The sequence below is a fragment of the Oncorhynchus tshawytscha genome, linkage group LG09 (assembly GCF_018296145.1).
Source record: "Oncorhynchus tshawytscha isolate Ot180627B linkage group LG09, Otsh_v2.0, whole genome shotgun sequence".
Lineage (NCBI taxonomy): Eukaryota > Metazoa > Chordata > Actinopteri > Salmoniformes > Salmonidae > Oncorhynchus > Oncorhynchus tshawytscha.
In genome coordinates, this window is record NC_056437.1 from 83573151 (window position 1) to 83717329 (window position 144179).

Here is a 144179-nt window from a genome sequence, read left to right on the forward strand (position 1 = left end):
ATTATATTTTGGATGTTGCCATGTCCCATTGGCTTATCTAATTCAATTCAAACTGAAGGCCCTGGGTCACTCTCACGGGAGGAGCAGACACTTGAGGCAGTATTAGCTCCTTTACCATGAAGCCAGGAGTGTAACGTTATGTTACACATCTCCAGTGGAGTGTCACCCCAGTCTCCTGGCTGCCTAGGTCTATTAACCCTGAGTGGACAGTGTCACACTTGACCAGTAGGTGGCATGTGACCTGTAGCCGTGACTGATAAGCAGAGTGTTCTGTGTTCTCTGTTCCACTACAGGTATGGATGGGGAGGTCAGACGGAGGTGTCTTCCTGGAGAGTCGCCTTTCATACAACACAGACATAAGTCAGTATTTCAGGAGTCACATCGGCTTCATGGCTCATACATCATGGTGGCTACATAAAGATGACATGGGTTTAAGTCTTACGAAGGTCAATGCTGGTCAGTTCCCTTTGACTATTGGGCTCAGGGTGTAACATTTTAGTGCTCATTGCTATAAATGCATACAAGTGTATGACTGGCTAATGTAGGGATTGTTATTTGGCCCTCCCTAGCCAAGAAGATTACACCCTATACTTCATAGTTTTGTTTGGCAGCACTTTTAAAACTAGTGTCTAAATCTATAAAATATTCCCAACCCATTGTGCTTAAATCTATTATGAGTGCGTTATTATGAGTGTGTGCGTTAGTCAAAAGGTCCATGTTAAAAGGTCCAATGCAATATTATATCATTTCTGGGTAACAATTAAGTAACTTACTGTGATTGTTTTCAATTACATTTTCAAAAAGAAACAAAACTAGCTTCCTAGCAAAGAGCAATGTCTCAAGCAAGAATGTTGCTAGGACTTTCTGGTAGTGGTCTGAGTGGGGAGGGGAAAACTGAAAACTAGCTGTAATTTGGCAGAGGTTTGAAACTCTCTTTCTTATTGGTCTATTAATTAATTTACCACTTGGTGATGACACCAGGCAGTCCAAACCTCCATCCCATCAAAACAGGCTGACATTTCAGGTGGTCTTTTCCAACAGCTCTTACACTAAAAGGGCATTATCATAATTTTCACAATACTATACACTATATATACAAACGTATGTGGACAACTGTTCAAATTTGTGGATTTGGCTATTTCAGTCACACCAGTTGCTGACAGGTGTATAAAATCTCCATGGACAAACATTGCCAGTAGACTGGCCTTACTGAAGAGCTCAGTGACATTCATCGTGGCACCGTCATAGGATGCCATCTTGCCAACAAGTCAGTTCATAATTTCTGCCCTGCTAGAGCTGCCCCGGTTAACTGTAAGTGCTGTTATTGTGAAGTGGTAGGCCACACAAGCTCACAGAACGTGACCACTGAGTGCTGAAGTGCGTAGCTCCAAACTGCCTCTGGAAGCAATGTCAGCACAAAAACTGTTCGTCTGGAACTTCATGAAATGGGTTTCCATGGCAGAACAACCGCACACAAGCCTAAGATCACGTGCGCAATGCCAAGAGTCGGCTGGAGTGGTGTAAAGCTCACCGCCATTGGACTCTGGAGCAGTGGAAACGCGTTCTCTGGAGTGATGACACTTCACCAACTGGCAGTCGAACGGACAAATATGGGTTTGGCGGATGCCAGGAGAATGTTACCTGCCCGAATGCATAGTGCAAACAGTCAAGTTTAGTGGAGGAGGAATATTGGTCGGGGGCTGTTTTTCATGGTTCGGGCTAGGCTTCTTAGTTCCAGTGAAGGGAGATCTTAACACTACAGCATACAATGACATTCTAGACAATTCTGTTCTTCTAACTTTATGGCAACAGTTTGGGGAAGGTCCTTTCCTGTTTCAGCATGACAATGCCCCCGTGTACAAAGTGAGGTCCATACAGAAACGGTTTGTCGAGATCGGTGTGGAAGAACGGGACTGACCTGCACAGAGCCCTGACCTCAACCCCATCGAACACCTTCAGGATGAATTGGAATGCCGACTGCGAGCCAGGTCTAATCGTCCAACATCAGTGCCCGACCTCACTAATGCTCTTGTGGCTGAATGGAAGCAAGTTCCCGCAGCAATGTTCCAACATCTAGTGGAAAGACTTCCAGAAGAGTGGAGGAAATATATGTAAAACACAGGAAAATCATATCTTTGACTGCACTGGGCCTTTAAGCATTGTATGTCTGTAATAAAAGGAGACTGCTCATTGGGCGATCTCACGTGCCTCCAGCCCTCAGCTAGTCCCCCAATCCCTACCACCTTTCAACACACAAGACACCCCTTTCTCTCATCACCCATATATTTAGACACTCTTAAAACACTGTCACAAAGAATGACTAACTGACAGAAGTTATCATTACAAAGTGCTAGATTCCTTAATTTATAGAGATCCCCATCCCGATACTGTGGAATTTTCCCAAAATAAATTAATGTAAACACTTTAGCGACAGAGGCACTCACAGTGGCCTGGTATGCATAAACAGTATGAACAGTGTGACACAGTGTAATCCCCCCACTCCCCACCCCTGACTTCAGGCCGGTCTGGAAATGTGGAGTCTACCCCCCCCCCGACTGCCGGCAAAATAAGCCAGACTCCAATCCATCTTACATGGCAATAACACTCTGCCCAAATTGGTGTTGTTTTGGAGACTCCACGGCAGGTTTGTCTCAGAGGACTTTTTTCCACTACAGGTTATTGTTCCAGTGACACTAGTTGAAGAAAGCTGTGATCAGCTATCTCTACTAGATCACATTGTCTATTTTATACATTTACACACAGTATTCTAATAATGTAATGAAATAGTCGGCAATAATGTTTGTATTTTTGTTTTGTTTCCCCTAAACTTCGGATTACAACCAGGGGCTGGTTGTATTTAAACTGCTCTCCAACTTTAACGATGGTTGGTACTCGATTTCAAAGGACTGTTTAGAAATCTGATACAACCCTCCAGCAAAGCCTACCTTTTTCACCCACATCTCCTATGGTCTGTTTCTAAATCACTCTGCTGAAGCAGTGTAAACAAACGTCAGTTTGCCCTCTGATATTGAGAGGCAAGACAAGCGGCAGTCCACCACTATGACAACATGGCCTCAGACAGACGATGTCATCCGTCTTACCTCACTCGCCATCCATCACTGCGCCGGAGTCGACATGTCTGACAGTCCCACTCTCGCTGTTCTAACTGGCACAGGCCTCCACATCTGTCACATTTTCCTCCAGGCTTACTTTATTACACCAGATGACACCCCCCTGCATTCATGGACACCTGAAGGGCAAGCAGAGAGAAAACATATTGATTAGTCTCAGTATCTGATGTCATTTTGGTTCCATAAACACTTCTCCAACTGCTGCGTCAGCTACCTGTACACTCTTAGAAAAAAGGTGCTATCTAGTACCTAAGAGTACATAGAGTAGGTCTTGTCCTGGAACTGGGATTCTACAGCCACAAAATGCAACAAGCTGGCAGCTCTGATAACACCCCAGCTATCTGATATAATGTATTGATACATGAATAGAGAGCCATTAAGGTGGATGTACACATCGACTGGTTGATAGACAAGATAAACAGACAAGATAGATAGATTCTGAAGATGCAGACAGTCAGACAAACAGGTTGGTCCCACATTTTGTACACAGGCTGCCCATGCAAGAAGTGAAATCGGTCCATACAATCCACTGTGTTATGACAGGGAAGACCTTGTTGGTCATGAGCTGCTACCACCCACAGGCAGGGATCTCCCTCTACTGTCAAACTGAGTTAGGGTTAGTCCAGCTGTATCTAATTAAATACAGAAAGCAGACAGAAGGTGCCAGGGTAGTGTTCGTCTTTCAGATCTGCCCATCATTTGTATAAGTATAACTCTTCTAAAACTCTGACTCTTAGGTCCCAGTCTAATTCGGTTAAGAGGGAGAGCAACCGTTGATAGACTGTCAGGACATTAAAGTCTACATACTGCATCAAACAGGTACTTATATGATATTAGTTGAGAACACAGCATATTGCACTGCAACCTTATAACACGCCATGTTTTCACCATGTTTCATACCGCTTAAAAAAAGACCAGGAAGACCCAGACCTGTCTTGTTGAAGCATTGTCAATAACAGGGGCTGAAGAGATTTTTGACTGGGCATTTCACTCGGTCTTGATAGTTGTTAAGAACTCTCATCCTGGGCAACAAGTGATTTTGCCAAACCTTTCTTGCATGGGCAGCCTGTGTACAAAATGTGTTCATGAAAAAAAACATTAAAAAGAGGATCCCTTGGCCAATGCACATAAAAACTCACAAACCCACTGGCACCGGGAGAGGCCCGCTCCGATAAATCAGTGGCACGCCAAGAACAAGGGCTGGTGCCGGCAGACCTGTGTGCAACAGGACATCTCTATCGGTGAATTTCACAGGTCATTACTCTGGCTCCAGCCATCGCAGCCTCCAGTGGCTCTAGAGACGGCCAGCTTGTTCTCAGAGACAACAGCTTACTGGGCTTTGTGCTGGCTAAACAAGCGTGTCTGTCTCACAGCGGTAGATTCATGTGTAGATAGAGGGCTCGCTCCTTAGGGAGACCTGTAGAGGAACCATCCATCAACCTTTGGAGGCCATTATAAAATAACAAAATCAAAAGGAGGGCCCACTGATGTCTGTTTTCCAGTGCAGGAGGGAGAACAGAGGAAGGGGGAGTATCTCCCAGAGTTATCCACATAATGTTCCAGTCACAATTCAATAGACAGAGGCGGAAGAGTTACTGTTATGGGGGGAAGTAACAGTGGCCGCTTTGACCAAAGAGAGGGAAATTATTCCACCAAAGCTCTAATGAGCACATGAATACTATTTAGCATGCTCTGACGGAGTCGAAGCCTGAGCTGATGGCGGAGGTGTAAAATTAATCCGTAACAGACCACCCTTTCTTACACAGCTGAAATAAAATGGCTCTGCATTTATATTTTTTGGGGGGGGGGCTATGACATTAGCCCAGCTAGGCTACAGTCTCAGGACAATCTTGATGAGTTGTGTGTAGCAATCATGGTGTGGATTACTTTAGAGGAGCAAAGGTAATACAAACAACTTCTGACATTTGCTTCAAGCTGGTCGATCAAACACGAACCCCAAAGAGAGAACATTTTGTTTCCATTGCTTGTGCAAAGTTGTTTAGGAAAGGAGATCAGGACGTGACGACTCAGCAGACCTGAGAACACACAGCTTCACAGAGGCGCCAGGTTGTAATTAACACTTTGCAGATTGCGTTTACAGGACTGACATGGGCTGTCCCACTTTTATTACCCCCTGGGTTTACTCCTGCCTTCCAGGGGGAAAACATGCTCTGCTTGATGGTGTCCTGTGTGAAAACTCTGGACAGCTTGGATGGTGTTGCTAGTCAACTGATTCTCATTACCACTCATTTTTCTTAGGCAAGGATCATGAGAATATCACTGGCACGCTCTCTACCAGATCCACAGTTCTAATTGGATATCAACTCACACTGAGGGGAGACACTGGAGTTTGACAACCTTTATCTATTTTTATCTCCTTATCTGTGGTCCTCATTAGTTTATTTGGCCTCATGCTGTCATTCTAACAGACTTGTTAGAGCAATCCATGTCTTGGCAGTGGGCAGGCAGCTAGGAGGCTGGAGGAAGCGCTGATATTGCAGTGTAATAATCTTCATGCAGCTCATCATTTTCCCTCCGGAATGCACACGCATGCACACACACACGCACGCATGCACGCACACACGCACACACACACACACACACGGCTTCAAGTTAACATTCCAGCTTAATAAAGAGGCCGGTGTAAATCTACAAATACGCTCGGCATACTGACCTGATAGTGTGAGATTCACCTCATTCAGCTCTCCTCAAACAAGCCACTCAGTCTGGAGTTACCTAAACCTGGGAGCAAACACAACACTAAAGACAGACTAATGAAAGTCTCCGACGCCATGCAGGGGATCTATGACTGCCACACACACACACATCCTGTCCTGTTGATTGGGCCAGTAAGCAGACATTGTTGGGGAGTGTGAGGTGTGCCTCTTGGAAACACTAAATGAATGTGCCCCACTGAGCCCTCACTAGGGAGGCTGATGGAGTGAGCTAACAGGGTTTTGCACTGTCTACCATCAGAGAGAAACAGATCACTCACTAAAATGAGGGCACATTATACTCAGTACTAGTTTTTGCTACGTGACATGACTTCCTCAATACACTATAGTCTTGGTCATGAGGCCCACAGTTGTGATAGCCTACTAAAGCATTTTAACATGTCTCTTAAAAAATGGGCCTTAACGTAGCGCCAAATCCTAACTTTCGATACACCTATAAAAGTGGAATTGTTGCACAATTATCTACTGTTGCCAATGGGTAAAAGGTGTAGTTACATTAAAATAAAACTTTGTAATGTGTAAAAAAGAATGATACGTGTGAGTATGAAAGTTAAAAGTTATGATTTGGCGAAGAAAGTTAAGAGAGGAATGATTGGAGAGGAACGTTTCAAGGATGCACATTGAAATGAATGTCAGGTTTAAATGAGGAGCATTCTGAGATGAGGAGCTGTGGGAATACCATCTGCTTTGATATATGCCACTAGATGTAGGCCACTAGATGTAGGCCACTAGATGGCATATATGCATAACAATAATGAGCACTTCAGAGAAGTAAGAAAGAGCAGTGAGTAAGATTGCCTCATTAATGATGCAGAAATCATGAGAAATCCTAAAATCCTAACTTCTTTCTGATGACCTGACCAGGACAACACCCTTACTGACTAAAGATGCATCCGGATAGAAGTAGATAATAAAACAATCCTTCTATCATATTGTACAACTGATTAGAAGACATCTTACATTCCATTTTCCAGTGAAATACCATTGGGTCTAGTACCGACTTTCAACTATAGCAAAAACTACTGGGCTGAATCTGAGAAGCTATAGATCAGAACACTGGGACTGTTCCGTCTTAATGGGGAAAAGCCTGCCTGGATTTCACATCCACCTCACAAAGCCACGCTGCTGTCTTAAACACTTCACACTGAATTAGATTGAAGTGAAAACCCACTGTTTGGAGAGAGGGGTGCTTCTTTCCACTCCAGGCCTGGGTGATAAATCTAAAGCCCTCCCTCGTCTGCTCCCTGCTTCTCTTGCTCCTCTCTTTTTATAAGCCTTCTACTTCTCCCCCTGTTCAAGCATTTACTGCAACGATAACTGTGATGATGAAGAACACCTTCTCTTTCAGAAGTTGGTATACTGCCCTGAATGAGCTCTTGATACTGTTAACAACATTCTTATTATGCTAAAGCAAACCAGACAAATTGTTTGTGCAATGATCTAATCATACACCGAAACCCTCATGAATCTATAACTTGACATGAGATGTAAATGAGTGGCATGACTGACAAACTCCCTCCATTGTTAATGAACTCTAAAAGAGTTCGGTCCAGGACAGCAGTGACATTTATAATGATGTCAGCTAAGTAAATGCACGCTGATTTATTACCTTGCAGTTCTATACACATGAATAAGCCCCGAGTGTCACAATGATGTACAAATTGGAAATAGGTAACAAACAGGACCCTGATTGACATGACAACAGTGGAAGCCATGCAGATTTTCTATTGGATTAGTGCAAACCTTGAACACTGTCCATTGGTCAAGCAGGAAGCCCACAGGCTTCTCTTTCACTGAGCCAGAAACCCATTTGGTCTTAAATCTGACTTGGTACGAAAGTAATGGTACATAAAAATTTGATTAGTTCGCCAAACCAATTGAACAGATCAATGGGAGTATGCTTATGAAAGCTTTAGATAAAATGATGAACTTCTTTTCAGAACGATCTGTCATCATTCATGAGAATCAAGCCTTTTCTGAGGTAATGTGACCTATTTCAAGGACTGGTTGATCTTAACCACATGAGAACAGTGTTCACAAAGTTTTGTCCTGAAAGTCAAAGACCGACCTGCCTGATTCTCAAAGAAAATCCAGTCCAACTTTCGTATCTGATCAAAGTCAGCAAGGCCTCTCTCAATGCACTATTCAACAGTGTGGCAAATCAATAAATGAACCTGAGAGTGACGGTTGGCTTCGTAACGCACCGTGGCAGAATGATAGCTTTCTGCAGAGACTTGGCATGCACACAGGAGTGGGTAAACTTGAATGTGGTAGGGTTCGGGACCTGCCACGGAGGGGATGGTTAGGGGGAACAGGGAGACACAGGAGAGGAATGATGGACGGCTCACACGCCAGCCATTGTGAGAAAATTATAGCGAGGTGCCGCCAACTGAGGCAGCATGGCGGCTGGCCAAAGGCCCGGGAGAACAAAGGCCCAGGATCTGTGTGTGAGTGAGCGCCGGCCTGCCCACAGAGCCTCAAACGTTCATATTTACATGCGACGCTGAAGAGTTAATTGCAGTGAATTCCTGCGCTGGATGCAAAGTGGGGGCTGTTGTGTTTTATTTTACATAACAAACACGTTGTTTCTAAGCACCTTTTTGCTTCCAAGGCTCTCTGATAGAAAAAATGCAAAGAGTATTTGAGCACTTGGTATTCAAGAGGTTGATTGTAACTTCGATATAATGCACCCAAGGCAAAAAATGACCTTATTATGAATCACTCAAATTGTGAAAAATGTGTTGTGATTCAGTGGAGAATATAAAAAGTCTGCTGAAAACCATGCTTATAAAACAGCAGACCAAGATTTGGAGAATGGAATTCTTAGAACCTTGGGAGGGGGGGGAAGAATAGGGAAACAAACAACTAATTGAAGTTTACATTTCATGAATGTGTTTGGCATGTGTTGAGGTAACTTTGGTGCTCCGCAAAAGTGAACGTTTTAGGTTTGATACTAATCAGCAGTGGCTCCTTGAGGAAAACGTTCATTCTCCATACATTCCTCAGATTATACTGTGATAATGGAACATCATTTCTATTTGATTCATAAATTCACAGAAATGTTGCTGCTGTATATGTTTTCAATAGCTGGAGGGCTAGGGGGCCTTTTAACAAACCTCGTCTTCACAGTGGTTGATGGACAAAGGCCAAAATGTGTCAGGGTTGCTACGGTTCCTGATCTTTCGTAAACGAGCAGTGCCCTCTCGCCTCAGACTTGGCTATGCTATTCCTAGCACATCAAAGTAGAGCTGACCTTGCATACCAGATGAGGTTTGGATTAATGGGCTTGGTATATCAAATCCACCATATCACCCCCACGAACCATCAAAACCAAGTCAAAGACATTCACAGAGAAAGAAATGCTAAAAAAATCAACATCAACCTGTCCATGTGTCTCATCCAAACACCGTAACCAAGACAGGGCTAAGCAACAAGAGAGGATATTTCAAAAGCCTCCAATTATCTGATGTGTGGGAGCGTACGATGAACTAGGCCAAAGGCCAAAAGGCATCCTTTACCGAACAAATAACATTTTGACAGGACAGGTCAGCCTTTCAAAGCATTCCACTGAAAAATGCAGCTCATCATAAGTCAAACGGTTCAAATGCCCATTGCAGGCAAATAAAGACCATTTTAAGTTAACGTGTGTTAATGTTTTATTCACCAATTGCATGTACAAGTAAAACACAAGGTACTTTCTTCTGAAACTCATCAGTCTATTCTTGTTCTGAGAAATTAAGGCTATTCCGTGTGAAAAATTGCCAAGAAACTGAAGATCTCGTACAACGCGGTGTACTACTCCTATCACAGAACAGTGCAAACTGGCACTAACCAGAATAGAAACAGGAGTTGGAGGCCCTGGTGCACAACTGAGCAAGAGGACAAGTACATTAGAGTGTCTAGTTTGAGAAACAGACACCTCACAAGTCCTCAACTGGCAGCTTCATTAAATAGTACCCGCAAAACACCAGTCTTAAAGTCAACAGTGAAGAGGCGACTCCGGGATGCTGGTCTTCTAGGCAGAGTTACAAAGAAAAAGCCATACCTCAGATTGGCCAATAAAAATAAAATATTAAGCTGGGCAAAAGAACACAGACATTGGACAGAGGAAGATTGGAAAAAAGTGTTATGGACAGATGAATCTAAGTTTGAGATGTTCGGATCACAATGAAGAACATTCGTGAGACGCAGAGAATATGAAAAGATGCTGGAGGAGTGCTTGACACCATCTGTCAAAGCATTGTGGAGGCAATGTGATGGTCTGGGGGTGCCTTGGTGATGGTACTGTGGGAGATTTGTACAGGGTAAAAGGGATCTTGAAGAAGGAAGGCTATCACTCCATTTTGCAACACCATGCCATACCCTGTGGACGGCGCGGAATTGGAGCCAATTTCCTCCTTCAACAGGATAATGACCCAAAGCACAGCTCGAAACTATGCAAGAACTATTTAGGGAAGAAGCAGTCAGCTGGTATTCTGTCTATAATGGAGTGACCAGCACAGTCACTGGATCTCAACCCTATTGAGCTGTTGTGGGAGCAGCTTGACCGTATGGTACGTAAGAAGTGCCCATCAAGCCAATCCAACTTGTGGGAGGTGCTTCAGGATGCATGAGGTGAAATCTCTTCAGATTACCTCAACAAATTGATAACTAGAATGTCAAAGGTCTGCAAGGCTGTAATTGCTGCAAATGGAGGATTCTTTGACGAAAGCAAAGTTTGAACGACACAATTATTATTTCAATTAAAAATCATTATTTATAACCTTGTCAACGTCTTGACTATATTTCCTATTAATTTTGCAACTCATTTCATGTATGTTTTCATGGAAAATCTTGACATTTCTAAGTGACCCCAAACATTTGAACGGTAGTGTATTTAATACAAACTTATCGTCCTGCGTGGTTTAACCAGTATATGACTACAATATAGACTACAGTATAAGCTGAGCTGAGAGTGATATGACTACAATGTATTATTAAATGATGTCAGGGACGTAGACCAAGCCCTAGGCTGACTATAATACATTTACAACTATGACAAGTTCTGAATGATTCATTTTGTACATGAATGCCATAGTTATGACATATTATATAAGGCCAAATGGATGACAAAAGAAAGTAGTTGCCATCATATCACCTTGCGACCACAGATTTAAATAAATGTACATGGATGCCTTTCATTCTTATAAGCTGAAACATATGTTTCAGGTATCCTATTTCAAAAAGCTCTCTCTGCTACTTTGAAGGTGATGGACGGTTGAATAAACTGGTGTAATTTTGAATCAAGGCCAAAGCATTTCAGAGATGTGTAAACCCTTTGATGATCTCTGATGCCAGCTCCAACACCTTCTTCCAAAGAGTTTTGAAAGAAGTCAAGGAACACAGGCTTCGCCAACATTTGAGTCTTTACAACTGATCTCTAACTTCCATCATTCATCTGATAGGTGTAATAGTATTGTATGTAAAGTGAATCTTGGCTTGGAATTTTTCATTACAGGAGAATGATATGCTGCCCATGCATGTACATCAAAGCAATACAACTCCTTTTATGTCCTCAAAAAAGTGTCGATCAACAAAGCTTTGAACTTTGTGTCAATTATTAAATATATTTGTTGTGAGTTAGTGATCATTTAAATTTGAACCAAGAATGTTTGTCATCCCATGTTGGAAAAGGAAATGATTTGACTGAAAGCATGGTCCTCCTATGGGAAAAGTAATGAAACAAAAGCATAATTCACCTTATTGCTCTTATACACATATCAAAAAGATAAGAAATGTTGATGTCAAAAGGATCATTTATGGACCAGCCAACCTTCATTTTAGAAGTTAGTGTAATATTTTCTCAATTAGTGAGCCACTCAATGAATGATCAATCCAGTTTACCTATACATCAGGCATAAACAAGCTTAGTCTGTTAATCATAATTGTATTATGGTTGGCATACTTATCTAGGAGACGCTGCTTTGATTAGGCAACTATCTGAAACCTTTAGGGGAATTTAATCAGCCACAAGTTTTGGCTCAAATGTGTCTGCACGAGCCTTGCAACAACAACAAAGAAGTTGATTAAGAAAAGAAAAAGAAAGAAAAGCAATAAAAAGAACCCATAGCTAAAACTATCATTAAGTTTATGGATTGCTGGTGGCTAAAAGCATTACATCGTTGTATATCTCAGACTTCAGAGATCTCTGGCCATGGAGCCTGGGTCTTTTGAGGCACAGCATGCTGTGTTAAGGAAGGGAGCACTAAAAGCCAGCTCACAGTGACAGGGGGCATTAGCTGCCCTGCATCCTCCAGTCTGCAGCTGGTATTAGCAGGCACCAAGCGCTCTGTCAACACTTATTACTCCACACACAAATCTTCTGACCAGCGTCAGCACTTTCCTACAGCTCTAAGACAACCAGAGGAAATAAAAAGATATGCAGTTGAATATAAAAATCTTACCCCAAAGTGATGACATGTGGTTGGTCAAGTGAATCAAAGTGAAATTACATTGTAAAAGGAAATGGTCTATATTATACAATGAGGAAATATTTTCGGAGAAAAATATGTCTTAAAAAAAGTATATATATTTTACATTTTTCATTACAGATGTAGGATCTTCATTTGATCACTCTTTTGTCAATGAGCATTTTCCTGCCAGGCAGGAAATACAAACTTATAGTGTATTTTAGTGTTAAAAAGGCTTCTAAAAGTTTGTAATTTCCACCTAGAAATGTAATTTCCACCTAGAAGCTTGATTTGCTGTAACAAAAAATGTATCAACCCCTACAAAAATACTATTGAATTATAATCCACAAAATAATTCACATTTCCTGTTACTGCAGGATTATTTTCCTACTGTATTAGACAGGCTCACATTAAGATCCTACATCTGTAAATGTGTAGCAAAATAGAAAGACTGCAAAGGCTATGTAGACTTGATTCGTTTGTTTTGTTCTGTCGCTGTGTACCTTGCTCGACAATGTCTTACACTGACCCTTTCAGTAGTAAATCCATATTAATTATAAATTGTTGGAATATAATAGGACAAATAAGTATATTTGATACCTACCTTCTGAGTAAAAGTCAAATTAGTTTATTCATATTTAACAACATTTCCAGGCCAGCTGTTACTGAGTAGAAGCTGTAATCCTGTCGTCTACTTAAATACCCCACAATGACACACAAAACCTGAAATAGGTGGTCACTATACATAGCTTGTAAACTGAGGCTTGACAGTCATAGGCATTATAACCATATGAGATTACATTCCATGGAAAAGTCAAATGGGTCAGTGTCAGTCAAATTCTTCATTGTTCATTGATGATATACTGTGTATGATCCTGCATCTGGAGCTCTATCTCTATGTTGATTCAGCCCAGATTGTGTAGATTTGAGAACCCTTGACTAAAAATCAAAGCCACTGCATATCCACATGATGGATTCTATTCACTCATAAGTAAACCTCAGTGACCAGCAGAAATTGGGTAAAAAATTATGGTAGTGTACCCCTGCTCAGACATTGCACACATCAACCAATGGTTGCAAGCCACGTCATCGACTGTGCCATTGGGCACCAGATTGCTATAACATATGCACTGGTGTAGAGGAAACCCCCGCTGCCCCCGCAAGCTATGGGGACCCATGAGCACCTATGTCTACATTTTAAAACATTTTTTAATAAATCATTTTGACAGTAACCCTCTTTTTAAATTTCCGAATGTAGCAAGTGAAGTGTTTGTGTTGTCCAATCTACATGGTAGTAGGTGAGGCAGACAGACAATATAGTTGTTGTGCATCTAATTAGGCTATTTTTTAGTTATGCCGGCGGCAGCCCGCCTTCCTCTTCACCTAATTGGCAATCAAGTAAAAAAATGTAGGTGAATCAGGTCGGACTCAGATGGAGAGTGAGTGCATTGTTCAAGATGGATAAACATAAGGCAAGACCAAGTGGTGCACAAAAAAAAGATGCAAAAAATCTTTATCTGATCAAGCTCGTGACAAATTACCAATGATAACCACATCAGCAAAGCAACCACCTCATCCTCCACTGACGAAACACCATGGCAGCAGCTAGCACAAGCAGCCTTCCAGTCCCGACAGTGAAAGATGCCTGGCTCCTCCTCTTCTTCCTCCTCTCGAGAATAGTGACAGTTCCTCTAGTGAGAGTGCCGGCCCTCCTCCTCCTCTCTAGAAAACCAAGCGGATGACTGCCAGAGACCAAGCGGCCTCATGATAGCGACCCACCTTCTGTGAACACTGGTAAGCCTATGAGTGATGAGATGGATAGCCCCGACAGTGTGGAGTCTGAGTTCTAATGTGTAATATAAATAGGCTACCAGCTAAATACTGTATATTGCTATGAATAGGCTAGTAGGCTAGACTGCATTGTCTGCATAATGAAACAATCCCCAATAAGCTATTGTTTTGATGGTAGAAATAACTTATATTTGTTCAACTTCAGGTGGAATATTGGCCTCTGCTTACTCTGGAATTCCAACTCCATTCCAGAGCTCACTCCTGCTGTGTTCCTAATGAGGAGGTGGGTGTTGGAGATGACTCTCTGAGAACTGTCAACAGCTGCTGAAACCATGGATCAATAAATCAGTGTTAATTCATCAGCATGTACATTTCTTTATGGGTTCGTAAGCTGATCACTGTTTGATGGAGGACAGATGGTTTTACTATGACAGGGTAATTATAGGACTGGTCACTGGTTGATAAAACAAATGTGGGAAAATATCAACTCAATTTGAGACTTTGATAGATTGTCCAAGGTCATCAAGCATCTTGTTCTCATCAATATTTTAGTTTCAGTTGCTATGATACAAAAAAGTAAGATTGTAGAAAAAGCACCAAACTCCCTCCATTTATCCAATAGTGTGCGTGAATTGTGCGCATATACGCATGAATACAAACGCTTAACAATTATGACTCAGGCAATCCTCAGCCCGTATCCACTCCTGGGAACCCCAAGTTTTAACAAATATAATTAACAAGTCTTGGACCCAGCTCTATGAAAGTGTATAACTGTGTAAGTAAGTAATCTACTGAGAGCCGCCCATAGGTTACCCATGTATGACCGGTGCACGCTGCTTTACTGAGAGTCTCTTGAACCAGACTGCTTACTTGCGCAAACTACGCGAGACTCCTGAGAGTTTGGTTCAGAGTGAGTGAGTGCGCACGCTATAACCCTAATTGTGACAGGTGTCATTACTCCATCAAAGGGTTCACGGTGTGTTGAGTTGATAGGTATAGGGGAGATATATATATATATTTTAAGACAAAATAGAGATTTAATTATTTCAGTGACATTTTATTATATGAATATAAAGAATAAATAGCAGTTCTCTTAATTTATTTGATAAATCGTTGAAATAGCGATAATACCGATATTCAGCTGTATATCAGCTGCAAGATAACACAATCCACATGAAATCTGAGGTCGATAGATTAGTTTCCATAATGGAAAACAACATATTTATAAAACGGCACCTATGCGCCATTGATCTTCAATATAAATACAACAAGTATAACCAATACTTTCCACAAATACGGTAGACTCTGGTTACACGTAATACTGACTTTTTACAATAACCTACATAATTGAATGGCACCTCATATACATAAAATACATTCCTACACTCGGTAGTGCATACAAAATTACAAAGTCATCATAATTTATACTTGAAAACAGTTATTTCAGTTCGAGCAGGCGCATTTGCATTCGGTTATCATCGGGTATTGAACTGGTATCCAAGTACATTTGAGGCCCCCTTTCTTCTGTATACATCGCCATCTCAATATCGTAAAATGGGTCGAGTTTGCTGGTTTGCAGACCATCCCCTCTGGAACCGAACATGATCTTTTGCTTTGACAGTTTCCCACTCTCACATAACGTGGCCAAAATCTGCTGCCGAGGTCGTTCCATGTATAAATGACGGGACAGAATGAGAATGACCACAGCCACTGCTGCAGCCTCCGTTTAAGTTTTTTACTGGGTTTGTGCTTCTTGCCAAACTGTACGTCAAAATCCATTGCTTTGATTTCATTCGGCATCACTCCACTGGGCTTCTGTTGAATGTCCAAATCGTCAAGCTCATCGTTGCCAGTGTATTTATCCTGTGGTGGTGTAATAGACATCAAGCGACTATCAAAGTCCCCCAATACACTTTTAAGTTCGGTTTCATTGAGGTCCCTCTCTTTTGGGTCAAAGACAGGATCTGGGTCCTCTTTTAATTCCACAAGTGGCAAACTGTCACTCGGGATAGGACGGAGGAGGTAATAATGCTGGCATAGCCCTTCTTCTATTATAAATCCGAGGGACAACATCAGCAAGTACATTGCTACAAAATGCTGTGATTGATCCATGTCCGTTACGCACAATAAGACAGTATTAGAGGATACAGCTAAACAGGTAGGCCTAGGCTACTCTGCTGCGTACAGTTGTGCCCGGTTCTTGCGGAGTGCGCACCGGCTTGAGTTACATCCAGCCAAACTTCACTTCTTGAGTGTTGGTGTCCTTAAAAGTCAGACTGCTTACTCCATAGCAAACGATAATTGATTGAATATGCTAAAGATGAATAGTCTCTTTCGCAAAACAAATCTAGATATAGGCAGTGTTTCCCTTTTACGCACGAATTCAATATATTGTTTGAAATGGCTCTGTGACAGCATCAGTGGCATCAGCGGTTCTCATTCTTGTGCGCTTTGACGCGTGATTCCAGTTTCAAGTCCTCCCCTCTGAGGATCAGCATGGTGTTTCGTTTTCTTTTGCAGGACGCTGAGAGAGTAACCTGCTCCCTCTGATATATCAGAGGGTTGTGATGGATATATTAATTACATCTGAATGTGGGTTTGTTGTAGGAGATCCCCGACACCTCCCTCAATCAAGAGGCGGGGATGGGTTAGGGAGAGGAGGGGTCCGTCAATTTGGATTCTGATCGCCCTCTGTCGGAATATCTGACTACTTCTGCTAATTTTCCATTGATAACAGAGGGGGGAAATTAGCTAGAAGCGGTGAACAACAATTAGAACTGAATGTGAGAGGCCATAGCCACTACCATTTCTATCAATAGGCCAACAGCTACTATTCATTTGAGAGGTTAGCCTACTGGCTACCCTGTACAAATACTGCTGAGGATTTTACAAAAAAGGCTTACTAGGTTATAAAACAACAGGATATAGAGATAGTATTTGTCATGAGGAAAAACATGTTAAATACTCTATATAATAGCATCCTTAAATGACACTCATGACACATACACTCAATAATAATAATACCAACAAAAAATGCTTCAAATATTTGGAATTGTTGTGAGCAAGTAGAAGTAGGGAGAGACCTTATAAAGAACATGACTGAACAATCAACTGTTTATTTTTCTAATGAAGAGTGTTCTCTTTGTTGGCAGGGACAATATTTCAGTGTGCAACCATGTCACAGGGAACCTCTCAATAAACCTTGGCCAAAATAACTCCCAAATAAACAACTCTCACTAAGCAGCAGCCATGGAAAGTATCACCATTTGCAAACCTGTCTACCCTCAAATGCTTGGAGAATCATTCCTTGAAAATAATTTAATGGAAGAACTGACTGGCTGCTACATCAGCCATAAAGCATTCACTTAGATAAATGCATCTCTGTTTCATTTTGAATGAGCTAATTCACACATGCACTTCTGCGCACAACTCATTTAGTTTATGGTCAAATTATGGTGAAGAGTCTGGAAAAGGTCACGCTTATTTTTATTTTTTGAAACAACAATTGATTGGACTATTCTGGCATTCTTAGGCATTGGCAATAAGGCATTGACAAGGTTTAACTTGTTGTGACAAATCCCCATGTATCTGAATACCGGTGTTGAAATGATGCAGCGATAATAGGTAAATACTGATGAATAGATACATAATCATCTACAAGCAAAATATTACAATGATTATAACATTCAATGGTCTAGATACGTGGTAACATCTATGGAATACTTTAATCTATGCGATGAAATTCATTGGAGAATACAGCTGCATTAGAGCCAACAAAGTGACATTTCAATATGGTTCTCATTACATTATGGACTTATTGCCAGCCCTCATTTCATGGTGAGTTGTTTTTGTTTCTTCTAATCCCTTCCTACTGTTTTATCACAGGAAAATTGTGATAGTTATATATTCACCTTGAAAAGACAGAATACTTTAGACAGACGCCTGCTTAATTGAAGAGTTTTTATTCAAGTAGGCTAAACCAAAGTCAATTTCCTCAGCTAGTAAAACAGCCAACATAATTATCATTTTCAGGGTCTGGTCCTTGAAAGGTACAAAGGAATAACAACTTTTGCTTAAGGATATGCATTCAAAATGAATACCTTTAGGTTCTGCATAGGTCGTTGTACCCGTTCCTGCTGGTTTCTCATTTAGTGAGGCAAACCAGACCACTCTCTTGGCAGGCACCTTATTTTTTTATTTTTTTTAAAACTAGGAAAGTCAGTAAAGAACAAATTCCTATTTACAATGACGGCCTACCCTGGCCAAACCCTAACAACGCTGGGCCAATTGTGTGCCACCCTATAGGACTCATGATACAGCTTGGAATTGAACTAGGGTCTGTAGTGACACCTCTAGCACTGAGATGCAGTGCCTTAGACTGCTGCGACACTCAGGAGCCCTTAAACATAGGCACCAAGAGAAGGCCAGCTTAGTTAAACCATTAAAAACACACTAAGAGTGATTAAGAATGGACCTAGACTTTCCAGTGTCATTTCTTTTATTGTGGTTGTATTAAATTATTACTTTCTCCTACAGTTGAAGTCAGAAGTTTACATACACCTAGCCAAATATATTTAAACTCAGATTTTCACAATTCCTGACATTTAATCCCAGTAAAAATTCCCTGTCTTAGGTCAGTTAGGATCACCACTTTATTTTAAGAATGTGAAATGTCAGAATAATAGTAGAGAGAATGATTTATTTCAGTTTTTATTTTTTTCATCACATTCCCAGTGGGTCAGAAGTTTACATATACTCAATTAGTATTTGGTAGCATTGCCTTTAAATAGTTTAACTTGGGTCAAACGTTTCGGAAAGCCTTCCACAGGTTTCCCACAATAAGTTGGGTGAATTTTGGCCCATTCCTCCTGACAGAGCTGGTGTAACTGAATCAGGTTTATAGGCCTCCTTGCTCGCACACGCTTTTTCAGTTCTGCCCACAAATGTTCTATAGGTTTGAGGTCAGGGCTTTTGTCCATTGTCCATTTGGAAGACCCATTTGTGACCAAGCTTTAACTTCCTGACTGATGTCTTGAGATGTTGTTTCAATATATCCACATAATTTTTCATCCTTATGATGCCATCTATTTTGTGAAGTGCACCAGTCCCTCCTGCAGCAAAGCACCCTCACAACATGATGCTGTCACCCCCGTGCTTCACGGTTGGGATGGTGTTCTTCGGCTTGCAAGTCTCCCCCTTTTCCTCCAAACATAACGATGGTCATCATGGCCAAACAGTTATATGTTTGTTTCATCAGACCAGAGGACATTTCTCCAAAAGGTACAATCTTTGTCCCTATGTGCAGTTGCAAACCATAGTCTGTCTTTTTTATGGTGGTTTTGGAGCAGTGGCTTCTTCCTTGCTGAACGGCCATTCAGGTTATGTCGATAAAGGACTCATTTTTACTGTGGATAGAGATACTTTTGAACCGGTTTCCTCCAGCATCTTCATAAGGTCCTTTGCTGTTGTTCTGAGATTGATTTGCACTTTCGCACCAAAGTACGTTCATCTCTTGGAGACAGAACGCGTCTCCTTCCTGAACGGTATGACAGCGGCGTGGTCCCGTGGTGTTTATACTTGCGTACTATTGTTTGTACAGATGAACATGGTACCTTCAAGTGTTTGGAAATTGCTCCCAATGATGAACCAGACTTGTGGAGGTCTACAAAAAATGTTCTGAGGTCTTGGCTGATTTCTTTTGATTTTCCCATGATGTCAAGCAAAGAGGCACTGAGTTTGAAGGTAGGCCTTGAAATACTTCCACAGGTACACCTCCAATTGACTCAAATGATGTCAATTAGCCTATCAGAAGCTTCTAAAGACATAATTTTCTGGAATTTTCCAAGCTGTTTAAAGGCACAGTCAACTTAGTGTTTGTAAACTTCTGACCCACTAGAATTGTGATACAGTGAATTATAAGTGAAATAATCTGTCTGTAAACAATTGTTGGAAAAATTACTTGTGTCATGCACAAGGTAGATGTCCTAACTGACTTGCCAAAACTATAGTTTGTTAACAAGAAATGTGTTGAGTGGTTGAAAAACAGGTTTTAATGACTCCAACCGAAGTGTATGTAAACTTCTGACTTCAACTGTATCAAGTTATTGAGATTTGTTATGAATATAATGGAAATAGGTTTTCCAGTTACTACATTATTAGTTACACTTTTACCTCAGTTGACTGTTGAAAACAAACATGAACTGAAAGCATAAGACAAGAAGAAACTGTTATTCTCTGTACAATGAGAAAGTTTAAGCATTTTATTGTATTATTCATGTAGGACATGAATCAAAATGTGCATTCTGATTGTACTAGATCAGTGTTGTTGTTTTTTTACGGATGACTGCTTACTGTGTTTGCTTGAATAGGGCCCACAGCAAGAATGATCAGTATGCTCAACACAGAAGTGGTCTAAGTCAGAGCACCTCACTACTAGACAATACAATCTCTTGATACTCCCACTCAACCGGTGGGGGGTTGTGTAGTCTACTCTGGAGGCACTGGTGGGGGCACAGATAGTTGTCATAACTGATGGAAACAGTGTGTGGTTTCAATAAAATGAAATTGTCTCAGAAAACAGTCCATTTCACGTGGCGCTCTTCCGACACAGCACCTTTCACAATGTTTATCTCGCGCAATCCCATTTTCACACTCCAGGCTAATTGAGGCCACATTGCTGCTGAGTAAACACAGACATGAAATGGGTGCTATTTTGTTTACTCTGGCACACTAGTGGTGTGCAATTTGGTAGTTTGTATAGCACTTTTCCCATGTTCCTCCTGCGATCCAAGAGCCCACAATCACAATAATCACACTTACTATGTGCTTTATCTCAACAAATTGCTAGGTTTCACTAGAGCAAGGTGAGATCTTTCCTCACAATGTTAAGCCTTATCGTAGATGGTGTTCTTTCACGTCAAACAAGGCCACTCTACTGCTCGAGCAAAGCCGTTAGAGTTTACAACACCAATCATTTGCCTCGATCAGATCTTCACAACTACAGGTTTTATGTAGTATACAGATGTCAATCCTATTTCTGTGAATCTATTATCATAAATATCCAGATATGTAGTCGTTATACATTACCATGCATGGAAAGTACTGTTCTTTGAAGGCACAGAACCGTTAAAAAATATATATTTTTTGTTTAATTACAGAGAAAATTGGTAGACACATTTTGCCCGAGTCATCACTTGCCATTGTCTACATGAAAATGTGTCTAAAGCATGTTAGAAAACGCTCTAAAACACTCCACACAAACTCCTATTACATCACAATCCCATTCTGAATCATATCTCTACACTCAATTCTTGCTATTTTTTTCCACTGTCCCATAAATCCATATTTTGTTCTTGTTATAAACAGCATCATTCAAACATGGATTTATGGCACAATGGAATGTTTTTAGTGCAGAAACATCATTCCAAATGGGACTCTGATGTAACATGAGTTGGTTTCGAGTGTTTTAGAGTGTTTTGTAATATGCTTTAGACATATTTACATTTTGCATTATAATCAACGCCAAGTGATGACTCAGCAAAATGTGACAACCAATTTTCACTGTAAAGAAACAAAATATCAACTACAAGCACAGAAAGAGTGAAAATAAGGCCAGATGGGTGAACTTCCCCTTTAACAGGCTCTTTAATTAACAGCTAGCCTTGTTTTCCCACAGGTTGTGGAGTTGAGGCTGTTGTGTGTGTTCATTTCTTTTCATCCCATAAAGTTTTCATAGACAATAGCATTTTATCCAAACAGAGTAATTAACCAGAATATAAACACGGGGCTATTTCAATCTCCGAACCGCCCTCGCTAGCTATTCAAACAAATGACTTAACATAATGTCTATTTGGGTTTCAAAACAAATCGAGTACTTTTACACAGTTAGTTTGGGCCTGTAAATGAAATCGTTAAGAAATTATGAAAAGCAATTGTGTCATTATTTCCAGAAATGATCAATAAAATAAACAAACTTATGCTCAGATTTGACAACCTTGACCAAGACACGGGCCTGGGAAAATGATAATACAGTATTGTAGGCCTACTTATAATCCAAAGCAAGCTCAGTACCTCACAACTAATATATTACATCAGAGCGTCATGGATGGTGGAGGGCTTAAGGTTCCATTGAGCTCAGGAGGTGAGCATGAACTCATATGTCATCCAGGATAGCAGTGTCCTCAGCTGAGACGGAGGAGGACTGATGGTTCTAACAAGCCAGTTACACAGCAAGTGCACTGGGCTGTGATGCAGCCCGAAGGCAGTGGTCAGCTCTCAGATAGCAGCCCCTTTAGTATATGAAAAATAAATACTTTGGCTTTTGATTGATGATTCAGCAGTTCATCAATCCACCATGTCCCAGAAATGGAGCGTGAACAACAGCACAGAGAGACGGTGGGCATCCACTGCGGCTACCAAGATATTTAGCACACGTCAAAGATGGCTTTTCAGCACCGCCAAAGCCAGCGTGGTGATCCCATGTAGTAATCAAGGTGGATTTACACGGTTCATCAGGACAAAGCTGCAGTGGCTGGGCCGGAGCCTCCTCTATGAACTAACAGGCTGGGGGAGTTGGAGACAGGATGGGGAGCCAGCCGAGGGGGATCCCGGTGTCTCAACCTATAACACAGGGTGCTGTGTTTGCAACCCACCCCCTTGGTCTCAGACTCTCAGCTCCAAATTCACACATCATAAATCAAGATGACCTTACATTAATGAATCCCTCTCTTTGCTTTATAGTGGTGCTTTTGCAGCAGTGCTAGGATTAATTTCATGGATGTATTCACTCCCTGACAGCTTACAGGGGGGCAGGTAGCCTAGTGGTTAGAGCATTGGGCCAGGAACCGAAAGGTTGCTAGATCAAACCCCTGAGCTGACAAGGTAAAAATCTGTGGTTCTGCCCCTGAACAAGGCAGTTAAACCACTGTTCCTAGGCTGTCATTGTAAATAAGAATTTGTTCTGACTTGCCTAGTTAAATAAAAATATATACAAGTCCTTTATAGCTATAACAGATAATCTGTTGATCATCAAAGCTGAAACATGTCTGAGTATAATTGAAAAGATCCATACCAGGCTTCATATTTCCATTTTGAATATATCATGAGAGGCGCTAGGTAGTAAGAAACTATGAGCTGTAATTGTCCAATGTCTATTTCTGTACTAAATAAGTATTTTATGTGTTTTGTTTGTGAAATAAGGTTGTTCTCTCTCTGTGGGAGGTACTTTTCAGTTCACAACATGGAAAAAATAATCAGCTCTTGATTTTCTTTGTGCAAATAAATAAGGTAGTTTAAACGAAAATCGGTAATACAGTATAGTTTGTGTGAGGCTTGCACTGCTCCCTGTGACATCATCAGTGTTCATTGACTCATGAGCAGATGAGTGATGCACACAGTTTTTTCTCTCCTCTTCTCAAAGTCATGTTTAGTACAGCAACTCTCTTTCTCTACCTCTCCCTCTTTCACTGGGGGGCGTTTGGTAATGAAGCAAGTGTTTCTATGCATTGCGAGGGGCTGTCAGCTCTGCACACAGCAGACCTCTTTCACCTGCCGCAGCTAGGAGGGTTGGACAGCGGGCGTTGAGCCAGCCTGGCCCGCCAACAGCAGGCCCCTTCCTCCACCTATGGATGGCCAGCTCAGTGATTTACACAGCCTCCGCCCAGGGGTGGCATGTCCAGTTGTGTACAGAGGGTTGGTGCTAATTGAAAGTTGGCAGTGGAATTAAAGCCAGTTCAATGTCTGTACTTTATATTTCTAAACACCTGGTCTCATGTAAAAATGAAAGAGGTCAATATTCTTGTCACTATATGAAGCGTTAACATTAGTACTGAAATACAACTATTATAATGATCTCTCTTAAGCTACGAATAAGGACTTTACCACTGTTTTGTTAGGACTGTAAAATGTATCAATGGAGACGCCAAGCCGTGTGTCTTCTAAGGCGGTCCTTGGCTGGTTTACCAGTAGTGAGGTTGAGATAGGAGCCCCTCTCTTGACGAGGCCAGACTCAAGAACAGAGAAGTGAAAAAGGAGAGGAAGGCAGTGAGAGGGAGACAGACAGCAGAGGAGGGGGAGTGTACTGGGGGCTTGGGCAGCAGTGGTAGCAGCGACTGTTACAGAAGGAGTTAAAGTGAGACAGTAAAGTGAATCCAGATGTGCTGTTATTATTAATATCTCTGGCTGATGAATGGGAAGGTAAAATTACAGGCGCCAGCCAGGGAGGCCCCGCGCGCTGCCCTGCCACCCAGGCGCGTCCCAGCTCACCTCACCTCCACGGCTCCAGCGCTAGCCTAGCGTCATGCTCCCTGTGACCCGCAACGGCAGGCAGACGCTCCGAAGGCCTCCACGTGGTTTCAACACGTCACACAGGCAAAGAGAGCAACAGCCTTCACCCCAACTCAATCTTTCATTTCAAAACATTGAACACCGTGATTGATATTAAAATGGACTCATCTGAGAGGTAGATGATCCTAAGCATGGTGAGGCATGAGGAGGACCAGACACAAATCTGTAGTAACAGACCCCAGCGGGTAGCAAGTTACTGCAGAAAGGGGCTAAAGAACTGAGGCTGAGATTTAAACAAGCGCCCTTTAACGATAAAAGCTAAGACTTCCACTTCATTGCCTTTGAAATCCAACTGAGAAAGCCTTACACCTCTGGTTTGTACTGTAGGAAATCTATAATCACTCCTAAACGGCTTTATTGGTACTATTGGCTCTTCACACCTCTCTTTCTCACACCGTTTGCCTTTGAATTGGTGTTGATCTATAGTGGTCGTGTAAAGCGGTAACAAACAGACACAGAGAGGGCAGATTTCATAGGGTGAGTTCTATGGAGGCAGGACCTCTCGCACTCAGCCCATCATCATAAAAAATTACACCAGACAGGGCAGTTTATGACAAGTTCCTACTGCGCTTTAATCCAAACCTATAATGCCAGAGTCCTTCCTGCGGGCTGGCTGGCTGCTGGAGTGTGGATCTGTCAGCTCAGCTCACCACTCCGTCACAGTAGTTGTTTACATGAACAGCAGGAGAGCCCAGAGAGGAGGGGGAGGTTGCTCCTGAAAGACTGACACAAAGGGGACTGGTGGGGGAAGCAGAAGGGGAGAAGAGAGGGAGGGACGGGGTGGGGGTTGAGAAACGAGTGTAAATCCACTGGGGAGATGGAGCCTGGTTGGTTGCAGGGGCTGTTGTTTTAACCATCAGGGGAGTCCCTCTCGGGTTGCTGTCCCCCAGCCGTCCTGGGGGAGATCACAGCGAGCCTCCCTGTCGCTGTCTGCTCCCTGCACCCCGCATGGGGCCCCCCATCTCTCCACATCACAGCTTAGAAGAATGTCTCATGCGGTCTTACTTTCCCCCTTTGTGCATTTTCAGCGCAGGGATACCAGACACATTATGCTTAATGACTGGCAGTGGTCGCCAGAGGAATGGCTGTTTTGTTGCTACTGCCAAGAGTGTTATACAGTATGCAAACGTCAGGGCACACCCCTATCCCCGCCCCCCTCTTATAAACTGCCCCGTGGTGTTGAATAGACTAGTAAAGTAGTAGAGAGCTGAGAGACTGACTGGACATGGTTTGGGCTTTTATCATGGAGGGCGGTGTCGCTGTGCGCACCAGGGAGAGCAGATTGTATGGGGCTATTCTCCACGGTATAGAGGAAGAAGCCCTCAAAAGCACTCCACTCTCCCCCGCTGAACTACAGGCAGAGACAGCACCTCTGTCTCCAGACAGAACTGAACCAATAGCCTCATGAATAATGGCCACTGAAATATGTCGTATTATTGTACAATCATACAATCATTTTAAAGTCCGTAATATGAATTGAATCTAATTTCTATTTTTATCTTCTGTTTCACGGTGAAGTCTATTTTCAATGACAATAATAAACTTAAACCAGTTTATAGATGACCATAACTTTAATGGGTCCAATGTGATGTAACACATTTAAGGTGGGTGTATCATGACCAGGATTGAATCCTCTACAATGGCGGTGAATTAGTGAGAACAATTCCAACAGGAAAATGTTCATTGATTTCAGATTAATGCACTGTAACTGAGACTTGTGGGTCAGACTAAAGTCATTTTAAGGTTGGATTTCTAGTCTGAAAACCGAGCAGACCTTTTGAAATGGCTGGAGTCAGTCTTAGACTACTCCCCAAGGAGAAATTTCCACCCTTCCTCCACAAATATCATGTTTGTATTTAATGTAATATGCTCTCTGTAAGAGGTGATGATTCAGAACTATATACATTACCAAATTATATAAACATTTAACATTTACCAGCTCATATTTTAATGCAATGCAGAAAGACAAAACTAGCACAGTGTTATTTTGGTAAAGGCAAACCTAGACTGATAGATGAACTGCTGTTTTGCGACATGGTGATTCAAGATGTAAGGACAGATTGTCATCAAGGTCCAGTGATCAAAAGAGACACAGAGATCAGCAGGACAGTTCACCAGACTGTTCACCAGACATGTTTTACAGGACCGCCACATATGATCTTTCACCTCATCCCCTCATGGTGTTTGGAGGACAGTCTAAATTAACACATTTACACGTGACTTAAAATGTGTTAGTTAAGTATACATCTTTCACCAGGTGGAGTAAATCCAGAAGCTTGGTCAGATAGTAAGCTTTGGGGATCAAAGACATTCTCTGTCAGCATGGCTGTTTGACTGTGAAGCCTCACTTGAACCCCTGAATAGAGGGAATCCTCTATGAGATACAGACAGAGAGGGGATCAGTGGTCGGCTCAGGGAGGGGAAGAGGGGGTTGAAAGCAAACAGCCCACTGCCAGTGTGATATATGTTTAAGCCCATTGGGTGTAGAGCAGAGACACCCAGCTTAAGATCTTTAACTTGTCTCAGGAACCAGGATGGTCGATCCCTGCCGACTCCGTGATTCAAGCTGTTGCGTTATTAAAGAAAAACAAAACCCACGGTAAAACGCCCATATGAAGGCTAAGGAGAAAGAGCTTTCTGTCTGCAAGCAAATCTGTAGTCATAGAAATAAATGATTTTTTCTTCCTACTGCAGGAAAATTTATGATTGCATGAAATGTTGTTTTAAGGAGACGTAACATTTTAACTCAAAATTATCTTTAACAGTCTATACATGTTTGTATAACTGTCTGTCTGAATCTCATATCTTGCATAATCCTGTACATCCTTAGCTAGCTATATTTTAAAGGGCTGAATTATGTAACCTCTGTTGGGTTCTATTGCACAAACCTGACAGTAGGTCTATCAAAGTATGTTCTGTCTGGAAGTATTGAATGTCAATGATGTCAATACATTTATTCTGCCATCAGCTTAATCATTTTTGCCAATGTCTTTTCAAGTCATACTCTGGTGTGTGATCAAGACAATCTAGAAAATCAGCTCTGTTTGGGGGCAATATTGGTTTGAGTATAGAAAGTAAGAAAATAGAGGCTGAGAGAGAGATACCCTGGGCTCTGACAGTCCATGTTTAAATACCAGTCCGACACCAGCCCAGCTCCGCAGTGTGACTGAAACTCTGACTCGCCACGCTGTAACATTTAATTAGGAGTCACTCGGATTACCTGTGCAGCCAGTCCAGAGACTCAGCTGAGAGGCTCCCTCACCAGGAGAGGACTGAAAGACCACCCAATCCCTCAAGAGTACGTCTTGTGTTGTTTCTGTAAATTATTTTAATAGCAGGGGACTGGGCTTTGTAGAGGGGGTCAGGTCTGGGTGGGTTGACTGAGTCTGACGAGGCACGCCACCCATTGACAGACAGTGGCTGGGCATTTCCTACACCTACCTCATTCGTTCATATCAATGTTTTATCAAACTGAAATAGAAACTCGATATAGAATTTCTGCATCAACAAACAGATTTGGCTGGTGAGGACAGATGAGCGAGTGTGATGACTGAATGGAGCTGGGTGGAGGGCCCTGTGGTAGGGTTGTTAATATTGTCTTTATTAATCTGATCGGGCAGAAACCCATTACCACATTGACTTACATAACTTATGTTATATTTTCTTTAACAGAGCTGGATATATACCTTCGTTTCTTGAGCCCTGTTAGGACTTGGGATCCTCTACACCCCAAGAACTGGGGTTCCAGTCTGGCGTTGGCACTGAGAGGGGGTGCCTGGGGTGCTGGGGGCTCCAAGGAGATGACAATGAGTGATGTGTGGCTGGTCACTCAGACACACGGCTTGGCGTCTCCCAAGACCTTGGAAAGAGAACAAACACAGAGAGGTCAGACAAAACAAAGTGTTGTCCATCCTTGTCTCTCAGAACCCTACAAAGACCAAAGCATCACAGGCAAAGCTGGTCCCCAGGTCATTTTAAATCCAGCTCAGAGGGGACAAGTAGAGACCAAACGGCTGTGTAGGCTGAGATTACGAGATTGCCATTAGATTTAGATTTTAATTATAGACATTACAACATATTGATATTTAGGTGCAACACTATTGAGACACATTCCATGTTTATGAGAGGCTGTCCTCTGGTTGGTCAGGTCTCTAGGTTTTCTGTTCCCTAATGGTGACATTAGATATCTCAATGTGTATCACTGTTGATGTAAGTGTGGTTGCACCAAGTCCAGCAGTAATCAGCTGCACTGCACCACATTCCACACGGGCAGCATCACACTGTGTTTTTCTAAGGAAATAGATTCATCATAAGTCATCATACTAACTGCCACATCATACAAAACAGCCCTTTGCCAATTTGTCCAGCTGCCAACCTTTTCAACATTAATTAGCCAACATGTTGAAAAAACTGTCCAGCATAACATCAATCTCAACAGAACTTCACGTCAAAGGTTTATGTAACGAATAATCCGTAAAGAGATTCTGTCCAAAGCAGTGAGTTAACATCTTTCTGACAGATACATTCTTATGAATCCTTTTCTTTCACTATTGTTTTAAATGGGTAAATCGTCCGATGTAGTAGTACATTATCACAGCCCTTCTGCTCAGATATTGGTCAACTGAACAGCGCGACGAGTGGCAGCCAGTCAGCAGGTGGCAGTCTTATCAGGAAAGCCAAGTGAGACTTAACTTGATACTGGACAGTCAACTTTCAGATGGTTTAGAGTCTCGCCACGGCACTCTGATTACACCCGAATAAGCAACCTCCTTTATAGAATACACTCTACTGCACACAGTCAAACAGAACAATAAAGGAATTGTCCTGGAACATAGCGCAGGGGAACAGCCAAGGTCGTTTTCCGTGTTGAATTACTGTATTTAAAAACAATTGTGAAACCACATGTTCAAATATACATCATTTGAACTAAATATTGTTGGAATTTCTAAATAGAGGGCTTTATGTTGCATAGATCTGTCATGGACATTATATAACTAGCTCAAACCATATGTACCAAACATTTGCTCAATGTGAAGGACTGAGAATGTTTAATATCATCCGATTCTGGCTCGTTTTCTTTCCAGCACCCACAGTGAGACGTCTGTCTGACTAGCTTTGTTAATTCTGATAGACAGATACATTCAAAGGCTTTTGTAATTGTGACAGTATAAGGTCCATTTTCCGATTCCTCTGAATGTCGACGACATTGAATAATATGCCCTCTAATCTGTGTTGCAGATTATTCAACTCTCCACAAGAGCCAGACAAAGGTCAGTAACTCACAAGACTGATATACTTGACATAATATGCCCCCCAAAATGTAATGGACTGCTTTCAAAATCTAGTAGTCGGCATATACAGTATAACAACTTACCTCAGGTTACCTCTGAGAAGCACTGTCTATATGTGTAGGACACAAATTGATACATTTGTTTACCCTTCAACAAATGAGACTTCTAGATAAATTGGTTCAGTCTCACATTCAGAGAGGTATTTGAAGGGACTAGCATATTGCTATCAAAATATTTGTACAGTTAAATCTGTGAGTGAGTATATATCCTCATTTTGACACTGGTGCATAGCAATGTGGAGCTAAAACAAACTGCAACATGGGGAATCATCCCACGTAAGAACCATGGCACCAGACCTATTCAGACAGCTTTAATGGCAAGCTCTGTGAGAATCCACTCTGGGCTTAAATTCCTTCCAGTATTTGTGAGAGTGCTTAATAACTGTAGAATTAAACTAATTACAAACACAATGTTATGGCGACAGAGCAGATAGATGCCAGGCTTGAAACCCTGAGAATCTGCACCTATCTCTGATTAGAAAAACAAGCTTACGAACTATGGTCTTAGTGGGAGGATTAAGTTGGATGCAAAGAAATTAAAAAAAGAAAGAAAGCATGATATTCAGGTTTGATTTGTCTATAGCAGAAACGAACCATTTTCAAACAAAATGCTCATGTGCAGTATGGTAAAGCGAACGTTATTTTTCCAAGAAAAGTGAAAGAGACAGAATTCCCGTTGCTATGGCTGCAGCCCTTAAACACTTCCAGTTCCCTGGTATGTGTGAATTCAAGGGCAAAGCAGTAATGAACAGTGGCTTTAATGACACTGCAAGATGTGCGCTTGCCACAGTGTGTATTACTACAGTTAACTGGGGCTGTAATGAGATAGTCTTTCAGGCATGAGTCTGAGAGGAGACAGACAAAGAGCAGGGTTCAATCATATCTAAGTGCATTAATCAGGGAGAGAGAGAGGAGAGAGTCACTACTGGTTATTACTGCTGCTGTAGCCACACCAGGTCAGCCCAGGTGGGCGAGAGGCTCTTTACTGCATTCATCATTTCAGACAATGAAATCAAAACAATACATCAAAACTATATATTGGGAGCCACGGGTTTAACATTCATAGGTTTGGTCATTTTAGGGGAAAGACAAATACGGTTTGAACAATATGAACGTAATCTGTAGTTACAAACTCAGGTGAATTCTATATTTGACTAAGGACAGTTAGTATGCTGTAAAAGACAGAACAGGACAGTAATACTGTCTGAATGGTTGTCTGTCCGCTACCACCAGTGTTGTTTGTGGAACCAGAGGGTACGAGGCCTGCTGGTCTTTGATTCTGGGAATGTGTAAATCAGCCTATAGACTGAAACATTTCATTTGTGGTATTTATTTTGTTTATTGGTCCCTAAATGTCCCCATCCATCTCTGACCAAGACAGGGTTGGTTTTGATTGGGAATTTGCTGTTAAGAAGTTTATAGAAGAACACTCAAGTTCACAGATGGGTTTACTGATGGTTACTCAAAGGCGTTATTACATATGCATAGGACTCCTTTATCATGTCAGCCACTACAGTCAAGTACAATCCTCAGAAACCAATGGGGTCCATTTAAGTAAACCACTACTCACGACTCATACCAACATGCCAAAATCATTAAGTCCATTTAAAACTCCATCTATTGAAAGTGTATGCCACAGAGAAAGAAACACTGTACATTAGGTTGTCGTATGAAGAATTTGTTGTTTCGACATGTTGCAGAATTTCTCCATCAAAGACCAATTCTAACCACAGTATTTATTCAATGTGGTAAATCTGCATTCTATTGATTACAGTGATAAATCATTATCTTGCAGGTTTAACTCAAATTTCTTTACCAATTTACTTCTAAAAATAGTTATGTTTTTCTAAATGGAAATCAAGCAAAGAAATGTAGGAATTAATTTTAAAAACACTCACATTAGTGTTTATCAGGTCTCATCTTTTTCTTCCCACAAAAGGTATTTACTATTGTTTAAACTGAACAATCACCAATGCCAAAACTGCACTCCAAGCAAAGCACTAGACTTGTACAAATCATTCCATTTATCATTCCTAAGTTAACAGGTCTTTGCATTACATGCATTTTTAGCAGAAATCCTTATTTTCTGGATGGTTTTCACATTCTGTCACTTATTCATGTCATCTACTTCCTCAGTGCTCTAGTACTACTTCCTCAGTGCTCTAGTACTACTTCCTCAGTGCTCAGGCACTACTTCCTCAGTGCTCTAGTACTACTTCCTCAGTGCTCTAGTACTACTTCCTCAGTGCTCAGGCACTACTTCCTCAGTGCTCTAGTACTACTTCCTCAGTGCTCTAGTACTACTTCCTCAGTGCTCAGGCACTACTTCCTCAGTGCTCTAGTACTACTTCCTCAGTGCTCTAGTACTACTTCCTCAGTGCTCTATTACTACTTCCTCAGTGCTCTAGTACTACTTCCTCAGTGCTCTAGTACTACTTCCTCAGTGCTCTAGTACTATTCTGCTCTATGTGGTCTGCAGGCAGCTGTAGTTAAGCAAAAACAGTAATCTCTTCTTCTGCCGGAGGGGTAATGACATAATAGGAGGTATCAGGTCCCAAAGGAGTTTCATTAAATGGAAATTATAAGAAGATCCAGAGTGATAAAACAGAAGAGGGTCAGTAATCACTCGAAATGTTTGCAATCAGACATTTGCCAAATGTATATTTTGCAGGTTAAATTTTTTTGAAAAGAGCAATGGAGAAAATAACTGGACATTTTCACGATAGTAGTGGTGGTAGTACTCAACAACTCCTTAATGAAGAGAGGAGCCAATAGAGCCTCTGTAGTTAGGCTACCAGAGCTGAGGAGAGCTTGCATGCCCCCTTTTGGCTCTTTGGGGAAGAATGGTCATCATCTAGATTCAGAGGAGGGTCACCAATCTGAGAGAGAATGCAGATGCTGCTTCTCCATATCCAAATGAAATGCTTCACCTACTTTATGCTGCTTTGTTTCAAGCTGCTTGGCTGACTGCAGGTCTGGACTCCTGATTACAGTGATAGACATGCAGGAATCTGGAGTTGGCTGCCAGAAACCACAGAAGGAAAGGATAGGGCCCTGAGTCTGCGGTCAGACGGTCGGGAGAGGTAAACAGGAGTAGCCCCTCCTTGGAATGCAAGGCCTGTGTTGGCCCTGAGACTAGGTTACGTATGGAGGAGGTGCCAGTCCCAGTCCACGGCAGCTCAACAGAAAACACTATTATTTTTAATGAATGCAAAGAAACACCAAAGAAAACAAATACCTGACATTAAGCTAGCGCCAAAGCCTTAGCAATTTTGTGTAATGCAGCTTACACTGTGCATTACTCTTATGTGATTGAATCTGTACTTACGCAGACAAGCAGCAAAGCGTAGTCATTTAAACTTAGAAATGCATTCATTGTAACCATACCATAAGACAAGCAATGGATGTTAATTATGGTCTGTGTGTACCTCTCTCTTTTTGGCAGCGGCCTGCAAAACAGCAAATTTTGCAGTTATTGTTACTCCTCTGAAAAGTTGAAAAATAGCCTGTATCATAGTCTGTTTTCTCAACATCATCATAGACACAAGCCTGCATTCTAATGACCAGAGAATTTAGGGACCGTAACAGCAGGTAGAAAGTGAATGGAAAGATGTCAACATCCATTCACAGGCATTAGCCACGTGTCTGACCCAGTTCACAAAAATACATTTTATTTTTAACTCTCTTCTGTGTATTTTTGCAGCCTGTAAATGTATGCTCAAGTCAGGAAAAGGCTTCTCTTTTTTGTATTATTTTGGTTAAAAGGACCCGTATTTCACACAGACATTTTTTTCTGCTCGTTGAATGAGGCGCTGTTTGCAGAAAGATTGATGGATGAAAATCAAACATTATCTTACACAGCTGTAACGATCCAAAATCCATAAATACCCCTGAGTGCCCAACAGTGGCCTGCCATCCTGGTGATTTCTGAGTTCCGTAGCAGGAGAGCCCTGAGACAATATTGTGTCTCTCCATGTTTGTGAAGAGACCATTCATTACCTCAGTAGCAGGCTAAACGTTGGCCCTGAGGAACAGACTAGACTCTCCCAGAACCGGAATGGCTCCCGCCAAATGAGCTATCATACAGAGATACATTATTTACCATTCTAGACAAGCATGTTTTTAAAACAGAAAGAGTCAAACATCAAGTGTTTTGACTGCAAGCTTTCTCAACTCAACTAAACCATCCTCTGTGGTAATAAGAACATTAACACAGCCATTATAAAAGTATTGTCAAACAGTTGGATTCCTGCCTGGTATCCTGATATACGGCTTGCTACGGTTCAATATTTCTCCAAAATAAAAGGGGCACAAACTGAGCACACATAGCAATACAGACAGAGGAATAAGCTATAACTCTGCCAGTTTGCATGCCAGTTGTTGAGAGATTCAAATACAATACTGCTATACATCTTTTTTTAACCATAAAACTAATGGTGTTTTAAATAAAACTCCTAAATATTCTCATTTTGCAGGGCTGAGTTATTTCCAACATCATAAATACATGCGTATGCAGCCTATTGCTGGACATTAGTTATACTATCGGTTATTCAAAATGCTCTTACTTCTGGAAGTAAGTTTGGACTGTATTAATTAAGTAAAATATGTGATTGGCACAAGTACCCAGCAGTTCTCAAAGATGCTGTCGAACTGAACCAGTGCGACAGGGTTGATTGATATTCATAATGTAAAGGAAATGCTTTAATTTTATGTAATTAGGCAAGTCAGTTATAAACCAATTCTTATTTGTCAGCTCGGCAATTCGATCTACCAATCTTTCGGTTACTGGCCCAAAGTTCTAACCACTAGGCTACCTATGCTTAAGAAAATAATTGTATAACCTTAAGATTGGGCCTTTTTGAATAGAGGTTAAGCAAGGCAACTGTGCTCAGCTAGAACCACATGTGAGTCTGCATGTATAATTGAGTTGAACTACAGTTGATTTTTACAACACTGTATAAAATCGTATAAAAGCCTATTCAGGATCAAGGATTCCTATTCCCAGAGCACACTGATATCTATAATTGTAATCTATTAAAAATCACCAAAAAGGAGGTTGAAAAAATACATTTCCAAGCACAGCCATTATTGTGTTACCTCTGGCAGACAGCAAGGCACCTGGGAAATCTGAGCTGACATTTAGGAGAAGCAGGAGTCCAGGAGGAAAAGTATATCACTTTCTAAAGCTAATTAGCCCTGTATATTACCAATCAAAAGAACCCCCCTCTAAAATACAATGGCTAGCCAAGAAATATATTTGTCTTCCATTTGTGAAAGACTGGCAATGGAAAGAACCCTTTTGAGAACTGAATATTATTCACTCAAGAAATTCCAGTGGATAAAATGGTGCATAAAAATAGAAATGTAAGGCTCTGATTTTTATCATTACTCCCATAATTCAGTTCCACCAAAATAGAACAGATGCATAGAAAATCTTACAAAAACTCTTCCAAGATTCAGTCCTTCATCTAATTCCAACATCATCGACCTACTACTATCTCGTAAACGGATTCAGCTCTCTCTGCTATGACAATTCTTAACTCGTCACTTACATTTCCAGAACTGAAGCGTGCCTTTGATTACACTATTAAAATAACTAATGCACGCCTATGCTTTGTGGCCCATAGATGGAATTTGAATTCAGGAATGTAATTAAGACTGTAAAGTGTTCCATTTGTAAAGTAAAGTGTTCAATTTGAGATGTTAATTGGATACACAAATGTGTTCCTTGTACTTCCTGATAGTCTCAGGGCTGAAAGAAGTCATGAGACAAAATGAGACCGGACCTTCACTGCAGATTATGTTCATTCAATGTTCTACTATTCACTCCATAGACCACTAGGTGGAAGAGAAGAACAAAGTAAATGGTCAATCTCTAGCACAGTGAAATCAGTGAGCCCTAGGCCCTACTTCACTTTCCATTGATGATTAAACAATACCCACTGGGCATAGACATCCATTCAACATCTATTCCATGTTGGCTCAATCTAATTGAATTGAAATGACGTGGAAACAATGTTGATTCAACCAGTGTGTTCCCATGATTGCATTTTTCTCTAACTCCTTAATAGCAAATAACCTAATAATCAATATGAAAGGCTATAGATGGCATGTTGTGTGCACTGTAGCCTACTGTACATGCGTGTGGCTGAACGCCTGACAAAGGGACAACAAAACATTCCGATTTTAATAACTGGCTATATGCCGATGACTAGAAAGTTACCTGGACAGTGCTTGGAAATGTAATGGCAAAGACAAAGCTATTCTCTTTGGGGTTGATGGGAGGGCTTTCACATAAGATATCCTAGGCCTAGAGCAATGACACTAGGTGGTGATCTCATAGGAAGCCAGCACCATTTTCACTCAGGAAACATCTAGAACAATGCCCAGTTCGCTGACGGGTCAGCAGAAGTGAAACGTCAGAGAGAGGGACACAGTGAGGATGGGAGGGGAACACTCTCTGGTCTCACTCTCCACCAGTGGACTGGCAATAAACAGGAGTATAGTGACCAGTAGCGGCGTGTGGGTAATATCAATGGGGAAGCCAAGCCAGAAAAAAAGCCCTATTAAAACCTACAGTATGTGTTGTGATAATTGCGTTGTTTATTCTATAACCTGTTAGTTCATATGCCTTGCAAACGTGATACACTACATGTGGACACCTGCACGTCAAACATCTTATTTCAAAATCATGGGCATTAATAAGGATTTGGTCCCCCCTTTGCTGCTATAACAGCCTCCATTCTTCTGGGAAGGCTTTCCATTAGATGTTGGAACATTGCTGCAGTGACTTGCTTCCATTCAGCCACAAGAGCATTATTGAGGTCGGGCACTGATGTTGGGTGATTAGGCCTGGCTCGCAGTCGGTATTCCAATTCATCTCAAGGTGTTCGGTGGGGTTGAAGTCAGCGCTCTGTGCAGGCCAGTCAAGTTCTTCCACACCGATCTCGACAAACCATTTCTGCATGGACCTCGCTTTGTGCATGGGGCCATTGTCATGCTGAAACAGGAAAGCACCTTTCCCAAACGGTTGCCACAAAGTTGGATGCACAGAATCTTCTAGAATGTCATTGTATGCTGTAGCATTAAGAATTCCCTTCACGGGAACTAAGAGGCCTAGCCTGAACCATGAAAAACACCCCCAGACCATTATTCCTCATCCACCAAACTTTACAGTTGTCCCTATGCATTCGGGCAGGTAGCGTTCTCCTGGCATCCGCCAAACCCAGATTTGTCCGTCACTCCAGAGAATGTGTTTCCACTGATCCAGAGTCAGATGGCGGTGAGCTTTACACCACTCCAGCCGACGCTTGGCATTGCGCATGGTAATCTTAGGCTTGTGTGCGGCTGCTCAGCCATGGAAACCCATTTCATGAAGCTCCTGACAAACAGTTATTGTGCTGACGTTGCTTTTGGAGGTAGTTTGGAACTCGGTAGTGAGTGTTGCAACCGAGGACAGACAATTTTTACGCGCTACGCATTTCAGTACTCTGTGGTCCTGTTCTGTGAGCTTGTGTGGCCTACCACTTTGCGACTGAGATGTTGTTGCTCCTAGATGTTTCCACTTCACAATAACAGCACTTACAGTTGACCGGGGCAGCTCTAGCAGGGCAGAAATTTGACGAACACTTCTTGGAAAGGTGGCATCCTATGACTGTGTCAGGTTGAAAGTCACTGAGCTCTTCAGTAAGGCCATTCTAATGCCAGTGGTTGTCTATGGAGATTGCATGGCCGTGTGCTCGATTTTATACACCTGTCAGCAACGTGTGTGGCTGAAATTGCCAAATCCACTCATTTGAAGGGGTGTTCACATACTTATGTATATATAGTGTATATCATTATTTTATATTAAATACATCAAATGTATATATATATTTATTTGACCATGCTATTTCAAGGACAGCTTTTTTCCATCTACGTAACATTGCAAAAATTTGAAGCTTTCTGTCCTAATAGGCAGAACAGTTGAAACTGGAGCAGCAGCATGGTCAGGTGGACTGGGGACAGCAAGGAGTCATCATGTCAGGTAGTCCTGGGGCATGGTCCTAGGGCTCAGGTCCTCCGAGAGAGAGAGAGAAAGAGAGAATTAGAGAACGCACACTTAGATTCACACAGGACACCGAATAGGACAGGAGAGGTACTCCAGATATAACAAACTGACCCTAGCCCCCCGACACATAAACTACTGCAGCATAAATACTGGAGGCTGAGACAGGAGTGTGAATTTAAGTATGCTCTCTCTAATTCTCTCTTTCTTTCTCTCTCTCGGAGGACCTGAGCCCTAGGACCATGCCTCAGGACTACCTGACATGATGACTCCTTGCTGTCCCCAGTCCACCTGGCCATGCTGCTACTCCAGTTTCAACTGTTCTGCCTGTGATTATTATTATACGACCATGCTGGTCATTTATGAACATTTGAACATCTTGGCCATGTTCTGTTATAATCTCCACCCGGCACAGCCAGAAGAGGACTGGCCACCCCACATAGCCTGGTACCTCTCTAGGTTTCTTCCTAGGTTTTGGCCTTTCTAGGGAGTTTTTCCTAGCCACCGTGCTTCTACACCTGCATTGCTTGCTGTTTGGGGTTTTAGGCTGGGTTTCTGTACAGCACTTTGAGATATCAGCTGATGTACGAAGGGCTATATAAATACATTTGATTTTATTTGATATTTAATCCAGTGTATGCCCAATTTGTTTGAGGAAAATTGTCCATTACATAATGTTGAATCAGTCTTTCCAAATGTGTGGGTGCTTTAAAAAAAACTACATGGAGATTTCAAATCCAATCTGAACAATAAATGGACTCAAACATCTATAAATGTGTAGTTAATTCAAAAGACATTTGAGGATGCATGCTCCACAGCTCATATAGGATGTCTTGCTCCCAGGCAGACTAAATAATTTTTTTGCCCGCTTTGAGGACAATACAGTGCCACTGACACGGACCGCAACCAAAACATGCGGACTCTCCTTCACTGCAGCCGACGTGAGGAAAACATTTAAACGTGTCAACCCTCGGAAGGCTGCAGGCCCAGACGGCATCCCCAGCTGCGCCCTCAGAGCATGCGCAGACCAGCTGGCTGGTGTGTTTACGGACATATTCAATCAATCCCTACCCCAGTCTGTTGTTCCCACATGCTTCAAGAGGGCCACCATTGTTCCTGTTCCCAAGAAAGCTAAGGTAACTGAGCTAAACGACTACCGCCCTGTAGCACTCACTTCCGTCATCATGAAGTGCTTTGAGAGACTAGTCAAGGACCATATCACCTCCACCCTACCTGACACCCTAGACCCACTCCAATTTGCTTACCGCCCAAATAGGTCCACAGACGATGCAATCTCAACCACACTGCACACTGCCCTAACCCATCTGGACAAGAGGAATACCTATGTGAGAATGCTGTTCATCGACTACAGCTCGGCATTTAACACCATAGTGCCCTCCAAGCTCGTCATCAAGCTCGAGACCCTGGGTCTCAACCCCGCCCTGTGCAACTGGGTACTGGACTTCCTGACGGGCCACCCCCAGGTGGTCAGGGTAGGCAACAACATCTCCACCCCGCTGATCCTCAACACTGGGGCCCCACAAGGGTGCGTTCTGAGCCCTCTCCTGTACTCCCTGTTCACCCACGACTGCGTGGCCACGCACGCATCCAACTCAATCATCAAGTTTGCGGACGACACAACAGTGGTAGGCTTGATTACCAACAACGACGAGACGGCCTACAGGGAGGAGGTGAGGGCCCTCGGAGTGTGGTGTCAGGAAAATAACCTCACACTCAACGTCAACAAAATTAAGGAGATGATTGTGGACTTCAGGAAACAGCAGAGGGAACACCCCCCTATCCACATCGATGGAACAGTAGTGGAGAGGGTAGTAAGTTTTAAGTTCCTCGGCGTACACATCACAGACAAACTGAATTGGTCCACCCACACAGACAGCATCATGAAGAAGGCGCAGCAGCGCCTCTTCAACCTCAGGAGGCTGAAGAAATTCGGCTTGTCACCAAAAGCACTCACAAACTTCTACAGATGCACAATCGAGAGCATCCTGTCGGGCTGTATCACCGCCTGGTACGGCAACTGCTCCGCCCACAACCGTAAGGCTCTCCAGAGGGTAGTGAAGTCTACACAACGTATCACCGGGGGCAAACTACCTGCCCTCCAGGACACCTACACCACCCGATGTCACAGGAAGGCCATAAAGATCATCAAGGACAACAACCACCCGAGCCACTGCCTGTTCACCCCACTATCATCCAAAAGGCGAGGTCAGTACAGGTGCATCAAAGCTGGGACCGAGAGACTGAAAAACAGCTTCTATCTCAAGGCCATCAGACTGTTAAACAGCCACCACTAACATTGAGTGGCTGCTGCCAACACACTGACTCAACTCCAGCCACTTTAATAATGGGAATTGATGGGAAATTATGTAAAATATATCACTAGCCACTTTAAACAATGCTACCTAATATAATGTTTACATACCCTACATTATTCATCTCATATGTATACGTATATACTGTACTCTATATCATCTACTGCATCTTTATGTAATACATGTATCACTAGCCACTTTAACTATGCCACTTTGTTTACATACTCATCTCATATGTATATATTGTACTCAATACCATCTACTGTATCTTGCCTATGCCGCTCTGTACCATTACTCATTCATATATCTTTATGTACATATTCTTTATCCCCTTACACTTGTGTCTATAAGGTAGTAGTTTTGGAATTGTTAGCTAGATTACTTGTTGGTTATTACTGCATTGTCGGAACTAGAAGCACAAACATTTTGCTACACTCGCATTAACATCTGCTAACCATGTGTATGTGACAAATAAAATTTGATTTGATTTGAGGCTGTGATCACAGAATGTTTCACTCTGCAGATACTGTGACATTCTTTGTGTGGGTCTAATCAAGACCAATATGTAAAGTAATGAAAACATGTTGCTGTGACATGTTGGGGAGGTAGGAAAATGACCAAATGGTATTACCTTCAGATTATGTAGCCACAATGTTGTGAGAAGGTAATAGTCTAGTCAATAATTACAAATCCATTATGTTGGGGTTGGTTATGCAACGTGTTTGCTGGGAACCTGTTCATGTTGTACATTTCATTTTAGACTGGGGTGACATTTTGTTCTATGGTTATCTGTAACTCTGCTGTGTGAGTAATTATTGATGCGTTCTGCCAGTTTGAAGGCGCTCTGCCTTAGAAGCCAGAAACTTCAGTATGTTGGGCCCTTTAGTTTATTTATTTTTTACCTTTATTTAACTAGGCAAGTCAGTTAAGAACAACTTCTTATTTACAATGACGGCCTAGGAATAGTGGGTTAAACTGCCCTGTTCAGGGGCAGAACGACATATTTTTACTTTGTCAGCTCGGGGATTCAATCTTGCAGCCTTTCGGTTACTAGTCTAACGCTCTAACCACTAGTCTGTAATGGTTCTGTTTGTCAGTGTTGTTCGTCAACTTGTCAATATCCATGGGTTCAGCTCACCCTCTATACCTGTAAATAAATACTTCCAGCTGAATCCTGCCTGACTCCTAATGCCTTCCAGTTAGCACCCCCCTGACAAGAAGGTAGGGTCCACTTTCTCACAACCTACAGTAGGCCTATGAGAATAACATCGCATAATTACAACTAAGCTCCTATACCACCGATGTAGCCAGACAAATTCTATAGGACTCACCATACTCATTACCATCACTGTTCATGAGGTTCAGTTTTTCCGGCCTCTCGCGGATTTTATGCTGTCGACGAATTTTGAGATAAAACTTGCAAAGTAGGCCTAGACTGCTAAACGTTGGCTAGACTCTACCTTTTTCAGATGTCAAGAAATACCCTGTCAATTTATCTTCAACATAACTCGTTTTTACAAAACACAGCAGTGTTTCCGGTGAGAGAATTGAATTAACAGATACAATGTATCAAATTTGAAAGGTCAAGTAAAAGTATATCAACTTCATCACGCAACATCAGGGCCGCGCGGCGTGAACATATCATTTTTACCGCAAGGGGGAGCGCGAGCCACAGAAACAGTTAATTTCATTGGTCAACGCCAAAAGGTGGAAAATACAATTTGTTAAAAATTGTGTTCGATGAAGGTGATAGTCCTGTTTTGAAAAGCATCTACAGGTTGCAGTCAAATAATGCATGATGCAGTGCTTCATCTCAGCCGTCATTTTATTGATATGTATTAGATAGTAATACACATTGTATCACCTCCATAGAATTGGAGGCCTAATTGCAACCACACAAGGATAAAGAGGTATAGGCCTAGCTATCGAAGATTCAACATATGAATAATTAACTTAAACTATTTCATTAACTGTTTTTGTCAATTTCAAGTATCACAACAAATCACTGCAGGCAACTATTAATGATAGGACAAAATCTGATTTTTTTTAAATGTACATTCAAAATGTCCATTAGGGAAATAAAAAATAAAAATCTAGTCTACTTTTGATTCAGCTTTGCTTGCCTAAGCAACAACGTTGCATTGTAGAGTACAGAAATCATTCCTCAAAAGAGCTGCTGAGAAACTAATCATTCACAAATTAATAGGCTGATGAACAGTAGAATTACAGCACTGCATTTTTTCCAATAGACATCAAGGTTTGGAAGTTGATTTGATTTCAGTGCTTAATCACAAGTGCAAAAATGCATATCATTCATTGGCTGAACATTCATACATAAAACAATGTAGGATTTAAAAAACAACAACATACATTTGACCATAACAAACAACAGGAAAATAAAAGGAAAAGCCATTGTAGTCAAAGAAACAGTACTCGTTAAAACAGGGGGTAGATCACTACAGATCTCATCCAAGCCCTTACTGTGGGCATGCCCAAAATGCAACATTTACATAGGAGTAGGAATTCAGTACCAGATAACTTCAATTTAAATATTTTTTTTTATACAACTAATAACTAAAATACAGTACATGCCCCAGTCAGTACCACATCCAGCTGCAGATTACACCAACACCACTTTCCCCTATTGACTTTGTAATAAGTCTCCAACCATACCCAAAACACCCACAATGGCCCTCAGACACTAAGTGTAGACTTTATTGAACGATGGGCTGAAAAAATGCAATCCTTGTGGCTTTGATGCGACTCCCCACAAAGGGCGTTCATTTCTTGTTCTTCTGGCAGTAGTTTGAGTAATTGCCACAGGCCTTCTGCATGTCTGTAAGGAAGGCAGGCACTCCGCTCTGTTGAAACACGGGGAATAGCTGCCTTTGTCAATGAACGTCATGGATAGACTAGCAGAGTAGACACCCAAATGGGACAACAGAGAGGAACTGGCATCCTAACACAAAACATCTGCTTGAGATTAATAGCGTGAATAAAGCCTTCCAATTGAGATAACAGGGCATGCTTTGTGGCATTCATAACTGGCAAGTAGATATAAATGTGAGTAAAAAAAAACATTTTCTTAATTCTATAGTACTCCTTTATTATTACTCTACTATGAATATGTCAGCCATCCCACCAACAGAAAAAGATGAGCTGCTACACTCTTAGAAAAAAGGGTTCCAAAGGGGTTCTTCAGCTGTCCCCATAGAAGAACCATTTTTGATTCCAGATAGGACACATTTTGGTTCCATGTATAGCTCTCTGTGTACAGGATTCTACCTGGAACCAAAAGGGTTCTACCGGGAATCAAAAAGGGTTCTTCAAAGGGTTCTGCTATGGGAACAGCCGAAGAACCCTATTAGGTTTTTAGCACTCAGGTCTGAACTCACCTTGGCTGCCCAGTTCACAAGCCAGGTTGGAATATTACCACCAGGGTTATCAAAGTAATTCATGAAGACTGAAAGAAAATAATGCAAATGTAAATGTCTGTCAATAAAAAGCAAGTGACTTCACAGACAGATCCACAACAGATTCAAGTTCAAAACTGAACAGTTTCCCCTATGGACATTTAAAATGGTACTACAGGGATGAGTTCTGATTGGATCTGGTGTACTCTAGAGTGAGCAGTACCTTTAGTGCCACAGGCACCATCACTCTCCATGGCCACAGTTTGCTTGTAGTCATTCACTCGCTGCACCCCACTCTTCTCTGGTAACGGGGACTGTGGGGAGCTCTTAGCCAGGACCACCCAGATCTTCCTGCTGTCCACGTCAACGTCCCTCCGCTCCCTGACGTACACGTACTGAGGTTTACACTGTTAAAGAAGCCTGGTAGAGATAATATGGTCTAATGTGGTCCACACCCTGTGACTGGATCAGTTACTCCTTGAGAAAATATACTGTCCTGTGTTGTCACCTAAAGAACAATACATTTCTCAAGTTACTCTTAATACTATAAACCATACTTGCTTTCACTTCACCATGTCGGACCCATTGTAAATGTGAAACGGGGAGAGAGAGAAAAGCAAGATTGAGACATTGTGGGTGGGTGAATACATAGAACAGGATTATGTGATATTGTATAGGGAGTATGTATTTAGGAAAGAAAAATTAAAAGCACAGGCCTATTTGCTTTTACTGAGAAACATGATTACCTGATATTATCTACAGGTATTATTTATTTGGACATTTTACTTCATTAAGGATACGTCTCTGTTTGACAGAGGAAAAGGGTATTTCACCTCCCAGTAGATTGCTGAATGACCATCATAGTCCTTCTCATGCAGCTCTGCAAAAAAAAAAAAGGCACACACAAAATAAAGCAGTGCTTACATCATGAAACATCAGTCATCTATTATACTATAGGTATCAGACTATGTCATCATACTATTCATTACATGATTAAATCATACATCTTCTGGAACACTGGCTGCACTTAGGGAAAAAAGGTGCTATCTAGAACTAACAGGGGTTCTTTGAATAAACCCTTTTGGTTCCAGGTAGAACCCCCACAGGGGGTTCTACATGGAACCCCCAAAAGTTCTACCTGGGTCCAAAAAGGGTTCTCATATGGGGACAACCGCAGAACCCTTTTGGAACCCTTTTTTCTAAGAGTGTACAGCGCACATCAAGATACAATCACACGTGCAAACAAAGACACCAACAGCATTTTCAGAATACAGCATATATCCAATTTATTGAAATGGCAATTTTATTCAACAACAAAAAAGCTTGATGGCAGTCAGGAGCTGAAGCCAAGGATGTGTTTCCAATAAAAAGCCCACTCCACTCTCTCACGCAACAAGTCTCTGGGAGAGGCAAATGTGTTACTTCAGTTAGTTATCATTTCCAGGATATCCATAACTCTGTTGTCTCTTCTTGAAAAAGGACAACAGTACAGTATTTGGAAATCCCAAAACAAGATATGGCCAATGATTTAGGCCTACCTTGTTAAGATGGAACCTGTTGGTAACTTCTCAGAGGGTCGGCGAAACAAAAAACTACATTTTCAAGATACAAGCCCTTGAAAGAACGTCTTCAAGTTTGCTTGTTTGTTCACACAGTCTAGGCTTATATGAACATTTGATTAAGCACGTTAATACACAAAGGATACAACAACATTAGCCCATGGCTATACCAGAGTGCTAACTACCCAACTACGACATCAATAGCTACAGTCTATGGCTAAATTCAGGTGGACAGACATGTTACCTGTTGAATACTTTGGGGAGGCAAGAGAGAACAAAAGATGAGAAAAGTTATTAACTGCCAAACGGGCCCTGTGCTCTTGTTGTGATCCTCATGAAAACTGAGATAAAAGGGATTCTTGTTTATGATTGGGATAGAAAACAGGAGTGAATGGAAAAGGATAATGGAAAGGTGATGTTTCAACTATTTTGTGGAGCTCATATTTTAGATAATTACGTAAGAGTTAAAGGGGCTATACATATGAACAATAAAACATGCATAAGTAAGCACCATATAAAACAAGCATTAATATGCAATACCATGTCATCAATACTCAACCAAACTGACAGAATTGAGTTGCTTATGAATGTGTTATGAGTCTTATAAAATGGCCCTTATTAGGGGTTGAGTGCGACAAGAGGTTTGAATGGTAGAAAGTCGATCTAGGGAGAGTTTGCGTAACTTTTTACCTTTGACATATCCATCCCATTGTTTCCGATAGGGCAAGTCCATGTAGACATCAGCACACAGTTCTGGAGTGCAGGTGGCAAGCACTCCAAAGACTTTGTACTCATAAAGTCCAGTTTCCTGTGAACAGCATATGAAAGAAGTTCTCTCTTCCAAATATATACCACATCTACAATGTAACTAATCCCATACCCCAGGGCTCTGATTATTGCCAGTTGGAGAAACATGCAACACCAAAAAATGTGCTGGATTTGCAAAGGATATTATTTCTCCAGAAACTTGAGCTGGGGATAGAGTTAGGGAGGGGGTTTAATAAAAAACAAACATGCATTCTGTGAAAAGGTACTGTCTGAGCATGCGTAAAGTTCTAGACTACAATTTGGCACACCATACCCAACAGACGCAGCACAAAATGCAATATTTGGCATATTTCTGAGGGTACCATTCATCCCACTATCTCTAACCTACAACACCATAATTAAGTTTGCCGATGACACAACAGTGGTAGGCCTGATCGCCGACAACGATGAGACAGCCTATAGGGAGGAAGTCAGGCAGTGTGGTGCCAGGATAACAACCTCTCCCTCAACGTGATCAAGACAAAGGAGATGATTGTGGACTACAGGAAAAGGAGGACCGAGCATGCCCCCATTCTCATCGACAGGGCTGTATTAGAGCAGGTTGAGAGCTTCAAGTTCCTTGGTGTCCACATCACCAACGAACTGTCATGGTCCAAACACACCAAGACAGTCGTGAAGAGGGCATGACAACACCTACTCCCCCTCAGGAGACTGAAAAGAATTGGCATGGGTCCTCAGATCCTCAAAAAGTTCTCCAGCTGCACCATTGAGAGCATCCTGACTGGTTGCATCACCGCCTGGCAACTGCTCGACCTCAGAGTGCAAGGCACTACAGAGGGTAGTGCGTACGGCCCAGTGCATCACTGAGGCAAAGCTTCCTGACATCCAGGACCTCTATACCAGGCGGTATCAGCGGAAGGCCCTCAAAATTGCCAAAGACCCCAGCCACCCTATTAATAGACTGTCCTCTCTGCTACCGCACGGCAAGCGGTCAAAAAGTCTAGGTCCAAAAGGCTTCTTAACAGCTTCTACCCCCAAACAATAAGACTCCCGAACAGCTAACCAAATGGCTACCCGAACTATTTGCACTGACCCCCTCACCCCCCCACATTTTAGGCTGCTGCTACTCTCTGTTTATTATCTATGTACAGTCACTTTACCTCTACCTACATGTACATATTACCTCAATTACCTCGACTAACCTGTGCCCCTGCACATTGACTTTGTACCGGTACCCCCTGTATATAGCCTCGTTACTGTGATTGTTGCTCTTTAATTATTTGTTATTTTTCTATTTTCTATACTATTAATACTATTTTCTAGTATTTTTTTTATTGTTTACGTCAATTTATTTAGTAAATACTTTCTTAACACTTGTTTTTTTCTTAAAACTGCATTGTTGGTTAAGGGCTTGTAGGTAAGCATTTCACTCTACACCTGTTGAATTCGGCACGTGACAAATAACATTTGATAATTTGATTTGGATTTTTCTTTTAAACCTAGCATAAAAAGGAATCCTTGTACCTGTGTGGGCAAATATAGTCAAAATGTTTGCCTTGGGGTAAGTTGAGCATTATTGAAGTGTTTTCTTTCCAGGCATAATGCAAGGCATTATTGCTGGGATATGAGTTAGCAACAGGGCCTGGCCTATGTATTTTTTTTAAATGAGGTACAAAGTGTTTTTTTAGGTGTTAAGCCTTAAAATGACTGAAATACAAAAAAGCTTTCGTAATTGTGTTGAATTGCGGAGGTAAGTTGTGCCAAAGGGCCACTTTTTTGGACAAGCTACAGTATGCTTTCTAAACTAATGTTTACATTAATTCTCAATGTCTCAACTTACCCCACTCTCCCCTAGCCTACTCAATCATCAATATGACGTTTAAAACACTTTAGTTGATGATAACGACATCCGCATTTTGCCAGTGGGCCTGTTGCTCGAGTCTAACGCAGGCTACTCACAAAATATTCTATGCTATTTCATGTAAATGTCCTTTTCGACGTGAAAATAATACAACGTATGAAACGTCAAAATAGTCCACGTGCGAGCACGTCCAACAGATCGATGCCAGTGCGTCATTCAATCACGCCAATCGGCATAATCACAATGAATAAACTATTGCTTCGCCAGCTAACGACGCTAACCGCCGATAAGCTAACACAGCAGTTTTCACTTTCTATTCCTGTCTCAAAACATTCATTTAAATATACCTTGTCATACAGCCGGTAGATTTTGACACCCATAGTCTCTGTGAAAAACTCCCATCCCCCCTCCAACTGAGGTTTATCTAATTCCTTCCATGCCTCCAGAAATTCCTCATCTGTAAAGTGCAGCGACATGTTTTCAAACTGTGCTCTGACATTTGATCATGTGATCTAGGACTCCGTGGTGCGCTTCAGACGCCGTGCGTGCGCTGAAGTGCGTCAGTCGTTCCAGTGATATACTTAGAATCACTATCTATTTATTTTTGTGATTGAAATTGTATTTTGTATTTAAACTGTGTGTGTGGTTAATAACTATCTGCACTGTAATGTTTTTGGAATGCTCCTTTGTCTATCCCACCTCCAAATGGAAGTGCCATCCAAGGAACATTTTAATTTGGAAGCACTGACCATCTCCAATTACAATAGAGAGGAAACATAATCTGTAATGCTTTGTGTTCTGCTGGTGCCCTGTCTCAGTTGCTTGTTGATGATTATTCTGCGGTTAACCACTCCCATTCCATTCAGAAATCCCAAAACTGTAGTCTATTTCAAATATAGGATAAGCTACATCTGGTGGTTTTAATAAAATATATCAATGCCTTTTAGGAACTTCCAGAGGTAGAACCCTGGATCTGTGGTTTAGCATCCTTTGCACTCTTCAGGCGATTTCAGCATTTACATATGCCACTGATTGAAGGTAGGCCCAAATGATAATCACTCTAAAATATGTCACTCTATAAGTGCCTGTGAGGGATAGTTTAGAGATATGTCATATTACTAAAATCAGTTTTCCAGCCGGACAGTATATGGTCCAGCTAAGGGTTGTGGAAGAGCCATGATTTCCCATTGTGGCAATGGGAAATCATGGCTCTTCCACAACCCTTAGCTGTCTCTTTTTGGGATGGGATTTACTGCAGGAAGGAAAGGACAAGACAACACCCCGTATCACATTACTATGTATCAGATCTGTCTTGGGGAACACTTGTGTTACAGGCAGTAGGCATATCCCATCCACAGGACCTGGTGGCTGCCATTGGATCACAGGCATAGCATGGGTGTGTGACAGCATGAATTTCCAGACACATAGGTCCTATGAACCATGGTCCCAGTTTGATAGACCATATGTCAATCATCTTAGAGAGTCCCTTGTTTTAATTAAAAATAACCAAACATGAAGATATGTGCATGGATATTATTGTAGGCTCAAGTGTGTGTGTTTGTATGTTGTATGTGTTTGTATGTTTGTGTGTGTGTATATTTGTTTGTAATGATGTGATAATATTGTAATATGTCAACTGCTATAACTCATCTTCATATTAGCCAACATTTGCTTCAAAGGCCTAATGCGCAGTTCTAGGCTATATAAATGTGTCTGGACATCCCAACAGCTGTGCTTCATGTTGGCCCTGCCTTAGTCAAAAGAGGTTAAAAGGTCCCCCCTCCTCTGAAGCCAAGATAATAATAAAAACCTGTGGCCCGCTTTTGGTTCACCCCACCCCCATAGCCACCGATATTCTACAAACGTGCTTGCAATGCAAGAAGATGGCAGTCAAACAGTCGTTTTCTTACACAGGAGGAAACGCACAGGGGACATCCGATGAATGGGAGTCCAATTCCAACACAGCGTTTACGGTGCGAGCTGTAGACTGGCTGAGCGAAGTGGAGAGTGAAACTGGTGGACCTACACATTGAATCTGGTTTATAATTGAATGTACACAAAGACGGAGGGGAGTCCCACTTGTGTCGGCTTTTGAAAGTATACGGAGTTACTGGAATACAAAAGCGTATTACAGTCCATGTTTTATTCATCGATGGGCAAAAACACATTTTAAACGGTGCGGGCATGGAAAATGCGTGCAAGGTAAGTTTAAACACTTCGTTAGACACTTATCGAACATGCTGATTTGTTTCTTCATCACACAATATTCACTGTGTGTTTATCGGAAGTTGGTCCACGCGTAAAACTCGATCTCTCCAACTCAAATACTTTTCCTCATACATGATATGTTCCCTTTTATGTAATCATTACAACAACTTGAAATAACGTGTTTATATATGGTAGGTAGACTATGCATGTGGCACAGCTAAGGCTACAGTATTTTCCATTACTAACTTTCTAGACGCATTGGAATTCAATTCAAACATAACACCCCTTACAGAAAAACCGCATGATTTTACATGTGTAAAATCACATAATTTCACATTAAATTGTACTTGTGGAATCATGTGAAAATTTGTTTTTGTAAAATTTCACATATGTAGTTTCATGTTATCTATCACATGTTGCTTTACTTGTTGTCGCATGTTATCACATTAACTTCACATACTATCACATGTGATCACATGAAAACATGTGTTTTTGGAACACTTCAACATGTTCACATGTGAAATGAATGTATGTTTTCTATCAGGGACCTCATCAACAAAGGTTACTATAATAAAGGACTAGGCCTATTACAATAAATAGGCTATAAGTTAAATATATTCCATATAGAATATCAATTGCAAAAGGTCTACAATTTTGCACTAGGCCTATTAGAGTAATACATTTCTAAGATGTTATGACATGGACTAATGTTTTATAACAAGCATCTTGAATTACATTTTTTATTATATTTTCTAAGTTTGCGGACATGGAGAAAGAATGACTGCTTGTGAAATTGCTGATGATTTTGAGGCTGCTCGGATTACACAGAGTAGTTTGTAATGCCATCTCCCAAGCTCTCCAGGGAATGTGACAGCTTGTGCAAGGTTGAGTGGTTCTGCGTCATTCAGCCAATTTCTGACTTTGTTGGGCCAGAGGCTAGCATTGTGCAAGGAGGTTGCCTGGAGTTACTAAGTGCCAAATGAAGGCTCATGTCTTAAGCTGTCAACAATTCCGACTGAGGCCATGTGCATGCACATAATAGCTACTTAAATTATTGTTTAGGCCTATTTTATTATGTCCAGTGAGGCTACAATTGGGCAACATGTTGAGGAACATATGGATTTTGAAACTCCCTTCAGTATGACATAACAAATTATATATTTCTTCACATAGATTGGGACACGCTGACAGAACAACCTCAGGATATAAAAAGTGAAGACCCATCTGTGGTTAAAGTGAGGATCCATCTGTGGTTGGAAAGAAGCAAAACTTTGATGCTGGATCCTGCGATGCCAGAGGAACCCAGTAAAGACACCATGACAGTGCCAGCAGCCCCAGAAAGAGCTGTCATGGAGAAGGCCAACATCAATGACCACACTCCGACTGTGACTATAGTAGCTATCCCTTTGATCACTGAAATCCAACTGAATGCGGCCACAGGTGGTGCAGAACTCTCCTGCTATCGTTGCACAGTGCCGTTTGGCGTGGTCATTCTCATTGCCGGTATCGTGGTCACTTCTGTGGCCTACAGCTTCAACTCACATGGGTCCACCATCTCCTACTTTGGGCTGGTGCTACTATCTGTTGGACTGGTGCTATTGGCGCTAAGTGCGGTCTGCTGGAAGATGAGACTTGAGAAAAAGAAGGAGAGGCGGAGGGAAAGCCAAACTGCACTGGTTGCAAACCAGAGGAGCATCTTTGCATGAAGGGAAAGACTGATCATCAGGAGAAAAATAAGTCTGTGATATGTTTGGGTGCGAGAGGAAACAGAGGTAGTGGTTAATTTGAAAGCGGAGTGGAGACTGTATCCAGATGTTTTCATGACTGACCAACATCTATGTGGTGGGTCGTTGCCCTGCAAAGCTTTGACCTCAGACTATCTCTAGGCTAAGCAAGTCAAAACGTCTTAGCTTTCATGAAGTTGTTGGGTTTTTAATCTGTCAAACAGACTGGTCACATCTGGGAAGCTGGGCAGACAGCCAAACTGAATGTATCAAAATTAAGACAAATTACCACTGTACAAAGCAATGGAGAGGATGTTTCCCATTAATCTACTGTTGCATCTGGTGTCTTAGATTTACTGGGAGGGATAGTGGTCTGAAAGGAGGGGGACATGGGAAAATCCAGAACAATGAATCATGCTTCATTTACCATGTTTTAGGCATAACATCTCTCATAAAGTCTGATTGTTCCTTTTCATTTCACACAGAATTATGTTAAATTACCTGACATGGGAATATGGTACTTACAGTGAGGGGGGAAAGTATTTGATCCCCTGCTGATTTTGTATGTTGGCCCACTGACAAAGAAATGATCAGTCTATAATTTTAATGGTAGGTTTATTTGAACTGTGAGAGACAGAATAACAACAAAAAAATCCAGAAAAACACATGTCAAAAATGTTATAAATTGATTTGCATTTTAATGAGGGAAATAAGTATTTGACCCCTCTGCTAAACATGACTTAGTACTTGGTGGCAAAACCCTTGTTGGCAATTTCTTGTAGTTGTCAGACGTTTCTTGTAGTTGGCCACCAGGTTTGCACACATCTCAGGAGGGATTTTGTCCCCCTCCTCTTTGCAGATCTTCTCCAAGTCATTACGGTTTTGAGGCTAACATTTGGAAACTCGAACCTTCAGCTCCCTAAACAGATTTTCTATGGGATTAAGGTCTGGAGACTGGCTAGGCCACTCCAGGACCTTAATGTGCTTCTTCTTGAGCCACTCCTTTGTTGCCTTAGCCATGTGTTTTGGGTCATTGTCATGCTGGAATACCCATCGACGATACATTTTCAATGCCCTGGCTGAGGGAAGAAGGTTCTCACCCAAGATTTGACGGTACATGACCCCATCCATCGTCCCTTTGATGCGGTGAAGTTGTCCTGTCCCCTTAGTAGAAAAACACCCCCAAAGCATAATGTTTCCACCTCCATGTTTGACGGTGGGGATGGTGTTCTTGGGGTCATAGGCAGCATTCCTCCTCCTCCAAACACGGCGAGTTGAGTTGATGCCAACGAGCTCCATTTTGGTCTCATCTGACCACAACACTTTCACCCAGTTGTCCTCTGAATCATTCAGATGTTCATTGGCAAACTTCAGACGGGCATGTATATGTGCTTTCTTGAGCAGGGGGACCTTGCGGGCGCTGCAGGATTTCAGTCCTTCACGGCGTAGTGTGTTTCCAATTGTTTTCTTGGTGACTATGGTCCCAGTTGCCTTGAGATCATTGACAAGATCCTCCCGTGTAGTTCTCAGCAGATTCCTCACCGTTATCATGATCATGGAGCCCCAGGCCGAGGGAGATTGACAGTTCTTTTGTTTCTTCCATTTGCGAATAATCGCACCAACTTTTGTCACCTTCTCAGCAAGCTGCTTGGCGATGGTCTTGTAGCCCATTCCAGCCTTGTGTAGGTCTACAATCTTGTCCCTGACACCATTGGAGAGCTCTTTGGTCTTGGCCATGGTGGAGAGTTTGGAATCTGATTGATTGCTTCTGTGGACAGGTGTCTTTTATATATACTCCCTTTAAGAGTGTGCTCCTAATCTCAGCTCGTTACCTGTATAAAAGACACCTGGGAGCCAGAAATCTTTCTGATTGAGAGGGGGTCAAATACTTATTTCCCTCATTAAAATGCAAATCAATTTATAACATTTTTGACATGCGTTTTTCTGGATTTGTTTGTTGTTATTCTGTCTCTCATGGTTCAAATAAACCCACCATTAAAATTATAGACGGATAATTTCTTTGTCAGTGGGGACACGTACAAAATTAGCAGGGGATCAAATAATTCCCCCCCTGACTGTACATGTTAATATGTAATGATATATATTGGAATTATGGGGACACAAAAAAGTGTTGTTTTTGTTTGATGTTTATTATCATATTCTCTGAAACAAGTCGAGCTCAGAGATAAAGTCAATTAGATGTAACACAGTAATTATTGATAGTACCTATGATGTACCTATTATGTTATAGGTAGTATTGCATTATGAGGGAATATGCTTATTGACTAAATGTAACTTACATCGAATTAACCTTTATTAACTATTCTCTGTAAGCACTTTGTTCCACACCATGAACATGGTGTTCTATGTAACTATGACGACACGGTTCTTTGGAATTACTAGCATCTTGCCACAGTCTTGTTGTCACTACAGTACTTGCCAATGTCAGTAAATGTATTTCATATGTTGAGCGATATGAAATGTTCTCATATTTTATTCCACTTTAATATAATCATTTTTATGTATGACTTCTCTGTTAACAGTACATCAATTGTTAATAGGTTATAGTGAGGTTTAATAAACTCTCATCCATATTTAAACATTTCATTTGTGTCCGTTTTCATGATCCAAAGGTTCACTATGTATGTATTCTGAAGAGAACAGCTGATATATAGGGGAGAAGTCGAAGTGTTCCATGAGATAGTCTGGCTCATATCAGCTATTAGCTTGACATATCAAATTAAATGATCTTTCTGTTTAACACAACCACACATGGTCTATTTCAGCTTTGGGTTTTTTTAATGACTGAAATGACATAATAGAATGTCTCTCACTTAATGTATTTGTCAAAGAAGAAAGAGTAGGGCATAACTGCTAAAAGCAGATAAGTGGTGTGACTTGAACATTCAATAGTGAATTGAAGGAAGTGTGTCGTTCTCTCCTGATGTACACCACTAAGTCCAACTCCTTATCCTGGGGTTCCATTGTGTATTCAACCTCATGCACTTGTTCTGCCCTTTGTTGATTGTTTAAACTGCTTTGAGGGCAGGTTTGCCTAGGATTACATTTCATTAATCTGCAGTGAATGAAATGTGTTCGTGATAAGGATAATAAATATTGTTTATGTATTATATAAATAAGTTACATTATTAATATCTACTTAATATTGTTTTCTAATATTACAATGTATTAACTATTTGTTGTTGTTTTGTACCTCTGTCAGGATCAAATTATGTAGCTGCCAAAGGTGACATCACTGTATACTTTGACAGCTGAGAAATCACTTCCACCGTTTCTTCCACTATATAGTAAAGTCCAAATAATCTACATAACAGTGCTCAGTTGGCCAACATAATCAATACTTCATTCTACCTTCCAATACATACATTCCCAAAGGTAAAAGGAAGTTGAACTCTCCTGTTTGACTTGGTTTAAAATAGCACAGACTCGGAGGTATATTTATAGGCAGCATTTGCGTTGCTATCTGTCCCTGTGACACCAGACACTACAACTAAATGGTTTGCTTGCGTCAGAGGAGCACCTACAACACACTTTGTCACTTTTGAGGGCGAACCTTACCCCACGCATAGGGAAGCTCCCATATAGGGGGAGAATGGAGTCATTCAGACACCTGACTCTGAGACCAACTGTTAATCACGTAGTAAGATGTGTTCCTTTTCCGCATGACAGGTTACCAGCAGCTAGGGCTAAGAAGCAGTGAAGTTGGAAAAAAGGGGTGACCTGATATGGGATTTAACAGGTGCTCTCCACAACCGTACCCTCTTTCTGAATTTGGTGTACGTCACTTTTTTTTGTTCCAGGGACTGCCAAGCAGATAATTATGTTTATGAATAAGACAAAAGTGAGATTGGATCAAATGATTTGAATTGAATAGAAGAAGCCCATAATGGCTAGCTGTTACAAGCCAGAATGGGATGAGCACAATTAAAAGTAATGAGGCCAACATTACAGGGATCCTTTTCAGTCAGTTACCTCCAATCAAATACTTGATAAAAATAACAGAGAAGCATGACTAAAACATAAACAGCTTGAAATAATCCAAATATCTGGTACCAGAGGAGCAAAGGGCTTATTTGTTACAGCTTCTATTTCAAATGACGTCCAATCAATGACCTTGGTTGACCTGGAATATGAGGTCAATGTTTTTGAAATATTTTTTTCATCGTTGCTTGTGAGCTCACCCTGTTATCATTAGGCTGTTAGGGCTGTTGGTGTAAAGGAAGACACATTCTCACATTTTGTGTCTGCACACAAATAAGACTGCCCATGTTCTTGTACAGTCCAGCCCAAATGGAAAAACAGCTAACCATATCCTAATAATTGTGGATTGTTCACTTGAAAACAGTGTTACAAATATTCACTTCAAGAGATATGTTGCTGTTATGAATATTAGAACTGGGTTTCTGATCAATGTGAAACTGTCATTTGAAGTATTCTGTGGTCAGAGCTTCTGATATGCCCAAACCATTGTAAATTCATTTTGAGGTGACTTTTAAGTTGCTCTACGGGGCTGGTGGGTTAAAGAGATGGAGAGTGACTGTTTAGTTGCTCTACAAGGGCTGGTGGGTTAAAAAGCTGGGGAGTGATTGTTTAGTTGCTCTACCAGGGCTGGTGGGTTAAAGAGATGGAGAGTGACTGTTTAGTTGCTCTACAAGGGCTGGTGGGTTAAAGAGATGGAGAGTGACTGTTTAGTTGCTCTACAAGGGCTGGTGGGTTAAAGAGATGGAGAGTGACTGTTTAGTTGCTCTACCAGGGCTGGTGGGTTAAAGAGATGGAGAGTGACTGTTTAGTTGCTCTACTGGTGGGTTAAAGAGGGGCTGGTGGGTTAAAGAGATGGAGAGTGACTTGTCTTTGTTTAATGGTCAGGCGTAGTTGGGTGGGTTGTCTATGTTAGTTTTTCTATATTTCTATTTCTGTGTTTGCCTGAATGGTTCTTGCTGTCTACTGATTGAAACCAAGAGGTAACCTTTTCCATTGTGTTTTTGTAGGTGGTTATTTCCCAGTCTTTGTGTCTGCACCAGACAGAACTGTTTAGGTTTCACTTATTTTAGTGTTCCGTTTGTGGCTATTATTAAATAAGATTAACACTAACCCGCTGGCTGGTCCTCCTCCTTCTTCCCAAGAGTTAAACCAGAAGGACCAAGCAGGCGTGGTTAGTTGACCTCCTGGACCAATCTGGACTATGCTTGGGAGGAGATAGACAGGTGGTGCCGGTCGAAGAGATCGGAGCCCGCCTGGGACTGTTTAGTTTATGTTGGAGGCTACAGGGAGTGTGTGAAGGCAGGCATAGATGCGCGCTCCCCGAGTTAAAGGGGCGTCGACTGGTCAAACCGTGTTTGCGGTGGAGCGCACGGTGTCCCCAGTACGCGTTTGGCCCGGTGCGCTACATCCCAGCTCCTCGGCTCGGCCCGGGCTGAGTGGGCATCGGGCAGGTTAAGAGATGGGAGTAGCTGTTTAGTTTGCTCTACAGGGGCTGAGGTGGGTTGAAGGCTGGGCCTGCACGGTCCGATCTATCCGGTGCCACCTCCACGCACCAGCCCTCCGGTGGCAGCCCCCGCACCAGGCTGTCTCTCCGTCTTCTCCCTACAGGTGCTCCCCGCCTGTCCAGTGCTGTCAGAGCCTTCCTCTTCTCCTGAGCTGCCAGAGTCGCCCGTCTGTCCTGGAGCCGCCAGAGTCGCCCGTCTGTCCTGAGCCGCCAGAGTCGCCCGTCTGTCCTGAGCCGCCAGAGTCGCCTCGTCTGTCCTGAGCCGCCAGAGTCGCCCGTCTGTCCTGAGCCGCCAGAGTCGCCTGCCTGTCCTGAGCCGCCAGAGTCGCCCGCCTGTCCTGAGCCGCCAGAGTCGCCCGTCTGTCCTGAGCCGCCAGAGTCGCCCGTCTGTCCTGAGCCGCCAGAGCCGCCCGGCCTGTCCTTGAGCCGCCAGGAGCGCCTGCCTGTCCTGAGCCGCCAGAGTCGCCCGTCTGTCCTGAGCCGCCAGAGTCGCCCGTCTGTCCTGAGCCGCCAGCTCTACAAGGGCTGGTGGGTTAAAGAGATGGAGAGTGACTGTTTAGTTGCTCTACAAGGGCTGGTGGGTTAAAGAGATGGAGAGTGACTGTTTAGTTGCTCTACCAGGGCTGGTGGGTTAAAGAGATGGAGAGTGACTGTTTAGTTGCTCTACAAGGGCTGGTGGGTTAAAGAGATGGAGAGTGACTGTTTAGTTGCTCTACAAGGGCTGGTGGGTTAAAGAGATGGAGAGTGACTGTTTAGTTGCTCTACGGGGCTGGTGGGTTAAAGAGATGGAGAGTGACTGTTTAGTTGCTCTACGGGGCTGGTGGGTTAAAGAGATGGGGAGTGACTGTTTAATTGCTCTACGGGGCTGGTGGGTTAAAGATTGACTGTTTATTGCTCTACAAGGGCTGGTGGGTTAAAGAGAAGGGTCTGTTACAAGGGTCTGTTAAAGAGCTGGGGAGTGACTGTTTAGTTGCTCTACAAGGGCCGGAGGGTTAAAGAGCTGGAGAGTGCGTCAGCCACCTTTCCCCTGGAGGATTGGCCCATGTCACTACTTCCTCTGTAAACTCACCCCACCTGACACTCAGTGACCATGGGCACAGGCCAGCTGATGCAGGAAACAATAGGCAGCTAGCCTGCTTATCAGACACAACCCTCCCATTTCTTGAACGTGAGCAGTTCTTTGATGGTTGTGTCAGTGGATACAACAAAAGTGGAACCTTGGCAATCAGGAGAGAGTTTTGATTAGATTGTTGCAGTAGTCGCTTGTAAGAATGCTTGCCTTCCCAAATATTCACTGTCAGAAATATTTGCTCACTTGGAGTTTCAAAGTTTTAAGCTTGTGCCTCTGCTGAATTTCAACATTGGCCCATGTTTTTGATAACTGAAAGAGCAACCACTGAAACACTGCTAAACTCCATGTATTGGTTCAGCCCTTCAAAAAATTCCAATCTATATTTCAAGCGCCTCATCAAGCAATGTTTTCTTCCTGCTCCTTTTGAAAGGTACTAAGTGCACACCCTCCAAGATAAATAAATGGCTTATCAAAAAGTATTTCAAGGCAATAGCTAACCACAATTTTGGTGGTAGTTCTCTTAAACAAATTATTATTGTGATAGCTGGGAGAGGATCTTTATAATGAGTGGACCAAGATGCAGCGTGGTATGGTTCCATCCTCTTGATTAGTTAGTGAAACTCAAAGAAAACAAGAAGACGCAAAACGAAACATGACGCTCAGGTAGTGCTCACAGACAACTTTACATAGACAAGATCCCACAAAACACAAAGGGGAAATGGCTGCCTAAATATGATCCCCAATCAGAGACAACGATAAACAGCTGCCTCTGATTGGGAACCATACCAGGCCAACATAGAAATATAAATCACCTAGATTACCCACCCTAGTCACACCCCGACCTAACCAACATAGAGAATAAAAAGCTTTCTATGGTCAGGGAGTGACAGGGTAAACATAATAATAACTTTTTATTGGAAGAAATCCAGACTACATCCATTATCCAAGAAGCACATTTTACCTTAAAAGGAACAGAAAAGCCACTATGGCATTCACAACAGTTATCTTCACTGGCACTGCCCAAGACTGTCTTTTCTTTCATGCTGTGCCAACAGCTCTCAAAGAGGTGTCTGAAGTGCTGCCTGCCCCGCTGCCTCTGGGGTCCTAACCCATGGCATGTCCTCATTCCCATGCACACTGGAGGTAAAGCCCTTCCTGACAAACTCAACAACTCAGAGGGATAGAGGATGCACTGGATCGCCATTAAATCTCAGTTCAACCCAAAATTTCCCACTGTTGTTTAAAAAAAAAAACTTAAGCACTGCTTTTTAAAGCCTTTTTAAAACTGTAAAGTTCTTCACCCTCTTGTATCTGGCAGTTTAACTTGAGTTTTGAATCTTGATTCAACTTGACATGAACAACTCTCAGCAGAGTAAAATAAGTCTGAACAGCAAACAACGCAAGATCAATAGACACTGTGACGTTATTGAGTCTGGACATTGTGTAGAACCTTGGAAGGGTGGTGGGTCAGGGCCTCTAGAAACAATTATTTTTGTTTTGTATTATTTCCCTATATTCTTATTTAGACTACAGGGCTCTCTTCAACCATAAGAAAATGCCATCTTGACTGATACAATCTTGACGATTGAAGCAGCTGCAGCTCCCCCAATGCCCAACAACAACCAACTGTTGAACTAGCACATTCATCTTCTAATCGATTGTGCTGTGTAGTATTTTACCTCTTGTCTCCTTGTAGCCAGCCACCCTTCTGTCTCTCTCCCCACAGACTTCCTAATTCAACCAAGGAGTGTACTACTAACAGGGTTTTCCCTTTGTTTCTCTTCCCTCATCAAGACCTCTCTCAAACATAGTGAGCCTCAACCAGCTGCCTGCTGGTAAAGGGTGAAAATGATTCCCATCATGCAACAAAGACGGAAGGACGTCAAAACGGCACAAAGGGAAACCACAAAAGTGACATCCTATCGTGACTGAACTGTTGACTCTGTCAAGCATGAAGATACATGTAATCCATTTGTCTGAAAAGAGGAATGAGAACAGACATGGTCAGAGTTTGGTTTCACTGTGATACATAATACAGGATAGTTGGCCGAATTCCTGTTGAACCATGGTGTATGTTGTATCTTGTGATTTACAATGCATTGCAAAAAGCTTAGAGAGATAAGTAATATGAACAAGGCAGTGACGGATATGTTATTCATGGTCAATATGTTGGCTCAATGTTGATCTTGAAAGAAGTTCTCACCCTGAAACAATCTAATCCTTGTACCCTTGTTGGAACAACAGAGGAACAATCACTCCTGTCATGGTGTAAAAGACCAACAGGGCTGTTTCATGTCAATCTCTTGACACCAACAGGAAAAAAGCGACTTCCACAGTGTTTACCAACTCTGCCTCAGGAAATCTGTTTGTAATCTGCAAATTGTCCTTTGAAACCAGGGATTGGGAAACAGCTGTAATTGAAGAGTTATCTATTAATCAGTGTTTATTTTTTGCACTTCCACCTTAATTAAAGTGTGTGTGTGTGTATTTGTGTGTGTGTGTATTTGTGTGCACACACGTGAGTGTGTGCATGCATGTATGCAAATGCTCATTACAGAAGTATTTGAGAAAATACACAATGCAGATTAAAACTGCACCCCCTCATTGATCAAATAATAGACAATATGCCAAAGTACATGTGCTGCAAAAGGATATATATTTTAAAATCACAAAACAGTGGATAAAAACTCAATGATTAATATGTCTCCTGTGTCTAGCATATCAGTTTACTGTAAAGAAACATTGTGGACAGTGAGTTCATGCTGGAAGACCTCAAGTGCAATTGGTTAAACTGCAATAATACATGCAAGGTGTTCACTCTTTCCAGTACCATATTCTTGTATGTGTGCCAAGAAACATCTTGGCAAGCATGGCCAGTCTTTTTCCCCTAAGTAAATTAACTAAATAATTGGAATGGTTCAGGGAGGAAATGACAAGGTGTGTCTGACACAGCTGCAGAGGTCATTTAACAAACACAATGATGTCATGGGAAGTAGCTTCTTCACAGCACTTGGTTTCCTTTCATCTGAACAGCTGAGCTACTTTGTAAAAGGTTGGATTTTCCTCTATAGGCGTTCAAAAACTCCATTGCATAGATATTTTTGAATGGTAAGTAGAAACTTCTACTTCTGCTGTTGGTTAGGTTACCACCTTGATATTCCTCAACAGATAAACTAATACAGTTATGCTATAAATGTATTGATCTTTGGGGGGAAATGAAAAAATATTGAGGGAATCATCTAAATGCTTCATCCTTGAATGCATTAATGGAGACCAAGACAGAAATATATATTTATTTACCTTCTTCTGCCCTTATGTGACATGAAGTGAAAGCCCAGAGGCTCTCCTATTTGCCACGCTCTGTCAGGTAACTTTCACACCCAGAAGCTATGGCCCCATAAACCAGCTTGGGAGCCTAGGACTTGGTCAGACCTGGTCACACAGAGCGCAACAAGGGAATGTGGCCCAGCTGAGAGTAGTGGGACCCCAGCTCCAAGCACCACCTAATCTTGAACAAGTGTGAATAGGTTACTGTGGGAATCAGTGGGGGAGAGTTTAATGTGGTCTCGGGGTGTAAATCGGCATGCTTTTGATCAGCTCTGGACGTTCTTCTGAGCGCTGCCTCGGGAAGAAAACAGCAGCATTTCTGATGACGTATGCAGGACAATGGAGAGGGGACACAGTCAGGGCATCTGTTTTGTAGTGCCCCAATGACTTATTACTGAGGCCAATGGGACCCACGCATAAATCTGAGCTCCTCTGAAGCTGCAAGGCGAAAGAGTCTCTTTGATGCTAAGTGAGATTTAAAGCAAATAAAACAAGTCAACAATGCATTAGACGGAGAAAGAAAACCCTTCGACAGCTCTCTGTCCTCCTGAGTATGTAGAACATTGCTATAGGTTGCAATGTGTTCTGAGACATATGGCCAGAGAAGAGTGTTACAAAGGATTACACAGGCTTCATATAGAGTAAAACAGTTCATTGAAATCCTATTACTCCATATTACATACAGTACATGTCTAAGTAGGCTACAGATGAAGGATCTTAATTTGAGCCAGTTTACTACAGCAGGAAATTAATTCTGAAGGAACAGGAAACGTGCATTATAATGTGTGGATTATAATTAATGTAAATGTTTTGTAGGGGTTGATACATTTTCTGTTAGGGCAAATCATGCATATAAAGTCTGATATTTTCAAGTGGAAATGACAAACTTTAGAATCCTTTTAAAACCTTGAATACACTACAGTTTGCATTTCCTCCTGTGCAGGAAAATTCTCAGCAACAAAAGAGTGATCAAATTAAAATCCTACAGCTGTAATTTAGTGCTGTCTAAAAACCATTTCAATGATTCATGTGGTGTTTTGGTAAGGGTCTTTACGAGTGTCACATACTCTCCATGCGGTTTAACACCACTGTAAAAGCACTCCTCTCCCAGGCTGGGCTTTAAATGTAAGTCACATGGTACACAGACGGGTCGTGCTTTGTGGGGTCCTTGACTAGAGGAAACCATGAGCTCTGGGAGGAGCAGGTTCCCACACCCAGAAGAAGAGACGGAGGACAGGCTAACACAAACAGTCCGCCTTTCAGGAAGGAAAAGGCTCCCTTTAGGCCTTTATCAGATCTGCGAGCGCCTCAGTCCGTCAGTCGCCCGCCAGCTGCTGTCCCCCCGAGAGGTACGGCTCCACCCTGGTCCAATTTAATGGTCCCTTTACTCTGAAATAATCAGTCATCATAATGCACTACTAATATATCAGGCTAGCTGCTAGGTCACTCCCTTATTTGGGTCTGAGGACACAGTGCATACAGAGGTAAAGTGTGGAACTAGTCAACTAGTCAACATTTCATGAATGCAGGCTAATGGCAACACTATCAGATAGGGCTAGACCGGCAGTGCAATATGTGATGACCTGTGCACGGTGGTCTACACCCTCTCTCACTTGTTCAGGAAGGTCTGGCCAACGGGATACAGCAATGTGGTAACAATTACTATAGAATGAACAAAATAACAGATGTGTGGGTAAGTTAGGTTTACCACACCACACATGGATTCCTTCCCGTTCAGGTCTAATTTCCTGATCAAACAAGTTATACTATTCATAAAAACAATTCTGAAGGAAATAAACACAACACGAAACAAATCCTCAACCCCCTGGTTCCTCAGTCTAGATCCCCTCTACTCTCGGTGCCCATGGACCAATATGTCTCTCCTGTGGTATTCGTACACATTGCGGCCGAACAGGAGCTGCCCTCAGCTGTCTTTTGATTGCATAACCCTGCCTCTTTGCTTACCTCATGGAACATCTCTGGAGTAACTCATGGAGACTGAAGACACAAAGAACAGGGACACGTTCACAACATCTGCTGGCTTCAGCACCTCATGACTGTGTATGCCGCTTGGACAACTCTGAGTGAGTAATAGTTCCCTTATGTCCAGTAAAGGGGGCTGTGTGTACATTGATCTTTTTTCTAAACTTACTAAACCCTTATGAAAAGGAACCGGATGGGGAACGGTATATTTAATGGGGGAAGGAAACTTTGAAACTTCAGTTTAGTTCCACCTTTTAGCAACAAATGTTTTCTTGGTTGACTCCTCCATTCTTTAGATAGAAACAGATCTCAGCAACAGTCATGTAGGATAGGGACTGGGAGTAGATGATATCCCACTAATGTCATAGGGAAACCTTTGCCACATCGAGGAGGTCTTGATTTAATGGGTTTTTGCAAGAAATTGATACGCTAATGCAGAATTAGCACTCTGGTTTTTAAAAAATGATTTAAAAAAGCCTGGGCCTGAAACTTCTGCAATTTTGTTTTACTGGCATGGCTAAACTCTCCAAACTTGTATAAAATATATTTTACATTTGTTAGTAGTAGAAAGAACACAGTGTACTCCAGTGTCCACCGATTGAATATCATTATTACCAGATCTGTAAAACAGAGCATTTAAACCTCAAATGTAAACGTGCTTCCTTTTGATTCACGTCAGTTAAGTTGTAACAACTTTCTACATTTGGCGCACCCTCATGGTTGCCCACAGAGACACCATGGCAACAAAGACAAGAGTGCTTGAATACATACATGTCAAGGCAAAGGTCTATGCTGTTCAGTATTTGAACGTGAAGCTAGTATAGGTGAGAAAAGCTCTTGGGGCCCTGTAGTGTCAATTTATCACATTGTGTTGGATTGCAGAGAAGGAGGGATCTTTTGAATGTGTATGTCTTGGAACTCATTTGTTGTGGACTTGGAGGGGTGAGGGTGGGGGGTCAGGATATGTCTGATGGAGGGAGGGACACCACCAAGTATTAGTGGCATGCTGGGAAAATAAACAAACAAACATTGAGCAGAGTTGTGTCTCTTTCCCTTGGAGGTAAAGTCTTTGTGCTCTAGCAGAAAGTGAGGCTTTTGTTAACAGAAAAGTCAAAGAAAAGACTAACTCCCCTAGCGCCCTCAGACATCTACACACAGAAAGGCTCCATCCAGACAGAGACGACAGATGGGAAGGCCCAAGGTCCTCCGGGAGGTTTCTCTACATATCCTTTCTCCCCAGCTCTCTCAGGGCGTCTGTCTACTTCCAGTCCCGTGGAGACGGCTGGACACCCTGGCACCAGGTCTGGAGCTGGGAAAGATCGCCGGCCCAGATGTAAACAGGAGAGAGTCCCCACCCATGGGCATTGGACATACAGACAAACCTGACATATCCTCTCCTGTAATCACTTCCAAAGAACTCAACAAAAACATCCCTCAGTTTTTCCTTCAACCCAATGTCAATGTGCTATTTTGTGTTTAGTAATCTTGAAAATGAAGCTATATGGATTGCAACGCACAAAGTCAACTTATTGATTCTGCAAAGACCTTACCAATATTAATCCATACCCACAATGTCATCTCATTGCCAAAATTGACCATTTCCCAGAAGGAAATTCTGGCCTCCAAAAATAAGGTTGGAGGCCTTGGAGGATGTTTGCTAAAAAAATGCAGATTGAAAATGTTCTGCATTTCAATCCACAAACAGACAGGCTGACTGTATTAATGCTGAGGCCTCCACACAAGGGCGTAGCCTTTTCCAGATGCTCATTTTGGGAATTTGACCAGATTAACAAGTGATGACGAACTGACTGACGTACAGAGGACTGTCAGAGGACATGGTTGCTCAATGAGGACCGTTTACTCAAAGACAGAGAAGGCATTAGTCTTCTTCATAAGCATTCATGAAATATTGTGCTGATTGTCCTTCAGAGGCCAAAATAACCCACTAGTTTTAAATCAATGTCCAAATTAACAGTTAGATCATGACATGTTGGTGTGGCTATGAAAAATCTTTGTAACCTTTGACATTGGTCACAAGAACATTAAAAACGTATTAAAGGCATGACAATCCAGTTCTGTTATGAAGTAACAGTGAATCCTAACTAAGCCTCTGATGTTATTTGGAAACATGAAACCTCTTTATCAAAGAAATCCTTACTTTTTCGAATTAAAACAGCTCTGGTCTTTGTTCTAAAAACCCATGTCATCTGTTTGGGGCTTGTCCATTGTAGACAATCATCCTGATAAATGACTAGTTGAGCCAGAGGAACATGAACTCTAAAAACAGAGCTGTTAGAAGTTCATAAATTCACATAGGATCTATCTGGTTTTATCTTTGTTCAAGAATACAATCTAAAACTCATGTATGCACTCATAAAAATGCACCAATCAAATCTCATCTCTTTGTATTGAAGTGCCTAATAAACAAATATTGATTACCAACAACATCAAGTAGAACATTACAGTTTGCCTGTCCCCATACATGACAGACACGTGTGTGTGTGTGTGTGTGTGTGTGTGTGTGTGTGTGTGTGTGTGTGTGTGTGTGTGTGTGTGTGTGTGTGTGTGTGTGTGTGTGTGTGTGTATGTGTGTGTGTGTGATGGCAGTCTGGGTCAAAGTTCAGATTATTATCCTATAGATGGTGCTGTTCCTACTGCGCAGCTCATGTTGACGATGATGACTGCCCTCTGCTGCTCATCTAACCCTCTCGCTTGAAAGCAAAAGGATGAAAACCATACCACAGGAACAACATTAGCTTCACTCAGTAAAAAGATATCAGTAAAGAAATATGGTAAAGAAATGTCCTTGTGGTGGAAGTTCTCTCTTCCACAGAGCATGTGTATTTGAAAATGAAAAATGGCACTGCCTTAATTGACATGCGTCAGCACAGATTATTGACCTCATAGGAACGCTTTCAATTTCGTTAATCCGCCCTCTGATATCTCTGCAGCGGCAGCCTACAACGACTGTGTCAATCCTCTCCTACACACAGTGAACAGAAGAGTACTGATCACACATATTTACCACAATAAATATGCCTGCATTGATATTTAACATTGAAAACATGAAAGTCAAAGACCCCTCTTTCACATCTGAGTAGCTTTTTAAGTCGCTATCTCGAGTCTCTATTTAGCCAGATGGCTCCCTCTCTCAATCCCCACTCACAATCAAGATTAAGATTACACTATTACACACACACACACACACACACGCACACACACACACACACACACACACACACACACACACACACACACACACACACACACACACACACACACACACACACACACACACACACACACACAACACAGTATTCATAAATGCGTCATACACATGTTCATACTAACGACAGACTGTCCGTCCCCACCCTGCTTTTTCTGTTAATTCTCTAAATCCGTGCTGTTTCCGACATTAATATGCCCTTGATAAACAGATTCTGGTGATATAACACAGGCTTTCAAAAATGGCCTTTTTAAATGGGCAGAATCTTATACAAGATTCAGTTGTTGAAATTACAACCGAGGCTTAAGTTATTAAACAGAGCAGCTTTAATCATTGATCACAGAAATTCAAGGTTGGAGGAATGGCATGGATTAAAGTATTTTTACCACAAAGCCACATATCCACTGTGATCTGAGAGAGAGAGCGAGAGAGAGAGAGAGAGAGAGAGAGGAGATTGACGAGGATAGATTGACGAGGATAGAGAGAAAGCCCTGCTGTCACTCGCTAGTTTAGTGATTCCAGCTCCACTGAAGGCGACCGTCTTCCATTCTCCGTCCCATCCACCAGCTGTTTCTTCTGGGCCTGTGGGCCGCACAGTATGAGGCAGCTACCATGGGCTTTAAGGAAAACTTCTCGGAGATTGATCCTGTCACTTTGAACCTCTGCATCCTTATCGCCAGCTATGTTATCTTGCTTCTGGTGTTCCTGATATCTTGTATAATGTATGACTGCCGGGGCAAGGATCCAACCAAGGAGTACGCGCCGGACCCTGTGCCGACCCAATCCCCCATCAGACTGGTGGTGATGCAGCAGACCACCCCCTCTCCGCAACATCAACGCTGGGACCAGACCAATATGGTCACCTCATATGAGCCTCAGCCCAGTCCAGACTTCAGGGAGAAGAAGAGCACCATGGTCTAGATTCTAGAAGGACTACTGTGGTGCTGAATAACTCAGTCCACCACCCGTTGGAATTATCGCAGCGGGATAAACTTTTGTACACATATGTTTTTTAAAATCTGTTTCTACATTTATTTTTTAGACTGTATTTTTCCCTGGTGGCCAGGACAATGCTAGGATTGGACCTGCAGAAGACCAGTCTGAGACGGTAAGAGAGAAGCATGTGTGTGCAGTGTTGATGCACATGAAATCCGTCTTTTAGAAAGCTCTGGTGGATCACAGAAGCCTACAGCCTGTTCTAAAAGAAGAAATGTCACAACTGATAATCAACATGGAATTCAGGAGCTGTACTATTAACAGTGGTTTGTGTTACACGACATGAGAAGGAAATACAATTGACTGAAAAATGGTTGCAGTTTTCAAACCTTATCTTTGCACATAGCCCAACTATTTACTACATCACAAAATGCCTCAGTGTTTAAATGTGATACAAAGTATTACCAGTTATAATTTTTCATTTTTAAAGAGAGACAGGTCTGTCCCCTCTCAGTGAGCGTTCATTGTCATCTTGCTACTTTGTCAAATGTTACTTGATAGACATTTGTATGATGCTCTGCTAGTGTAATGTTTTCATCGATGACAGACTTGTTGCCCTATCTCAACCAGGACTCAGGAGGAGTGTATGTCCCCTGGCATTTTCAGATTAGGAGATAGCCCAACATTTCCTCGTATTGTTTATAGGCAAACTAAGGTAGCCATTAGCCAATTGCATAACTTGACAGTGTTGAGTCTCTATGAAGTAACCGACCACAGTTCAGCCAAGTGCTGTCCAACCATGGTCCTGACGTGTGAGGCCCAGATTATTCTGCTATTTTGAGAGACTTACTTCTTTAAACTCTCTCCCACCCGCCATGAGAAACAGGTTATTTATGGAGCCCATTTCAGATATGTACCTGCTAACCCTTTGATGTCAAGACACGTGACTTGATTCAGCCAACACAAGTTGATACATGTAAATAAATACATTAACAAATGCTATGTAACGGTTTATATACAGTTAACTCAATAATTACAAGCTGTATTGTAGATACAAATGGTCAGAGTAACACATCAATCAATCGATATGGCATACTGTGTACTTTTTCTGAAGTGCTTATTGTTTTGTATAATTTCCCTGTGTGAGTAGTAGCTTCCTGTACGAATGTTCCCTTATGAATAATGAAACTACAGATGCTTGATACAGACTACTCCTTTCATCAAGCAAAAATTAACATACTTTCTAAATAGTGTTTTACTTTGATAATTGCTGAATCCTATCAGTGCATGTAAATATTACATGGACTGTTCCAACAAAGAGCTGCAGTATCTAATACTGATAAAGGTGTCCGCAGCACACGCATGGCTATTTCTTGACTGTAGGGTCCAGACTGCCCAGGGCACTTCACTTGTTGGTGATACAGAGAGCACGCCACGCAGTGCCCGGAAAAACCTGTATCTCTCGTGACACAGATACGATGGGAACATTGAATTCCCAAGCCCCACACCAGTCATAATGTAGTGCAGCTCTGCAGTGTACACGTGAAACGAGCAAAGTCCCATAGATATTTATTGATGTGACGCAGTGCTGTTACTGTAGGTCCTGAGTCCTGACTTTGCCTAATGTACAGTATATGACTCACTAAATAGCCAAATCTATGCACACATTCCTTGACTTGATGTTGTCTGATTCCAATGTGTTTCCTTTTTTTATTCTGACAGGCAGTGTTTCCATTTGGCATCTGTGTTATAGGTTGAGACGCTAGAGAGGGTCTGTCTTTTGTTCTGTTGTCCTATTGCTGAAAGGGGAGAATGCATCCACAATGCAGGCCTCATGAGGACTCGCAGGTATGGATTGTCGTGGCCATACATTCCCCTCCCGAAATTCACTAGGCCATCACAGACTCCATTGAACGACTACAGTATACTGAGAGAAAGAGGTTGTGGCTAACACTTATCCAATTATTCAGTCAATCTGCTTGAATTAGGATCTCTAAAACAGAGTGCAAGCTGAGGCTATAAACTGAATTAAGTCCTTGCATGTAATATAATTAAACGCCAGTAATCATACATTCACTCGAAAGTGTGACGGAAACCCGTAGTACTCACTGCCAAAACTAGCACCTGTACACACCGAAATAGCTTTGCCCATGCCATCTTACCTAGAGTATAAACAAATTAAACTGTTTCAGTCCTTATACTTAGAAATGCTACATGTATGCACCTTGACCTGAGCTGACACACCTGGCAAAGCAGCTTCAATAGCTTGATTACAGTACAACAACATCAACACCTACAGTACCAACAGAAGATTACAGTACAGCAACATCAACACCTACAGTACCAACAGAAGATTACAGTACAAAAACATCAACACCTACAGTACCAACAGAAGATTACAGTACAACAACATCAACACCTACAGTACCAACAGAAGATTACAGTACAACAACATCAACACCTACAGTACCAACAGAAGATTACAGTACAGCAACATCAACACCTACAGTACCAACAGAAGATTACAGTACAGCAACATCAACACCTACAGTACCAACAGAAGATTACAGTACAGCAACATCAACACCTACAGTACCAATACAATATTACAGTACAACAGCATCAACACCTAGGGAATCACACCATCTCTTTATCAGTTATTGACAGAGAGAGACACTCTCATATTCTTGAAGTAATTTACTTGGGAAAATGTATTTCTCAAAATCTGGAATCAACTGATGAGAAACTAGCCATCTGAAAGGATCATGTTCTGCTGAGTATTAAGATGTAAAAATAATTACCACTAAGATAAAATACCACAGAATCCCATCTAAGTATATACTGTATGTGAATAATTGTACCATTTAGAAAAAGCAACATGTTGCAGGACAATGGGGCTCCTAAGGTCTAATGTGTACATAAATCCGAATGTTCCAAATATCTGAAAATGCTTGCAGTGTTTTTGTCAACAGTGAAGAGCAATGTTGCACCAATGTATTAGCTGGGTGCAGGTCAACTGTCATGCCTCTATGCAGACACTACACCAGTAATCCTTTGCTACAGGGGGAAATGTGCTTTACAGGTTAAGAACATGCCATACTCAGCTTGTTAGCTACTAGATCAATTCTGATCTCTGTTGAGGCTGGGACACTACACAGGCTCTATCTTACTTTACCGCAGTTTGATTTATTGATTGAAATGGGCATTGACAGCATGGCTATAACATACACTAATATATCCACCATGCCATGAATTGCAAAAAGCAGCCATTTTATTTCCATTTCTTTACTGAAACCTCAAAGGGCATAGCTATGTATTTAGATGTTTAGCCTTTTCACATTGACAACATTGATTCATCAAGCATCTGAATATCACACCTTTACATTTCTTGTCATCTTTGTCAGACAGAATTAGCGTTGTTGTTATTCTAAGTGTGAGGATGGGAACATTCCGTGGCTTTTCATTGAGGTGTTTCCGGCCTATTGTAATCCACAGTATTGGGATTCCCATGTCTTCCCTTTTTAGAGGTACTGCATTCCAGCATGAAACAGTAAACCAATTACAGAGCTGTTTAACCCTGGCATCACGTGTCTTCACAAAGCCTCTGTTATCCTGTGGGTAGTCTCACCAGTTTCTGTCTTACAGTAGCCACTAAAGATGTCATATTAACAGCATGGCCTGCTGTGTGCATGTACAGTACAGCACATTGCTGTTGGGCAGTATGGAGCATTGTTTAGTACTGTTGATCTACATGGTGTAGAGAGCTTTTACATCCTGGCAGAAGGCTTTGTTCGGCAAGCTTTGAGTGTTTAAAAGCAATCAATGAAAATAAATCACACACAGCCTTTACAGTATGCGTTGCCACAGTGTGACACAGAGGGTGATTCTTGTGAGATGCTTAACATAATACCTGACCTGGGGGACCTTTAACCACACTTCCTCTGTAACATGAGCTCTTCCACTTGCACTGCCGTTGTGGCTCGTGGAGTAAGTGAAATGGGTCTTCAGGTTGTTGACTGTGAGCAGAGTGGGGTAACGGATGAACTCTGCATGTGCCTCTAACATGTAACAGTGTCAGAAATAGAATGAGCTAAACACTGTTTTATAGCATATTTAGAAACACAGGGACACTCTGCTGAGCTGCTAAACCCTGTGTTTGCATGACAGAATGCCAACCTCCATGTCTCAGTCCTGTATCGCATTAGGGGTGTTAGCATGGCACCATGGGGGAACTGCAGCCTTGCAGCAATAACAAGGAAACGCTAAACCCTAACATATGGCTGCTCGCATCCTCCCGTTGTCTCTGCTAATGTCATTCTTAAAAACCCTGCCTGCTTGCCACCCACCATCTCAGCTGTACTTCCACAGCTCGTAAACCATGAGCTCCTCCTGGGCTGGATAAACCACATTTGAACTGTCCGATGCATGGTGTACTCTAGGAATAGGATCTTGTGCAAAAAGTGGATTTTACTTTCATGAACTACAATACACATTAGGCTAGGGCTACTTTTGTAATCCTTTGGCATCACAACATATAAAACCAGAGAGATGAATTCATACTTAGAGGCTTACCTGTCTGTCCAAAGATAACATGTGAAATATTTCTCTACCGGGTTGATTATACATCTTATTCTGAATTTACCAACGCAAGCATTTAAAATGGATACATTTGGGAATGTTATCTTCTCATGCATAAATGTGCTGGTTATTAATGGTTCTGAACGGTATTGTGCAATGCCACTGTGTTGAAGTTGAGTCAGTATGGGCTTATGTTTCACTCTGGTTGTAATAGCCCAAAGAGGAAAAAAACTGCAGGCATTTGTCAGTTTGAAACTCATTAAGCTTGCATATTGCACTTAAAGTCTTATGTAAACAGCTGTGTGTTGTGTTATCTAATGCTGTTCCTGAATGATCCAGTTACATTACTGTCACTGTTATGTAACTCTATGGGTTAGAGAGTGCTCATCAGATACATTGCTGAGTTACAATGCCATCACTGTTATGTAACTTTATGGTTAGAGTGCTCATCAGATACCTTGCTGATGTGAAATTCAACATAGGCTAGCAGCACATTGTTTTGTGTCCTGTCCACATACAGCACAACACAATTACCCATAGGGACATATTTGCATCTGATAACATTGTGAATTAATCTCTTTGGATGCAAGTATACATCTGTTGAAACAGGCCTATGATGTAATATCAGTTTATTTGCTCAAGTTTATTGACACTGAGATAAAAAGTCAATACTAAAAGGCTGAATTCAGAAAAAAATAAATGATTAATTCATGACACAGGACATGATATTGGACTCTGAACAGAATACAAAAATCATTTTGATCCATATTCAGGTTTCGTCACTAGTTGCCACACCCACAAAGTCATAAACCCCGGCAATTTATACAATTTATCTCTTCTTGAAATTAAAATCTGATTTCAAAACTAACGCTAACATTAACGTTAACCACACTGATAACCTTATGCCTAAACCGAACCTTAATTTAAGACCAAAAAGCTACTTTTGGTTCTCATTAATTTTTTCGATAAGGCGTTTTAACTTTAGGGTTGTAGTAACTAGTAGAAACCCATATTCAGGGTTGCTGGTTGAAAAACAAAAGTAACTACTACTGTTACATCTGTCTATCATGGTGTGACAGATTTTGAAACCTGCTCCAGCCACCCACACTGTCATAAGATGTTTGATAGGACGATGCAACGCACTTTTAGTGCTATTACTGGTTCAAGCATCCGTCATTCAAAATCTCTTTGCGTGAACTAAACACATTTCAATCGTGAAAAAGGGAACAACGCCGGTGTCTACAAGGGGGCACAAGTGTCAGGAGGATATGTCTTTGCTAAATGATAGTATTAATGTAATCGATTGAAGCTAGTTTATATTTGCAGCACAATGGTATTAAGGAAAATACTAAAATAGTGTCTTGATGTATTGATTTGGACTGGGGGTATCGTATTATGTGTACAGATGACTGATTAGTTGATGACGATAGCTGGGCCTTCACTTTCTCTTGTTTTGGCTAGCTTTCTAATTTCCCATTTGGCTAGCTTGCTGATTTCCTATTTTTGACTGTAGCTCGCTAGCTAAATCTTGCTTCGTGATTTCCTCCCTTCGTTTTGCGTGAAGGCATTGAAATGAGAGTGAACAGCCTTCAAAGGTGGGTTAGCTAAAAATGTGGCAGTCATCCAATGTTTGCATTATGATGAATTTAGCTATAGATAGATAGATAGCTGGCATTCATTTGTTCAGGCAAGTGGTTTTGTTAACGTAAGTGAACCTAGCATTTGGCATTTACTGAGCGTTATTCCTAGATGGATTGTTTGTTTGTAGCCATGAATTGAGCATAAACATGGTTATTGTAGCATGCAGTACTATAGCCTACTAGCTACAATGTGTCCCACCAGGAAATGCGATATAGCACAGGGAAATCCGGTAAAACAAGTCGCCATAATTGTCCAATCATTGCTTTGTAAATAATGGTTATATGTCCTTGATGAAGGGTAATTCCATGTTATCAGAGTAACGCTGAGACTCACTTTAAAATGTGTGGCAAGATTCAAAGATGATTGCATTAAGAATTAGGTTTCAGCCATGATATGACACCTTGAGTATGAACAAATCTGTTTTGGTTATTGAACTACACTAAGTGAAGTGGATCAATACCCGGTAATAGAATGACTGTAACAGATTGACATCATGGTTCTGTACTAGACAGAAATGTATAATTATGAATATCATTCTCTTCATGGTGAAGTGTCCTATACAAAGGTAGAAAAATGTAATATCCTCCTTTGCATGTTTATTCTACACATGGGCTATTATTCAAAATGTTAATCTTTTTAATTATTTAACCCTAATGAGCTCTGCCTCTATACATGACCAAATGTGGTTGGTCCAGACCGGACCAAATCTCTACCAATCATAGATGTCTATGTTTCACAAGTTTGGACATTACAAGAAATTAAAGGTATAGTACAGTATAGTGCTGCAGAGTAGAGTATATAGTTCAATACAGCACAGTATAGTTCAGTCCAGAAGAGTATATTACATTATATGGTACTTTACTCATGTGCTCTACTGTACTGAACTCTACTTCCATCTCCGTGACCAGAAATCAAAGCTTTTGCATATTCCACATTTTTAGGATTTAAAATGGTTGAAAAATGTATCTATGCCTTAATTTAAAAAAAATACAGACTCTTAGCTTTCATTTGGAACAAAATGTTAAATGCTCCTATAAACTTCAGGTTATTGCTGATTGGTCCTTTTTTACATGGAAATGACCTGAAACTAAACTACTTTTCCTTTTTTTTTCTTTGGTCAATCACTACAATGTGAATGTACCAGTAGGCCTTCATGTGTTAGTTATATGCTATTTTTCTTTGGTCAATCACTACAATGTGAATGTACCAGTAGGCCTTCATGTGTTAGTTATATGCAATTTTTCTTCGGCCAATCACTAAAATGTGAATGTACCAGTAGGCCTTCATGTGTTAGTTATATGCGATTTTTCTTTGAGATGTACTGTATGTCAGTTTCTTGTCTTCTCGTGTTATTTTCCTGCTTCCTTCAATTGGCATGGCATACTGTTGCATGAACAACCCAGAACAGTGTGAGAACAGCCCTGAATCAGGATAACCTCTAACACCGGTATTGTAACAGCCCCTAGTCCTCCCGCTACCTGCCCCACTAACACTTGCTGCATGTTGCTGTATGTTTCAGGTTTATGAACAGGCGGGCCTCTGCTAACTGCCGCTACCAGCCCACCTGCTATGAGCATGCTGCAAACTGCTATACTCACGCGGTGAGTTCACCTTCCCTAAGTGTAGGCCTACTGTACAAAGACAGGTTTTCAAATGTCACACCTCAATTGCTCTTTTTCCCATGCTTAATTCTATTGACAGAATTCTACCTGGTGTTGATAGGGTTATGGAGAAAACACATTTGATGAAAAACACTATCATTATATACTAGACTGAGTGTATGTTACAACAGTTGGTAATGTGAATCTGTCTCCCTTTGTCTGTACCCTGCAGCTACTCATCGTACCAGCCGTTGTGGGCATGGCCCTGCTGCACCGGCTCTCAGATGACCGATGGGAGAAGATCACAGCCTGGGTGTACGGCATGGGCCTGTGTGCCCTCTTCCTGGTCTCCACTGTGTTCCACATCATCACCTGGAAGAAGAGCCACATGAGGTGAGGAGACAGAGGAATGTTCGATCACACTAGACCAGGGGTCTTCAACCTTTTCTTGCAAAGGGACCCCCTCCCAGGCAAAATGCCGACCCAGGGACCCCACCATACTTAAGCAAATATTATGTTTTACATGTCTTATCATCAGGTGAATGGAAAGGAGAAGTGATCAACATTTTAAAGTGAATAGATTTGTTTGATTATTTTGACCTCCCCACATTATAATAGAAAGACGAAGTGTAAACGCATAGCCTATTAGTTAGAAAGGTAACTCTAAACTCATTTTCGCTAAGAGCAGTTGCTTAGCGCTGGTTAAACAAAGGTTAGCCATGTGTTGGTAAAAATGAAAGTCCAAGCCAAGAGCTTACCAGCAGCACTTCTTGCAGTGATAGCCTATTCACGGGTGCTTATTCAAAGCCTATGTCAGATACTTCAGTGAGTTTAATTTGCAGTAACAGGTCTGACTACCTGAGTTATATTATACAGCACCCAGCACATAATAATTGTAATTGCATACTAGGTATGAGTGGGCAGACGCAATCAAAGGCCAATGAGAGAGATATTGAATGCTTGGTCTTGATTCTAGGTCTGTGGAGCACTGCTTTCATATGTGTGATAGAGTGGTCATCTATTTCTTCATCGCTGCCTCCTACACACCATGGTAAGTTCTATTTCTAATACCAATTTCCATATGTCACTTATGGGATGCACCTAAGGGGCGGATTGCAAGCTCGAAGTATCCAATCACACACCCTCTGTTGGAGACAGAGTGACGAATGAGGTGAGCCCCTCTCCTTCATTAAGGTAGCCACTCGCCTGCCAACTGGTAATTCTCGCCTTTACCTTGCGGAAGTGACCGCGTTCACCGAAAGCTCGCCTCAGCACAACTAGATTCCTGTCTTTCTAGTGAACTGTTCTCAGGCGAACCAAGAGGTTAACGCTGCCGAACTTAGAACCTCAGCTCTTGTCGATTAGTGTTGAGTACTGACCGAAAGGAACATTTTTGCTTTTTTTGTTTTCAGGTAGTGCCACATGGCAAGCTACCGAGACTCGGTTAGCCCTCGCTTCAGCTAACTAGGCTAGCACACACTGTAAGGCTTTAACTAACCACTAGCAAATGTCTAGCTCCTGCCGCAATGCTTAAGCTAGCTACAAAGCAAGCTAACCGCACCAGCCTTACTACCAGCAACACTGTACTATTGTTAGCTCTCTTCTCTTGTCTGGTTCAAATCTACTTTTACATGTTTGTATTAACTTCCTATGGTTGATGTCTGCACACCCGCGGATATCGAATTAGCATAATAAAAAAATCCCCATAAAAAATCGGTCAGTTTAAGCTAGAAATATGTTTTTTTGTTGCATTGGATGCATCTCAATCCACCGCATCCACCTATGTAACACTTCCGCATCAGCGTTGAAAGGTGACAGAGCTAGAGCAGTGTTTGTCAGACCATGACACATCCCGAACATCGGTCTTCTCACAAAATCGTCTGTAGCGTCCGAACGGTTTGGGTTACAAACTATTATTGACTGTTGGCTACGACCTCCACAAGCATCTTGAGACTCGTCTGAAGTCTGTACAGCCAATCTGCCAACTTCTGTCTGTAGCGTCCGTACAGTTTGGGCTACACACTAATCTAACGTACATGTTGGTTGTTTTGGTCTAGGATGCCCACAGGCCTAACAAGAATCGTCTGAAGGTCCCCGGTTGCAGTCGAAAAAATGTATGGAAGTAAATTATATATACAAAAGTATGTAGACACCCCTTCAAATTAGTGGATTCGGCCATTTCAGCCACACCCGTTGCTGACAGGTGTATAAAATCGACTACACAGCCATGCATTCTCCATAGACATATATCGGCAATAGAATGGCCTTACTGAATAGCAACTGTAAGTGCTGTTATTGTGAAGTGGAAACGTCTAGGAAAAACAACTGCTCAGTCGTAAAGTGGCAGGCGTAGTGCGTAAAAATCGTCTGTCCTCTGTTGCAACACTCACTACCGAAGTCCAAACTGCTACTGGAAGCAATGTCAGCACAATAACTGTTCGTCGGGAGCTTCGTGAAATGGGTTTCCATGGCCGAGCAGCTGCATACAAGCCTAAGATTTCAATGCCAAGCATCAGCTGGAATGGTGTAAGGCTTGCTGCCAGTAATGAATCACGCTTCACCAAATAATCTGGGTTTGGCGGAAGCCAGGAGAACGCTACCTGCCCGAAAGCATAGTAACACCTTTAAAGTTTGGTGGAGGAAGAATAATGGTATGGGGCTGTTTTTCATGGTTTGGGCTAGGCCCTTAGTTCCAGTGAAGGGAAATCTTAACGCTACAGCATACAATGCCATTCTAGAAGATTCTGTGCTCCCAACTTTGTGGCAACAGTTTGGGCCCTTTCCTGTTTCAGCATGACAATGCCCCTGTGCACAAAGCGACTTCCATACAGAAATGGTTTGTCGAGATCGATATGGAAGAACTTGAGCCCTGACCTCAGCCCCATTGAACATCTTTGGATGAATTGGAACGTCGGCTGCGAGCCAGGCCTAATCGCCCAACATCAGTACCCGACCTCACTAATGCTCTTGTGGCTGAATGGAAGCAAGTCCTCGCTGCAATGTTCCAACATCTAGTGGAAATCATTCCCAGAAGAGTGGAGACTGTTATAGCAATAAAAGGTGGACAAACTCCATATTACTGCCCATGATTTTGGAATGTGATGTTTTACAAGCAGATGACCAAAAGTATGTGGACATGTAGTGTATATACAGTGCATTTGGAAAGTGTTCAGACTCTTTTTCCATATTTTGTTACGTTACAGCCTTATTCTAAAATGGATTAAATAAATAAAAATCCTCATCAAGCGACACACAATACCCCATAATGGGCTCCCGAGTGGCGCAGCAGTCTAAGACACTGCATCTCAGTGCTAGAGGCGTCACTACAGATACCCTAGTTCAAATACAGGCTGTATCACAACCGGCCGTGATTGGGTGTCCCATAAGGCGGCGCACAATTGGCCCAGTGTCGTCCGGGTTCTTAACTGACTTGCCTAGTTAAATAAAAATAATGACAAAGCAAAAACAGTTTTTTCAAAATGCTTGCAAATGTATTAAAAATAAAAAACCTATACCTTATTTACATAAGTATTCAGACCCTTTGCAATGAGACTCGAAATTGAGCTCAGGTGCATCCTGTTTCCATTGATCATCCTTGATGTTTCTACAACTTGATTGGAGTCCACTGAGACTCTTCCTAGAGCTGGCCTCCCAGCTAAACTGAGCAATTGGGGGAGAAGGGCCCTGGTCAGGGAGGTGACCAAGAACCCAATGGTCAGCTCCAGAGTTCCTATGTGGAGATGTGACAACCTTCCAAAAGGATAACCATCTCTGCAGCACCACCACCAATCAGACCTTTATGGTTGAGTGGCCAGATGGAAGCAACTCCTCAGTAAAAGGCACATGACAGCTCGCTTGGAGTTTGCCAAAAGGCCCGTAAAGTACTCAGACCATGAGAAACAAGATTCTCTCGTCTGATGAAACCAAAATTGAACTCTTTGGCCTGAATGCCAAGTGTCATGTCTTGAGGAAACCTGGCACCATCCCTACGATGAAGCATGGTGGTGGCAGCATCATACTGTGGGGATGTTTTTCAGAGGCAGGGACTGGGAGACTAGTCAAGATCGAGGGACAGATGATTGAAACAAAGTGCAGAGAGATCCTTGATGAAAAGTTCTCTGGAGCAGGTTAGGACCTCAGACAAAGGGCAAAGGTTCACCTTCCAGCAGGACAATGACCGTAAGCACAGAGCCAAGACCACGCAGGAGTGGCTTCAGGACAAGTCTCTAAATGTCCTTGAGTGGCCCAGCCAGAGCCCAGACTTGAACCCGATCGGACATCTCTGGAGAGACCTGAAAATAGTTCTGCAGTGAAGCTCCCCATCCAACCTGACAGAGCTTGAGAGGCTCTGAAGATAAGAATGGGAGAAACTCCCCAAATAGATGTCGGGGCGGCAGGGTAGCCTAGTGGTTAGAGCGTTGGACTAGTAACCGAAAGGTTGCAAGTTCATATCCCCGAGCTGACAAGGTATAAGTCTGTCGCTCTACCCCTGAACAGGCAGTTAACCCACTGTTCCTAGGCCGTCATTGAAAATATGAATTTGTTCTTAACTGACTTGCCTAGTTAAATAAAGATAAAATAAAATAAAAAATACACGTGTGCCAAGCTTGTATCGCCATACTCAAGGCTGTAATTGCTGCCTAAGTTGCTTCAATAAAGAACTGAGTAAATGGTCTGAATACTTACGTATATTATATTTCAGTTTTTGTATTTTTAATATATTTGCTAACATTTCTGAAACTGTTTTTGCTTTGTCATGGGGTATTGTGTGTAGTTGGGGGGGGGGGACTATTTTAATCAATTTTAGAATAAGGCTGTAATGTAACAATGTGGAAAAAGTGAAGGGGTCTGAATGCACTGTATATGGAGACTGTTTAGTGCCAAAATAAAGGGTTAAGTACATGTATATGTTGTACCATGTAGTCAATGCGTGTGTATGGGCCAGTAAGGTCCAAAATCATTTTTAATTAAATACATTTTTTATATATTTTTTTGATACCTTAAAAGGGGTCTTAAAATTCCCAATCAAATAGCAAAATGATCCTTGGCATGACCTTTTTTTAAATAATTCCATATAGCTTAGTAGTAGCTCAAGTCCTGATGTCTCTGTATCGATTAGCCAGCTCTGGAAAAATACTCCTATCCCGCATGGCCCCCCGCTAAGAAACTGCTTCCCATGGTGACAGCCTGCCTCAGAGAGGCTAGGAGCTCATGGAATAAACCCCTTACCAGCAGCATCCTGAATCGGGGTTCCCTAGCAAGGCCATGTATGATCTGGGTTTCGCAACCCTCCCAAGGTGTAGCCGTCACTGGCTGACCCCCTCCACCCCACACGCTGTGCTGCTAGCACTACTGGCACTTCCCTCCCTGGAAAGATGGATCACTTTATTGCCTCCATTTTCCATAAGACATACAGACAATCAAACAATCCTTTTCGGCGGCCTCAGCAAGGTTCCTCCCTCCTAACCCCCCTAAGGGGGGCAAGAGGTGCCAGTCAAACTAGGTCAAAGCCCTAAGTGGCAGAGGAGTATAGTGTGCAAAGCCTCTCTCGGGTTTAACGTAAGCTGTCCCCCACCCTCGCGTGACCTTGGTGAGGCACATCTGTAAAAAGAATAATAAAAAATAATATGTATACACTATTCCCTTTTGCAAAAGCACACTTTCGTGACATTGCTCACATGGGAAGATGGAGGATGTGCACTCTTACCATGAGGGCCATCCCCCTTGGACTCTCCGCTTGGCACCTTATCAGGTTTTAGCCAGGGATGAAAAAGTTAACATGCCCGTTCTCCCTCCGGTCTCTTCTGACATATGGAGCTGGATGACAGATTGCCTTTTGCTATTATACCATGGCTTCCTTATTTTTCCTTGCCTTACGGCATTGTTGCCTGTCTTTTGCACTAGCAACACAGTAAAAACAGGCTCATGTGGGCACCTCCTCGGTACTACCACCAGGAGGCGCCATCATGAACTGAGCACGGCAGGGGAGAAATCTTGCACCTTTCTCTGTTTTAATAGTGACAAACAGGAAATCAGGTTTCCGGGGTTCACTTTAGGGACCACAGCCTTTTTTGGGGCAATTTCATGGCAACTTAGCTCTATTGATAGAAAACTATTTTTGTTGAGCTATAGTCAGTACAGTATTCCATATCCCAAAAATAAGAGGGGGGAAATGGTTACCTTTGCTGGGCCCCAGAGCACCAAGTCCAATGCGCTCTGGTTTTTTTTCCCTTGTCCCGTTCTTAACTGCGCTTGGTTTGTGCAGTCTAAGATTAGGTCAGCTCCACCTTTGCTTTCTGAACGAGCGGCTGAGGAGATCTTCGCTCATTCTAACCCTCCCTTCCGGGGTAGGGCCAAAACAGACCAGACACATACAGGCAACTGCCAAAATAAAGGAAACACCAACATAAAGTGTCTTAATAGGGCGTTGGGCCACCATGAGCCAGAACAGAGTCAATGCACCTTGACATAGATTCTGCAAGTGTCTGGAACTCTATTGAAGGGATACGACACAATTCTTCCACGAGAGGCTTTGATGGTGGTGGAAACCACTGTCTCAGGCACCACTCCAGAATCTCCCATATTGGGTGGAGATCTGGTGACTCGCTCACACACACGCTTCAAACCCCCTATGCTTCTTTGAGACCAATGGGCAACTGGGCATTTTCGTACATGAGCATGATGGGATGTTAATTCCTTAACTAACTCAGGAAGCACCTGCTTTCAATATGCTTTGTATCCCTCATTTTCTCAAGTGTTTCCTTTATTTTGGCAGTTACATGTAGCTGATCTATTGCTTAGGATTAGGATCTGGTTAACCAGCATGTTTCCTTCTTTCTTTTGGCTACACGGGTTGCCCCCGCTAGTCATTCCATTTGCCGGTCTTTCTCGCGCAAAGAACCCCACTCGGTAACACGAAATAGCCATACCTATTGCCACCTGCAGTCCAAGAGGATCAAGCATGTTTTGCAAGAAACATTCATGCTCATATGCCTTCGACCCATTACGAGGTATCCTGGGTTAACTGGGACACTCTTTGCCTCTCCCTCCCATGGAATTATTACGCCCGGGGTGAACATGCTGGCACTTCAAACCAGTCCCTGAGAACCCGGTCTCCCCATCTATCCAGACTGACTCGAGAAGACACTGTTAGAAGCGTCAACCCTATAACGGTCTTTTGGAGAACCTGCCCCTAAATTATGATTAAGCACCACTAGGGGTGGAAGCCACGGCACACCCTCGTACACCCTCTCAAGGGTAATGCCCTATGCTTTTTCTCTCTCCTAGGCCTGACACCCCTACTCTAAGCAGAGCGAGGTAACAGGCTTATCCCCGATCTTCGACCCCCGCAATGACCAGGTGCATCCTTGTTAGCGGAGACCACTCTCCTGCTCTAAAACCAGTCCTTGTAGCCACTGTTATGCAGGAATCCACGGACACTAACATACGGAAAGATTTGTACCCTCACCTAGTAGCTGTTACCCTCTGTGCATAGCCCGTGGGAGGATAAATCTGAATGCGACAAGCCGGCCACTCAAGATCTTTCACAATCCAGAGTGCCAGTGCCCCACATACATGCCCATTGTTTGGCGAAACAGACAATGCATTTTTTGGAGAAGTGGTGTAACCTACACAGATCATTCCTTAAATGCTCCGTATGCTTTATTGCAGGACTTTTTTGGACAGAAGACTTTTTTGGAGATCTCCAGAAGATCTCCAAACGTCCAGTTGACTGCTATCTCGCCTGTCACACAGGCCTCGACAGATGTTATACTTCTCTTTCTAACCCGCTTTACCATCTGCCCTATGCCTGCAAAACAAATAAGTGGGCTGTACTCACTGGCAGCCAACCCCTGCAGAGGGAGGCCCCCTACATTGTTAACCGCTATATTGAGATAGTGTAGGCTATTGTATTGGAAAATATAATAGCAAGGTTACAGCCCGGAAGGGCTCATTCCACTAGAGATATGACTACCTCTTGGGCACTGGTCTAAGGCATCTCCTTAGGGGAGATTTGCGCTATAGCGTGTTGGGCCACCCCTCATATGTTTGTGGTCTTCACCGACTGGATGTCACTGCACCTTCGTGGGGCATACTCCCTCAGTGTCGTAGCCTCTGAGGGGTGATGCTGTTGGAGCTACCCTGGCTTCAGAGAGCATGTCTGTGTTATGGGAGTTTACCATATCCCATAAGTGACACATTGAAACAAGTATAAGAAATACAACTTTGGGTTACTTGTGTAACCCCGGTTCTATGAGAATATGAGTGAGATGTCACCACTTTTCGCAAGAGCGCAAGAACTAGAGGCATGATTGAAAATGACCAGTTGGCTGGCGAGTGGCTCCCTTTATGGAGGAGAGGGGCTCACCTCATTCGCCAATCGACCAGTCTGTCTTCAACAGACGCTGTGTGATTGGATAATTCGAGCCTGTGACCCGAACCGTAGGCATATCCCGTAAGTGACACATGTCACTGGTATTCGCATAGAACCGGGGTTACACAAGTAATTCAAAATTATCTCATGTGTGTGATGAGGATCCTGTAGTTGGTATGTTTCCCTAGGCTAAAGTGTGGAATGAACATCATCTTTCTCTCCTGCCAGGTTGAATCTTCGTGAACTTGGCCCACTCGCAGTTCACATGCGTTGGTTTGTATGGCTAATGGCTGCGGCAGGAACGATATACGTCTTCAACTACCACGAAAAGTCAGTATAATAACCTTTCTGCATTTTAATGATGCCTTTTTTGCAATGTAAATGTATATATTTTTTTTAATTAAATCTTCAGTGGAGTAATTGGATATGTACAGACTACGGTCTCAATGAATCCTATAACAATGAAGCTGATGAACAGGGCCGTTGTTATATCTGCTAACCATCATCACTTGTTTTTGTTCTCAATTTTGTAGTTTTTCTGGTGATAAAGTAGGTCTTTTTTTAATATGGAATATTCTGTGTGTTTTTTGTTCTAGGTATAAAGTTGTTGAGCTTGCCTTCTATTTGACTATGGGTTTTTTCCCTGCGTTGGTTGTGACATCAATGGTAACGTACTCAGTTTTACATATTGACTTTCTGCTGTAATCTCCTTACTCAGTCACCACCCACACTCACAGCGGTAGTGGCAGTGCTGCTTACATCTGCATCTGCTGCTTACTGTTTGCATTGACACTCTGTTTCGAGCTCTCTGGCAGACGCATTAAACATGACTGGTTCTCCATAACTTCATTAAAATGTCCCTAGAAAATCCGGAATCTGTCAATTCCACCAAACCGGCGTCTACATATGTGAAAACAGCGCATTTCTAGGATCTGTGGTTAAATAAATAAGGTCCTAACAAAAAAATGCTTCTCTGTGACATCACAGGGTAGGATTATAAGGGAAAAACAGATTTTTCTTGCCCAAAGGAGGGTATTTTCTTGCTCCCCACGTCTCCGTCAATCTCATAGTGTTTGAAAATCACTGTTTTTAAAATGGTTCAACTTTCGATGATGTCATCGGGTAGAACTGTTCACTTCCTTTTTTTTTTCTATAAAACTTAGAAATGGGCCGTTGACACTGGAGTTGTGCTGGAGATGGTGAAAATGAGGTTGAAAAGTGGTGGAGTTGTTCTAAGGTGCTCTATCGCTTTGCACCTTTGTAATACCTACCGTCATCTGGTGTTCTTGCAAAAACATCATGTTAATGTGTGTATTAGTGAGTTACTATACATTATCAGTAGCATCCATCACCAAGGCGTAGTGATCTCAGCCTCCATCACCACCCTTCACATGTGTACCACTAATCCCTCAAACTCAACTCTGGACCTTGAAGCCAGTCCCACTGCATTTTTTCATTATTCCCCTCTAATCAGGGTCTGATTTAGACCTGGGACACCAGCTGTGTGCAATTAATTATTAGGTAGGACAGAAAACCAGCAGACTCCGGACCTCGTAGGGTAAGAGTTGAATAGCCCTGCGCTATATGATCAGCAGAATATCTGTTGTTCAGCTTCCTATGCCCCCCTGTGGACTTCTTGTGGTAGGTCACCTAGACTCCAAAGGTTTTTAGGGTTTGTATTACTGTACTATATACTGAACCTTGGAGAATAATATTCTAGTCCTTTACATGAGATTTTCCCCAAAATTTTCCACAGAACAACACGGATGGACTGTACGAGTTGGCCTGTGGGGGACTCATCTATTGCCTGGGCGTGATCTTCTTCAAGTCGGACGGGGTCATCCCGTTTGCCCATGCCATCTGGCACGTGTTTGTGGCGCTGGCTGCAGCCGTGCACTACTACGCTATCTGGAAGTACCTCTACAGGAGTCCCCCTGCTAATACTATTCGGGACGCCTGACCCCCACCGCATCAAGTAGGCTAACTGAAAACACATTGCCCTCCAGTGCCTCTCGACATAGGCACCAGCAAATAAAGACTCCCACAACTGCCCACCGAGGATGCAACCACAGCCGGAAAGTTTACGAAAACGACCATGCATTGTTTACTGTTTTTAGGTAGGGAACAGTTTTTCGGTTTATCTTTGACTGTACAAACTTTGAACAAAGGTTATTTGTAATTCTGTTTTTGTACGACTGTTATTTATTTGGAACCCCCAAACAACTAAAATGATCAACCTTTGACTTCCATTTGGGAATTGTTCTCATCTTCTACACATAATGATACGTTGGGCTGAGTTGATATCAGTGCTTTGTATCACTTCACATTCCATACTTAGTATCTTCTGTCATTTGTAGTGATTTTGTCAGTCATCTTAATGATTGGAAAGCAGTTGGGAAGGACATTCAACAGAGTTGGGCTTTTCACTCTGAGGTAAATGTGCATGGTACACATTGGAAACAAAATGTCTGAATCAGTATTTATCAGTATCTAAGTGCAGTCTTATTTTTCAGAAGCACTTTTGTATGATAAGAACCACAAAGAACCATTGGATATGATGTTTAATAAGTACTCTGATTTGTGTAATTGTATTCTTTCTCACAAATATGGAGCCTTCAGAAGGTGAGTATTTGAGTTTGTATAGCTTTTAAAAAGGGTCTCTGTGATTGGACTGAACTTCCAGAAAGATACAATATCTACAGTACATCTGAGATGTCCTGTACTTCTGCACATATCACTGCTGCCACTTTTTAACGGTATAGTAGATAGTTCCATTATATCACACACTTCCTGATTTAAAAACTCTTCACATCCTAAATTACCCTTCTGTTCTTTGTATTAATTTGAACCTGTTATGTGTTTTTGGATCTTCAATGGTACTCCATTCCCTACCTTTTCTTTTGAGGAGTATTTGCCATTTCAGTTGAGAAACTATGAAGACCAGTACCATTATACTATGAAGTTGAATTGATTGAGAAACGTGTCATGTACAACCAACCCTATAATGATTTTTAATGGTTGGTAGATTTATCCATTTTTAGTTTTCTCCTTTGTTTCTCACAAATGTTCCTTGTGTAAAACACTGTACAGCCCTTGGTGAGCATGCCTTTTGGTTTTCCCCTCCCTGACATTTTGTGAGCTATGATAAGTGGAGAAATCAGATGATTTTGTTATGGATTGTAGCCATTCTGAAATGTCTTGCTCCCTTTACCACAATGTTTTGTAATATTTGTATATTCTGTTTTGGCACATGATCCTGTACTGGCCTTTTTAGGGAAAACATCCGCTTCTTGTTAACTCCCTACTTTATCCATTGGGTGTATTGGTGCTGTACATATAGAAAACAATGTTCACTCTGTAAGAAATAGGTTACGAATGTGTTGATGAAAAATAAATGCCCTCAACATTGTTCCTTTCTTCTCAGTTTGTCCATGTCTTGTAAATGTGTACTAGATCTATAGGTTGAAACTATAGCTGACCTCTTGGGGCTTGTCACAGCACTGTGACCTCTGGGGGCTTCATACAGACAGAAAACACATTTCTCCATTGTTCTGTGTAGGAAACCAAACCTTCATTAAAGGAGTTGCATTTCCCCTTAGCTCATTTCCTCCATGGACAGAATGGTAGCCAGACAGAGTCCCAGCAAGAGACCTTCCAATCATTGACCTTGATGCTTGAGACAGCTGCTGGGCCTGGGAGCTTTTTGATCAATCAGACTGGCAGGTGGATGAGAAAAACACACAAGCCACTGAAATGTTGATACCAGCAGTTTCATTCATTTAGTACCATGTACTGAACATACCACAACTGACCTTAACCCAGCCACCTGTAAAGGTTTTTTACTCCTTTAGAAATACTGGTTATGTGACATTACTTTCCTAAATGTATGAACAACTTCCTAATATTGAGTTGCACCCTTTTGACCTCAGAATAGCCTCAATTTGCTGGGGCATGGCCTCTACAAGGTGTCGAATGCTTTCCACAGGGATGTTGGCCCATGTTGACACCAAAGCTTCCCAGTTGTCAAGTTGGTTGGATGTCCTTTGGGTGGTGGACCATTCTTGAAACACACAGCAAACTGTTGAGCATGAAAAATCCAAAACCATTGCGCCTGGCACCGACTACCATACCCCCTTCAAAGGACCTTAAATCTTTTGTCTTGCCCATTCACCCTCTGAACAGCACAGATACACAATCCATGTCTCAGTTGTCTCGAGGCTTAAAAATCCTTTAACCTGTCTCCTCCCCTTCATCTACACTGATTGAAGTGGATTTAAAAAAGTGACATAAATAAGGGATCATAGCTTTCACCTGGTCAGTCTGTCATGGAAAGAGCAGGTGTTCATGTTTTTTTATAAACCAGGTGATTCGATCCCTAAATGCTGATTGGCTGAATGCCATGGTATACCATGGGTATGGCTAAAAATGACTATGTACTTGTCTAATTACATTGGTAACCAGTTTATAATAGCAATAAGGCACCTCTGGGGTTTGTGGTATATGACCAATGTACCATGTCTAAGGGCTGTTCTTAGGCACGAAACACCTCCTCCGACCTTATTGCTTAAGTACTATATAGATTCAGTGTATACAGTAAACAGTTTGAAAATGTTTGACACTAGCAGAAATAAGTGTGACACATCAAAAGAAACAGAAAATAGTTTATTAGACACTATGAATTACAGATCGGGAGGCCAAGGACTGAATATCATATGTTATGCATTCATTCCATGACAAACAAGACAGAATACTCCTTTCTTTGTGTATCTATGTACCCTCTGTGAAACAGTCCATTGGTGTTGCCATTAATACAATGGTAATTAGTTAATTGTAGCATTTTAAATAAGTAAAAAGACAATTGTAAATATATATAATATTTGCTGCATTAGATCTGAACCTATTCAAGTGGTGATAATGACATTACATCGCTGAGAGACTGAGGAACAGTCAGTGTATTCAAGGCACTGGAATAGACTCAGAATTATGGTTACTTTTTTCCATTCATGGGTGAGGTAGTGAAGTCACTCTACGGGAAGGTATGTGGGCAATGTGTGGACTGGTAATGGCTTTATCCTATTCTTTCATATGGTACGTCCATGGTACAGAATAGCATGTTAAAGTACATGGACACACACACAGCTAACAAAACCCATATCTGTACGGATGGGCTATAGAAATGTGAATAAGGAAAACCATCTTCAGCCATTTCTCTACAGCCAAAACATAGCTCTACTCTCACCTTGGCTGGACTATGATCTGCAACAGGTAAGGAACACTACACTGTATTTGGTCAATTGGGAATTTAATGAAGTATTATAGCAGAAATAGAGAACTCAGTAAGCTATGCAGTGTCATTGAGAGTAATATCACTCAGGGAGTGGACTTACTAGAACTGCGAAGGTCTAACAAGCAGACAAACAGCAGCTACAGTAACCTGAAATTGCCCTCCCCTTCATTGTAACATCGTTCTAACTAGTGAGCATAGAGATGGCTTCAAATATTAGTTTATATCAGAATATGACTAAAGGTAAACCTTTTCAGTTTTACCATCAAAGGACTCCGGTGACATATTTTGGCTGAGTGAAGGGACCCATAACAGGAATCTTCTTGAGACACCTAGTAGTGACATCGATGACAATCAATAGCAATAGAGACCCAATAGTGGGTCTCTTCAGAAATCGATTGAAGATCATTCCATACATTCCGTCCTCACAACTTTATTTCATGTTAACGTTGGTGAGACTCAATCTTAAAGCACTACGATTCCATGACACAAGGAACTAAAGGCTAAATCTATAGTATATAACCAGGATACAGGCGTGTCTTTCCAATAATGCCCAACAGTATCCATTACTGCTGCTGGATTTGGAGGAATTTCTGTAAAACTACCACATTGTTATGGTTAAGATAACCAATATAGTAGTGTTTTGCTTTCTTTGAGTAATGTATTTGTATTCTTTAATAATAATATTCTGGATTCTGTGCCTTTAAAATACATAGCCAGTAATGTATAGGAAAAATACTGTACAAAAACCCCCATATAGAATAGCTTTATATAAACATCTCTTATAACCAATGTATCATCTCTGTACTGAATCTTTTGGTTTGTAGTAAACTAATTGTTTGGGATTAACCACAGTACTGGACAACACCATCCTACTTTTTTCCCCGACATCTTTTACATTCATACAGCCATCTTACAGAAGAAGGCAAACACATGTCTACAAAAATACAGATATCGCTATTGATTATTAAAGAACCACTCTTGTTAAATCATGCTAAATAAAAAGGAAATAATTCAACCACTTTGCAATTAGCTTGAGGTTTGTGTTCTGAGAAATCATGCTGAAATATTCAAATAAAAACGATGAGATGATAATAACAATATCAACGACACAAACAGAAGCCATAATAATAACAATTAACAATTGAATATTTCAAAAAATTAATCTGTCCTTAATAGAAAAGATACATAAATATCAGGCAGATTAGACTGAGGAACATTGCACCAGGGCAGATTGTGACATGTTAGAAGATTGGTGCAGAGGGTTAGCGGAGTTGTGGTTGTGGAACAGGCTGCAGCAGAGAGACCACTGAGCACAGGGTGGGAAATCTGTCCACCATCACCATGCTAGCTAGCGCAAACCCCAACAGAAAATTACCGTGCCGTGCAACGCGAGACAAGAGGGTTCTACTGGAGACCAAGAGGTGCTCTGATTGGGGAATCGGTGTGGGAGGAAAAACTTGGTAGCATGAATTAATATAGCTTTGGAAAAGATTATTGCTCAATGTGTGATAGAAAAGAATCGCTGGTTTTTCTTTCCAACTGTACAGTTATACTGAGGTTTGAGAGAGAGGTTAAGTGCTAACAAGAAAATATTAAAATCACAAGAGTAGCTTATAGTCCTGATGTGATGAACTGATGTTACAGCTCTGCAATAGAACAACAATGGACACAAAAATGTATAATATTAACAGAAGTACAATAACATTAAAAAAATTGCAATACGAATGTACGGTACAAACCGAGAGAAAGGATGCTACAGAAAGGTACAGGACAATACAGACAGGAACAGGGTCTTAGGTAGGAGGAGAATCCCTCTGAAAACAGCACTGGAAAAGGATGGGGAGGGAGATACAACAGCTCTCAGTCCTGATCACATGTATAACACAGGTGAGAAAGTGGGAAAACAAACAGCATGGCATCATTTACAAAATGAACAGTGGAAAGAGGGGACAGGGTAGGGATCCAGAGAGTAGGTTGTTGGCTCATTAACACTCAAAGTGCCTTCTAGTACTTGAAAGAGGAAAGTGTGTGTGCATACTGTACATACATACATACATACATACATACATACATACATACATACATACATACATACATACATACATACATACATACATACATACATACATACATACATACATACATACATACATACATACATACCATATGTACATGTGTGTAGGGTGAGTGAGAAAACAGAAGGAACAAACTAACGGATGCCAGTGACAGAATTCAAATTCCAAATGATAGAATCATATAGGATTATCATGTACAGGGGTGAGGGGCTGGTGTGTGTGTGTGTGTGTGTGTGTGTGTGTGTGTGTGGGGGGGGGCAGTGCCACCAAAAGGGAGGCACATTGTCCTTTAAACTCTTGGGTGAGGGGGTGAGAGGGAAGGGTCTGGCGTGGATGTTAGTTTGGGGAGGTTCAAAGGGGCCCATGCTGAGCCTCGTATTTGGCCACAATGTTCTTGGTGCGACCCAGTTCCTTCCTCAAGTCGGCCACCTCTGAGCGAAGTGCACCGTTCTCCTTCTCTAGGAAGCCAGCCCGGATGGCAATTTGGTTCTCCTTCAGTCGCCTGGCATCCCGTGATCTTTTGGCTGCTACGTTGTTCTTTCTGCGTCTGGCCCAGTACTTGTCATCCTGGAAAGTGAGGTGAAACACACTGTTGTGATTCATATATTTTTTTTCACACTACCTGTGGTATTGTAAAATTATAAGTGATTCACCTGAGTAATAAATAATAGGTTTGAAATACAGTTTATGTCAGCATGCATTTCATTTTCACATTTCCATAACGTTGTTTAAAACTGCCTGACACGTTCAACCTCCTTTGCACCCTGCAGGAAGCCATCTTACCTCAACAAACAAAATAGTACATGTGATACACCTCTTCCAACAACATCGTATGACCCAGGTTAAGGGTGAATGACCACAGCTAAACCTGTCAATCTAAATCCTGGCCAAGTTCGCCTCCTCCCTATCAATACTGAAAAAGCTGCCGGTTTGGGTTTGCGCCAACGCTCCTCCTTATATTGTGGTTTAAAATACTTCTGGTTATTTAGGTGGAATAAGTCCACTTGCTGCTTACATAACATAAGAAAACATGGTGCTTAAAGTTTTTGGCCAAACAAGTGGCGAACCCTTTCAACCTTCCACATAAGTAGGCTCCAGGTAGGTTACCTTGAGATCTTCAGGGATGAAGATTTTGCGTGCCTTTTTGATCATGGGCTGTGGTTTGAGCTCCTCTGGGGCGAACTTGCGTTTTCGGGGGTCAAACATCTCCTGTCCGGGTACGCTGGACAGAGCCAGGTCTGCAGGGTCGGGCTCGTAGCCCACTGGAATTTGAATAGACTCTGGATCGATGGGGCTGGGGGTGTTCCTGGCAGCTGAGGGCAGCACTGCAGGAGACAGGCAAAGGAAAACAGGTTAGAGGGTCTGCTGAATTACATCTGGGCACTGTTAAGAAGAGACTGTTCTCTCAAAGAGCAGGCTTTGAGGTGCAATGGTTCTTGAGAAAGTAATGGTTATAAATTAGGCCTTATTAGACCTCAACTGGTTTCCTTAAAATGAAGGTTCTAGAATCTGCCATTAGCTTTTTATATTACATTTATGACAGAAGTCATTAGTACCCCCCTCACCTCCTACCCCATACCAGGTGTAGTAGGGGTACTTTTGAGTTCTCAAAAAAGCCCCCTTTAAAAAGTCCCAAGGAGGGCACTTAAGGGGAAACTAACACACGTGTGCCTGTTTACATCATAGTATTCTGCCATTCTGTTCTATATCATGGTTGTGCTTTACAAAGCTGATCCTCTAGAAAAGGGGTGTCAAACATACATCCCGGTCCAATGCGGCCTACGGGTGATTTGAGGTTTTTTTTTTTTTTTAATCTCTCATTTGTTTTTCAACAGGACAATGACCCAACAATGACCCAACACACTTCCTATGTGACCAAGAAAGAGAGTGATGGAATGCTGCATCAGATGACCTGGCCTCCACAATCACCTGAACTCAACCCAAATTGAGATGGTTTGGGATGAGTTGGACCGCAGAGTCAAGGAAAAGCAGCCAACAAGTGCTCAGCATATGTGTTTGAACTCCTTCAAGATTGTTGGAAAAGTATTCCAGGTGAAGCTGGTTAAGAGAATGCCAAGAGTGTGCAAAGATTTCATCAAGGCAAAGGGTGGCTACTTCGAAGAATCTCAAATATAAAATATTTTGATTTGTTTTACACGTTTTTGGTTACTACATGATTCCATATGTGTTATTTAATAGTTGATGTCTTCACTATTATTCTACAATGTAGAAAATAGTAAAAATAAAAAAGACACACCCTGGTAGGAGTAGGTGTGTCCAAACTTTTAACTGGTACTCTTTGTTTGTTTGTTTGTTTGTTTGTTTGTTTGTTTGTTTGTTTGTATGTATGTATGCATGTATGTATGTCACACACACACACACACACACACACACACACACACACACACACACACACACACACACACACACACACACACACACACACACACACACACACACACACACACACACACACACACCTTAAAATGTCTAAAACCAAATTGAAAATATGTAGAAAAGATAAATGGTCCTACAATCATATAGGTTCTTGACTGTGTCCAGCTTGCTAATAATCACCAAAATGAAAGCTAGACAGTCAGGGAGCATCAGAAATTCAGAAAACAGAGGACTACAAGACTATTTGTTGCAAATTTTGACAGCAAGGAAATATATCACATTTTTTGTGTGACCCTCCGGACCTCGTTGACGACCATATGCGGCCGCCGGGGAAAGATTAGTTTGACACCCCTGCTCTAGAATCAATACCAGCCTTGCATGTGAAGATGGACTATATTCTTATGTCAGTCTTATTCTATACATGCTCATCAAGTCAATGATTATTTAATCTAAATAATTCTACAACTGACCTTGCCCACAGGGAAGCAAAATAACTGTGGTTGCACCTTTTAACCAACAGGTGGAGCACAGAGAACACACACACACACACACACACACACACACACACACACATTTACCGACACACAGACACTCTCACAAACACAGAAGATATGTTATTTAAGCCTTTCTGGGGCCCTGTTATCAGTGCCTCTAGTCAGCTGAGCTCAGGCAGACAACAACATTTTGTCTGTAAATTGACTTAAGGCAACCTCCTCATCAGCCAGCCTCAACATGTGCCTCTGCAATCTCTCTGTGGATGTTATGTAACACCTAATAGATTTCTATTGCACAGAGCAGCAGGTCAGCAGTTGACACGGTTTCACATTCTACCTTTCATCATTCAGTGGATTAGCAATCAGAACTGAATAACTTAATTGGATGGCTTCATCAAATCAGCTGTAATTTGATTGGTGGCTGGCGGTGAGCATCTTATGACAGTAGAGCCCAATGTCAGTGTATTTACCTGAGATTCATCCACTTAAACAGCTTGACAATTACAAAGACTCACAATCAAAGAACTACAGTCTTTTGTAGTTGGTTTGAAAATGTAATGAGGAATGAAAGAAATACAAATTCTTCCTGCTGACGGTGAAAATATTTCACTCAAACAGAATTCAAAGGCTGACATTTTAGGTCACTTCCTACGTCATGACCCAGCTTCTCTGTGCTTTAAGCTGCCTACTGCCTTAAGCCTTCTGACCTTTGATCACAGCAGCATTTCTAGCTCCAGCCAGTCCTGGTTGAGATTTAAGCCAAGGCCAACATACAGGTCTGACTTGCTTGTACGTTATGCAGAAGGAAGTAAGACAGCTACTCCAGCCCTTTCAGAAGAGAAAACAAATGTGTAGGAATTTAGAGAAAAAAATATGGATGAATATGTATGCACTCATACATAAGTCGCTCTGGATGTGAGCATCTGCTAAATTGCTCAAATGTAGACACGCAAGCATGACAACTATACTCTAGCATCACCAGTGAATCATTGCGTCAGTAGTCACTGACACATTAAGCTAAAATGGCTGGCCATCCAAAGTGGTTCTTCAGCAGGGGTCCAATTCAATGCCTCATTTTAGTGAATTGTCAAGAACACGTTGGCTGCATGTTAGTCCCCAACAATGACAGGCCACTGACTAACACTGTCAGCTTAGTGCCAAGCTACTTACAAGGGCTAAATCAGACGCTGTCCAAAACAATCTGTCAAAAGTATATCACCTATATAAATAACAAGCACTGTGGCCCAAACATCTTATCACTGTAACCATTAATTCTGACCAGATTACTGAGGTAAAAATACAGTGACATGCTTTACTGGCTAAGAGTGGCCTGGTGAAAAGCCTGGCTGATAGTGCCCTATAGAATTTGGCTGTGACCTCCCCTCTACGAACCTCCAATAGGAAGAGACAACACACACCCGTCTGACATGTGTTCAACGTCCACCAAAAATAGATAGAAGGTAAGAGCTCTGCGTCTTGTTCCTTCTCCTGTAGGTAAATGCTCAGATTTGCATTGTGTGGGTGGGTAGTAGAACCAGTGCAGATGGGACGGAGGGCTAAGATGACTGACCTGACTCTCACCTGCATGTTCTTCCTCTGACTGCTGGACAGTCAGGAGAGAAACTCAAACCCTCTTTAAAATGGTTTGATTTTCACTAAAATTTTAAGCTTGACCCCTAAGGAATGACAACATCGAGTTTGTGCCTTTTCCAACCAATCTTCAAAATGAAGTGTGAGCTAGTCGGGGATTCCTATTATTGTGTATTAAGTGTTTACTGTATATGAATGTGATGCTAAACAACATGGAGTCAACAGGACTAACCACACCTCCCCTTTATCTGTTTACTATAGGGAGAGGATTTCCATAGGTACCACACACCTTATCAGACAGTCACTTCCATGGCACATAAGTTTAGACCTGACCTTTGACCTCGTCTACATTCCACTTCCTTTTTGGCCCCTGACAACAATAGACCGTAGGCCCCTTATTGAACCAGCAGTGGGACCCGCCCATCGCTAACTCCACTGGATATCTGCTGTGATAACAAAGCTATCTCAGGCTGCATTGTGCTTGCATGCAATATGGAATTGGGAGGTTGGTGGGGCGGGCTAGGCTCGAGGTGTATGTGATAGCAGTATAGCCTTGACCATGTGATCTCATCAGGGTTCAGCCTGTGCCTCTGCTATGGCTCCGACTGGGATCTGTCTGGTGAGGGACAATTAAAGGAAGGAGGTGAGGGAGAATTAAAGAAAGGAGGAGAAACTCATGCCATGACAAGCTCCCGTTAGCAGTGGGGCTACACATGGCGGATGCATGTGTCTGTCAGGAAGACCTAGCCGTACATGTGAGAGGGAATGTGCATAACGGCGAGAAGACAGGCCCTGTGAAACTGTACCAGAAAAAAAAAAAAAAAAAAAAAAAAAAAAAAACACGCTCACTCGCACTGAGACAAATATACATGCACGTACACCCTCACATGCTGTGATTCTTTGTACTGTAACTGTACAGATGTAATTCTTTGACACGAGTGACAGACTTGTGTCCGGATGTACTATTACTTCCTGTGGTGAGGCCAAAAACTATTTACAGTACCACGTCAAGGTGTGTTCCCAGCTTTTTTCTTTATTTTTTTACTTTGTGAAAGCAGTGGGGAAATAAATACTGAGAGGAACATTGTGGTCACTGTACGCACACTGAGGAAGGACATACTGTGTTTGGCATGAGTAATAATGTCATCATTAGAAACAAACTATTACACTTCTGTCTGCGACTACTTTCAAGGGACAAGCTAAATCATCTTAAAATATGTCAAACAGAATGTCATACATCAGAAGAAGTTGTGAATGTTTTGTTTTTTCTACCATGGCTATTGTGAGGCTATTTTTGGAATGGATGGGAATTTAGGGCATTTGCAATTCCTTCAAATGTGATTGCAAATCACAGTAAAAGCATGCTGGGTGGATCAGAGTAATAGTGGGGGGGAATTGATACAGTAGAGTATCGTAATATTAATACTATTTATGACAATATTATATCAATTTTATGACTCCAAATATCAATTCTCAACAGCAAACCTTTTGTATATTTTCTGCTAGGTAGTTGATGTTAGCTGGCGCTAGTCGGCTGTACCAAAACGTTGGTATTTCTCCTTCTATAGCGTTGGCCTCAATCTTCTATTAAAAATGGTGAGCCAACATGTTTTCAGGACTTTTATTTCCATGACGGATCAAAACTATTTTTTATCATGGGTCTCTCGTGTCCCCCTGCAGCAGACATAGTGAGCGATATGTCATGAACATCAAATCAGAATACATATAGAATCGCAATAAATATCGTATTGGCACCTAAGTATCACGATAATATTGTATCGTGAGGAGCCCTGGTAATTCCCAGCACTACCATTTAAGTGGTAACTCATAGGAATTCAAGTCCACTACACAGGCCAGTTTCACTAGATCACCATCACCGTTCACGCCGGGACATGGTAGATCATTAATGACTAAGATTAAAAACCTTTGGACATACATAGGTCTATTGGAATAAAATGCAGCAGAATGTGTTTTGTGTAAGAGTTCAACTTCTATTTAATCTGAGGATGTTACTGATAAGTGTCAACTCATATCCATAAAACCTCAAGAAGTATGGGACAAAAAAAATATAGGTCCCACCGAGCAGAGACATTGTAAACATGAGCTTCTGTTATACACTGGAACATTATAAAAAGGAAGGTTTCCATACAGTGTGGATGTGATTATAAGGATTGTATTTGACACACTGTGCTCTACCAACTATGGTAATGAGAAGATCACACACACCAACCAAAATACGTACCAAAGTTACTATATAACACAAACCAATGGGCACACAGAAATATTTCCTTTAAACATAACTGATGTGATAACACCTTATTTATACATTTTTATTAACTAAAACAGGGTCATAAAGACAACTACCATCCTCATCATTAATTAACTAGTTTCAAAATAAAACAATTACAGGCAATAGAATCACTGTTTTCCCCTCGACTAGAAGATTCAGATAGGATGTCCATTATTTAGCAACAAAGAATTGGCTAGCACAAACCAGATTACATCTGCCTGCTCCAACAAACACACCAATTACACTGACCCTCTTTATTCACTCCCCCACTTTCAAGAGGCTGAAACCATGACAACTAGCCTTATGGAAGATGTTTGCCTTGGTGATGCATGTAAATAAGGTATGTTTATCCTCACACCTCTAAATAACAGGGTACCAGGAATGTGTGTTTCATTAAGGAGGAACGTTTAACTTTTTCTGGTTGTCTCTTCAGTAGGCAGCAACAGATACGTCAAGATTCACCTTAACCAAACAAAGCATTGCGTGCCAAGCAACAAAATGAGCCTAATCTAAATCAATATTGGAATGTCATCAGGAATGTAGTAAAACTGTAAATGTTTGACAAAACTACACAGTTGAGGGATCAAAACTACAACCTACCCAAGTTGTACAACTACTGTCCCTCCAGTTTAACTTTCTAATACTTGGCACAATGCCACTCAAACTCCAAAGTCCAGGGTCAGAATTGTAGAAGAAATGTCCTAGCATACTCAAAGCCCCTGAATTAGCCTAAATATGGAGAAACCTCTATCTGTGCTTTTGGTCAGAGTGGAATGGGGTATACAGTAAAGGAGAAAGTTCAGTGTTGAGAAGACAACCTGGTCATGATATGCGTGCTGAGTACACCAGGTGGATAAACAGCGCCAGGGGCATATTATTACAAAGCGCAACAACTAAGGCTTTGACCATAGAGATTTGCCCTAATTTGAGAGCTATAGGAGGGTTGTTTGTGTGCGTTTGGTTGACCTTGCAGATGTTAGCCCTCGTTTGAGAGTGTTCCTGTGCTGTGTGTGTTGTGTGTGATATGGTATTTTACCTGCTCTGGCTGGGGGGCTCTGGAGACAGTTCTGGGAGACCATGGCTGTATGAACAGAGATAGTGGCGTGGCTATTGAGGTCGACCACAGAGGGTATGGGGGGTGCAGGGGAAACCTGCTGGATAGTGGGCTGCCGGGACTGCTGTGGCTGGTTTTGGTTATTCTGAGCTGAGTTTGCAGGGATGCCATTCTCTGACAGAAACTCTTCCAGGTCCATGTACTCCAGCTGAAAGTTGTCCCCATCATATGGCAAGGTCTTGTCCCACAGGGTTGGCCCTAGGAAGGCCGACTGTGGAGTATTGGCACCACCTTCCTCATCCAACTTTTTCTCATCTTTTCCAAAACCTGCAAATATTTGGAGAGAGTCATATCACGGTTAGACCAAAACAGACAAACAATGTCAAAACAGCTAAGCCAATAAAAGGCCAAGGTTTTAATTTATATATATACACACACACAAATATCTAAAGCCCCTGTTGTTGATTAAGCGTATACTTGAGGCATATGTGAATGTGTATATACTTGATGCAAATAGATGAATAACCAAACACCCCATCAACTCCAAAAGTACCCTCTAGGGGACAACCTCCAGTCTCAGGAAATATATTTTAATTTCTCTTCAACCTATTTCCAGAAGTTTTAAAGAGTTTTTTCAAATCTTATATATATAGTCCCTATCAAGTTGTTGACAAATAAGTACTAAATGGTTTCTAGCCTGGCTAGTCTTCGGAATACTAACTCTTTACAGTAGATTGCAAACTTCCCACAATGTACTACTGTTGGACTTGCTTTTGCCCTTTAAAACTATTTTTGTAGTAGTGTTCAGATTGTCTAAGTTGTTGGGAAAGTTGTCAAAATGTCAGTTCTTTTTAAAAGTTTAGATAGAATGTAGTTGATGTGGTTAATAAAACAGTGGTTGTTTGATTGGTAGAAGATATTTCTGTTCTGATTTAAATAGCAGAGAAGTAGACCAAGATGCCATATCCTCTAAGTTTTTGCCTAAGTTGTTGGGAAAGTGGTCAAAGTAGCTGATGTGTCAAAAGTCTAAATGTTTACTTACTGTCTCATGGTAGAAATGTGCTCACCCAGTGCTATAAATGTTACATTTCTGAAACTTATATGACAGTTAATTCAACAGTGGGAAGTTAGCTTAACGAATGCAGTGGATAACCGTTACTAAAACAGCTGTCACTTTTCATCAGAAGAAGATAACACATTCAAATCCGAAATCAGAACAGAATTGCCATGACACCAGAGTTTTGACTTCGATACCAGGTTTAGTATCACTTTACTCGATACAAAAATGATACCAAATGAAAAAAAAAGGGTATTAGCCAAAGTCACAGAATGGTAATTGATCCAGATGGATCTTTTGAGTCCATTATCATTACATTTGAAAAATGTTTTAATGTATGCATTAATTCATAAATTATTAAATAAATGTCACCTTTTTTTAACCAATCAAACTACATAACATTATGGTCATCATTTATTTGAATGGTAAATCTCTAGTCTATTGATAAACTGGGTAAATCATGATGTAGCCTAGGCCTATTTACAATACAAGGGAATGCATATTCAATAGGTGTGTCCATGCATTGAGTTATTGAACCTTGTTTTGGCTGATTTCGTTGGGCTACAGATGAAACCAATCTGTTTCCCTTCCATTTGGGACTTATTTTAAAGTATGCGCGTTCTCTTTAAGACCCATGACGTCATTCACACGCACCCACCTTTGAAAACATTTATTAACAGTTTCAACATTTCTACATGCTGTTTTTCACTATTCAAGTGTGTTAACTTATGTGCAGCATAAGTGGTGATGCAGCTCAGACTCCCAGTGGTTCCTCCTGACAGGCTTGGGCTAGCAATGAGTAGGTGGAGTAGGCACCGTGCTCTTGCGCTATAAGGGGACATCGGCTACGCTGATTGACAGACTTGATCCTCTCTCAATCCGTTAACGACATGAGACATGACAGAAGTACCAAATATAACAAAAATTCAAGTACACAACCGTTTTTCAGGTTCTAGTATACAAAAAGTACTGAAGTTTCGGTATATCGTGAAACACGCAATTGAATAGCAGAGAAGTAGACCAAGATCTCATACCCTCCAAGTTTTTTGTCTAAAGTGCTGGGGAGCTCCGCAATTTTTTTTTTTTTTTAAATACAGAAAATGCAGTTGATGCGGTTACTAAAACAGCTGTATCGTTTTATCGCATGAATATATTTTTGTTACGATTTCAGATTTCAATTGCAGAGAAGTAAAGGAAGATTCCATACGCCCTAACTTTTTGTCTAACTTGTTGGCAAAGTGTCAATGTAGCTGATTGTTGTCACAAGTTATTGTTCACAGTGCATAGAATGTTGGATGTAATGATGTCTGTCACAATGGGACCTTTAGAATGTTGAAATCCCTTTAGAGTGGATGGAGGACAAAACGAAGGGCAAAAAGCTTTACAGTTTATAAAGTGTAAAGTACATCCAAAAGCTGTATACAAGCACACTGGTCCTGACCACTCTGCACTTTTTGAAAGTTTGAATGACGTTTCTAGCTTAAACGGTGTACGAAAAATATCATTCCAAATAATAATAAGTACAGTATTACAAAAACTTGCAGTGGGACGTTCTGTCGTAAGTCACATGAATTAAAGGGATAGTTGCTGCACTATATCCTTATCAGGCTGGAGCTGTCATACCAGGAATGTATTTTGACATTTAACGACACAATTGCAACCATCATGGATCATACTGTACTCCACTTAATGCGGAAATCAGCAGTATAAACAATAACGCGAATCCCCGACACTGGTTCGGTAAAAAGCTGAGGGATGAGGCTGAGAAATGTAACCACTCAAATGCATATTTTATTTTTTTATTTTTACCTTTATTTAAATCAGGCAAGTCAGTTAAGAACACATTCTTATTTTCAATGACGGCCTGGGAACAGTGGGTTAACTGCCTGTTCAGGGGCAGAACGACAGATTTGTACCTTGTCAGCTCGGGGGTTTGAACTCACAACCTTCCGGTTACTAGTCCAACGCTCTAACCACTAGGCATAGACATGAATAGTTAGAGTTATGTATACAAGGATTGACCATCCATGATATCAAAATTATAGTTTTAACCATGCTGAGGCTATATTGTGTTTGTTTACATTTTCATTGTTTACAAACATTCTTATATTTGGGGTTCTGATGGGGTATGACAGTTGAACTAAGCTCATGAGGCATTTAAGTTCTACTCTTCAAGAATCAATTAATTTATAAGTCCAAAAGTGGATGTAGCAACAGTGATTGTCCCTTTAATTTACACTTGAATCAACGCCAATTCTTAGTAACTAAAGGTGAGAAACACCGGGCTACTGAACTATTGTAGCCATCCGAGACGTTGTTTTTTCTGCATTGTATCTTGCTTGCTCACGCGCTGCAACACTGACAGATCATGCTTGAAAGCGAGAACGACAAAACAATCATCTCAAAAATGAATGTAAACTACCACGTAACAAATGATTTGATGTCTGCGTTGTTTACCTTCTTCGTGATGAAATGGCAGCTTCATTGGATTCTCCAACAGGGATTTCAGTACGCCATTAGTTGGAGGTTGGAAAGATGAGTTTAAAGGATCAGGTCTGGACATTTTCTCCATTGGTCTGGAGGACGATAGTATAGCGTACAATTGCTGTTATTCCAAAAGAAGACCCACGTTTGAAAATATGTTAAACAAACACCAAACCTCAACGCTTGACCCCAACCTGTAGTTCAGACCGAGAAATTGATATCCGCGCAGAAAATAACAATTACGGGTTTCGTCGAACGACGCTAGTTCGAGAAGGCAGAGAACTAACTGGATGTGAAGCTCAAGATGGTTCACAATCCATTTGTGGACACCGATGTACATGACGTCAAAAACTTGAATACCGACTCTGCGAATGAGAAGGAGGGACTTACCACTGCTGATTTGGGAATTTATTTGTTTCACGGTTTTCCCTATCATTTTTTCTCAGTCCTTTTCGCCTTGAAAAAATATATGTCAATCATGTTAATTGACAGATTACTCCGACATGGCGTATGTGATCGTTGTACTACCCACATCCATTAGCCTTGGTATGTAGTGCAAGATCCATAGATTTAGCCCCCCATACAGTTCTCTCTCTCCCGGTTTTCTATTGTGTTATTGACTGCACGTTTGTTCATTCAATGTGTAACTCTGTGTTGTTTTGGTTAAATAAAGGTTAAATAAATTGATGAAACACTGGTGACAGCAGTGGGATCATTGTGGTGTTCTCTCGGGGCCTTGTAAGCATGTGAAGCTCTGAGTTGTGAGGACATACAACCCTTCTTTAAAGAGGGGAAATATTGTAATTTAGGCCTACTGCAAAGTGGTGTAGTGAGCTTTGTTGGACACATACACAGAGGCCTGTATTATTAGGTGCTCAGCTCTGTAATAGGATATGGATCAAGCCCCCATCATAGCTCTCTCGCTCCTGTACATTCAATAGATCATTTGAAGCTTGTTTCCACCAAACTGGTAACTATTCAACTCTAATCATTTTTTGTCACACACTGGATAGTTGTAGGGAAATGTGTTGTTTTACAGGGTCATCCTTAGTAGTACGGCACCCCTGGAGTAAATTAGGGCTAAGTGCCCCAAGAGCACAGCGACAGACTTTTCACCTTGTCAGCTCGGATATTCAAACCAGTGACCTTTCAGTTACTGGCCCAACATGCTAACCGCTAGGCTACTAAAAGGAGTAGGCTTATAACAGGTGTGCCAACTGTACATTTCTTAACTTTAGATCTATAGGCCTACTATTGGCCACAGAGTAATTGAATTATACAAACATTTATTTTAGCTCTCTATTATGTCCTACAAACATTTAACCTATGGTCTACAACAGCCCTCCACTAATTTTTTCTTAAAGCATAAAACCAATCAATTAGAATGATGCTAGTACAAAATATTCCCAGGACATCTACAGCACCCAATGTCACAGGAAAGCAAAAAAAATCATCAAGCACATCACATCAATTCAAATTGTATTAGTCACATGCACCTAATACAACAGGTCTAGACCTTACAGTGAAATGCTTACTTACGAGCCCCTAACCAACAATGCAGTTTAAAAAAAAATACAGATAAGAATAAGAGATAAATGTAACAAGTAATTAAAGAGAAACAGTAAAATAACAATAGCGAGACTATATACAGGGGGTACCGATACAAAGTCAATGTGCAGGGGCACCGGTTAGTTGAGGTAGTATGTACATGTAGGTAGAGTTAAAGTGACTATGCATAGATGACAACAGAGAGTAGCAGTTGTGTAAAGAGGGGGTGAGGGGGGCACTGCAAATAGTCTGGGTAGCCATTTGACTAGATGTTCGGGAGTCTTATGGCTTGGGGGTAGAAGCTGTTTAGAAGCCTCTTGGACCTAGACTTGACGCTCTGGTACCGCTTGCCGTGCGGTAGCAGAGAGAACAGTCTATGACTAGGGTGACTGGGGTCTTTGACAATTTTTAGGGCCTTGTTCTGACACCACCTTGTAGAGAGGTCCTGGATGGCAGGAAACTTGGCCTCAGTGATGTACTGGGCCATTCGCACTACCCTCTGTAGTGCCTTGCGGTCAGAGGCCGAGCAGTTGCCATACCAGGCAGTGATGCAAACAGTCAGGATGCTCTCGATGGTGCAGCTGTAGAACTTTGAGGATCTGAGGACCCATTGCCAAATCTTTTCAGTCTCCCGAGGGGGAATAGGTTTTGTCGAGCCCTCTTCACGACTGTCTTGGTGTGCTTGGACGGCCTGTTCACCCTGCTGTCATCCAGAAGGTGAGGTCAGTACAGGTGCATCAAAGCTGGGACGGAGAGACTGAAAAACACCCATCTCAAGGCCATCAGACTGTTAAATAGACATCACTAGCCGGCCTTCACCCAGTACCCTGCCCTGAACTTAGTCACTGTCACTAGCCGACTACCACTCGGTTACTCTACCATGCATCTTATAGACCACTGTCCTATGTACAGGCAGAAGTTTACATACAGTTAGATTGGAGTCATTAAAACTCCTTTTTCAACCACTCCACAAATGTCTTGTTAAACAGGCGTACTATTGTTTGTACAGATGAACATGGTATCTTCCGGCGTTTGGAAATTGCTCCCAGGGATGAACCAGACTTTTGGAGGTCTACAAAAAAAAAATTCTGAGGTCTTGGTGGATTTCTTTTGATTTTCCCATGACGTCAAGAAGAGGCACTGAGTTTGAAGGTAGGCCTTGAAATACATCAACAGGTACATCTCCAATTGACTCAAATGATGTCAATTAGCCCATCAGAAGCTGCTAAAGCCATGACATCATTTTCTGGAATTTTTCAAGCTGTTTAAAGGCACAGTCAACTTAGTGTATGTAAACTTCTGACCCACTGGAATTGTGATACAGTGAATTATAAGTGAAATAATATGTCTGTAAGAATCATAAAATACGGGATGAGATGTTAAAAACTGTCCATTGTGCCAATAGATGGTATGCACTCACATGAGATTTGCCGTGATGTTGACAGAGTGGCATGGGAGGTTTATTTCTTAGACTGGATTAAGATGTCAATTTTGGGACACATCCTCAGTAGTGTGCCTTCGAATCAGTGGGTGTTTCGACTTTAATAAAGATAAAAAATGAACAATGTACTTCTACAAAAACAAGAAACGTGAAAAACCGAACCAGCCCTATCTGGTGCAACAAACACAGAGACAGGAACAATCACCCACAAAACACTCAAAGAATATGGCTGCCTAAATATGGTTCCCAATCAGAGACAACGATAAACACCCGCCTCTGATTGAGAACCACTCCAGGCAACCATAGACTTACCTAGACTACTTCACTAAACCACAATCCCATAACCTACAAAAAACCCCTAGACAAAACACACCACATAAATACCCATGTCACACCCTGGCCTGACCAAAATAATAAAGAAAACACAAAATACTAAGGCTAGGGCGTGACAGTACCCCCCCAAAGGTGCGACTCCCGGCCACACACCTAAACCCATAGGGGAGGGTCTGGGTGGGCGTCCGTCCACGGTGGCGGCTCCGGCGCGGGACGTGGACCCCACTCCAACATAGTCTTAGTCAGCTTACTCCGTGTCCTTAGATTGGCGACGCTCGCCGCCGACCTTGCCCTACTAACCTTAACCAAGGGCCCCACTGGACAGAGGGGCAGCTCCGGACTGAGGGGTAGCTCGGACTGAGGGGTAGCTCAAGACTGAGGGGTAGCTCATGACTGAGGGGTAGCTCAAGACTGAGGGGTAGCTCAAGACTGAGGGGTAGCTCAGGACTGAGAGGAAGCTCAGGACTGAGAGGAAGCTCAGGACTGAGAGGAAGCTCAGGACTGAGAGGAAGCTCAGGCAGGTTGATGGCTCTGGCTGCTCCGTGCTGACTGGCGGCTCTGGCGGATCCTGGCTGACTGGCGGCTCTGGCGGATCCTGGCTGACTGGCGGCTCTGGCGGATCCTGTCTGACTGGCGGCTCTGGCGGATCCTGACTGACTGGCAGCTCTGACGGATCCTGGCTGACTGGCGGCTCTGGCGGATCCTGGCTGACTGGCGGCTCTGGCAGATCCTGGCTGACTGGCGGATCCTGGCTGAATGGCGGATCCTGGCTGACTGGCGGCTCTGGAAGATCCTGGCTGACTGGCGGCTCTGGCTGCTCCATGCTGACTGGGAGACTCTGGCGGCTCATGACAGACGGGAGACTCTGGCGGCTCATGACAGACGGGAGACTCTGGCGGCTCATGACAGACGGGAGACTCTGGCGGCTCATGACAGACGGGAGACTCTGGCAGTGCTGGCGAGGAGGAAGGCTCCGGTTGTGCTGGACAGGCGGGAGACTCCGGCAGCGCTGGAGAGGAGGAAGGCTCTGGCAGCGCTGGACAGGCGGGAGACTCCAATACATTTTTGGGGCTGACTCTCGGGCTTCCATCCGTGTCGCCGTGCTGCCTCCTCAGACCAGCGCCTCTCCGCCTTTGGCGCCTCCAGCTCTTCTTTGGGGCGGCGATATTCTCCTGGCTGTGCCCAGGGTCCTTTACCGTCCAAGATTTCCTCCCATTTCCTGCCTGTCACCACGCTGCTTGGTCCTGTTGTGGTGGGTGATTCTGTTACGGTTTTCTTCCGGTGAAAGAGAGGCGGATCAAAACGCAGCGTGGTTATCTTTATACATCTTTAATAGATGTAAGATAAAAAATGAACAATATACTTCTACAAAAACAAGAACCGTGAAAAACCGAACCAGCCCTATTTTTTTATTTTTATAAAAAATAATTTATTACCTTCAATACCATTCATTCTTTACAACTCATCATTTTCATACATACTCAAATAATGGTATTTTAATTTAACTAATTTAACTAAACAAAAACCCCAAACAAAACCTCAGGGGAGCATCTTCCCTCCCCGTCACCCTACAAACTACCTTTCCCTATCTCCCCGTCCCTAATCTATCCCCTTACAAATCTAAATGACACCCAGCCCTAAACCCCCCTTCCACCTCTCCCAAGCAGCATGCTACCCCCACTTCCTCTCCTCCCTCTTCATCCTCCCCCTCAAATCTCCTTCCACCCTCCTCACTATCCCTTCCACCCCCAATCTCTCCCTGTCTTCACCATGTTCTGCCTGGCTTCCCACAGCCCCCGTTTAAAGAGACTCATGAGAAGCCAGAGCAGAAACCTGTCCCTATCCGTCCCTCTCGCTCTCCCTACACCTCTCTCTAACCTGGCCCACGTCAATACAAAATCCCCCCTTACCAAACCTAACAACACCCGTGCCCTAGCCCATACTACTCCGGCAAAGGCACAGTCCCAAAAGACATGGCGCACAGTCTCCTCCCTGCCACAAGAGGATCTTGGACAGGTGGGGGATTGCACCAAACTATACCGGTACATGATGGAACGTACCGGTAAGCACTTATGGAGGCTCAACCAATTCAGGTCCTTGAGCCTGTTGTCCAGACCCCGCGCCTTCACTCCCTCCCAGACCACTTCCGAGATGCCCACTACAGGCGCTGGACTCCCTGCCTTTCTGAACTCCTCGTACAGGTGCCTGTGATCTAAACCTACTCAGGCAACTTCAACCTCAGGGTGCGCACGCAGCCACTTGGCCGCATGACCAAAGTGCCACGGCAGCTGTTCCGCCCGAGGACCCGTGTTAGAACACACCATTACACTTCTCGCCTGATACGAGAAGAACACCCGCAGGAGGTAACTGGACGGGTGTATCACTGGATGAGCAAGCTCCGTTAACAAGAAAGAAACAAAAATTGCGTCCAGCTTGAGGGCGAGATGTGGTACCCACCTACCTCCCTCCCCGATGGGACAGAGCATGCGTGCCCTGGCGACCCACTCGCACCTGCCAGTCCACATGAACTGAAACACAAGCCTCACTAGAGGCCTCCTCAGACAAGCCGGCAATGGGTAGATGTACGCCAAATACAAAAGAGACGGCAACACATCCACCTTTAGGACCAGGACTTTGCCCATAAAAGACAAATACCTAGCCTTCCACATTGCTAGCTTCCTCTGTACCACTGCGATAAGTCTTCCGTCAAGTTTTTCGGAAGATGGCGCGGTAGAACGGATGTGCCCGGGGGGTTATCTCTCTGTGAGGGGGCCCTGAGGATTCTCGGGGTCCATTTTGAGACCTCCGGCTCAGCGACGCTAAACTGGAACATGCATGGTTCAGAACCACTCCCGACGCTCGGGTGAAATCCCCAAAGATGGCAAGGGACCTTGTCAGGCACGAGTCCTTGCACAGCAGCAAGGAAGTGTCGTCGGCGTACTGCGTCATCTTAACACGCAGCCCACCACTTCCAGGGATCAACAAGCCTTCCACCCCTGTGTCTTCCTTAATGGCAGCCCCCAGAGGCTCCATGTACAGAACGAAGAGTGGGGCTGAGAGTGGGCACCCCTGCCTGACCCCAGACGAGAGGTCAAAAACGTCACCCAAGTGACTATTTACACTAACTCGGCACCCCGCTCCGACATATAATGTACGAATCCATCCTATGAACTTCACCCCAAATCCTAATCATCCTAACACTCTGAATAAAAAGGATCTATTCACGCGATCAAAGGCTTTCGCCTGATCTAGCGCTGCTACCATTAAAGGCAGTCCTCTATCTTCAACCCAAGCGATGGAGTCCCTGATTAACTGTAGGTTCCATCTAATAGAGCGGCCCTCTACCCCGCACGTCTGATCCTCATGAACGACGTAGGGAAGGGCTGTGCGCAACCGGTCTGATAAAACCTTTGCAAGTAGCTTGTAATCTACACACAGCATGGTCAACGGCCGCCAGTTGCCAAGGTCTGTTACTTCCCCCCTTTTATATAAAAGTGACAGCACACCAACAGCCATTGATCCCCCCGGGACCCCCGTCTCAAGGATGGCCTTCAAGACTTCGAGGACCACTGGTCCGAGTATACCCCAAAACTTGAGATAAAACTCAGCCGGCAGCCCATCCATCCCAGGCACCTTCCCTTTTCCCATCCTCCTAAGAGCGCTCTCAACCTCTTCTAGTGAGATCTGGGCCTCCATCACTTCTCTAATGTCCTCCGGCAACCGCCTGGACAAGTGTTCTAAAAACACATTTCCCTGCTCTACATCTATTTCCCTTTCCTTAAATAAACCTTGGAAATGATCAGTTGTCACCCTGACCATATCCTCTGGTTCTCTAACTATACTACCATTTTCTTCCCTAACGCCATGCATTACTTTCCTACTCTGTCTGGCCCTAACCGACTTAAAGAACATAGCAGAATAAGTCTCATTGTGTTCTAGAAAGCCACTATGCGCACGCTCCAGGAAAGCTAGAGCCTTCCGCTCCTGCAACTCCCTGAGCTGCGCCTTTAGGGTTGCGGATCTCTCCCAGTCAAACGACCCGCCGAGGTTGCCTGCCTCGTACTCGAGTTCAATTAACCTTTGGATACGATCCACCTCCCTCCTCTCCTCCCTTTTTTTCCTCTTGCAAAACCCTATTATAAAAGCCCTAATCCTCACCTTAACTAATTCCCACCACTCTAACACCCCCTCGCAGATAGACCGGAGGCCTTCAAGCCTCCAAAAGAAACCAAAAAACCCGTCAACAAAAGCCTGCTCCTCCAGCACATCCCGATTCCAACTTCCAGTACCCCCTACCAAAGAGGCAGACTGGCGACCCCACCTGCAGGAGCACCCCGTCGTGATCCGAAAAGAAAACAGGCAACAGCCGCCCAGACAACTTACCCAAAGACCTGGGTACAAAAATATAGTCGAGCCTCCGCGCAACCCCCCTGGATTTGCGCCATGTAGGACCGGCCATTTTCGGAGTAGTGTGCAGGCCACCATCAACCAGACAATGGCAAGCCATTAGCCCGGTGATGGCGCCTGCACTGCTATCCCCCCCTATTCCTAAATCTGTATTAAAATCCCCCCCTATCACTAATTTCCTATTTGTGACACACAGGGGCGTCAGACAGTCCACCATCTCCCTCCTGTCTGCCACCACCTGTGGCCCATACACCACCACTAATCTAAATTTACAATCCCTTATCGTGACATCCACCCCTATAACCCTCCCCTGCATCACCACAAAAGAACCCTCCACTTTTACCTCCCTGTGCCCATACAAAATCCCTACCCCCGATGAGTGCACCCCCCCCAATACCCCAAACCGACTCCCGCCTGTCCCACTCCCTCTCAAACCTACTAACATCCCCTCCATCCCTCAGGTGAACCTCCTGTAAAAAACAAAAATCAAACCCCACACCCTCCAAATAACTAAAAACCGCCCTCCTCTTAACAAAATCCCTTAAACCCCTTACATTTAAACTAACAAAAGTAAAATTAGACCCCATGAAAGAATAAAATAAAAACATGTAATACACTCAAATACTAAACCCAGACAGAAAAAAAACAAAAACAGGAGACTCACCCGATGCTCCCCTGCTCCATATCTCCCTGTGAAAACACCATCCGTACTCCCGACATCCCCCCCCTCTTCCTCCATCTCACCAACCCAGGATGCAGGAAAAGTGTTTGGCTCCGGGGTGCCCTGCACCCTGGGTCTACCCCCACACTCCTCCCCCTCCCCAGTGCTGCAGCTGGTTTGGAAAAAAATAGGGGAGGCTGAGTCCCCAAACAAAAAACTACCCACCTCCTCCTGTACCCAGTCCTGAGTCTTGTTAGGTGTGTCCCCACCCAACAGAAATTGAGGGCCTGGGGAAACCAGCAGCAACCCAGAGGTTTCTTCCACCCCCATCACTCTCTTGACCATCCCCTCCCTCTCACTGTCGGCCAATCGCACCCTCCTCTTCATTCTCTTCTTTGGTGATGGCGGCAGTGGAGAGATACCACCCCCCCCCGCCAGTTCCTCCACCATACCCCTCATCTCTTCCACCAGGGTACTTTGCCCCCACTCCACTTGCTCTTCCACCGTCTCCTTCTCCACCACTCCTCCCTCGCTTTCTTCTCTCTCATGCTCCTCCACTCGCTTGCCTTCTTCAGCCGCTTTTCCTGGTTCTCCTACTCCCGTGCCTTCCGTTTCCTTCTCTCTTCCATCCGCCGCTTCTTGCTCCTCCACCTTCCTTGCGACCCTCCCCTCTGGACCTGTACTCTGGTCATGAGGCATTCTTCCTTCCCCTCCTCTTCTTCCCCCATCCCCCGCTCCTGCTCCCCCTCCCCCAGCCACAGACGCGTATGACCTCTGACGAGCGGGGCACCCCCGCCACAGGTGTGCTAACGAGCCACACCCGTGGCACGCCTTAGGCTCGTCACAATCCTTTGCCTCGTGCTCCCCAGATCCACAAAATCTGAATTTTCTTGCACTGCACGAGGCGAAGATGTGGCCATAGGCCATACAGCGCCTGCAAAATGGAGGCTGACGTGCATAAAACAACATCCCCCTGTCAGCCCCCAGGGAGAACATAGCAGGAGGATGGAGGTAGCCACCATGTTCCTTTGGGTCCTCCCTGAGGAGGGCCTGGAAGCCTCTCCTCCCATTCCAAAACCCAAGGGAGTCTTTGAGGTGCCTTGCTGAGGAGACGTTATCCATGTATCTCCCCAGAAAGGCCCTCACCTCTTCGTCCTTATTGTATGGGTTGTATATGTTGACAGTTACAACCCTAAAGTTGTTCCTCGCCAGGCTTGTTATTTCATAGTGGCTCATCGGCCTCTCACCTACCACTGCTCTTGCCCTTCTCAGGATATCATTGTGTTTCTCCTCTGTATGTAGTGCCACGTCGTATGCTCCCTCCAACGAGTTGCCTTGGAAACAAAACACGTCCTTCACCGTCAGCTTTAGAATCCCCATCAATATAGTCCTTCCAAAAGTTTCCCGTCCTAAAGGCTCCAACTCCTTTTCCTTCCAAGCAAACCGAATCGTGTTGGCCAGCCCAATCCCAGGGACCGACCGTGTTGATGGATTTAGCACCATCTCCGCAAGGAGAATGGCGCACCCGGCTCACGTTCTCTTCTCTTCCAAAACAAGGAAAAAATAAAAAACAAAGTGACTGAGCCTATCTGGTGCAAACCAACACAGAGACAGGAACAATCACCCACGAAACACTCAAAGAATATGGCTGCCTAAATATGGTTCCCAATCAGAGACAATGATAAACACCTGCCTCTGATTGAGAACCACTCCAGGCAACCATAGACTTACCTAGACTACTTCACTAAACCACAATCCCATAACCTACAAAAAAACCCTAGACAAAACATAAATACCCATGTCACACCCTGGCCTGACCAAAATAATAAAGAAAACACAAAATACTAAGGCCAGGGCGTGACATGTGTCTGTTACTTGAACTCTGTGAAACATTTATTTGGGCTGCAATTTCTGAGGCTGATAACTCTAATGAACTTATCCTCTGCAGCAGAGGTAACTCTGGGTTTTCCTTTCCTATAGCGGTCCTCATGAGAGCCAGTTTCATCATAGCTCTTGATGAAACATTCAAAGTTACTGACATTTTCCGGATTGACTGACCTTTATGTCTTAACGTAATGATGGACTTTGCTTATTTGAGCTGTTCTTGCCATAATATGTTTTGGTCGTTTACCAAATAGGGCTATCTTCTGTATACCACCCCTACCTTGTCACAACACAACTGTTTGGCTCAAACACATTAAGAAGGTTAGGAATTCCTCAAATGAACTTTTAACAAGGCACACCTGTTAAATGAAATGCATTCCACAGGACTAACTAATGCCGCTGGTTGAGAGAATGCCAACAGTGTGCAAAGTTGTCATCAAGGCAAAGGGTGGCTACTTTGAAGAATCTCAAATATAAAATACATTTTGTTTTGTTTATCACTTTTTGGGTTATTACATGATTCCATATGACGTTATTTCATAGTTTTGATGCCTTCACTATTATTCTACAATGTAGAAAACAGTAAAAATAAAGAAAAACCCTGGAATGAGTAAATAGGTCCAAACTTTTGACTGGTACTGTATATTAAAAGTCAAATGTATGTCCCGGATTGGGTCCATATCAAGTGAATGATTGGTCTATGTTGGGATCCCTACATCTGAAAGTAGGGCAACAACCTCAGTTCACCTCAACGGAGGAGCTGAGTCTAACAACTTGATAAAACATAAATATATAGTTTTATTGGCTAAGTTGTTTAAAAAAAAAAACTATATTCAAGGCCATATTTCAGTCATGGTGTGATAACATGCGTCTTGGTGAGAGGTGTAGGAGTCAGGCGCAGGAGAGAGCAGGGATGTCTGAGAAGCGTGTTTAATAATATAGTCCAGCAATACAAAAACGGCACAGACCAAAACCCCAAAACTACGCTCTCGAATAATCAGAAACTCGTGCAAACGCACGGAGGAACAAACACAGTTCCGACACTTTACATACACGTGCGTAATAGCGAAAAAACAACAAACATCAAATACCATCGAGCGCAATGCACACAAGTCTAATCCTGCACGAATTACGGCAGGTAACAGGTGCCCTATATACCCACAGAAATCAATGCAACTGAAACCAGGTGTGAAAAGGAACACAGACAAAACAACCAGAAAAAGAAAAAGGGATCGGTAGCGGCTACTAGACTGGCGACGCCGAGCGCCGCCCGAACAGGGAGAGGAGTTACCTTCGGTAGAAGTCGTGACACATGGCTTGTTGTGGGTGGTAGTGGTGGTGGTGGTTGAGATGGATTTATTCCTCAGATAGAGTAGTTCTGACTAAAACTGCACCATTCTATACAGCCTACCAGAGTGGGAGTACAGAGATCACAAATACTGTATGTGAGAACCTCACTTTGCCTGCAGCCGTTTTTAGGGTTGTATGATCAGTATAGCCAAACACACTACCCTGGACCTTTCCCCCTCACTCCCCCACAACCAAAATATAGAATTGAAGATTCAACTGGTTGAAATGTGTAAAATGAAACCCACAGCTTAATTTGAATTGTACCAACAGAGAGGAGACTACAGTTTTTCAAGAAGATTGTCTCACTTAGCCGTGGAAGTCATGTGATTAAGAATTCAGGGGCTGGACGGAAAAAGAACAACTCACTGAAATGAGCCACAGTACAGCAGTTAAAGGCCTGTGGAAGGGACTGAAACGAGCCACAGTACAGCAGTTAAAGGCCTGTGGAAGGGACTGAAACAAGCCACAGTACAGCAGTTAAAGGCCTGTGGATGGGACTGAAGCGAGCCACAGTACAGTAACTAAAGGCCTGTGGAAGGGACTGAAACGAGCCACAGTACAGTAGCTAAGGGCCTGTGGATGGGACTGAAATGAGCCACAGTACAGTAGCTAAGGGCCTGTGGAAGGGCCTACTGGGTCGGGCCCACTAAGTACCTTTAAGATACATGATATGGATAACATGGGTCTTAAAACATTCCTTGAGAACCCTTGATATTGACCAACTATTTTGGGACTTAGCATCACTTGACATGATTTACTGTCTACCACAGCCTATGAAAATTATATTTACCATTCAAAATTATTCATTTTATTTGCAATTATTATACATTTAAATCAATTTCAGTGCCCTAATGTAGACATATTACAAATCAGTGAGGGGCACTTGCCATCTCGAAAGGATGTTGTGTGTATTTTATCTCATAGATCTACCAACCCTGTTCTAGTTCTGGCCATGATGGTTAGACCTCCGCCTTAGCTGCACTAGCTGTGTCATGTTCCCCATGGCTCCCCACCTGGGCGTAGGCTTCCTGTGAAACTACTGGGCCTGAAAAAGAAAACATGACAGATCTCACTCGGCCTGTCTGAGGAGCTAGATGGGAGACCAAGCCCAGAAGGGTTTAGAATCCTCTCCTCAGTAGTGGCAAGCTACTCAAGCTGGAAGTATTCAGTGTTTTAATTCCAACTTCTTTGTGCACTGTGTATTTTGTACTTTTAAATATGCAGTGCACTTCAACTTGAAGTTGAGCCCGTGAGAAGGGTCACATTTCAACATACTCTTTGTCATGTTTCAACTGGACCATAGCATAGCTCTATCCTCTGTGTTTTTTTACAAGTAAAAGTTATGGATTACCAGTAATACAAGTGTAAGTGTTGATAAATGCAGTCAATTTGACTGGCTTTTAAAGTACAGCTGAGAGTAGACTTGTACATTTCACAGTTGGCCCTCCTTACTCTGCTCCATGCAATGCAGATATGCCACCATCAATGTCACTGCTGTGGTTTAAGTGCATGTTACTCAAGGAATATATAATTTACGGTTTTTACCTTTTAATTACCGTTTATATTTTTGTTTTTTCCCTCAACTTAAAAAAAAAAAATTCATTCAACTTTTTCACTCCGGACGCTTTATCTGGACATGGTTCGTCAGGACCTCCACCAGCCGAAGAGATGTAGTAACGTTAACATGATGCCTTCTAATCGCAAACTTTCAACCGGTTTTCCCCATTAAGCAACTAGTCGGAGTCAGAGGCCGAGCCTTCTCTGGTCTCTACTCCTCCCGTTACCGTGTCTGAGACGCAGAAGCTTCCCACCATTAGCTCTGACAAATTTAAAACTCTAGTCATTGGCGACTCCATTACCCGCAGTATTAGACTTAAAACGAATCATCCAGCGATCATACACTGTTTACCAGGGGACAGGGCTACCGACGTTAAGGCTAATCTGAAGATGGTGCTGGCTAAAGCTAAAACTGGCGAGTGTAGAGAGTATAGAGATATTGTTATCCACGTTGGCACCAACAATGTTAGGATGAAACAGTCAGAGATCACCAAGCGCAACATAGCTTCAGTGTGTAAATCAGCTAGAAAGATTTGTCAGCATCGAGTAATTGTCTCTGGCCCCCTCATAGTTAGGGGGAGTGATGAGCTCTACAGCAGAGTCTCACAACTCAATCGCTGGTTGAAAACTGTTTTCTGCCCCTCCCAAAAGATAGAATTTGTAGATAATTGGCCCTCTTTCTGGGACTCACCCACAAACAGGACCAAGCCTGACCTGCTGAGGAGTGACGGACTCCATCCTAGCTGGAGGGGTGCTCTCATCTTATCTACCAACATAGACAGGGCTCTAACTCCTCTAGCTCCACAATGAAATAGGTTGCAGGCCAGGCAGCAGGCTGTTAGCCAGCCTGCCAGCATAGTGGAGTCTGCCACTAGCACAGTCAGAGTAGAGTCAGCTCAGCTATCCCCATTGAGACTGTGTCTGTGCCTCGACCTAGGTTGGGCAAAACTAAACATGGCGGTGTTCGCCTTAGCAATCTCACTAGGATAAAGACCACCTCCATTCCTGTCAATATTGAAAGAGATCATGATACCTCACATCTCAAAATAGGGCTACTTAATGTTAGATCCCTTACTTCAAAGGCAATTATAGTCAATGAACTAATCACTGATCATAATCTTGATGTGATTGGCCTGACTGAAACATGGCTTAAGCCAAATGCATTTACTGTGTTAAATGAGGCCTCACCTCCTGGCTACACTAGTGACCATCTCCCCTGTGCATCCCGCAAAGGCGGAGGTGCTGCTAACATTTATGATAGCAAATTTCAATTTACAATTTTTGTCTTTTGAGCTTCTAGTCATGAAATCTATGCAGCCTACACAATCACTTTTTATAGCTACTGTTTACAGGCCTCCTGGGCCATATACAGCGTTCCTCATTGAGTTCCCTGAATTCCTATCGGACCTTGTAGTCACAGCAGATAATATTCTAATCTTTGGTGACTTTAATATTCACATGGAAAAGTCCACAGACCCACTCCAAAAGGCTTTCAGAGCCATCATCAACTCAGTCGGTTTTGTCCAACATGTCTCTGGACCTACTCACTGTCACAGTCATACTCTGGACCTAGTTTTGTCCCATGGAATAAATGTTGTGGATCTTAATGTTTTTCCTCATAATCCTGGACTATCAGACCACCATTTTATTACGTTTGCAATTGCAACAAATAATCTGCTCAGGCCCCAACCAAGGAACATCAAAAGTCATGCTATAAATTCTCAGACAACACAAAGATTCCTTGATGTCCTTCCAGACTCCCTCTGTCTACCCAAGGACGCCAGAGGACACAAATCAGCTAACCACCTAACTGAGGAACTCAATTTAACCTTGCGCAATACCCTAGATGCAGTTGCACCCCTAAAAACTAAAAACATTTCTCATAAGAAACTAGCTCCCTGGTACACAGAAAATACCCGAGCTCTGAAAAAAGCTTCCAGAAAATTGGAACGGAAATGGCACCACACCAAACTGGAAGTCTTCAGACTAGCTTGGAAAGACAGTACTGTGCAGTACCGAAGAGCCCTTACTGCTGCTCGATCATCCTATTTTTCCAACTTAATTGAGGAAAATAAGAACAATCCGAAATTCCTTTTTGATACTGTCGCAAAGCTAACTAAAAAGCACCATTCCCCAAGAGAGGATGGCTTTCACTTCAGCAGTAATAAATTCATGAACTTCTTTGAGGAAAAGATCATGATTATTAGAAAGCAAATTACGGACTCCTCTTTAAATCTGCATATTCCTTCAAAGCTCAGTTGTCCTGAGTCTGCACAACTCTGCCAGGACCTAGGATCAAGAGAGGCACTCAAGTGTTTTAGGACTATATCTCTTGACACAATGATGAAAATAATCATGGCCTCTAAACCTTCAAGCTGCATACTGGACCCTATTCCAACTAAACTACTGAAAGAGCTGCTTCCTGTGCTTGGCCCTCCTATGTTGAACATAATAAACAGCTCTCTATCCACCGGATGTGTACCAAACTCACTAAAAGTGGCAGTAATAAAGCCTCTCTTGAAAAAGTCAAACCTTGACCCAGAAAATATAAAAAACGATCGGCCTATATCGAATCTTCCATTCCTCTCAACATTTTTAGAAAAGGCTGCCTCACTGCCTTCTTGAAGACAAAGAGTTTATACGAAATGCTTCAGTCTGGTTTTAGACCCCATCATAGCACTGAGACTGCACTTTTGAAGGTGGTAAATGACCTTTTAATGGCATCAGACCGAGGCTCTGGTTTGGACTTGTGTTGAGGAACCCTGGTGTTCCTCAAGGTTCCGTTTTAGGACCACTATTGTTTTCACTATATATTTTATCTCTTGGGGATGTCATTTGAAAACATAATGTTAACTTTCACTGCTATGCGGATGACACACAGCTGTACATTTCAATGAAACATTGTGAAGCCCCAAAATTGCCCTCGCTAGAAGCATGTGTTTCAGACATAAGGAAGTGGATGGCTGCAAACTTTCTACTTTTAAACTCGGACAAAACAGAGATGCTTGTTCTAGGTCCCAAGAAACAAAGAGACCTTCTGTTGAATCTGACAATTAATCTTAATGGTTGTACAGTCGTCTCAAATAAAACTGTGAAGGACCGCGGCGTTACTCTGGACCCTGATCTCTCTTTTGAAGAACATATCAATACTGTTTCAAGGACAGCTTTTTTCCATCTACGTAACATTGCAAAAATCAGAAACTTTCTGTCCAAAAATGATGCAGAAAAATTAATCCATGCTTTTGTCACTTCTAGGTTAGACTACTGCAATGCTCTACTTTCCAGCTACCCGGATAAAGCACTAAATAAACTTCAGTTAGTGCTAAATAAGGGCTGCCAGAATCCTGACTAGAACCAAAAATTTGATCATATGCTCCAGTGCTAGCCTCCCTACACTGGCTTCCTGTCAAGGCAAGGACTGATTTCAAGGTTTTACTGCTAACCTACAAAGCATTACATGGGCTTGCTCCTACCTATCTCTCTGATTTGGTCCTGCCGTACATACCTACACGTACGCTATGGTCACAAGACGCAGGCCTCCTAATTGTCCCTAGAATTTCTAAGGAAACAGCTGGAGGCAGGGCTTTCTCCTATAGAGCTCCATTTTTATGGAATGGTATGCCTACCCATGTGAGAGACTCAAACTCGGTCTCAACCTTTAAGTCTTTACTGAAGACTCATCTCTTCAGTGGGTCATATGATTGAGTGTAGTCTGGCCCAGGAGTGTGAAGGTGAACGGAAAGGCTCTGGAGCAACAAACCGCCCTTGCTGTCTCTGCCTGGCCGGTTCCTCTCTTTCCACTGGGATTCTCTGCCTCTAACCCTATTACAGGGGCTGAGTCACTGGCTTACTAGGGCTCTTTCATACCGTCCCTAGGAGGGGTGCGTCACTTGAGTGGGTTGAATCACTGATGTGATCTTCCTGTCTGGGTTGGCGCCCCCCCTTGGGTTGTGACGTGGCGGAGATCTTTGTAGGCTATACTCGGCCTTGTCTCAGGATGGTAAGTTGGTGGCTGAAGATATCCCTCTAGTGGTGTGGGGGCTGTGCTTTGGCAAAGTGGGTGGGGTTATATCCTTCCTGTTTGGCCCTGTCCGGGGGTGTCATCGGATGGGGCCACAGTGTCTCCTGACCCCTCCTGTCTCAGCCTCCAGTATTTATGCTGCAGTAGTTAATGTGTCGGGGGGCTAGGGTCAGTTTGTTATATCTGGAGTACTTCTCCTGTCCTATCCGGTGTCCTGTGTGAATTTAAGTATGCTCTCTCTAATTCTCTCTTTCTCTCTTTCTTTCTCTCTCTCAGAGGACCTGAGCCCTAGGACCTGAGCTCCAGGACTACCTGACATGATGACTCCTTGCTGTCCCCAGTCCACCTGGCCGTGCCGCTGCTCCAGTTTCAACTGTTCTGCCTGTGATTATTATTATTTGACCATGTTGGTCATTTATGAACATTTGAACATCTTGGCCATGTTCTGTTATAATCTCCACCCGGCACAGCCAGAAGAGGACTGGCCACCCCACATAGCCTGGTTCCTCTCTAGGTTTCTTCCTAGGTTTTGGCCCTTTCACTGTGCTTCTACACCTGCATTGCTTGCTGTTTGGGGTTTTAGGCTGGGTTTCTGTACAGCACTTTGAGATATCAGCTGATGTACGAAGGGCTATATAAATAAATTTGATTTGATGATAATTTATTAATTGTTCATAAAGTGTTGGTCTCCTCCATTTTCTATTTATTTTGTTATGTAAGTTTCTGAGAGTACTGTTCTGTGAAATACATGCAGAGTCTAATTCAATGTAACATCCCCCTCCCTATGCTCCCCCTGACAAGAATTCACACTGAGGGTTCAGATGTGGTTTTGTGCAAGATGTGGCACACAGAATCCTGCAGCACGATGAACTAGGGATAACGGCCTGAGTCCGTGTGTAATTACTCTGTGAAATGTTACATAACATGAATAGTTTTCTGTTGAAAAGAGCTTCATCTTAATTTCAGCTTCTGCAGCATGCTCCCTAGACCTTCAGGCCTGCTGGGGTATTACAGTACAGTTTTTTATCTCATCGTATTTATTCATTCACATTATCCTTTTTCACAGAAACGTGACATGACATTGTTGACCTCTCGACCCCTGGCTATTTCAGGCACATCATATACGTACAGTGGCTGATGTTAATCCTTCAGATTTCGTTATATTCCCAAGGGGAATCCAAATGGCCTGGGCCAACGCTAAAATAAACCTTATTTAGGGTTGGTTATTTTTAGAGGAGTGTAGTCATCAAGATGTTCTGTACTTATATATAGTTTTGAGTTAATTTGAGTGAGGCGTCCTCAAAGATAATGCCAGATTATGGAGACATCTGACCTACCTGGAACCCTGCTCCTCCTTCTCCAAATGGAAGCACTTCAGGGAGCTCATTCTTTACCACAGCATTGCAACTCAAACATCCCCAAACCTGAGAGATTGCCAAGGGTTACACCAAAACGTCTTCAGAAATAGAATGGGCACAAATGTACAATATATAGCAATAACAATCCCATGAGAAGTCCATGTACCCAGGAAAGCATAAGGCAGGGTAACACTCTTCAGTTTCTGATTCTGTTTGCTTTGATTTATCCTGTGGCTGTAAACATTTCTTGGAATCAGAGGAGCTCAAACTCAGGCTTTGTGAGGTAGAGCAGAGAAACAATCAAGCAGAAGTGGGCCGTAAGTGATACTCTAACCAGATCTAATTTCATTGACAAAGTTTTCACAGAGCACACTCAACAAGACAGGTAGGCGGCATGAGACAAAGGCTACGTGTCAAATGTATGTAACACCTTGCGAAGAAGTGGTAAAGAGGGTCGGAGACAAGGACATGATCAGTATGTTTTTCCATTTGAATGTTATCTCTACAAAGGGAAAGAACTCTACTATGTTTTGTTCATTTACATTAGGAACAAGAAACTGGGTTTTAGGGCTGCACAGTATTTGTTCTATGCAGCTGCATGCATTCTTAGCTTCTACTTCACACACTGATTCTCCATCCTCGGCGTGATTCTGCCTGTCTATCACCTCCTCTCCCTGCCTGAGATGTGAGTTATTGAGGGTCATCTCCAGCTCCCATACACTGCATTAAGCTCTCACAGCACCAAAATACTGAGCTGCTGCTGCCCACACACACATCAAGAGCAACGCAGGTGAAGAAATCTCTCTGCGGGGTTGCCAGATATGCTTGATTTATTAAGCGCACGTATAGGTAGAAGTAAGAGTAAAGAAGAGTCAATTGACTTATACTATTCAGGTCATCAGAGTTTGTTTAGCTGGAGATGTAGCCTATGGATACATAAAAGAAATGTGGTGCTTTGGAAACATTTAGTCACAATGACCCACATCTTGGTGACACTGAGTCCTAGCAGATTTCTTGAGATTTGAAGCAAAGCACAAAACATGTGTTGACATATGACCATTACATGTTGCCATTAATAAAACAAACAAATCTACTTCAATCAAGCTTTTTTACAAATGACCTGCTTGAATCCATTTATTGTATTGACTTGGCCTTTGAACAAAAAGTCAATAGGGAAAGCTGCTTAGTGGTTTACACTTAGAGAGGTTACTGAGGATGAAGAACATCACAAGTCAATCATTTTCAACCTACTGGAAGCGCATTTGACAAATCTCTACACAGAGTAATAATCATAACACACATATCCGTCTACCCTTTGTTCAAGGTGTGCTGTCACTTGTCCATGTCATTCAGTTTTTATGCCCTGGGGAAACGACTGTACATTTCACTATTTGGAGTTGTGTACTTTCAGAGAAATTTACTTGAGTACATTGTGACTTCAGCAAAGTGTTTTGCCTCATAGCTTACCTTACCGTGGCCAAGATTCAATCAGATAAAGTGTTAACCGAAGACAGCCGACACCCTCATAGCTGATGTTTTTGCAGTGTCTGAAGTGTAAAGGAAGCCACGTATTAGGTTCGGTTTGCTTCTAGCAGAACTTGGATAAGCGAAGCGAACGTCTGTGCCTCGCATACTCCCGTAAAAGGCCATTGCTTGAAAAACTGCAAAATTACTGTTTGTCCCTCTTGAGACACCATAGCAACAACATACCCAGAATAAATTTCCTCAAAATAGCCTGAATTAATCTAAGATAAATCAAGAAATCTGTAATTAATTGAAGTTTTTGCTGAGATCTTAGTTGTGCAATTTTACATCTAAGATGTTTGGTGCAGTATTTCTCAAGTTAAAAAAATCAGCATGAAAACTAGCCATCTCTCACTGAATGACAACAAACACTTAATTGAAGAATCACTTCTGTAGCTCCCACTCCTACTAAGAGTAGTACTGTTGACCAATCACAGACGAAGGGCTACCGAACAGCTAAAAAAAAAAACTGCCGAACACCAAAACAAACAAAAACATCATAGAATGTTGTCATAATATATGCACAAACTGTTTTGACTGGGAAGCATGCGACAGGCTTGACTGCATCGGAGCTGTCAAATCGGTGAGCAGCTAATCTTGATCATTAACATGAAGCTCGTCCCACTCCTGTTAGAAGTTCAGAATGAGAAAGTGTAGGCTATATAGAAATAATGACGCTCAAATTGAAAATCATCAAATTAAATAATGAGGATTTCTATCAGCCTGATGGAGGTGTAGATTACGTTTCACAGTCCAGTTTTCAAATTTGTAAACAAGGCTGCATGGGATTTCTCTTAATGCAACTTCGTGCAACCAATGGCAATGTCCGCTTTAGGTATAATGCCAGCAGACACTTGTGGATTTGACAGCTCTAACACAGTTCCACCTCCAACCCTGCCAAAACAGTGTTTTTACATAACAGAAATGATGCACATGATTGAGCATAATAACATTCTTAATAAAAAACATTACGCTGCAGGACATCACTCCTTTCTGGTTTAGGTAAAATACACACTTGATATGACTGGCTGCTCTAAATTGACCATTTATTGATTACTTATGCTTATAATTACTTAATATGATTTGAACTTTAAAACAACATTACAATGTAAATGGAGTTGTGTGTATGACCCCGCTCTGGCGTTAGTGTGATCTGGCAGGAAGAAAACAAATACTTTGATTAAAACCTAATATTAACTCTTATAATGAATCAGTCTAATCTCTGAACTACAGACTGGTGGTGATTGCTCAGAGTTAAAGTCATCTCCTTTTTACATTGGATAGGGGACTTTCTTGTATCATTTTTTTCATGGCACAGTAGCACTTCTTTCTTTGCCACCCATCTCTTGCTCCTCTCCTCCTCTGCAGGTTTTTTTGTGTGTGCTTAGTTATCATCATCCACTTCCATTGCTGCCCCAGGGGATGTGTGTCCCTCGGGGATCTGCTGGGGAGAGACCACCCTCAGCCTACACACAACACTCATCATCCCTGCAGAAAATACTCTGCTAAAACAACAGTATCCCCACAAACACACAAACAGTAAGAAGTCACATGCTGCCAGTGCACACAGACACGTTTTCTCACACACACATAAACATTCAGGGGAGAACAGATACATCTCCTCTCTCATCAGTGGATACACACAGCCACGCACGCAGGCACGTTCACACTCACACACTGAAATAGAGCTGTGTCCATCTGTTGTGGCTGGTTGTTTTTACAGTCAACAACAGATAGAGACAGCATGTTGGCTAGGGCTAAGGACCAGCGGAGATGGAGTGTTCAAGGGGAGTGAGTCAGAAAGTAAAGATGGAGACAGGGGATGTCCACAGCATAGCAAACCATTCTCTGTGCCTTGCCTGTCATTTCTACATGACACAGACAACAATCTGAACCCAGAAACTCTCTCTCTCTGTCTCTCTCGATGGAGAAGTGTGGTTGTCCATCCTAACACAGTAATCTGTTTAGAGTCTACCGGTTTGTCCCTGGCACTGATATGGTATGATAGTTGACAGGTTGAGACGGAGAGGAGGGAGAGTAGCTGAAGGTTAACGTTAGATTACAGACTGAGGGTAGTGACATTTTGAGATATATAATCAAATCAAATCAAACTTTATTTGTCACATACACCGGATACAACAAGGGTAGACCTTACAGTGAAATGCTTACTTACAAGCCCTTAACCAACAGTGCAGATCAAGAAGAGATAAGAAAATATTTACCGAAGAAACTAAAGCAAAAAATTAGAAAAGGTAACACAAAATAACAGTAACAAGGCTATATACAGAGGGGACCGGTACCGAGTCTATGTGCGTGGGTACAGGTTTTAATTGTTCAGCAGTCTTATGTCTTGGGGTTAGAAGCTGTTAAGGAACCTCTTGGTCCTAGACTTGGTTTTCCTGTACCGCTTGCCATGCGGTAGCAGAGAAAACAATATGACTTGGGTGACTGGAGTCTCTGACAATTCTTTGGTCTTTCCTCTGACACCGCCTATTACATAGGTCCTGGATGTCAGGAAGCTTGGCCCCAATGATGTACCCTCTGTAATGCGTACGGCCCAGAGATGATCCAAGGTCCGGAGTCTCCAGTGACGGTCGGAGGTCCAGAGCCCCCAACGACGGTCGGCGGTCCAGAGCCTCCATCGACGGTCGGAGGTCCAGAGCCTCCAACGACGGTCGGCGGTCCAGAGCCTCCAACGACGGTCGGCGGTCCAGAGCCTCCAACGACGGTCGGCGGTCCAGAGCCTCCAACAAAGGTCGGCGGTCCGGAGTCTCCAGCGACGGTCTGCAGTCCGGAGCCTCCAGCGACGGTCGGAGGTCCAGAGCCTCCAACGACGGTCGGCGGTCCAGAGCCTCCAGCGACGGTCGGAGGTCCAGAGTCTCCAACGACGGTCGGCGGTCCAGAGCCTCCAACGACGGTCGGAGGTCCAGAGCCTCCAGCAACGGTCAGAGGTCCAGAGCCTCCAACAAAGGTCGGCGGTCCAGAGCCTCCAGCGACGGTCGGCGGTCCAGAGCCTCCAGCAATGGTTCCCAGTCCGGAGCCTCCAGCGACGATTCCCAGTCCGGAGCCTCCAGCGGGGGTTCCCAGTCCGGAGCCTCCAGCGACGATTCCCAGTCCGGAGCCTCCAGCGGGGGTTCCCAGTCCGGAGCCTTCTGCGACGATCTATGGTCCGGAGTCCCCGGGCGACGATCTACGGTCCGGAGTCCCCAGCGATGATTTACGGTCCGGAGTCCCCGGCGACGATCTACGGTTCGGAGTCCCCGATGACGATCTACTGTCCAGAATCTCCGGCGATGATCCACGGTTCGATTCCTCCGGCGATGATTCACGGTCCGGAGCTTCCGGCGACGATCCCCGCACCAGAGGTGACACCAAAGTGAGCGGAGCGGGGTCTGCGTCCCGCACCGGAGCCGCCACCTACCCTCCCCTATAGGTTCAGGTTTGCGGCCGGAGTCCACACCTTTTGGGGGGAGGGGGGGGGGCTGTCACGCCCTGACCTTAGAGATCCTTTTTATTTTATTCACTATTTGGTTAGGTCAGGGTGTGACTAGGGTGGCAATCTATGTTTTCTATTTCTTTGTTGGCCGGGTATGGTTCCCAATCAGAGGCAGCTGTCTATCGTTGTCTCTGATTGGGGTTCATTCTTAGGCAGCTTTTTTCCACCTGTAGTTTGTGGGATCTTGTTTTTGGTACTGTGCTGTTTAGCCCGACTAGACGTTACGTTTCATTTTTGTATTTGTTGTTTTTTCGGTGTTTTCGGCCTACCACGCTGCACCTTGGTTCGATCCTTCCATCGACGACCGTAACATCTACAAGAACAGCTCAAAGACAGAACTACATACATTCTTTTAAAGGCTCACGCAGCCTACATATCAATGCATACACACAAACTATCTAGGTCAAATAGGGGAGAGGTGTTGTGCCATGAGGGGTTGCTTCATCTGTTTAAAACCAGGTTTGATGTTTATTTGAGAAGTATGAGATGGAAGGAAGTTCCATGCAATTAGGGCTCTATATAATATTGTATGCTTTCTTGAATTTGTTCTGGATTTGGGCACTGCGAAAAGACCTCTGGTGGCATGTCTGTTGGGATAAGTGTGCGTGTCAGAGCTGTGTGTAAGTTGACTATGCAAACAATTTGGGATTTTAAACACATGAATGTTTCTTATAAAAAGAAGAAGTGATGCAGTCAGTCTCTCCTCAACTCTTAGCCAAGAGAGACTGGCATGCATAGTATTTATATCAGCCCTCTGATTACAATTAAGTGCCGCTCTGTTCTGGGCCAGCTGCAGCTTAACTAGGTCTTTCCTTGCAGCACTGGACCACTGGGACAGTGATAGAATCATGCACTGTTTAGATGTGATAGAATCATGCACTGTTTAGATGTGATAGAATCATGCACTAATTAGAGATGATAGGATCATGCACTGTTTAGATGTGATAGTTTCATGCACTGTTTAGATGTGATAGAATCATGCACTGTTTAGATGTGACAGAATCATACACTGTTTAGATGTGATAGAATCATGCACTGTTTAGAGATGATAGAATCATGCACTGTTTAGATGTGATAGAATCATGCACTAATTAGAGATGATAGGATCATGCACTGTTTAGATGTGATAGTTTCATGCACTGTTTAGATGTGATAGAATCATGCACTGTTTAGATGTGATATAATCATGCACTGTTTAGCTGTGATAGACTCTTTCACTGACAGCACTGTAGTCTTTTTATCATCAGCCAAACACTATGCTCTATCTGACAGAGAAAAAAATGACCTGCAGCTCTAGCTGAACATGAGTACAGTTTAGAGGATGGAGGGGGTAGAGGGGAGAGGGTAGGGGAGAAGAATAAAGAGTAAGGGACCATGACCATCTGCAGTGACTCTGCAAGCCTGAGAGGAGATACGCCCAATGTCTGCAGCCTCCACTGTGAAATCAATTTAGGCCTACAGAGATGTGTACATTCAGCCATGTCGTAATACAGGGAATATTTCTATTATATAACCCTCTGAAATGCATTATGAATGGCAATGTTATTGTAGACACAGGTCATTCAACCTACCAAAGGAATCCCCAAAGGGCATCTTGATATGCAGTGAAAGGCATTCCATAGATTTCAGTTATATCCTGTGTGCTAGGATAGGACAACGACAACATATGTTGTCCCAGTGGTTGGGGTGGCTCCCCTGCAGGCCCGGTCCTGTGTGCTCCCTGGTACACGTCCCCTACTCTGGCCCCAGGAGGACGGCTCGGCCGGCGGCTGAGAGAACAGCCTGTGCCGGATGAAGTGGCCCCCAGCCGTCTGCGTTTGTCACGGAAGCTCCTTGGATGGATGCCAGTAACCCTTTAGACCCAGTTACAGTACAGAGTGTGAAGTGCTCTCACAGACACTCATGTCAGAAGGAGAACAAGCAACAGGCTAAATAGTAATGACCAGGCATTCCCCAATCAGACAATCAGTATGCATTTTTTTTTGCATTTTCATGAATAATATTTAGAACTTTTAACAAACTCCACAGATATTGTAAATTATGGTGAATACACTGAGTCCACTCATACAGATGCCATATCTTAATTTGATCCAGTTTCTCAGAGCAGGAAAAGAATCCTGCAGAAACAAGAAATGTGAATTATAATCAGTGGCAATTTTAGCATGTAAATCTTGGTGGGGGCAAATTCAACAACAACAAAAATGTGATGCATGCCACACAACCTCTCCACTGAATAGCAGGCTAGTGATTGCTTTGCAACGCCTGCAGTTAGCCACTGATTCCTTCCAAACCAAATTTCCAAATTTCTCCACATATGACAAGAATTGAAAAGGATTTGCCAGTAGATTGTCAACTTGATTCATGATAGTGGCTGCTTGTCCAACTTGCTAGCTAACATTTTGAAAGTATGATGTTGACATGATCAGTCCAATCAAAGCTATGGTAGATATAACATGATTTGACGTCATTTTATCTGTGGCCAATGACCTTGAGCCTTCTTGGATGGGCACTTCTAATGTAAATCTATGGCAGCACCCAAGGGGCTTGAATTTTATAGCTCTCCCTGTAGATTTTGCGGTGAAGTAGTGTCCCCATGAGCGACAGAACACTGAGCCAATCACAGCGCAACTAGAGAACGTTACCAACACTCTGTATTTTCTGCTGGCTGCATCACCACCACAGAAAGGGCTGAGCTAGCCTGAAACGCCTGCATTTTGGAACTGCATTACTCAAGAAAGCAAAAAAGAGACCATATTTGTATGCGGCTTTATAAACTCTAAGATTATTTAAAATCAAATCAAATTGTATTGGTCACATACACATGGTTAGTAGATGTAATTGCGAGTGTAGCGAAATACTTTGTTTACATTGTTTGCAAACTGATATGTGACACGTAGCAATGCCAAAATGTATGTATTTTTTAGCTCAAAACAGGCTCTGCCCCACCTGCCCTGAATGACGTGTCAGGGAAAGGGAAAGGTGGATACCTAGTCAGTTGTACAACTGTCACCACTGATTATAATGTGGATTATAATTCATGGAAGTCATTTTAAGACATTTTTCCGTTAGGACAAATTAAGTCAGAAATGTCAGAAACAAGCCTTTTTAAACCTCGAATACACTACATGCTTGCATGTGCAGGAAAACGTCTGCAACAACAGGATGATCAAATTAAGATACAGCATCTGTTAAAAAATATATATATTATATTTCCCCTTTATTTAACCAGTTAGGCCAGTTGAGAACAAGTTCTCATTTACAACTGCGATCTGGCAAAGATGAAGCAAAGCAGTGCGAACAAACGTACAGTCAATAACACAATAAAAAGTCTACATACAGTATCTGCAAATAAGGTAAGATTAGGGAGGTAAGGCAATAAATAGGCCACAGTGGCGAAATAATCACAATTTAGCAATTAAACACTGGAGTGATAGATGTGCAGAAGATGAATGTGCAAATAGAGATACTGGGGTGCAAAGGAGCAAAAATGAATAATAACAATATGGGGATGAGGTAGTTGGGTGGGCTATTTAGAGATGGGTTATGTACAGGTGCAATGATCTGTAAGCTGCTCTGACAGCTGATGCTTAAAGTTAGTGAGGGAGATATGAGTCTCCAGCTTCAGTGATTTTTGCCTTTCGTTCCAGTCATTAGCAGCAGAGAAGTGGAAGGAACAGCAGCCAAAGAGGAATTGGCTTTGGGGGTGACCAGTAAATTATACCTGCTGGAGCACCTGCTACGGGTGGGTGCTGCTATGGTGACCAGTGAGCTGAGATAAGGCAGGGCTTTACCTAGCAAAGACTTATAGATGACCTGGAGCCAGTGGGTTTGGCGACGAATATGAAGCGAGGGCCAGCCGACGAGAGCATACAGGTCACAGTGTTGGGTAGGATATGGGGCTTTGGTGACAAAACGGATGGCACTGTAATGGACTGCATCCAAATGTCTGAGTAGACTGTTGGAGGCTATTTTGTAAATGACATAGCCGAAGTCAAGGATCGGTATGATAACCAGTTTTACGAGGGTATGTTTGAGTGAAGGATGAGTGAAGGATGCTTTGTTGCGAAATAGGAAGCCTATTCTAGATTTAATTTTGAATTGGAGATGCTTAATGTAAGTCTGGAAGGAGAGTTTACAGTCTAACCAGACACCTAGTTATTTGTAGTTGTCCACATATTCTAAGTCAGAACCGTCCAGAGTAGTGACGCTAGATGGTCGGGCAGGTGCGGGCAGCGATCGGTTAAAGAGCATGCATTTAGTTTTACTTGCATTTAGGAGCAGTTGGAGGCCAAGGAAGGAGAGTTGTATGGCATTGAAGCTCGTCTGGAAGTTAGTTAATACAGTGTCCAAAGAAGGGCCAGAAGTATACAGAATGGTGTCGTCTGCATAGAGGTGGATCAGAGAATCACCAGCAGCAAGAGCAACATCATTGATGTATACAGAGAAAAGAGTCGGCCCGAGAAATGAACCCTGTGGCACCCCCATAGAGACTGCCAGAGGTCTGGACAACAGGCCCTCCGATTTGACACACTGAACTCTGTCTGAGAAGTAGTTGGTGAACCAGGCGAGCCAGTCATTTGAGAAACCAAGGCTGTCAAGTCTGCCGATAAGAATGTGGTGATTGACAGAGTCAAAAGCCTTGGCCAGGTCGATGAATACGGCTGTACAGTATTGTCTTTTATCGATGGAGGTTATGATATCGTTCAGTACCTTGAGCGTGGCTGAGGTGCACCTGTGACCAGCTCGGAAGCCAGATTGCATAGCGGAGAAAGTATGGTGGGATTCGAAATGGTCTGTGATCTGTTTGTTAACTTGACTTTCAAAGACCTTAGAAAGGCAGGGTAGGATAGATATAGGTCTGTAACAGTTTGGGTCTGGAGTGGCTCCCCATTTGAAGAGGGGGATGACCGCGGCAGCTTTCTAATCTTTGGGGATCTCAGACGATACGAAAGAGAGGTTGAACAGGCTAGTAATAGTGGTTGCAACAATTGCGGCGGATAATTTTAGAAAGAGAGGGTCCAGATTTTCTAGCCCAGCTGATTTGTAGGGGTCCAGATTTTGCAGCTCTTTCAGAACATCAGCTATCTGGATTTGGATGAAGGAGAAATGGGGAGGCTTGGGCAAGTTGCTGTGGGGGGTGCAGAGCTGTTGACCGGGTTAGGGGTAGCCTGGTGGAAAGCATGGCCGGCCGTAGAAAAATGCTTTTTCAAATTCTCAATTATCGTGGATTTATCGGTGGTCACAGTTTCCTAACCTCAGTGCAGTGGGCAGCTGGGAGGTGCTCTTATTCTCCATGGACTTTACAGTGTCCCAGAACATTTTGGAGTTTGTGCTACAGGATGCAAATTTCTGTTTGAAAAAGCTAGCCTTTGCTTTCCTAACTGCTTGTGAATATTGGTTCCTAACTTTCCTGAAAAGTTGCATATCGCGTGGGCTATTCGATGCTAATGCAGAACGCCACAGGATGTTTTTGTGCTGGTCAAGGGCAGTCAGGTCTGTAGTGAACCAAGGGCTATATCTGTTCCTGGGTCTATTTTTTTTAATGGGCATGCTTATTTAAGCATTTTTTAAAGAATAACCAGGCATCCTCTACTGACGGAATTAGGTCAATATCCTTCCAGGATACCCTGGCCAGGTCGATTAGAAAGGCCTGCTCACTGAAGTGTTTAGGGAGCGTTTGACAGTGATGAGGGTTGGTCGTTTGACCGTGGACCCATTACAGACTCAGGCAATGAGGCTGTGATCACTGAGATCCTAGTTGAAGACAGCAGAGGTGTATTTAGAGGGCAGGTTGGTCAGGATGATATCTATGAGGGGGGGGGGTGGTCTGTAACAAGCAGCAACAGTGAGAGACTTACAGTGCCTTGCGAAAGTATTCGGCCCCCTTGAACTTTGCGACCTTTTGCCACATTTCAGGCTTCAAACATAAAGATATAAAACTGTATTTTTTTGTGAAGAATCAACAACAAGTGGGACACAATCATGAAGTGGAACGACATTTATTGGATATTTCAAACTTTTTTAACAAATCAAAAACTGAAAAATTGGGCGTGCAAAATTATTCAGCCCCTTTACTTTCAATGCAGCAAACTCTCCCCAGAAGTTCAGTGAGGATCTCTGAATGATCCAATGTTGGTGTCCTTCCTTGGCCAGGATTCAGACACGGCTAGGACATCAGGGTTGGCGGAGTGTGCTAAAGCGGTGAAAAAAGCTAATTTATTGAGGTAGTCACAGTTGGATCAGTAATCCATAATATATACTGTATAGGTACAGTATCTGAATGGTGCCTGGAGGTCCCTTTAATAGTGCTAAAACATCAGGAGAGCAGCACAGGAATAGTAGTACAGTGCCCATGACCGTTTATTTTAAGGATTACTGTGCAAATCCTCTGGTGACCTGGGAACTTCCTACAGATCTTAATTTGACCTATAAATTGTCACAGCAAAAAAATCATTCAGCAAGAGGTTTTGAAAGTTTAGTCCATAATGTTGATTGATCAGCGGTTAGGCTATTAGCTGGCCAAAAGTAGTCTACATGAAATGTGCCATACTGTTAATGTGGGATTTCAGTGAATGTACTGTATGTAAATCATGAAGTTCATCTGCATTTCCCGCAGGAAATTTCAGGAAAATTCTCAGCAACAAAAGAGTGATCAAATTAAAATCCTAATTATGTAGGGAGAGTAAACTTTGGTTCTCCTAAAGGCAAAAATTAAATTTAGGCTTTCTCTTGGGTCACTACTGTATCAATCAATCAAATTGATTAATAAAGCCCCTTTTACATCAGCAGTTGTCACAAAGTGCTTATACATTAACCCAGCCTAAAACCCCAGAGAGCTCCATACTGTTGCTGATGGCGCCGACAGAGACAGTCGCCTCGCTTCGTGTCCTTAGAAGCTATGCAGTATTTTTTTTAATGTATTATTTCTTTCATTGTTACCCCAGGAAATCTTAACTCTTATTACATACAGCTGGAAAGAACTATTAGATACAACAGCGACGTCAACTCACCAACATTTCGACCAGGAATACGACTTTCCCGAAGCGGATCCTCTGTTTGGACCACCACCCAGGACAATGGACATAATCCCAGAAGACGACCCAAAACAAGGGCGCCGCAGAAGGTGCAGACGGAGCGGCCTCCTGGTTAGGCTCCGTAGATGTGCACATCGCCCACCGCTCCCAAGTATTCTACTCGCCAATGTCCAGTCTCTTGACAACAAGGTAGATGAAATTCAAGCAAGGGTTGCCTTTCAGAGAGACATCAGAGATTGTAACATCCAATGTTTCACGGAAACATGGCTCTCTTTGGATATGTTGTCGGAATCGGTTCATCGCTTCTCCATGCATCGCGCCGACAGAGATAAACTTAGAGGAAGGGCGGGGGTGTATGCTTCATGACTAACGACTCATGGTGTAATCATAACAACATACAGGAACTCAAGTCCTTCTGCTCACCCAACCTAGAATTCCTTACAATCAAATTCCGGCCATATTATCTCCTGAGAGAATTCTTGTCAGTTATCGTCACAGCGGTGTACATTCACCCTCAAGCAGACACCAAGACGGCCCTCAAGGAACTTCACTGGACTCTATGTAAACTAGAAACCATATATCCTAAGGCTGAATTTGTTGTAGCTGGGGATTTAATTTTAACAGAGAAAATTTGAGAACAAGGCTACCTAAATTCTATCAGCATAATGATTGAACTATGCGCGGGTGTAATACACTCGACCACTGTTTCTCTAACTTCTGCGAAGCATGCAAAGCCCTCTCCCACCCTCCCTTCGGCAAATTCGGCCATGACGCTATCTTGCTCCTACCGACTTACAGGTCGAAACTCAAGCAGGATGCATCAGTGACTAGAACCATTCAACACTGGTCTGGCTAATCGGAATCCACGCTTCAAGATTGTTTCGATTACGCGAACTGGGATTTGTCCCGGTCAGCCTCAGATAACAACATCAATCTATATGCTGAGTTTATAAAGAAGTGCATTGGAGATGTTGTGCCTACCCTAACCAGAAACCGTGGATGGATGGCGGAATTTGCACAAAACTGAAATTGCAAACCACTGCATTTAACCATGGAAAGAGGTCTGGGAATATGGCTGAATATAAACAGTGTAGTTATTCCCTCAGCAAGGCAATCAAACAAGCGAAATGCCAGTACAGGCCAAAGACACGAGATGTATGTGGCACGGTCTACAGGAAATTATGGGCCACAAAAAGAAAACTAGCTACATCACAGACACTGATGTCACTCTTCCAGACAAATTAAACACCTTCTTTGCCCACTTTGAGGATAGTACAGTGCCACCGTCATGGCCCACTAACAAGGACTGCCCCCCTCCCTTCTCTGTGGCCGACGTAAGTAGAACATTTAAACGTGTTAACCCTCGCAAGGCTGCTGGCCCAGACGGCATCCCTAGCTGCGTCCTCAGAGCATGTGCAGAACAGCTGTCTGGTGTGTTAACGGACATATTCAATCACTCCCTATGCCAGTCTGCTGTTCCCACATGCTTCAAGATGGCCACCATTGTTCCTGTACCCAAGATGGCAAAGATAACTGAACTAAATGACTACCGCTCCGTAGGACTCACTTCTGATATCATGAAGTGCTTTGAGGGACTAGTCAAGGATTATATCACCTCCACCTTACCTGCCACCATAGACCCACTTCAGTTTGCATACCGCCCCAACATGTCCACAGACGATGCAATCGCCATAACACTTCACACTGCCCTATCCCATCTGGACAAGAGGAATATGTCACACCCTGACCATAGTTTGCTTTGTATGTTTCTATGTTTTGTTTGGTCAGGGTGTGATCTGAGTGGGCATTCTATGTTGTGTGTCTAGTTTGTCTGTTTCTGTGTTTGGCCTGATATGGTTCTCAATCAGAGGCAGGTGTTAGTCATTGTCTCTGATTGGGAACCATATTTAGGTAGCCTGTTTGGTGTTGGGTTTTGTGGGTGATTGTTCCTGTCTCTGTGTTTGCACCAGATAGGACTGTTTTGAGTTTTCACGTTTCTTGTTTTTGTTAGTTTGTTCATGTGAAGTGCTTTATTAAACATGAATCAAAATAACCACGCTGCGCTTTGGTCCGCCTCTCCTTCAAGTCAAGAAAACCGTTACAGAATCACCCACCACAACAGGACCAAGCGGCGTGGTGAAAGGCAGGAGCAGCGAAAAGAGGAATGGACGTGGGAGGACGTTTTGGACGGCAAGAATATGGACTATACTACTTGGGAGGATGAGTTGGATGGTAAAGGATCCTGGGCACAGCCTGGAGAATATCGCCGCCCCAAAGAAGAGCTGGAGGCTGCGAAGGCGGAGAGGCGCTGGTATGAGGAGGCAGCACAGCGGCGTGGATGGAAGCCCGAGAGTCAGCCCCAAAAATGTCTTGGGGGGCCACACAGGAAGTGTGGCGAAGCCAGGTAGGAGACCTGCGCCAACTTCCTGTGCTTACCGGGGGGCTGGAGAGACCGGACAGGCACTGTGTTATGCTGTGAAGCGCACGGTGTCCCCAGTGCGGGTGCATAGCCCGGTGCGGTACATTCCAGCTCCGTATCGGCCGGGCTAGAGTGGGCATCGAGCCAAGTGCCACGAAGCCGGCTCTACGCATCTGGTCTCCAGTGCATCTCCTTGGGCCGGCTTACATGGCACCAGCCTTGCGCATGGTGTCCCCGGTTCGCCTGCATAGCCCAGTGCGGGCTATTCCACCTCGCCGCACTGGCAGGGCGACCGGGAGCATGCAACCAGGTAGGGTTGGGCAGGCTCGGTGCTCAAGAGCTCCAGTGCGCCTGCACGGTCCGGTCTATCCGTCACCACCTCCACGCACCAGCCCTCCGGTGGCAGCCCCCCGCACCAGGCTGTCTCTCCGTCTCATCCTTACAGGTGCTCCCGCCTGTCCAGCGCTGCCGGAGCCTTCCTCCTCTCCAGCGCTGCCAGAGCCTTCCTCCTCTCCAGCGCAGCCGGAGTCTCCCGCCTGTTCGGCGCTGCCAGAGCTCCCGCCCCTCAGTCCAGAGGCGCTAGAGCCCCTCATTCCAGAGTTGCCAGAGCTACTCAGTCCAGCACTGCCAGAGCATTCCTCTCCAGCGTTGCCGAAGCTTCCCATCTGCCCAGTGCCATCAGAGTCGCCAGTCTGCCTAGCGCCATCTGAGCTACCCGTCTGCCCAGCGCCATCTGAGCTACCCGTCTGCCCAGCGCCGCCTGAGCAACCCGTCTGCCCAGCGCCGCCAGTGCCGCCAGTCAGCCATGGGCCGCCAGTGCCGCCAGTCAGCCAGGGGCCGCCAGTGCCACCAGTCAGCCCAGAGGCGCCAGAGCCCCTCATCCCAGAGGCGCCAGAGCCCCTCAGCCCAGAGCTTCCGCCCCTCTGTCCCGAGCTGCCCCTCTGTCCCGAGCTGCCCCTCAGTCCAGTGGGGTTATTTAGAAGGGTCGCCGTGGTTAGGAGGCCACGGAAACGGACAATGTGGCGGACTAAGACCATGGTGAAGTGGGGGCCACGTCCAGCACCAGAGCCGCCACCGCGGACAGATGTCCACCCAGACCCTCCCCAATAGGTTCAGGTTTTGCGGCCGGAGTCCGCACCTTGGGGGGGTACTGTCACACCCTGACCATAGTTTGCTTTGTATGTTTCTATGTTTTGTTTGGTCAGGGTGTGATCTGAGTGGGCATTCTATGTTGTGTGTCTAGTTTGTCTGTTTCTGTGTTTGGCCTGATATGGTTCTCAATCAGAGGCAGGTGTTAGTCATTGTCTCTGATTGGGAACCATATTTAGGTAGCCTGTTTGGTGTTGGGTTTTGTGGGTGATTGTTCCTGTCTCTGTGTTTGCACCAGATAGGACTGTTTTGGGTTTTCACATGTCTTGTTTTTGTTAGTTTGTTCATGTGAAGTGCTTTAGTAAACATGAATCAAAATAACCATGCTGCGCTTTGGTCCGCCTCTCCTTCAAGTCAAGAAAACCATTACAGAATACCTATGTAAGAATGCTATTCATTGACTACAGCTCAGCATTCAACACTATAGTACCCTCCAAACTCATCATCAAGCTGGAGGCCCTGGGTCTCAACCCCACCCTGTGCAATTGGGTCCTGGACTTTCTGAATGCCGCCCCCAGGTGGTGAAGGTAGGAAACAACATTTCCACTTTGCTGACCCTCAACACTGGGGCCCCACAAGGGTGCGTGCTCAGCCCCCTCCTGTACTCCCTGTTCACCCACGACAGTGTGGCCATGCACGCCTCCAACTCAGTCATCAAGTTTGCAGACGACACAACAGTAATGGGATTGATTACCAACAACGACGAGACAGCCTACAGGGAGGAGGTGAGGGCACTCGGAGTGTGGTGTCAGGAAAACAACCTCTCACTCAACGTCAACAAAACAAAGGAGATGATCGCCCTATCCACATCGAAGGGATTGCAGCGGAGAAGGTGGAAAGTTTTAAGTTCCTTGGTGTAAACATCACAGACAAACTGAAATGGTCCACCCACACAGACAGTGTGGTGAAGAAGGCGCAACCGCGCCTCTTCAACCTCAGGAGGCTGAAGAAATGTGTCTCGTCACCCAAAACCCTGACAAACTTTTACAGATGTACATTTGAGAGCATCAAGTCGGGCTGTATCACAGCCTGGTACGGCAACTGCACCTCCCTCAACCACAAGGCGCTCCAGAGGGTAGTGAGGTCTGCACAACGCATCACCGGGTGCAAACTACCTGCCCTCCAGGACACCTACAACACCCAATGTCACAGGAAGGCCATAAATATCATCAACAACCACCCAACAACCACCCAAGCCACTGCCTGTTCACACAGCTACCATCCAGCTACCATCCAGAAGGCAAGGTCAATACAGATGCATCAAAGCTGGGACCGAGAGACTGAAAAACAGCTTCTATTTCAAGGCCATCAGACTGCTGAACAGCAATCACTAACTCTGAGAGGCTGCTGCCTACATTAAGACCCAACCACTGGCCACTTTAATAAATTGATCACTAGTCACTTTAAACAATGCCACTTTAAATAATGCCCTTTAATAATGTTTACATATCTTACATTACTCATATCACATGTATACACTGTATTTTATACCATCTATTGCACCTTGCCTATGCCGGTCGGCCATCACTCATTCATATATTTCTATGTACATGTTCTCATATATATTCACCCCTTTAGATTTGTGTGTATAAGGTAGTTGTTGGGAAATTGTTAGATTACTTGTTCGATATTACTACACTGTCAGAACTAGAAGCACAAGCATTTCTCTACACTCACATCAACATCTGCTAACCATGTGTATGTGACCAATAAAATGTGATTTGATTTGATTTGAGCAAGCAATCCAGATGTAGAAACAGGGTGGCTAAAAACTCCCAGAAAAGGCTGGAACCTACTGTAGGAAGAAACCTAGAGAGGAACCAGGCTCTGTGTGCTATGCTTTCTATACAGATGAGTCTATTTTTAATTTGTGTTGTTGTGTGTAGTCCTTTAAGTTAAAGTCTGTATCAAGTGTATACCCTTACCAAATCCCCCCCTCTCTTAAGCCACACGTGCTTCACCAAAGTGCCGGTCTCTATGAGACGAGAAGCATGACTGAGACATGTGCTTTGTGTAACTCAGCTCAAAAGAATAAATCAGGTTGGTTCATCAGGTTTCATTGAACTGGCAGTCTTCTTTTCAATGTAATTCCAACACCAAAGAAAAATAAACCATCAAGAGCAGAGATGCTCTCCCACACAAACACAGATAGTCTTGTGTGGTTCCTGGCAAAGCGCAGGAACCTAAGGAATAGGAGGTTTCTTCTCTGTCTCCCAGCAGTATCTAGGCAACCTCCTTACAACCAATCAATTTGAGATCAAAGGACAGTTCAAGCAGTCTGTGCATCGACCTAGATCCGTTATGTTCTCACATCAACCGCTGCATCCTTCACAGTGGATCACCTGCTAATTATTGTGCCTCTCTTCTGGCTTCCCTAGATGGAAGGCTGCTCTGACCCCGCATCTCCTTCTGAGGGATATTAGCCACGGCAACAGTCTCAGTCTACACTCTGCATCCGGCTGAACCTCCAGTTTAACACACAGTAGACTTCTCCCATTATTCGTTAGGTTAACACTAGCAAACAGGAAAAGCTGAGTGTTGTGGAACTCATAATTCATTTGCTATTGTGCTGTCGAAATGTTACATTATGCATTATGCTCCAACAAACACACTCCAGTAATTTGCATAAAACAATATATGTCAGATGTTTACAGTTATAATGAGGCTACCAGTATCTGAAGAACAGCAGAGTTTCCTAATGATCCAAGGATCCCTTATAATAATCCTTTAGGTTTTGAGGGTTTTGAGGGGGCAGAGGGTGGGAGAATGTCTGTTGTGGCACAGGGCTCATAGAGGTATCGTTAGTACAGTAGTTTATAGTGCATCTCGTTAGTGTCTCTTTAAGGGCTGAGTGGAGGACCCAGGGCACACAGCAGATGGCGGCTGGCTGCAGGTTCAGAACTATGCCCCGGTTTAACCTGGTGGCATGTCAGCACTGTATTCCTGCCTGCCTGCAGTACAGTACAACACACACAGCAGTGAGGTAGTGGTAGTGGGCCAATCATGTCTTTTTGTTATGTCTACAGTATAGAGAGAGACATCTCTTATGATGGAGGGTGACAGTATGGGCCATGATGACTTCTTTGAATGATATGTGCGACAAAACAACGTTTGTAGTCATGGATGATATGGTTTATGTGAATACAGTGCATTCAGAAAGTATTCAGACCCCTTCCCTTTATCCACATTTTGTTAAGTTACAGCCTTATTGTAAAATTGGTTAAACAAAAAATGTTCCTCATCAATCTACACAAAATACCCCATAATGACAAAGTGAAAACAGGTTTTTAGAAATGTTTGCTAATAATAAAAAGGAAATACCTTATTTACAGAAATATTCAGACTCTTTGCTATAAGACTCTAAATTGAGCTCAGGTGCATCCTGTTTCCAATGATCATCCTTGAGATGTTTCCACAACTTGATTGGAGTCCACCTGTGGTAAGTTAAATTCAATGGACATGATTTGGAAAGGGACACACCTGTCTATATAAGATCCCACAGTTGACAGCGTATTTCAGAGCAAAAACCAAGTCATGAGGTTGAAGAAATTGTCTGGAATTGTGTCGAGGCACAGATCTGGGGGAAGGGTACCAAAAACTGTCTGCAGCACGAGAGTCCCCGAGAACACAATGTGCTCCATTATTCTTAAATGGAAGAAGTTTGGAACCACCAAGACTCTTCCTAGAGCTGACCGCCTGGTCACTCTGAGCAAACGGGGGAGAAGGGCCTTGGTCTGGGAGGTGACCAAGAACCCGAGGGTCACTCTGACAGAGCTCCAGAGTTCCTTTGTGGAGACAAGGACAAGAATCTCTGCAGCACTCCACCAATCAGGCATTTATGATAAAGTGGCCAGATGGAAGCCACACCTCAGTAAAAGGCACATGACAGCCCGCTTGGAGTTTAGCAACTCAGACAATGAGAAATAAGATTCTCTGGTCTGATGAAACCAAGATTGAACTCTTTGACCTGAATGCCAAGCGTCACGTCTGGAGGAAACCTGGCACTATCCGTACGGTGAAGCATGGTGGTGGCAGCATCATGCTGTGGGGATGTTTTTCAGCGGCAGGGACTGGGAGACTAGTCAGGATAGAGGGAAAGATGAAGCAAAGTACAGAGAGATCCTTGATGAAAACCTGCTCCAGAGTGCTAAGGACCTCAGACTGGGGCGAAGTATCACCTTCTAACAGGACAATGACCCTAAGCAGACAGCCAAGACAACGCAGGAGTGGCTTTGGGACAAGTCTCTGAATGTCCTTGAGTGGCCCAGCCAGATACCGGACTTGAACCCAATCTAACATCTCTGGAGAGACCTAAAAATAGCTGTGCAGCGAAGCTCCTCATCCAACCCGACATAAGAGGAGAGGATCTGCAGAGAAGAATGGGAGAAACTCCCCAAATACAGGTGTGCCAAGCTTGTAGCGTCATACCCAAGAAAACTCGAGGCTGTAATTGCTGCCAAACTTGCTTCAACAAAGTACTGAGTAAATGGTCTGAATACTTATATAAATGTGATATTTCAGTTATTTATTTAAATAGATTTACAAACATTTCTAAAAACATGTTTTTGCTTTGTCATTATGCAGAACTCTGTGTAGATTGATGAGGGAACAAAAACGATTTAATCAATTTTAGAATAAGGCTGTAATGCAACAAAATGTGGAAAAAGTCAAGGGGTCTGAATACTTTCCGAATGCACCGTATGTTTAACAAAGAATTACAGCAAATGAGTGACTGTCTCAACATTTTTTTTAAATAGTTAAAGCTATTGAAAATGGAAGCTGGTTAGGTCATTGTAAATTCCCAGGCCATTTGCTGTTAAACTTTTTATTTGTCACCAATGCTCAAAATATAAACAGTAGATTGATTTCAGGGAGATCTATATTGGAATTAATGTAGGAAGTGAAACTTGGAACGTTGTTTAGCCAGGAGTGCACTCACCCTCCCACACTGCAGGATGCTAGCCTGTTTCCCGTGGAGACAGAGGCAGCAGTGTCTATAGATAAACCCACTCCAGGCAGTAGAGAGGATGAGTGAGTGGTGGAGCACAACAAAAGCTAGAGGGGGCTATGTAGGCAGGTGCTCCTGAGGGGGTTGGAAAGGATCAACACCCTTTTGGATCCCAAAATTTGAAAGTGGGTTTAATTTAAACTTTTGCTGTGTGCTGTAAGCTATTTTTCTATTAAGGAGCTGAAGAGAGGTTGGTTGGTTGGGATATGCCATAGATGGATATAGAGACATACTGTATAAGGTTAGTTCTTGCAAAGATGTCTTAAAAGGATGAATGATGAGTCAAAGCTGAACTAATTTCTCAAAAAATGTGGTAGGGTTGAATGAATTCTTCACTGAGAAAGGGGTTTCCAGTCTTAGCCTAGGTGTGCTATGACATGTGCTATAACATGTGCTATGACATGTGCTATGACATGTGCTATGACATGTGCTATGACATGTGCTATGACATGTGCTATAACATGTGCTATGACATTTTTAGCCTATAAAACTGAGTGTTGTAAACAAGTTCCTCTATCATATATTATGGCAAGACGGTGTCTTGTTATCACTTTATGAAAAGAGTACAAGCTGACCTAGATATTATAGAAAAGGGAAGTGCATCTCAGTTGCTAACAGTGGTGAGAAAATGAACTGCCTTGTTCCTATGGAAACTGGAAGGACTCAACATAACCACACTCTGCTGGCACCTAATTGTCATCCAAACACATGTACTGACCAGGAGAAGCTTCAAATAAATAATCTCAATTAAGATCAACCCAACCTCCGCTGCAGTAGTTTGAATGAGACATGACAGCCTGTTGATTGATGTTGATAAGGTGTTGACAGACAGGAAAGTGGCAGATTTCCAGAAAGGGAACCGGCTCTTATCTGAACTGTTAATGAGGAAAATAAAAGGTTATCAGGAAGCTGAAAGGAACAGGGAAATGATTTCCTCATATGCAGATCTATTTGTAGCAGCACCTTCCATGTTAAACCTGGCAGCGTGGCTGTGAATATCTCATCTCCAGAGTAGATGTACGTTTGTTTTACTCACTGCTTTAGCACACTCTGCCAACCCAGATGTCTTAGCCGTGTCTGAATCCTGGCTTAGGAAAACCATCAAAAACCTTGACATTTCCATTCCTAACTATAACGTTTTCCGCCAAGATAGAACTGCCAAAGGGGGCGGTGTTGCAATCTACTGCAGAGATAGCCTGCAGAGTTCTGTATTACTATCTAAGTCTGTACCCAAACAATTTGAGCTTCTACTTCTAAAAATTCACCTTTCCAGAAACAAGTCTCTCACTGTTGCCGCTTGCTATAGACCTCCCTCTGCCCCCAGCTGTGCCCTCGATACCATATGTGAATTGATTGCCCCCCATCTATCTTCTGAGCTCGTGCTACTAGGTGACCTAAACTGGGACATGCTTATCACCCAGGCCATCCTACAAACTAAGCTTGATGCCCTCAATCTCACACAAATTATCAATGAACCTACCAGGTTCAACCCCAAATCAGTAAACACGGGCACCCTCATAGATGTCATTCTAACTAACTCGCCCTCCAAATACACCTCTGCTGTTTTCAATCAAGATCTCAGCGATCACTGCCTCATTGCCTGCATCCGTAATGGGTCTGCAACCAAACGACCACCCCTCATCACTGTCAAACGCTCCCTGAAACATGTCTGCGAGCAGGCCTTTCTAATCGACCTGGCCGGGCTATCCTGGAATGACATTGACCTCATCCCGTCAGTAGATGATGCCTGGCTATTCTTTAAAAGTGCAGCAGCCTCCCGGGTGGCGCAGTGGTTAAGGGCGCTGTACTGCAGCGCCAGCTGTGCCACCAGAGACTCTGGGTTTGCGCCCAGGCTCTGTCGTAACCGGCCGCGACCGGGAGGTCCGTGGGGCGAAGCATAATTGGCCTAGAGTCGCCCGGGTTAGTGAGGATTTGGCCGGTAGGGAAATCCTTGTCTCATTGCGCACCAGCGACTCCTGTGGCGGGCTGGGCGCAGTGCGCGCTAACCAAGGTTGCCAGGTGCACGGTGTTTCCTCCGACACATTGGTGCGGCTGGCTTCCAGCTTGGTTGGGTTGTGTATCGGAGGACGCATGACTTTCAACCTTCGTCTCTCCTGAGCCCGTACGGGAGTTGTAGCGATGAGACAAGATAGTAGCTATTAAACAATTGGATACCACGAAATTGGGGAGAAAAAGGGGTCAAATTTAAAATAAAATAAAAAAAATAAAAAGTGCCATCCTCGCCATCTTAAATAAGCATGCCCCTCTCAAAAAATGTAGACCAAGGAATAAATATAGTCCTTG

General features: G+C 43.0%; 5 protein-coding genes across 7 annotated transcripts; 2 read left to right on the forward strand and 3 right to left on the reverse strand.

Moving 5' to 3' along the window:
• Window positions 1–15153: 15153 nt before the first annotated feature.
• Window positions 15154–16662, reverse strand: LOC112259447 (noggin-3). The gene has a single exon (XM_024434153.2). It carries the CDS (start codon window positions 16216–16218, stop codon window positions 15550–15552), a length of 669 nt encoding a protein of 222 aa, XP_024289921.2. The 5' UTR covers window positions 16219–16662; the 3' UTR covers window positions 15154–15549.
• A 25325-nt stretch (window positions 16663–41987) lies between these two features.
• LOC112215390 (phosphatidylcholine transfer protein) lies at window positions 41988–48294 on the reverse strand. The gene is made up of 6 exons (XM_042327700.1): window positions 48129–48294; window positions 45843–45960; window positions 44394–44473; window positions 43817–43988; window positions 43576–43643; window positions 41988–43041 (listed from the first exon to the last, which is right to left on the reverse strand). The coding sequence occupies exons 1-6, from the start codon at window positions 48255–48257 to the stop codon at window positions 42961–42963; spliced, it is 648 nt and encodes a 215-aa protein (XP_042183634.1). The 5' UTR covers window positions 48258–48294; the 3' UTR covers window positions 41988–42960.
• Window positions 48295–51278: 2984 nt separating this feature from the next.
• On the forward strand, window positions 51279–51695 carry LOC112259241 (transmembrane protein 100). The gene has a single exon (XM_024433977.1). The coding sequence runs from the start codon at window positions 51279–51281 to the stop codon at window positions 51693–51695; it is 417 nt and encodes a 138-aa protein (XP_024289745.1).
• A 15916-nt stretch (window positions 51696–67611) lies between these two features.
• LOC112258929 (monocyte to macrophage differentiation-associated) lies at window positions 67612–87366 on the forward strand. 3 transcript variants are annotated; one of them, XM_024433581.2, is made up of 7 exons: window positions 67612–67935; window positions 75502–75583; window positions 75816–75976; window positions 76560–76634; window positions 84186–84287; window positions 84554–84623; window positions 85714–87366. In XM_024433581.2, the coding sequence occupies exons 1-7, from the start codon at window positions 67898–67900 to the stop codon at window positions 85915–85917; spliced, it is 732 nt and encodes a 243-aa protein (XP_024289349.1). In that variant the 5' UTR covers window positions 67612–67897; the 3' UTR covers window positions 85918–87366. The 3 variants fall into 3 exon arrangements, with proteins under 3 accessions (XP_024289349.1, XP_024289350.1, XP_042183635.1); XM_024433582.2 differs by lacking the exon at window positions 67612–67935 and adding an exon at window positions 73518–73936; XM_042327701.1 differs by lacking the exon at window positions 67612–67935 and adding an exon at window positions 73947–74746.
• A 1234-nt stretch (window positions 87367–88600) lies between these two features.
• On the reverse strand, window positions 88601–103016 carry LOC112258931 (hepatic leukemia factor). The gene is made up of 4 exons (XM_042327702.1): window positions 102659–103016; window positions 99127–99471; window positions 92427–92644; window positions 88601–91886 (listed from the first exon to the last, which is right to left on the reverse strand). The coding sequence occupies exons 1-4, from the start codon at window positions 102771–102773 to the stop codon at window positions 91671–91673; spliced, it is 894 nt and encodes a 297-aa protein (XP_042183636.1). The 5' UTR covers window positions 102774–103016; the 3' UTR covers window positions 88601–91670.
• Window positions 103017–144179: the final 41163 nt, after the last annotated feature.

What these genes read in the sequence shown, in the direction of transcription:
- LOC112259447 (XM_024434153.2), bottom strand. Translation starts at nt 16,218, where the DNA reads ATGGATCAATCACAGCATTTTGTAGCAATGTACTTGCTGATGTTGTCC.
- LOC112215390 (XM_042327700.1), bottom strand. Translation starts at nt 48,257, where the DNA reads ATGTCGCTGCACTTTACAGATGAGGAATTTCTGGAGGCATGGAAGGAA. An exon ending in ATGGGATGGATATGTCAAAG is followed by an intron (nt 44,474 to 45,842) that starts GTAAAAAGTTAC and finishes TTTTTTTTGCAG; the next exon opens with AGCTGCATGAGAAGGACTAT. An exon ending in TTGTGAACTGGGCAGCCAAG is followed by an intron (nt 43,042 to 43,575) that starts GTGAGTTCAGAC and finishes GTGTTTCAACAG; the next exon opens with AGCGGAGTGCCTGCCTTCCT.
- LOC112259241 (XM_024433977.1), top strand. Translation starts at nt 51,279, where the DNA reads ATGCCAGAGGAACCCAGTAAAGACACCATGACAGTGCCAGCAGCCCCA.
- LOC112258929 (XM_024433581.2), top strand. Translation starts at nt 67,898, where the DNA reads ATGCTAGGATTGGACCTGCAGAAGACCAGTCTGAGACG. An exon ending in CAAACTGCTATACTCACGCG is followed by an intron (nt 75,584 to 75,815) that starts GTGAGTTCACCT and finishes TGTACCCTGCAG; the next exon opens with CTACTCATCGTACCAGCCGT. An exon ending in CGTTGGTTGTGACATCAATG is followed by an intron (nt 84,624 to 85,713) that starts GTAACGTACTCA and finishes AATTTTCCACAG; the next exon opens with AACAACACGGATGGACTGTA.
- LOC112258931 (XM_042327702.1), bottom strand. Translation starts at nt 102,773, where the DNA reads ATGGAGAAAATGTCCAGACCTGATCCTTTAAACTCATCTTTCCAACCT. An exon ending in GCCATTTCATCACGAAGAAG is followed by an intron (nt 99,472 to 102,658) that starts GTAAACAACGCA and finishes AAATATTTGCAG; the next exon opens with GTTTTGGAAAAGATGAGAAA. An exon ending in TCATCCCTGAAGATCTCAAG is followed by an intron (nt 91,887 to 92,426) that starts GTAACCTACCTG and finishes CTCACTTTCCAG; the next exon opens with GATGACAAGTACTGGGCCAG.